Genomic DNA, 144,179 nt, shown 5'->3' on the forward strand with positions numbered 1-144,179 from the left:
AACACCCACAAATCCTGGGCTAGGAGTCTCACATTCGTGAGTACAAGTTCTCCAAGAACCTAGCTTTGGCATGACATGAGTCCATTGTGTAGAGCCCAGGACAGAACTTGCCAGGCCATAGCAGGTCTTGCTTTTCACAGCAGGCCCAGTAATCCCCCCTTGGAGCCACCTGTTCACACAGTTCTTTTTCCTGACTCTGTTCTTTGATGGCATTACTATGTGGTTTGGAAGTCAAGGCATGGTGACACTATTGGTATATCCTTCCAGTTCTGAGGCATCTGGACCTCAGGCTGTGCTTCTAATCCAGCTTATGTTCTAGATTGGAGGACACTATGTGCCCATTTTCAACTCATCTGTTGTGAGACCTGGACCAAGTTACCTGTCTTTCTGAGGGCTATATTCTTCCAATGATTGCAATCTCTGTCCACCTACCTCATAAAGATGTTATGAGGATTATATAAATGAAGTGAAAGTTCTTAGCAAATTTTAGCCTGCTGTTAGAGACAGACATACCCTTAGGCCAGTTGTGCCTTTGAAGAGAGGCCACCATACTCTCTGTGCTTTTCCAAGTAGTGGAGAGAACCACCATGGCAGAGTCCTTTGGAAAGACTTGCTCTGGGACCTGCACCTTGACATAGCAGGCAGAGCTTGCTCACAAAACTTATCTTTCTTAGGTACCATAGGAGAGGAGGTTATGATGTGGAAAATGAAGAGAAAGTGAAGTTGGGCATGACTACTTCCCACTGAGAGAGACTATGCTCAAGGTAATGGTCCATCCTTTGCCCAAACTCACCATCACCACCTTTCCTGGATCTATTTCAAGGCATGCTGAATTCCTCTCTTGACCTAGGGGCTTGGGGGTAGGCTGCTATGGAGTCAGGGTCCCATTGCAGAACTTGTTTTCAAAAAGGCTGTCAGTGCTTCATCTCCACTTAGGGTGAAAGTTGCTAGAGGGATACCCAGGAGAGATGCCTGAGAGGACAGCTTCTCCTGTCCTCATCCCCTGTTCTTCCACTCCCTCCCAGATGGTCTTTCCATTTCTTAAGACTGTATGCGGCTTAAATGCCTTCTTCTTGTACTTTAGGAATCAGCTGAGGACTGCTACCTCTGACAAGACACAAGCTGATCGCAGACTCTGCAGAGGGGAAGGACTTCACAACTGCCACAAAGACTCCTTCATCCCCAGTTGCCATCTAGATCAGGCTTCCCATAATTGCTTTGCCAAAATACCAGAGCCTTGAAGTGCCAAACAGAACATGTCCAATGGGATCTGGGTCAGAAGGAAGCAAGAATGAAGGACCTTCACACCCTTCTGATTCCCCTCCACCAAACCCCACTTACCCCTGTAAGTTTGTTTAAACATGTATCTTCTGGATTAAGATGCCAGTTAAATTCCATATGCTCCAGGATCTTTGACTGAAAAAAAAAGAAGGAGAAGAAGAAGGAAAGATTTGTGGACTGAAAGAATGTAACAAAGATTGAGAAGCCATGTACTCAAGTAGCCACCAAGGGATCTGCCATTTGGACCCTCCAGCGCTGGAATTGATGAGCTAACTGTGAAATACCACAAGCCTGAGAACTCTGAATTTTGGGACTTCTACCCAGATGGAAGAATAACAACTATTTTTTTGTTGTTTGTTTGTAAAATGCCTCTTAAATTATATATTTATTTTATTCTATATATGTTAATTTATTTAGTTTTTAACAATCTAACAATAATATTTCAAGTGCCTAGACTGTTACTTTGGCAATTTCCTGGCCCTCCACCCCGCATCCCCCACTATCTGGCTCAGCATCACTCTTTTCTGCCACAGATCTGAGATGTCTCTGTGACCCATCTGTAGTAATCTATTGTCTGTCCACATTTCTGAAGATCTTCCACCATCAGAGCGCCACAGGGGGAGGTATGTACGGTCAGGATGTAGGAGTTAACTTTGTCAGATCCACTCTATGAGTTGGACCATGGTCTTGCCTAGGCAATTTTGTCTACCATTTGTGTTTTGAAAGCCCAAGGTGCTGATGTCAAAGTGTAAGAGATATCAGTGTTTCCCTGTGTCCTCTCCCTGCCAAATCTCAGAAGAGGTTGGGCTTCCATGCCTGCATCTGTCCTGGCTCCTCACCCGCCATGGCCCCAGGCCCACAGAGTGGGAACTCACCCTCCCTTATGTCAAGACATTTCTCTTACTCCTGCCATTCTTCTGGTGCTACTTCATGCAGGGGTCAGCGCAGCAGAGGATAATCTGGAGAAGGTGTTAGCAAAGAAAAAGGAAACATTGGAGCTGACTGTTCTTGGTAATTGATGACCTACCAATTGCTACCAAGAAGGTTGGAGATGAGGAGGGCTTTTGTATAAACCCATCCACCTCACCAAAACTACAAAAGTATGCTGTCCCTTCTGGAAGTTTCTGGTGCCATTTCTGAACTGTTACAACCCGTATTTCCAAACTTGGTTCATATTTATACTTTGCAATTCAAATAAAGATAACTCTTACTCCATAGCCTTCTGTCTGCTTGTTTTAACTGAGAACTGGTTTAACATCAGTGTTTTCTAAGCCTTGACTCGGTATTAGGCTCTCTGCCAGGCCTATTTATGTACACTATCTCAGTATCCCCAACAACCCTGTGATGGAGGTACTACTGTTGTCCCATTTTTCCAAAAGGGGAAACTGAGGCTTGAAGAGATTGTGTAACTTGCCTGAGGATACACAGTTGGTAAGTGACAGAGCTGGGGCTGGTAGTCTGACTCCAATTATTTGTCTTAATACTTATACTACCTCTGAGACAAGAGGTAAACCTTTCACATAGGAAGTTTGGCTGGCTGTAACCAGGAAAGACATTCACCCATGCAATCAATAGACCCTGGACTCAGGGCCTGATCCTGTGGTGTATATGCAAGCAGGCATTGCTCCTGGTGGAAACAATCCACCTTTGACTCCCCTCTCATGCTCCACAGCCGATCTTGACAACCCTACCTTTAGAATATATGCCAAATGCAGCCACTTCTCATCACTGACACTACCATCACCCTAGTCCAATTCGCCATCATCTCTTGCCTGGACTCTTGCAATGGCCTCCTGTCTCCTTTCTTCCACTTGCTCCCATATAGCCCATTTCCGACATAATGGCCAGAGTGACTGAAACAATCCAGATCTTATGTACCTTGTGGGCCTTCCCTGACCAACCTACATTCCTCCCAAACCCCACTCTTCTTATTCTCCTTACATTGCTTTATTTTTCTCCATAGCCCTTATCACCGCTAACATATTCTTTCTTCTTTTTAAGATTGGCACCTAAGCTAACATCTGTTGCCAACCTTTTTTTGAGGAAGATTAGCCCTGAGCTGACTACTGCCAATCCTCCTCTTTTTGCTGAGCAAGATTAGCCCTGAGCTAACTACTGCCAATCCTCTTCTTTTTGCTGAGGAAGACTGGCCCTGAGCTAACATCCATGCCCATCTTCCTCTATTTTATACATGGGACGCCTACCACAGCATGGCTTTTGCCAAGAGGTACTATGTCTGCACCCAGGATCCGAACTGGTGAACCCTGGGCCGCTGAGAAGTGGAACCTGCGAACTTAATGGCTACACCACTGGGCCAGCCCCTACCAACCGTTTTTTTTTAAATTCTTCTCCCCAAATCCCCCAGTACATAATTGTATATTCTAGTTGTGATTGCCTCTGTTTGTGCCATATGGAATGCCACCTCAGCATGGCCTGATGAGCAGTGCCATGTCCATGCCCAGGATCTGAACTAGTGAAACCCTGGGCCACAGAAGTGGAGTGTGTGAACTTAACCACTTGGCCACAGGGTCGGCCGCTAACGTATTCTTATTTATTTATTGTCTGTCTCTTCCTACTAGAATGCTAGTTCCTTGAGAGTAGGGGTGTGTACATTGCTCTAATCCCAGATTCTAAAACAACACAATTGAGTTGTGGGCACTCAATATTTGTTACATGGATGAGTGAATGTAAGAAGTGACTAAAATCTAGTCTAAGGCCAGCAAGTGGACAGGTATGTGATCCAGTGCTGCCCTGGAAGTGTGGTTGGGTTTAAAGAAGGGCCTCTGTTGGGGAGGGTGAAGGGGGATGACAAAATGAAAGTGGAATTTGGAGCAGCTCATGTAGCCATGGTGCCCTGGGTGGATTAGAAGCAGAGAGATCCATTGCGAGGCCATTGGACAAGTGCCACTGGACTGCCCCCTCTTCATCCTCCTCTTTTAGAGAGTTGTGACACTCTAAAATTTCCCCAGGAGCCCACACAGAGATATAGCATGTACTTTGAATATCCTTTTAAAACTTTGGGCAGCAATAACTACCAAAGCTAAACATATGTACACCCTATAACCCAGCAACTCCACTCATAAGGATAAACACAAGAGAAATGAGTACATGTGTTCACTGAAAGATGTGTACGAGAGTGATCTTAGCATCATTTCCAATAACTAGAAACTGGAAGCTACCCATCAGTATTTGGTGATGAAATGAATAAATAAATTGTGGTTTATCTATACAATGAAATACTAAATTACAGGATGGATGAATCTCATGACATAATGCTGAGTAAAAGAAGCCAAATACAAAAGGGTACATTCTGTGTGATTCTGTTAAATTTTAAAACAGGCAAAACTAATCTATGGGGAAAGAAATCAGGAAAGGGATTCCTATTGGGATCGGGGGCAGACGGGGAACTTCTGGGGTTCTGATAATATTATATTCCACCATCTGGGTGCTGGCTGCCTGGTGTATTCACTTTGTCAAAACTCGTTGAGTGCAACTTGTGCATTTTTCTGTGTGTATTAAACGTCAATAAAAAGATTTTTTAAAACTTGGATAGGGGACTCTTTTGCTTTGCATTATGTAAAACTCTGTAAAGTACCAATGTATTACTCTGGTAACTGAAGAAAACAGCACAGATGTCAGAAATAACTGTAGAACAGTGAGTTACTTTGAATTCGTCGTGGGGCTCCTTTTCCTGCTTCCAAGCATCAAACCTCCAGCCCTCACTCCGGGCTGCGCTTTTCTACTTTGTTTCTCCAGCTAATGTTTCCTGTGGGCTCTGGGCTTCCTGCCTTTCAGCTACTCCCTCCTCCTGCCCCTGCTGCTGATGGGGAGTTCTCCTTCGTGTTCCTGAGCTCCCCTGGGCTTCTCCTTGGCTGGTACAGTGGCCCAGAGAACCTCTGAACCTGCAGCCACTTCTCAAGATTGGCCACCAGAAGAAATACGGCCCTCCTGAGCACTGAGAAGCATTTATCTCCTCTCCCCTTCAGCTGCCTTTGAAATACTTTCTTTTATAATGTTCATAATAGTCACAATCAGGTTGATAAATGTTTAACATTCATGAAGCGCTCACTAAGCACAGCCCACTGGGCCGCACACTTTACAGGCATCATCTCAGTTATGTCTCACCACACTCTAGGAGGTAGGTGCTCTGATTGTACCCATATTGCAGACGTCTGAGGTGAGTGGTAAAGGCAGGATGTGAACTTGGGTAGCCTAACGCCTAAGTTTTCCCTTGAACCACTAAGCTGCACTCCCAAATGAGTTCTCAGTGTCAGACTTGTTTTCTCCTCTTCCCATATCCAGAAATAATATAGCGAAGAAATCATATGAAAGGGATCTCAGGGAGCAACTCCTTAGAGCCCAAGAGTTTCTTCTCCTGCCCCCAGTTTACAGATTCACAGAAGGATTCCTGAGGTGCCTTATCAGGGGGCAGGAGAAGCAAGAGGAGCTCAGGCTGATACAAACTTGGGTCTGAGTCCAGGCTCCACTGTTTATTAGAGTGTCCTCATGCCTTATACCTTAACTCTCTGAACATATGTCCCTATCTATAAATAGAGACTCTAAAAATATCCACCTGGAAGAGTTGCAAAAATGATATGTGTGAGTAAAGTGCCTAGCTCTGGGCCAGGCACATGCTAGATGCTTGGTAAACGTTGGTTATCTTCAGCAACCTGTCCAACGAGCCAATTAGTGTCACATCCAGGATTGAAACACAGGTCTCTGGTTTCTCAGTCCACACTTTCTTCCTTAGAAACGAACAATGCTTTTCAATCACTATTTCACGTTTTAATGTCAACTTTGGTTTCAAACGAGCCCTAAAGGGTCTTTATAAATATTTGTGGATTTAAGAAGCTATGGGACAGAAACTCTGTCCAAATATATCATTTCAACTCGGCTGGCCTGAAATTCTTCCCTTTGTCAACAATGCCTGAAATTCAAGCTTCCTGTTTGAGAATGCTAATACTCCTGGGAATAGCTGTGTGTTGAGAGGCTGGCATTCTTTGTTGGTGTAAGTCATTTTAGCTTCATTCATTCAGCAAATATTTGTGGAGGCCTCCCTATCACCTTCCAAATGAGATATATGCTCTGAAAGAGAGGGCATTTTAATGGAGTGACAATGGGGGAAGAAAAAAAGGAGAAGTGCAAGGGCATTCATTTATTCATTCAAAAAAATTGACTGTGCACTTATAATTTGCCAAGTACTATTCTTGTCACTAGAGAAGAGTGGACAAGACTGACACGTGGATCAACAATACATGTGTAAATAAAGAAATAGGATAATTTCAGAAATAAGTAACACACACACAAAAGAGTGATTGCTAAAGAGTCAGTAGGGACAGGGTTAATTTATATAGGCAGCTCAGAGAAGGTCACTCTGAGGAGGGAACATCTGAACTGGGACAAGATGGGATCAGGCATGCAAAGACCCTGAGATAAAAATAAGCTTAGTATGTATAAGGGCCAGAAAGGGACCCCGGAGCCACTGCATAGTCATTGGAGGTTGAAGAGGGAGGCAAGGACCAGACCGCAGGGGACCGTGTAGGCCATGGTGAGCAGTTTGGAGGCCAATGGAGTGTTTTGAGCAGGGGAGGGATATGATTTGATTTATGTTTTAAAAATGTTATTCTGCTATGCAGAGAAGAGATTCTAGAGGGCAAAAGCGGAAGAAACAAGATCAGTTAGGAGATCTTTGCAGTCATCCGCAGAAGGTATGTTGGTGGCCAGGATTATGGTAGCAGAGGAGGTGGCGAGAAAAGGTTAGATTCAGAACATGTTTTGGAGGAATTACCTGTAGGACATACTGATGGATTGAATGTGGGTGTTATAGGAAAGAGGAATCAAGGATGATTTCTTGGGTTTTAGCCTGAGAAACTGGGTAAATGATGGTTCTGTTCATCAAGATGGAGAGGAATGAGGGGAGGAGTTCACAGAAGCCACGGAAATCACAAATTCTCTTGAGGACATATTAAGTCCATATGGAATGAAGGAAGGCACTACAGAGAGGGCGATGAGAGAAAGAGGGAGGCAAGGAGGAGGAAAAAACAGGCAAAAAGGTAAATAATAAGGACCTGAAGACAGAAAAAAAATAAGGACGCCTTATATTTATCTGGTGTTTTACAGCTCTAAGGAGAATTTCTCTTATAGAATCTTATTTAATCCTCACAATGCCCCAAGGAGGTAGGTAGCATTATTATTCCTATTTTAACAGACGAGGCCTTGAGTTCAGAGGAGTGAAGTACCTTGCACAAGGCTACTCCTAGCTAACGAAATTTTGCTTGATTCTGCCCTTGCCCAGGAGGGCCCAGGCTGCTCACTGACTATGAGCTCCTATCTTGGCCCCCATCCTCTGAAAAGAGGAGAGAGGAGAATGCTCTCTGTTTTCCTCCTTGCTATGGTGGGGTACCCAGGCCAGGCCAGGCCTCCAGGGAGCAGGGCACTGGGCACTGTTGCTCCATGGAGACCAACCCCGGAAAAAGAATAAACGGCTAACCTCACCCAACAGCAAGAGAAGGAAGTTGGAATTGCTCCTTCCGTGATTGGTTTCCGGAGTGTCAGGCCACCACCAAGTTGTTGTGGTTTGGATTTTCTTTTTGAACTTTTAAAATTGCACATTTTTTCTTGATTGCCCCCTTGATTGATGGAGAAGAGAACAGGGACCTCTTAGCTCACTGCCACCCACACAGCTGTGGAGGAAGCCAGCTGCCCTCCTGCTCTTCAGAGAACATCCCTCCCTCCCGTTTCCCTCCCAGCATCTTGGGCATTACTAACCAACAGGGCATCTAAGGAAAAGGGCTTCTTTCAGGGCTGGAGTGCTGTAGTTAGTGGATCATAGCTTGTGTGGGAGGCTTCCCCAAAGACATATGATGTGGGTGTAGGAACCAGACAGACAGGAGGAATTAAGTCACCCTTTTCCCCAACCCTTATTCCTTGCCTAACCTAGAGGTCACTGGGTTGGTGACTTAATGAGGGACTAGTTTTATTTCTGCTGTCCCCTGGCTTTTGACAGCAGGTAAGCTTCAATGGGAGTGTAAAAGAAGGAAGAAGCTACCAGCTCATTCTTCCTTCATGCCACTAGTGTCTGGGTTAAAGCTGGCTGTGTAAACCACATCCCCACCCAGGGCTTTCTAGGAAGGCTTGACTTTCTATTTCTTTGGTGCTACTGAGTGGGTTGGTACTTGATAAGGAAGGCCTAATCATGTCCATTTGGGGGTAAGTATTCTCTCCTGCTCAGTGGATGCAACTCCAGACACTGAGACTCCAAGCCTAAGAAGTCTGACCTAAGTTCAACCCTGTAGGTACAATCATCTTTTTCCAGGTTTGTGTTTAGCACACCTTCTGGAGAAAGTCTGCCACCCATCTCCAGTCCCATTTGGGTTAGTCACTCCTCCTCTGTGCTTCCAAAGCACTGGGCCTAGGACAATGCAAGGAAAATCGGTCCTCTTCCCATAGCAGCTTTGGTGTTCCTCTCACATGGCCACCATCACAGTGTGTATTGTCATTGTTTGCTCCTCTGTTTCTCCACTGTGAACTCTCGGAGGTCATGGAGCCTGTCTTTTGCAGCTCTGTATGCCTGCACCCAGTATAGTCCCTAGAACATCAGAGGCTCTCACTGAATGTCTGATGCGTGCATGAATGAATGGACAATTGAATAAATGAATGAATGCATGAATAAATGAATAAGTGAAAACAGAGTGGAGGTTGAGTTCAGGCTCTGGATCAAACAATCCTTGGTTCAAATCCTGACCATGCTGTTTTCTGGTTGTATAATAACCTTGGACAAATTATTAACCTCTCAAAGCCTCAGTTTTCTTATTAGGGTTTTTGTGAGGACTATAGTCATGTAAAGCACTTATCACAATTCCTGGCATGGAATACTCAGTATGTGATAGTTATTAACAAGCTCTGACTGCTAACGCTCTGCTAGTTTTTACCTTCACGAGTCACGTTGGCACCTCCTTTTACAGATTCTTGCCATAGCCAGGTCCTTGCAAGACTCATGGCTTGGCCTGCAGGGCTGTCCCAGTGGGTACAAGTTGGAGTCAGGCTGTGTAAGTGGGTATAGCACCAGGCTGTACTGAGAAGAGGAAACTGTGACAGGGGCCTGCCTAAGGCCAGGCAAACATGTCAGCTGCCACCCCCATTGTCTCAGGCCTTCTCTGCTGGCCGGTGTCCTCAGGAAAACAGGAACAGTGCTGCATTTAAGGTGCCTGAATGACAGCCACATCAAATATGTGACCTTTTCCTAGGAAGCCTGGTTTCCATGGTGAGCGGGGCCTCGTGTTCTTTCTCAAGCCACGCTCTGTGGCTCTTGGCCTGCTCTGGAATGTGATGGCAGTGGCCCCAGCAGCTGGGTGGGGACATCTGCCCAAGGGCTGCCCCTCTAATATCTCCAGGGTGAATGGGGGACTGAGATAGCCCCCCAGGCTGTCTGGTGCCCACTCCAGCTCTCAACCCTGGAAGGATTTGCACTGAGGCCCTGATTCTATTCCCCCACCCCCATCCCATACACACACACTTAATGGCTCATGGCCAACTGGCTTCCAAGCTGGGTAGAAAGAAGGGGACTCTTTCTGTGATCCCCTATCTTAGGCAGAGGCCCTGACCTCTTCCACCTCATCTTGGCAGCCTGGGCCGGGAGAAAAAGCCTGCCTCCCCAGCCTTGGCAAAGCATGTGTTTGGGCCCAGCCTCTGCAGCTGCCAGAACAGGAGCTGAATGCCCAGTGCTTCTGCCAAAGCTTGCTAACTTCTTTCTTCTTTCTCAGAGCTATGCAAATGGAGGCCGCTGAGGAATGCGGCAGCTAACCTCTCCACCACCCGCCACCCTCCTTCCATGGCCTATGCTCCCTCAACCTCCCAGGCTGGAGTCACATCAGAAAAATGCAGTGGAAGAAAGAAATCCCCCAGTGTGTCATGACATTACATTTCCGCTTGGTGCTCAGAAACAAGAAAAGTAGGAGGGGGAGGTAGTGCGGTCATAGCTGGAGCCCTGTGACTGCCTCACCTCGCTGCCTCCCTGAGGCAGATCACCTGCTCACTCTGTTTCCTCATTAATAAGTGGGGGCAAATCATCCTGAGTCAGATTGCAGAGAAACTCTGAGAATTAACCATTTGTTATCATAAAAGAGCACTGAAAGTCCTAAGAGGCTGCCAAGAGATGCCATATTGCAACTTTAAGTTGGCAATTATGGAACTAGTTCACTGCCCACATGTATTCGTTTAACAGACATACAGTGATTCCTAGTTTGTTCTAGAAGCTAAGAACACAAAGGTGAACAGGACCCAGGTCCTGCCCTCTAGAAGCTTGCACTCTAACAGTAGGGCAGTAGGAGGTGCCAGGTGACTGAGCCTGCTCCAGGGGTCAGGGGAGCCACTTCCTTGAAGAAGTGAAATTCAAGCTAAGGCCTAAAGAATAAGCCGCTATGATCCAAGGGAAAAGGTGAGTTAAGAGTATTCCGGGCAGAGGGAACAGTCAGAGCAGAGAGGGAGGATGATGTGAATGAGGAACTGAAATGAGTTTGGTGTGACAGGAGTGTAGACATCTGGGTTGGGGTCAGCAGAAGAGGCTGCAGAGGGAGGCTAGGCCAGACCATGTAGGGCCTTCAAGACTGTGCCAAGGAGTTTGGACTGGATCTTCAGGGTGATGGGGAGCCAGCCTAGAGTTTTAAAGTGAGTGTGAGTAGGGAGTGGCATGGTGACTCAGGCTATAGCGTGGGGAAGGGACTAGAGGGGTAACCACAGTAAAGTAGGCAGACGGGTTAGTTCGTGGTGTTACAGTATCCAGGTAGTAGAATCTGAGGGTAGTAGCAGCGGAGAAGACGAGATACATGGAGATATATGGAGGATGAGAGAAAGGGAAAAGGAGTCAAGGATGACTCTGAGTTTTAGGCTTGATGCCTGGGTGGAAAGTGGTGCTGTCCACTGAGATGGGTTACATTGGAGAAGGAGAAGCTGGTTGGAGGTGAAGAAAGCAAGCCCAGGTTTTGTCACATTAAATCTGAAGTAGTGGCCACCATGTCAGTAGGTATATCTGGTGCACAGCTACAGAGCCAAGTCTGCAACCCAGGAGAGGGCTCTGGGCTAGAGAGGTGTCATTGGCCTGGAGAGAGTAAGGAATTGTTTAGTTAAAATAATACTGGCTGCTCTAACAGGTAAACTCTCAGCCTCAGTAGCCTATCACAGTAGTTTATTTCTCACTCAGATAAAGTCTAAAATGGGTGCTCCTAATAAATAAGAGGCTCTTCTCCAAGTAGTAGTTCAGGGACCCGGGTCCTTCCATCTTGTGTCTCTGACATGTTTAATACACGGCTTCCAAGGTCACTGATGTGGAAAAAGCAAGAATGATTGTGTGTGGGAGATCTTATCACTTCCATCCACATTCCACTGACAAAAGCTCATCACGAGGCCACACCTAACTATAAGAGAAGTGGCAAAATGAACTCTAAATGGGTGTCCACGAGAAAGAGGAAAGGACTTTAGCAACCAGCTAGCCAGACTCTGGCATAAGAGTGGCTAAGATCACTTGGCAAGTCTGAGGCTCGCACCCATTCATTTATCCCCATTTTTACATGCCTACACTGGTGCAGGGCAGACAGAAATGAAGATAAGCCACTTCTTCCCCTCTCCAGGCTCATGTTCTTGGAGACCAATAGGAGAGGGTAGGGTCCAACCCATTTTGGTCCCTCCTGTGGGACCAAAGTTGGACAGATCTTCAGGATGAAATGATCCAGGAGTAGCTGGTCATGTTGTCTCTGACACTGGCCATCCCTGCCTCTTCCCTGAGGCTGGCTGCCACTCACTCTCATTTCACTTTCTTTTACCTCAACAAGCATTTGTGGAGTATCTGCTACGCGTTGGGTACAACGTCCAGTGCAGCAACAGGCAGTAATGAATTAGACAGAGGTCCTTATATTAATTTATTTGTTTATTGTCTGTCTCTCTCAATAGAATGTAAGTGTCATGAGCAGGATCTCTGACTTATCTTGCCTACCCCTGTATCCCTACACTCCAGAACAACACCTAGCACATAGTAGAAACTCTGGAAATAATTGTTAAATAAACAGATGGTTGAATGAAGGCCATTCAGGAACTAACATCTGTAATGAGTGCTATGAAAGGGGAAGAAGAAGATTCTGCGGAGTGGCCTGTGGCACAGTGACCTACTCTGGTTCAGGAGGTCAAGAAAGATCTTGGCAAAGAGATTTTTAAGCTTAGGATAGGTGAGTGACTGGCAGATGGAAGACCGTATGCAAAGAGATGGCATCAAAAGGGTGGGTAGAGGAACAAAGGAGGTTCAGTGTGGCTGAAGCCTAGGGGGAGGAAGGGAGTGTTGCAAGATGAGACAGAAGGGGTAGGCAGGGACCAGACTGCATATGGCCTTGAGGGACCTCCTAAGTTTCTGTATTCTGCCCTTAGGATGCATCTCTCAGCAGCTTCTTTGACATGCAATCATTACATTTCAAGTCATTGTTCAAAAAGGGCAATTTTTTTACTTTATTAGTGATTCTCATCTCATTGTCTCAATAATGTCTGAATGGAGGTCAGTTGGAATTAAAGTTCCTGTCTGCCTCACCCTACTTCCCAGGCAGAGACATCCTCTCTTTTTTAGCAAAACAGGCAACCAGACTCTTCTTGCTGAAAGGGGTTGGGGAAATGAACTGCCTGGATGTGCTCGGTGCTTTTACATAAGACCTCACTTAATTCTCTCAACAACTCTGGAAGGTTGGCACGATTATCCCCTACTTTATAGATGAGGAAACTGAGTCAAAAAAGAAATGAGAATCCGCAGTAAGCCTCAAGTGAAACGCATCTCTCTAAACTAGAGATCTCGAAGAAAATGCTAGTCTTTATTGAAAAAATGGCACCTCTGAACTTCTCCGACAGGCTGCAAACTGCAGAGTTTGAGAACAGAATTGCAAGGGAGCCAACAGTCTGATGAGTCACATTAGACAAGCAGCCAGTCAGAAAGTGTTCATTGACTTCTGGGATGCTTAGCACAGCATTCCAGAAGAGTAAACCATGGTCCCTGCCCTCAAGGAGCTCCCAGTATACTGGGAGAGACAGACAAGAGAACTGTAATTCAGCATCGTGTGAGAAGTTGCTCTCAGAGAGGTACAAACTGAGAGTTAGGGCAGCACAGGAGCATCAACAAAGTTTACTATGTGCTCAGCGCTGAATGGGGGCATGGAAGATGTACGAGTGCTGGCAGTTCACGTCACACATACATATCCCTAGTGTACCAACATGTATTCCTATCAGACAAACTTAGCTTTGGCCCACACCTAACAGCTTCCTTTGAGATGTTTTTCAGCTGAGCTGGGCTTCCACCTCAGAGAAATCACAACTGCAAACCACTCTAAACCAGCTCTAACTCGACCACAGGAGCAGCCCCTGTGCAGAGGGCCTTGGAGGTCACCTGAAGTTGCCTGTGCTTCATTACCATATAAAAATCTCCCCCACTGCCAGGCACATTTGGTGCGATGGGCAAAGGAGTTTGGAGGACTGCGAATGCACCAACTGTTCCCGGAAATCTTGGCCCCTTTTCTGGAACCCTGATGATGCCATAACCCCTTGCCCTTTGAAAGTTCCCCACATCCCTGTCTTCAGGGAGAACGTGTTTTAGAGAAGGAGCTCTCACTTCTCCATTCCTTCATCAACCATTAAAGTTTCTGCTCTGCTATTGTGAACCCAGGCTCATTCTATTGGTGTGAGCGACTCTGGGCAAAAGGACCCACTTCCAGGTCATTGGTCCCTTAGGGTTCAATAATGTTTAGATATTGGCCTAATCCCTCTCTCTCTCTTTTTTTTTTTTTTTTTGAGGAAGATTAGCCTGGAGCTAACATCCGCCACCAATCTTCCTCTTTTTGCTGAGGAAGCCTGGCCCTGAGTTAATGTCTGTGCCCATCTTCCTCTATTTTGTATGTGGGAGGCCTGCCACAGCATGGCTTGCTCAGCAGCGCATAGGTCCATGCCTGCGATCTGGGCTGGCAAACCCCGGGCCACCAAAGCGGAGTGAGCGAACTTAACTGCTGCGCCACCAGGCCAGCCCCTCTTTGTTCTTTTAACATCCTTTCATTCATCCCACCAACACCTAGAAAGTGCTGATTATGCTCCAATAAGGCAAGGAACAAATAGACAGAGTACCTACCCTCAGTCTAGCAGAGGAGATAGCCACTTAATAAATAATTACATGGACCCACAAAACTTCGCAGAATATTTATAGAATATAAGTGATAAAAGCATTTGCCTGTGGGCAGAACTGAGAATCAGTGGGTCAGGAGCAGGAAACTAATTTTCTTTTCCTGGTATACGATTTATACTGTTTTCATTTGTGGTATTGTATGCATTACTTTTTTAAAGTGAGGTTTAAAAATAATCACACAAATAAACATACTATTAAAAACTATGATAAATGCCGCGAAGAAAAAGCGTAAAGTGCTCTGCGAGTATAACAGAGGAACTACTTTAAATTGAGGAGCCAGTCAAAAGCCTCTTCATGAAAAGGCCACTGAAGTGACACCCACAGGCTTAGTTGTAGGCGACTGGGCAGAGTGCAGATAAGAGTTTTCTAGAGGCAAACCAGCACATATAAAGCCTGGAGGAAAGAAAACGCTTGATGTGTTCCAGGAATAGAAGAGAAGCTAGTGTGATAGAGCCACTAAAGTAAGGGGAAAGGTCACTTTATAACCCCAATTCTCAGTCAGTCTATGAAATGAATCCAGCACCTGCGCTGGACTGGAAGAATCCTGACAGCACTGGGAAGGTGTCTAGTTTACTCACTGCTGGAGCAGTACCCAGCGTCCTGTAGGCACTTCAATATTCGTTTCATGCATAAATGAAGAAAATCAACGTATCTGTAGTTTTTTGTTTACAAACTATAAAAATGCCAAGAAATGGTGGATTTGCACTGATGCTCTCCTGCCCGGAGGATTGAGGATTCACAGACCCTGACAGTCCCTGGAGGGTAGAGTCAGGGAAGCAAAGGATGGGCTAAGAGCCGATTTGCCCAGGTGTAAGCCGTAGTCACAATGCAATAGAACAGAACCTTGGCCGCCTTCTGAATTCTACTGTTTTCCCTCTGGCTTCTTGGATTTCAGATCCCTCTCTTTTCCAGGAATTCTAATTTTCTCTTTGTGATAAACACCTGAAGCATTTACATTAGAATGGCTTTAAAGTGACAAGTCCTGAAGTAATTTTTCCTTCTCTCTTCCAGGGAAGCATTTCTGTTAATATTTTCTTCTAGAGCTGCAGCTGCTAAGCCTGGTGAAGTTCTAGAAGATGCAGACTCTTTGGGCCCAGCACAGATCCACTGAATTCACTTCTCCAGGAGGAGGGACCCAGGTACTGACACTTTTAAAGCTTCCCTGTTAATGCTGATGACAAGCCACATTTGGAAGATCACTTTAGAGTTGTGGTTCTTAACCTTTTGAGGGTTATCAGCCCCTTTGAGATGCTGAGGAGATTATGCTCATCCCGATCCAGAAAAAACATCTTGCAGCCACAACAATTAGCATACACTGCTAAGGATATCTTAGACATCCTAGTGTGTTTATGGAGTACCGAGAACTCCCAATAAATAGTCCAAGTCTGAAAGAACACCAGGTTCATTCTAGGGGGCAGAGCCAGGAGCTTTTTCTGTCTCATCTTCTCTTTGTGCTCTGCGATTGAGGCCCTTTTCAAGACCTGTATGTTTAGGTACAGCCAAGGGTAAGTGGCTACAAAAAGGAGTTCCGTATTCCCAGGACAAATGGAGATTTCTGATTCCAAATTCTTCTGTTTGAGACTGAGTAGTCTTGCTAGAATCTGCCCAAGAGAGGCTTCAGGGTGGCATGGAAGGAACTCTGGAAGGGAATCCAAGACTCCTGGGCTCTAGTCTCAGCTTAGACACCAATTTGCTATGTCCTTGGCAAATCCCTTCTCTTTTGTGAGCCTCATTTTCCTCAACTATAAAGTGAGGAGGTAGATTAGAAGAGCGCAAAGATCCCTTCCAGCTCTTTGAATTTAGGATTCTTTGCTGGAAATTTTATACAGGATCCTATACTTCAGATGGCAGAACACAATGGAGATATGTGACAACTGGATAGACTGAGAGGGTCCCTTGGAGAGTTTGCCTCTTGATTCTATATGGCCTTCTACCCTCAGATTCTGATGTTCTAGGATAAGTATTTTTGCCAGTGACCTCTTGTGTATTCTACTAATGACTGTGGTAAGAAAGACAAAGATCTATGAGGTCATTGTGGCTACTTACCCACAGCCAGCCACACTATACCACCGTCCCAAAACCAGGCGGAGGCATTTGACCTTAGCAGAGGGGACAAAAGGAAGTGGTAACTTCCACATCTCTATCAACAGCGCTTGCTATAATTTGCCTTTAGTGAAACAGAGAGACAGTCCTTAGTGTCTCTGAGCTAGAAAAGCCAAACAACATTGTGTTAAATTCAGCCCCGTTAGATGAGATTTTCTACATCCAATGATCCAAGGACTCCATTACAAAGCAAGGCTGCTTCCTTGAGGTCCCTGACCACCACTATCTGGGGAAGAAAAGGGGTTTACCCTCATGAAGTTCATGTACCCATTGACATGGAATTGGCCTGTTCATTAGGAGAGAGGATTGAAAAAGTTGAAATTTTGGCAGCTAAGGTATAGTGGACATTTATTTTTTTCCCCTCTGTGACATCCATTGCCTCTTCTTTTGATAGTCATAATTTACTCGTTTGTAAAGAAAACACTTTTCCCTCACCTTCAGTCCACACGCTTTGTGGGACTGATACTCTAACCTTCCAGGAACGGCGGTATGCCTTGTACCTGGCCAATCAGAGCATTTCATGCCTCTGGCTATTGTAATTGTTTCAAAGATGGGCACATAACCCAAGCGAGACTAGGAATATCCAATCCTGAGACTCTCTCTGGAACCATAAAGGAAGAGGCATTGTCTCTTTCCACTGTGGTGGCTAAACTGGGCAAACAGAACCTGGAGTTGCTTTGGCTACATGTGAGAGTTAGTAACAAAGTGGGCGACGTGGGCTTCCTATTTCAACTACATTTCCTGCCTACTAGGTGCTACACTCACTCATGTTCTTCTAGTTTATAAAAGGAAAAATATTAAAATTTCTAGCTTCTCAAAATTAAAAAAATCTTTTCTTAAAAACTTTTGAGCTGCTAAATATGGGTGCTCCAGGGAAAAGCTTTAGTCACCTTGTCGTAGGTACAGTTCTGAGGGTGGGAAAATGTTCCTCTGCGCTAGTGCTTTTTGGTGCCTGTTTACAAGATGCATGTGGAGTTTTGTCCAGATTTCAACCCAACCCCATTGTATTCCTCTTCTTGTTCTACAAGACCATGAGCTTTTCGCACTTGGGGCGAGCTGGGGTGAGAGAGATGTGGATACACTTACTAGGCTTTGGTCTCCCTGATTTTATTCCTTTCCTGTTCTTGGGCAGAGTCTCCTGTTAGCTCTGACCTCTGGCAGGCCCCATACTTTCACTTTCTCTGGTGAGCCATGGGGTAAATAGCCTAGCCTTTGTTACGCCCTGTTACCCAGCTTCATCTCTAACACAGGTTTAAATCATCACATTGATTGAAAATATTCACTTTCTTTGCACTTTTCATAAACAGATTGAATCAGATGTGGCAAGGTGCCCTGGAAAAGCCACCACTAGTTCCTGCTTACAACAACTCACTTCCTCTCCTTGCAGAGTTTCCAATGACTATTTCATTTGGTAGGCACAGCTAAGGCCCCTCTTTCACTCCTAGGAAGGTCCCAGCCCGAAACCTTACTTTGTCAGCTAGAAGAGCTGACAGAGTTTCTTGGCAAATGTGTCACTGGGGAAGAATCAGTCTCCCACCGTGTCCCTGAGGCCCTCACAGAACTACCACATAAGACTTACAAACGCCCCACCCTATCCCATGCAACTCCTAGGCAGACCATTGTGTAGAATTTATTTTCAAAGGAAATAGGTGCAGACTTCCCCATTCTTGAGGATGTCAGGAGGTAGTCACCTTGGGAGAGAGTCTTAAAAAAGCCTTTAATTCTGTTCAATTTAATACTCTCAGAGACTACCCAGCGGCCAGAGAGTCTCCAGAGTCACAGAGTTACTTTTTCTCACCATCCTTGGGTCAGGTGACTGAGAGCTTGAAGTGAAGGGTCTAGAGACATCCAAGAAAGGATGACAGAGCAAGGGGATGTGTGGGACAGAAGTGAAATAAACCAGAAGGCAGTAGGTTTATAACAGCTATAATTTCAAAATGTTCCAGGCACAATATATACTAAATACTCAGTAGATATTAATTCATTTAATACCCACAATGACCCTGTGAGGTAGTTACTACACTGCATCATCCCCATTTTTCATATGGGGAAAGAAACTGAGCTATAGAGAGATAAAGTAACATGCTCAAGGCCGTATACCTGATCCATGATGGGGCTAGGATTTGAATCCAGGCAATCTGGCTCCAGAATGTGCTTTTAACGATTACACCACACTGCCTCTCTATAAGGTTCTAAAGGTTAGGTGAGCAACTGTCCCGGTCTGCCCCGGACTGACGAGTTTCCTGGAACATAGGACTTTCAGTGCAAAAACTGGTACAGTTTTGGGCAAACCATGATGATTGATCATCCTTATAGAGAATCGTTATCAAAGAACATGTTTCTCTAGTAATTTAAATGATGCTAACGCAGCTGAGATAAGGCTGAGTTAAGAGAGAGCTACCTCAAGACGGGACAGGAATTTTCTTTCTCTTTTTTTTTTTTTTTTTTAAGATTGGCACCTGAGCTAGCAGCTGTTGCTAATCTTTTTTTTCCCTGCTTTTTCTCCCCAAATTCCCCCAGTATATAGTTGTATATATTATTTTAGTTGTGGGTCCTTCTAGTTGTGGCATGTGGGATGCTGCCTCAATGTGGCCTGACGAACAGTGCCGTGTTTGTACTCAGGATCTGAACCGGCAAAACCCTGGGCTGCCGAAGTGGAGCACAGGAACTTAATCACTTGGCCATGGGGCCGGCCCCCTGTCTTCTTTTTTTGTAAGGAAAATTCACCCTGAACTAACATCTGTTGCCAATCATCCTCTTTTTTTTTTCTGCTTGGGGAAGATAGTTGTTGAGTTAACATCTGTACCAATCTTCCTCTATTTATGTTGGATACCACCACAACGTGGCTTGATGCGCAGTGCTAGGCCTGTGCCCAGGATGCTAACCTGTGAATGCATGAACTTAACTACTATCTCCCCAGCTCCACCCCACCCATCCCCCTACCCGCTGCCCCGGGGTTCCCTCTTCTTTCACTGCCTTAGTTCTGGCTGCTTGGTGTCTGGATGGTTGCTCCAGTTCTGATCTGGTTTCTTATCTTCTGCCTTCTGGGAATCACTCCGTATGAAGCAACCATGTAATCTTCTGGAGTGTAAATGTGACCAGTCACTCCCCTGCTCATAGCACTCCATTGCACTCAATGACCACAAGATAGAACCCAACCTCTTGAGCTTGACTTGGGAGGCCCTCCACTGTTGGCTCTCAACTATCTCTCTGTCCCTTTCTCTCAGTGGTTAACATGCTTCTGGGCTTTAGTCATACCAAACAATTTGTATTTCCCTGAAGACACCAGGCTCTTGCCTTGGTGTCATTGTCTCTTCTAAGAATATTCTTTCTCCCTTTTTTACCACAAACTCCCCGGGTTGGGAGCCCCTCCTCTATGTTCTTCAGCTCCTAGGATCACTTCCTCTACAGCAGAATTCTCTAACTCCCTGTTTATCTGTGACCCCCATTGTACTCTGAACTGCTTGTTTATTTACCTGTAGGTTCACAACACTCAACAAAATAATAACTTATTTTGATTAGATGTAACTATATACCAGGAACTTTGCATGCATTGTCTCATTTAATCCTCATAACCTATGAAATGCTTACTATTTTTTTTCCTCCTTCTTCTCCCCAAAGTCCCCCAGTACATAGTTGTATATTCTAGTTGCAGGTCCTTCTAGTTGTGCTATGTGGGACGCTGCCTCAGCGTGGCTTGATGAGTATGCCATGTCTGTGCCCAGGATCCAAACTGGCAAAACCTTGGGCTTCCAAAGTGGAGCATGCAAACTTAACCACTCAACCACAGGGCCAGCCCCTCCTGGTGTTTAACTAGACACCTAGTTGCCCATAATAATGACTACATTTCCCAGCCTCTCTTGCAGCCAGGAATGGCCACGTGATTCTGTTTGGGCCAATGCGATATGAACAGAACCACACCTACAACTTCTAGGACATGTCTTTAAAGGAAAGGAGTGAGTCTCCCCCTTCCTTTTCACCTTCCTTCTATTTAGGCTATGGACATGGTGCTGATGAGTCATCTTGGACGATAAGACAGAAGGGGCCTGGGAACTCTGGTACCATGGAACTCACATACCTACCCTACACTGCTTATGCCTGGATAATTGTGATGGAGAAAAATAAGCTTCTATCTTGTTTCAGCCATTGCTATTTTGGACCTCTGTTATAGCAGCTGAACCTATGCTCTAACTAATATAGTCTATTCACCGGGGGAAGGATTATATTTATTATTCCTATAGAGTGGTTTTGAGACTGCATGCAGGCTATATCGTAAGAATTAACTTTCTCTTCTCAGTAAAAGTCATTACCATTCAACTAGTTTGCTCAGGTCAAAAACCCAGGAGTCTTTATTTCCTTTTAAAACAGCTTTATTGAGGTATAATTGACATACAATAAACTGAATATGTTAAAGTGTACAATTTGGTAAGTTCCCACCCAGGAAACCATCTCCACGATCAAGGTAATAAACATATCCAACACCACAAAATTATATAATGCTCCTTTGTAATCCCTTCCTTCTGCCTCGTCCCCAGTCCCCCCATCCCCAATCCTATGTGGTAACCACTGATCTTCTTTCTGTCACTGTAGATTTTTTTGCATTTTCTAGAATTTTATATACATGGGATCATACAATATGTTACTCTTTTTTATTTGGCTTCTTTCACTCAGCATACTTATTTGGAGATTAGGAATCATATTTGATTCCTCTCTTTCTTTCATTGCCACCCCTTTGCCCCAAATCCATTCCTTCCTCAAGTTCAGTAACCTCTATCTGCATCCGTCTACTTTTCCCTATTTCCATCGCTATCATCTTTGCCCAGACCACTGTCATCTCTCTTGTACTACTGCAATACTCTCCTTTCTCGTCTCTGCTTCCACTCTTGCTCCCTTCAATCCATTCTATGCCTAGAACCCAGAGGATCCCTTTAAAATAGTTTCATATGAATCTCTTCAGATCATATCAATCTCCTGCTTGAAATAATTCAGTGGCTTTAAATCACACTCAGAATAACATTCTAACTCCTGACCATAGATTACAAGGCCTTTCATGGTCTGCCCCCCGTCCAGCTCTCTGATGTCACCTTCTACCATTTTCTCCATCCAGCCACACTGGCTTCTTCCTTTTCTTTTTCAAATATGCCCAGCCTGGTCCCATCCTAAACCCTTTGCTCCTGCTACTCCTTCTATCTGGAATGCTCTTTCCCTCGTTCTTTGCATAACTAGCTCATTCTCATTTTTCAGGTCTCATCTTAAATACTACGTCCTTCTGGAGAGTTTCCCATACCTAAGAGGCCTCCACGCAGTCAATCTCTAACCACATTGCTGTTTTCTTCCTTAATAACACTTAGTAATATCTAAAATTTTTTGTTTGCTTGCTTACTGTCTGTCTTTCCCACTGGAATGTGTGTTCCATGAGGTCAGGGAGTTTGTGTCTTCTTATTGCTATATCCAAAGAGCCTAGATAAGTGCCTAACAGATGTTCAATAAGTATTTGTTGAATGAATAAATAAGTGTATTGAGTATGGTGTTTAGCTAGACATCATGGGTAAGCAGAGCTGAGGGATCATAGGCAACTGCCTTTTTAAGTTCCACAACTGTGGACTGATTGAACATCATAAGGAAGACATCCCTGTACTAGTGAAGCCTTCAGTGTGAAGTCTGTTTTTTCTATGAAAATAATAAAAGCAAGCATATCATGGTTGTTCTTTAGGCAGGTGTCCAAGGACTGAAGACTCTTCTTTCATAGACAGTCTCTTCCTGCCATTTTAGAAGCTCCAGAGAAAGGAAATAACTTCTTTATTGTGAAGACCCAAATGAAAAGGAGCAAAGAAATATATTACAGTGACTTCTAGTCCGTAAATGTCTATCATATTCTGCCAACTTTATACTCAGGGCAAGTTTTTTTTTTAAAGATTTTTCCTTTTTCTCCCCAAAGCCCCCCGGTACATAGTTGTATATTCTTCGTTGTGGGTTCTTCTAGTTGTGGCATGTGGGACGCTGCCTCAGCGTGGTCTGATGAGCAGTGCCATGTCCGCGCCCAGGATTCGAACCAACGAAACACTGGGCCACCTGCAGCGGAGCGCGCGAACTTAACCACTCGGCCACGGGGCCAGCCCCTACTCAGGGCAAATTTTATTTTTCCCCAGATTCGCTTCACTCATGTAGTGCGAGAATTAACACAAAAGCTGGTCTGGAACACGTGAACCTCATAGGGCTTTGGTAGAAGTGAATGTGAAGCCACCTTTAGGGATGTTTCCATACCCCAGACATGCTAGACACTGAAGATAGGCTCTTAGTCAAAAACTTATAAGTTACAAGAGAAAATCAACTGTCATAAGAAAGATCAGTGGATACCCACAATGTAAGAATTCACACCCAAAAAATTTTAGGTGATAAGATATTGTGAAGAAATTTTAAAATAATTATGTTCATTATGTTCACTATTAGGCAAGAACGTATCATTATGAAAAAGAAAAGAGCAGGCTGATTTGAAAAAAGAACAAATAAAAAGCTTCCCTTTTTTTTATGTGGTAAAATACAGATAACATAAAATTTACCATCTTAACCATTCTTAAGTGCACAGTTCAGTGGTATTAACTATATTCATAATGTTGTGCTACCATCACCACTATCAGTCTCCAGAAGTACTTTCATCTTGTAAAACTGAAACTCTTTATCTATTAAACAATAAGTCTCCATTCCTCCCCTTTTCTCCAGCTCCTAGCAACCACCATTCTACTTTCTGTCTTTATGATTTTGACTACTGATTTTGATCATGATCATACAAGAGGAATCATGTATTTTTTGTCTTTTTGTGACTGGCTTATTTCACTTAGCATAGTGTCCTCAAGGTTCATCCATATTGTAGCATGTGTTAGAATTTCACTCACTCCTTTCAAAGGCAGAATACTATTCTATTGTATGTATATACCACATTTTGCTTACCCATTCATCCGTTGATGGATACTTGGATTGCTTCCACACTTTGGCTATTGTGAATATGATGCTATCAACATGGGTGTACAAATATCTGTTGAAGTGCCTGCTTTCAATTCTTTTGGGTATACACCCAGAAGTGAGAATGCTGAATCATATGGTAATTCTATTTTTAATTTTTGAGGAACCATCATACTATTTTCCCTAGCAGTTTCACCATTTTACATTCACACCAACAATGCATGGGGTTCCAATTTCGCCACATCTACCCTGTATTTATTTTCTGTTTCGTTTTTGGTTTTTGATAATGGCCATCCTAATGGGTATGAAGTGGCATCTAATTGTTTTGATTTGCATTTCTCTAATGATTAGTGATGTTGAGGATCTTTTCATGTGCTTATTGGCTATTTGTATATCTTCCTTGGAGAACTGTCTATTCAAATCCTTTGTCCATTTTTAATTGAGTTGCTTGTTCCTTCATTGTTTAATTGTAGGAGTTCTTTATGTAGTCTGGATACGAATCCCTTATCATATATATAATTTGCACATATTTTCTCCCATTACATGGGTTGCCTTTTCACTCCATTGATACTCTCCTTTTATGCTTAAAAGTTTTAATTTTGATGAAGTCCAATTTATCTGTTTTTTTTTTTGTTGTCTGTGCTTTTGGTGTCATATGAATGAAGTCATTACCAAATCTAATGTCATTAAGATTTTCTCCAATATTTCCTTCTAGGGATTTTATAGTTTAGTTCTTACATTTAGGTCTTTGATCCATTTTGAGTTCCTTTTTGTATATAGTGTTAGATAAGTGTTCAACTTTCCTCTTTTGGATGTGGAAATCCAGTTTTCCCAGTTTTCCAGTTTGTTGAAAGGACTCATTTCCCCCATTGAATTGTCTTGGCATACCTGTCAAAAAAAATCGTTTGAGGGCTGGCCACATGGCTGAGTGGCTAAGTTCGGGTGCTCTGCTTCAGCGGCCTGGGGTTTTGCTGATTGGGATCTTGGGCGCGGACATGACACTGCTCATTAGGCCACGCTGAGGCATCTCACAGAGCAGAGCCAGAAGGACCTACAACTAGAATATACAACTATGTACTGGGGGTGCTTTGGGGAGAAGAAGAAAAAAAAATGAAGAAGATTGGCAACAGATGTTAGCTCATAGCTCAGGTGCCAATCTTTAAAAAAAAATCATTTGACTATATATTGAGGGTTTATTTCTGGGCTCTCTATTCTATTTCATTGGTCTACGTGTCTGTCTTTATGACAGTATCACATTGTTCTTTTTTTTTAAATTGCAGTATTATTGACATACAACGTTATGTTAGTTTCAAGTGTAGAACATAGTGATTCAAAATTTATAAACATTACAAAATGACCATCATCATAAGTCTAGTCACCATCTGTTCCCCTATAAAGTTGTTACAATATTATTGATTATATTCTCTATGCTGTATATTACATCCCCATGGCTTATTTCTTTTATAACTGGAAGTTTGTACCTCTTAATCCGCTTCACCTATTTCATCCAACCCTCCACACCCCACCCTTCTGGCAAGCATCAGTTTATTCTCTGTATCTATGTGTCCGGTTTTGTTTTGTTTTTTAGATTCCACATGTAAGTGAAATCATTTGGTATTTGTCTTTCTCTGTCTGACATTTCACTTAGCATTCTACCCTCTAGGCCCATCCATGTTGCTACAAATGGCAAGATTTCATTCTAGTATCAAACTATTTTGATTATTGTAGCTTTGTAGTAAGTTTTGAAATCAGGAAGTTTTAGTCTTCCATTTTTGCTCTTCTTTTTCAAGATTATTTTGGCTTTCAGGGTCCCTTGAGAATCCATATGAATTTTAGGATGGGTTTTTCCATGTCTGCAAAAAAAGTCATTGCAATTTTTATAGGGATTGCATTGAATCTGTAGATCACTTTGGGTAGTATTGACAACAATATTGAGTCTTCCAATTCATGTACACAGGATGTCTTTCCATTTATTTCTGTCTTCTTTAATTTCCTTCTGCAACATTTTATATTTTTTATTGTACAAGTCTTTTACCTCCTTGGTTGTGTTATTCTTAAGTATTGTATTCTTTTGATGCTATTGTAAATGGAATTGTTTTCTTAATTTCCCTTTTGGCTTGTTCATTGTTAGTATATAGAAATGCAACTGATTTTTGTGTGTTGACTTTGTATCCTGATACTTAGCTGAATATATTTATTAGTTCTAACAATTTTTTTTGTGAAATCTTTAATGTTTTCTACATATAAGATCATATCATCTACAAACAGAAATAATTTTACTTCTTCATTTCCAATTTGGATGACTTTTATTTCTTTTCTTGCCTAATTGTTCTGGCTAGAACTTCTAGTACTATGTTGAGTAGAAGTGACAAAAGCAGGCATCCTTGCCTTTTTCCTGATCTTAGTGGAAAAACTTTCAGTCTTTCACCATTGAGTATGATGTTCATTATGGGTTTTTCGTATATGGATTTATTATGTTAAAGTAGTTTGCTTCTATTCCTAATTTGTTGAGTTTTTATCATGAAAGGGTCAAATACAATTTTAGGAATTTAAGACAATAGGTATTGAAATAAATACCCAAGAGATGGTTTAAAGAGTAAACTAGACATAGTTGAAGAGAGAATTAGTAAATTGGTGGAGAGAATTGAATAAATCACCTAGGATTCAGGAAATAAATAGTAAGTGTAAAATAGAGGCTAAGAGATATGGATGCTTCATATTTCTAATGGGAATTTTAGTAGGAATAATGAGAGAAAGTGGTGGAGAGTCAACATTTTTGAGATGCTGGTTGAACATTTTTCAGAATTAACATTAATTCTCAGATTAAAGAAGCACACTATATCTCAAGGAGGAAAAATAAAGAAAACACACACACACACACACACACACACACACACACACACACACACACATCAAGGTGGAAAGACAGAACCCAAAACAAAGGGAATGTCTTAAAAGGCATTGGAGAAAAGACAGATTTCTAACAAAATTATGTCAAGCAGGCTGACAGGACTTTTTAGCAGTATATAAATGACAGAAGACTATGAAAAAATGTCGTTAATAATTATCAACGTAGGGGCTGACCCTGTGGCTGTGTGGTTAAGTTCCCACGCTCTGCTGCAGGGGCCCAGGGTTTCACCGGTTCAAATCCTGGGTGCAGACATGGCACCACTCAACAGGCCATGCTGAGGCGGTGTCCCACATGCCACAACTAGAAGCACCCGCAACTAAAAATACACAACTATGTACTGGGGGGATTTGGGGAGAAAAAGGAAAAATAAAATCTTAAAAAAAAATGTGGTCTGCAGACGACTTGCATGAGGTCATAAGGGGAGTTTGAAAAAGTGCAAATTTCTAGGCCCCAATCTAAGATTCTAAATAAGTTTGGGATGAGGACCAGACAATCTGTATTTTTTTTTTTTTGAGGAAGTTTAGCCTTCAGCTAACTGTTGCCAATCCTCCTCTTTTTGCTGAGGAAGACTGGCCCTGAGCTAACATCCATGCCCACCTTCCTCTACTTTATATGTGGGATTCCTGCCACAGCATGGCTTGCCAAGCTGTGCCATGTCCTCACCGGGGATCTGAACCAGTGAACCCTGCGCCACCAAAGTGGAACGTGCACACTTAACTGCCATGCCACCAGCCGGCCCTGTATTTTTTTTCAGCAAACTTATTTGGCCTCTCTTGAGAACCATTGTGTCTATAAAGTCTTCCAGAAGCGTTCAGTAGAAATAAGTTGTTTGGGAGAACACTTCAGCTAAGCCTTCTGGTCTTCAAGTTGGCATGCCTGAGGCTCAGGCTGATTCTTTCTCTTCCTGACAACACAGGGACTAGCTTGAAAAACTGAATGAATGAAGAGGTTTTGGCCTGATCTACATACATCTCCTTTTAGCAGCACAAACTATTTGTCAAAATGCTTAAAACCATACCCAAAATCTGCGCGTCGTGCTCTGTCTGGAAGGATATAGAGAAGCAGGCCAGGCCTGATAGCTCACATGGGGAATAGAGACTCTGAATCAAGGGTTGCTAGGCCCAGAGCAGGGAAGAATAGCTACTAGCCCGACTCGTGCGCAGGCGCAGAAGGAGGCGGGACAATCAAACTGCCAAGGCGCGCCCTTCCCCCTCCCCTCTTTCCGGCCGTCTCCACCGCGCAGGCGCAGAGTGTGAACCAAGATGGCGGCGCCCGTGGATCTGGAGTTGAAGAAGGTAAAAGAGCGTCTTGAGCAGGCAGTGGCTTCTTTTTGGAAGCTAAGGGGACTTTAGACAAGAATGTAGAGTGAGGCTCGAGTCCTGCGGAAGGAAAGAGGCCCCAGGGAATTGGGGAATGATTTCCAGGAGTCCTAAGGCGGGACCGGGCCTCCTTAGGCTGGAGTAGGGGGCGGGCGGCTTTAGCTGGATAAGAGCCGGTTGGGCTGGGTCTGGGTAAGTCTGGCAGGCCGATGGCTGGCCTGTACCCTCGTTCCGCGCTTTATAGCCGTTTCCTTGCACTCGGAGCCATCAGTTCCATAGTAAGGCCTGAAGTGAGCGTTTCAATTTGGAGCCCTTTCGGACGACTTGCCCTAGCCGAGCCATTTGTAATTCTGCATCCTTATCTGCTCTGCAAAACTCCCAAGTCCAACCTTGTGTGTTTTAGGCCACTTATTTGATCCCATCTTGAAAGGTCTCAGTATATACATACATTTGAGAATCAGATATTCTCATAGCAATGTTCATCTCAGGGCTTCGGCTCCCGACCCCTTCCCACCTTTTTTGAAGAACTTGTGAAATAAACAAGTCCAGTAATGTTTTCCAAATAAAATCGATATTTGAAGGAATTGGGTTTCTCTCTTCAAACAATTGCTTATTAACGTGTTGTTACTTAGAAACATTTTTTGCCACCTGAGAGTTGTCAGGATTTTAACACCACTAACGGCCCCAAGCCATACCTTTGTTTGGGGGGTTCGGGGGCACGGGGATTGAAAGGATACTAGACTTCATCTACTTGAAACCTATACTTTTCTGGAAAAAGAAACTGAATATCAGAAAAAACTCTGAGGTTAGGACTAGAATCCAGCATTCTCTGCCTTACTCCACACGTTTTGACCATTCAGTTTTTTCAGAAAAGCAGATTTTACTAAAGACTGTTTTCTGGTCAACCTTTGCATAAGAAATAGGACAGCTGAAATAGCTGTTGCTCCTAAAAATGAAGATGTTTGTTATTGCTCTGAGGAGTTACGTGTATGTGCCTTGCTTTTTGTCATTCTTGTTTCGAAACTTGTAACTTTAGCCCTTATGTGATGATCTCTAATGCTGTAATATCTCAGCTTTAACAATATACTAGCTTCCTTAGCAAACTGTGTACAGAACAGTCAGGCAATACCTGTAATTTTACATGCAAAACAAAATTCATTTTAAGAATGCTTGAAGCATTCTAGAAGTTTACCTTTTATTTCTGTTAAAATTTAAAAATTTAAGTCAGGGGTTAGTGAAAGAGCTGACAATAGAGTACAGCTGTGAATATGCTTACCTCCCAGTATTGTTTGAATTTGTTGCTAAGAAATCTGTGGACAAACAATGCAAACTAAAAAAATGATTACAAACTTAAGTTGGATATATTGACAACCAATTAAATTAACTATAAAAGAAACTTGTCGTTTAAAGGTTTTATCTTCTAATATCTTTATAAGGTTTTTTTTTTTTCCTGGGAGGGAGTGGAGACTAATAGGAAGTTTCAGGTACCTCCTCTCTCCTCAAATAAATGTTTTGAAACTGCACTATTAGGTGAGAACAAAGTCAATAAAAGTTAAGTAGTAGCTTTTGCCATATATTGCAGTCACAAATGTTATTAGAAAGGCATAAATTTGACAGCAGGTGAAAGTCATTCCAGGCACTTGAACAAGAATATCGAAGAACTGTGTTTGTCTTTGAGTTAAGTGTACACAAGGGTCAAATTTGGCTTGGTATGTGCATATGAAGTTCATAATAAATTTTACCAATGCCTTGAAATTTTTTTCTCGTTTTTGTCTTTCTCTTACAAATACTCATATTCTGAATATTACTGTAGACAGAATAGAAAGATTTCTCGACTAGGGGTGAGAAGAAATGGATTTAAGTACTGTACCTGCCTTTCTACCTAATAGTTCTTAACCCTGTGCAAGCCACTCATATCTGTTTAACACAGTCAGTTACTTAATTTGTAAACTACGATGATGAAACTACCATCCCTAACTCGTAAGATTGTTGAGAGGAGTAAATGAGATTTTTTATTATATCCATTAATGTTCTGTTAATATTGCCATTTTAATATTTCGAACAAATGTGGGAAAGTGCTTTGAAACCTAGTCGTGTAATACAAATGTAGCAAGTTACTACATTTATGGTTCTTGTTTTGGGTCTCTGGGTTTCATCCTCTGGCTGTTGCCTTTATTACTTTGATTATTCCTTGGGTAGCTGCTACTTGATATAGTTATTATTTAATGAGCATTTGTTTTGCTGCTTCAAATAGATTGCTTCTTCAGAGGACAGGCTAAATTCTGTATTTAGCATAGTGGCTTGATCACTTGATATAATTGTATTGTCTTGGTGTTTGCTCTGGTAAATTTCACATCTTTGTCTCTGGTTAGCATGCTTTATTTTAATATATTTGCATTTGACTTAAATGTTTCCTGTAAAATGTTTCGCATACTAAATCAAGGACTTGTTTTTATTAGGCTTTTACAGAGCTTCAAGCCAAAGTTATTGACACTCAGCAGAAGGTGAAGCTTGCAGACATACAGATTGAACAGCTAAACAGAACGAAAAAGCATGCACATCTTACAGATACAGAGATTATGACTTTGGTAGATGAGACTAACATGTATGAAGGTGTGGGAAGAATGTAAGTAAAATATATCCTTAAGGGGATTATCTTGGGAGAGGTTTCGTCTGAATTAAATCATAGAATTTGTTCATTTTAAACTTGGGGTGAAGTATCATAGTAGCTTTAAAGATCATCTAGTCAAATACTTTCTTTTTTTAAAAATGAGAAACTGAACCTCAGGTAGATGTGTTTAATTTTAGACTTTGAAGTACATTTCTTAAATATTTCCCTGTTCTCTCTACGATTAAGTAGTTAAGTATGTAACTTCAATGATAATATGATTTGTCATGAAAAGATGTTTATAGTAATTTTGTGTGTGAAGATTTAAGTAGTTGTAGTTCTAACCTCCCTCCCCTATCTAATTTATTAGGAGTCATACAATTCATAAATCTTTTAGATGTCTGACTAATGTTGTAAAATAAAAATAGGGACCAGCTCGTGGCGTAGTGGTTAAGTCCACACACTCTGCTTCCTTGGCCTGGAGTTCGCAGGTTCAGATCCCAGGTATGGACCTACACACCGCTCATCAAGCCATGCTGTGCTGGCATCCCACATAGAAAATAGAGGAAGATGGGCACAGATGTTAGCTCAGGGACAGTCTTCCTCACTGAGAAAAAAACAAGTAAAATAAAAATAAAAATTCAGTTATGTAAATATGCTTGTTCCAACTGTAACACATGAGAAACCGAGTAAACCAATTTACCTTTTGTTTGTTCTAATTGTTATCTGATTAACCACCTACACTTCACTTTTTTTCTTTTAAAAATAGATTATCTTTATGCAAGAGAATAGATCTGCTTCATGTTCTTTAAGCAGTAAATAAGGAATGGCAAAGCTCTTAACTGCAGGTCACATTCCATTACACTGAGCTAAAAGAAGACTGATTTTTTTTTTTTTTTAAGTGGGGGGTGGTACAGGAGGAGGGTTTTTCTGGAATTTGGTCTTTGAATATTACTTAGTAAGTGGACCATTACTTCAAGTCTGGAGATCTTTTAGTTAGAATGGAATTTGACCTCAGTCTTAGGATGACTTGTTTTGTGATTGATTTGAAGGAAGCATAACATGTGTAACATTTAGTAATGGCTTTGGGATGACATCATGAGAAGTAGACCCTGCTCATGACTAGCTAATCCATATCTTTCTGGAAAAGAGATAGATTATGATCTGATTTCCTTTCTCAGAAACAATATACCACAAATACATTTTGTCTCTGGAGTTCGTATTTTTCATTTTAGCTTGTTTTAAGAGAAACAGAATCCCAATTTGAGAGTTTGTTACCGAGACACAAAAGAATTGGGATAAGAACGAAGTAGAATCCTTGAGTATGTGTCTATATAGTACCAAGTGCATTGTTGGCATTCACTACTGGGTAATTTTATCCTTAATGTGAGTATCCTTAGGTCTTAAAATGGTAATACTAGCTTTTCTAGCATGCTTGTAAACATGTTGCATTTGGATTTAACATCACTACATTAGCCTTTGCTTGCGATAGCTAAAGACTCTCTTTTTCCAAAATAGAAAGACTCTTTGAATATCTTTGACCTTTTGAGCTACAATGAAGTTTTTATTTTATTATTTATTTATTTATTTATTGAGGAAGATTAGCCCTGAGCTAACTGCTGCCAATCCTCCCCTTCTTGCTGAGGAAGACTAGCCCTGAGCTCATATCCCTGCCCATCTTCCTCTCCTTTATATGTGGGACGCCTACCACAGCATGGTGTGCCAAGCAGTGCCACGTCGGCACCAGGGATCCGAACTGGTGAGCCCCGGGCCACCGAAGCAGAAGGTGTGCACTTAACTGCTGCGCCCCCAGGCTGGCCCTGAAGTTTTTATTTTTAATTAGAATAATTTCATTTATTAAACATTCTGCAGGAGTGATAGGAGAGTTGCTTTTTTTGCATACTGCCCGAAGTGCTACAGATAGGATCTGTTCCACACAAGGAATTTTAGAGGGGCCCGCCCAGTTGTGTAGTGGTTAAGTTCTGCTTTGGCGGCCCTGGGTTCACAGGTTTGGATCCTGGATGTGGACCTACACACCGCTCATCCACCCATGCTGAGGTGGCATCTTACATACAAACAATAGAGGAAAATTGGCACAGATGTTAGTTCAGGGCCAATCTTCCTCACCAAAATAAATAAATAAATAAGTAAATAAATAAAAGAATTTTAGAGTTTAATGCCTGGGATATGAATTAGTTAATGGTAAAATAGTATTTTCAGGAGATTTAGTTCATATAAATTATGTTTCTTAAAAGAAACGTAATTTTTACATGTTTGGATAAAGTAGAACTCTTGTATGGTTTCAAACTTTGGTGTTAAATTTGACTTTTGTGCTTTCTGCATCTCACTGGGAGTGTGAATTTGACCCTACATTGTAGGGGCATGTAAGGTGAATAGAGTTTGTTGTTTGGCTAGAGTATTAGTGCCCTCAGGAAGAAAGGACTTGCTGAGTATTAGTCTGGTCATGAGGACGTTTTCTTTCTTGATGCTAAACCTGAAATATCTATTTCTGAATTTATAGTCTTGAGTAATCTTGAGTATCATTGTGATTCATTTCTTTAATTCTAGTCTTTACCTTAGTTTATCTTTTCTTTTCCTTTTTGAGTATTATTTGGGAAAACTAATTAGAATATTAATTTTTCTCAAACTGTTGTTTTAAAATCGTGAATTATAAAATCCCATTAAACACTCTGATTTTGTTTTAGAGCCTGCAGTAGATTTTTGCCATAACTGAAATCCGGGCCTCGTTGTGTCCTGCTTAGACTATTGCGGTAGCATCTTAACTGTTCTTTCTGCCCTTATTCTGTCTGTCCAAATGCGTTCTTCAAACATCTGACAGAATTGATCATGTCAATATTTTTCATAAAATCCTTTATTCATCCTCTGTTGCCCATAGGATAAAATCTAAACTTGTTAACCCAACATTCATGGTCATTCATAATCTGTCCTTAATTTACCCTTCTAGCCTCAAGTCCCACCGCTTTGTATTCTCAGGCTCAGGATAGCATGTAAATTTCACCTCATGGACTTACCTCTTTCCATTGGTTTTGGGTTATCTGTTGAGAAGGAGTTTGTCTCATGTGGGCTTTAAACATTCGTTAATTGATTAGTGATGTCTATCGTGGGGTGAGGGTAGAAGAGTAGTAGCACATGTTCCAGAAATTGTTATCCCTCCCCTTGCCACATGGGCTTCCTCACACATGCCATGTTTTTGTGCTTTCTTGCTTTTGCTTATTCTGTCCTTCTTGGTCTGCAGTATGCTGCTTTCCCTTGTGAAATTCTCATCCTTCAAGACATAGCTCATCTTCTCTGAAGATTTTTCCATCCTCTCTGGCAGACTTATTCACACTTCAGTGTGTGATACCAGGGCTTTTGTTTCTCTAGCTGCTAGAGCAGAGAGAGATTAATTTTTAAGTGGGTCAGTCTCCCCAGCTAGATTGTTGGCTCTGTAAGACCGTATACATATTTATCTTTGTTTCCTTAGTTCTCAGCATAATGTGTGGCACATAATAGGTGTTAAATGTGTATTGACTTGAATTGAATATGATTCTTTCTCTTGCCTAAAATAACTGCATTTTCTTTTGGTTTTTTAGAAAATATGTTTACAACATGTCAGAGACTTAAGAATTAGACTTTATTATTCTGTTTTAATATACAGTTCAATAAAGATGAAATTATAAAAGTAAAATATATTTCGATAAAGATAAAAGGGATTGTTTCTGACCATAATTATGTCCTTTGATCTGACAGGGTTAATTCTTTATTAAAGCTATTGAGAAAGTTGACTAATTCTGAATGCCAACCAGTTGCAGAGATATTCAGTGAGAAATGAATATAGAAAAACCTAAGTCTTTAGAATTATGCTGAGGGCAGTAAAATCCTTAGAGAATAAAGGCTATTCTATGCAGAATAATATCAATATAATTTTATGTATTTTACCTTCCTCATCTTCACATAGGATGGAAGTCAGATTTTTCTTTTTAGAGTGTGTATTTAGTTTACCAAATCGTTGCAAGCCCAGATGCTTTTCAAGTCATTAAGTATGGAAGAACATAGTAGTGTTAAATACCTCTTCTATATGGCTGTTTTTGGTTTAAAACAAGGAAAATCAAGCTACAGGGTAAAAGATGATGAATTGCTATATATCGTAAGCTCTGTGTATTCATTGCTCAAAACTATATTCCATCCAGTCTCTTGGCGCGTTGCCAGCACATTTTAGTTCTCTTACTTCATATTCTTTGGAGAGGCTGTTATGTAGCCTGATACTACTACCACCAATTTCTAGTTTTGCTACTTAAGCTGTTTGTGAGCTGACCTCACCATGCTGCTTTGAGAACTATGATGAAAGTTACAACTGTGGAATGATCTGTCTGAATAGTTGGAAGTGTTTGTCTTTGCGTCTTTCTAGCATGCAAGGAGGGAATAGACACAACTCTCAAATAAATATTATGTGGATGTTTCTTATATCTTTTTTTCATGAATAAGAACCAGTTTATAGGAATTTTCTTCCTTTTTACTTTGCATAGTAAAAGATAAGAGTATTTTTTTAAAATAAGAATTATATTTGAAAGTGCATATAAGTGACATTTAGCCATGCTAGTATTTGAAGGGACTATCATTAGAATAAATGTCAAACTTATTTTTATTAACAATAGGTTTGATCCTGACCCTGATTTGATGTCAGGTCTATTATTCTATTACTCTAATATCCTTTTGCTTAAGCATTACATAAATAGCATTTCTTATTTCCAAAAGAGACAAATTAAGCTTTTTTTTTTTAATGTGGAAGGAACTTAAGTAGATTAGCCTTTGAAAAGAATGATTAGTCCCTTTTTAAAACTTGAACCTAACTAAAAATAACTTTGTACCATATTTAAACTAATTTAGAGGTATGCCACCTTCTGTGGGTATTTTTTACTTTTAAGGAACTAAGAATGAACAATGGTATAAATCTACCGACTAGATAAGTGTCTGGCAATGCAGGAATTGCTGTTTGGGAGCGGTGTTTCTATTTCTACTTGTTGAAGTAATTTGATGGTTGATCTCTAACGGTTGACAGGTCCAGAAGTTTAAAACTTAAGATAAATGTGGCACAGGTAGAAAGTCAAAACAGTAGGTATATTCCTGATAGATCAGATATTAAAAAAAATTCTAAATAGTTGAGCAATTTTTTGACTAATTAGGATGTGGAAATCTGAACTCTTCATGACAGCTTGGTTTAACTGCCTTTTGTTTAAAATGTTATGTTGGTTTTGTTGTGATTTTAATTGTTAGTTTGGATGTTGACTTGTAATTTGAATTGTGACATTTAGTAAAGCCAGGATGAAATATTTGCAGTTTCTCTAAGGTTAGTTATGTTAAATATTAATAGAAAGGGATATAGTCATGCTGCCTCAAGTTTTGCAACCATTTTACAATTTCATGGTATTGCAGTCAATTTGAGGTAATTTTAAAGCTGAAGAAATAGTTGTATTATATTTTATTCCTAAGAGATTAGGAAATAAACCACAAATCTTGGTGTAGTAAATATTGTTGATATTATAGTAAAAATAGTTTATATTGTTGTTCTCACTGGAATCAAGTTTCCATGTTTTATTTAGAGCCTACTATAGGAGAAAAAAAATGTGCAGATTTCTTCTGTTGTGAGAGCCACATTGCAAATTCAAATTTATAAACTCCTTTTATACTCTCTTTAAAGATGTTAATCGGTATTTTAGAGTAGAGAAAATGAAGTAAAGAGAAAATAATTTTCAAAGGTAAAAAGGAACTTTTTAGTTATTTTTTAGATTTTATTTTAAAGGAAGAGGAATTCTTGATATTGAGCTGCTTTTACTAATAGAATATGACACACCCTTCTTGTGTTTTTATACAGAGCCATTTAAAGTGGCTTTCATTGCTCAGAGTTCTAAGGGAAAAAAAACAGCTTTTCCTGTTGTGCAGGGAAAAATGACTTCAGTTTTGTTGATGTTGGGTATGTATATAACCCCAGATGGGCACACTGTCCTCTTCCACAGATGTGGCACTTTAGGGAGAGGAGATTTTTGAGTAATATTCTTAATTTCCTTAAGTTGTCAGTGATTTAAAAACTTGGTGTTCATTATAACTCTGCTGTACTGCTGTGTAGAATGACATCACTATTTTTATGCCGGGGAAGTTAACAAACATTTGCGTAGGAATTACGTAGCTATGTTTCTTCTGCAGAAGAGTACTTTTAATAATTCTTTCCCTTCTTCCCCTCCCATGTCCTCCAGAACCCAAACAATCTCACAGAAACACAGGAAATTAATTTCGAAAATGTTGTGCTAATTAGAAGTCTATTGTAAAAAAGGAAAAAGAAGTCTGTTATACTTATCTTTGGATGTACTGACATGCTAAAATAAAATTTTCGTGTGTCCTTGTGGGAGGGTTACTTATTTTAGGCTCGAACTTGTTTAAAAAATGTAAATGTAATTGATTCATTTCATTACTTGGAGGACGTTGCTTCTGCATTTCCTGACGTCAAAAGGCCTGACTTTTTTTTTTTTTTAACTGACAAAGGGTTAAACAAAATCTGCCTTTGTTGCATGAAAGTAGCAACTATTCAACAACACAAGAGGATACTACAGTGTATTCCAATTTGTGATAAGCAGGAATCAATGTAGTTAACTGAGGGAAGGGTGAAAAGTACCATTACCTGTTGTTCCTATATAAATAAAAGTGAAGGGAGCAGTAATTTTGAAGTTAATTACTTTGTCATTGGGGGATTGTGTGCTGCAACTGCCTTAACTCTAGCTGAATTTCTCTGAAATGAAAAACAATCAATTTTAAGCTGGATCAAGAATTTTCTGATTTTATCTGCCACTTATAGTGGCAAATTTAGGAACAACTTGCCATCTAATCTGTTTGAGAGAGGACTGAAATATTCATGTCAGGGAACATAATCTACTTAATGAAAAATCCAAAAAGGAACTCAGAAAAAATATTGACGTAGAAGGTGAGAGTCAGTCTGTATCTATGAACAGACACTTGATAATGACTTACTAGTATTCTTTTCTTTCTTATTACTTATATCAGGAATTGCTGTGAACTGCAAGTATCCTTTGCCCAGATGGAATAATTAGGATTGTGGTGTGTTGTATGCACCATTAGTGCCTGTGGTTTTGTGAAGAATGTATGCTCCATTTATTTTTAGAATTTAAGTTTGAATGGACATGTCTGGGAGAATGTTATCTCATTGTCCTGGCCAGGAGCTCTCATCACCAAATTATATTCTGAGGAAGATCAATTACCTTGAAATGGACCAGATTACTTGGAAGACACTGTTCCTTTGGGTTTGAAGAGGACTTGAAATGTTCTTGTATCAAAATTTGTACAGCAGCAGGAGCCCAGTGTTAAAAATGTATCTTTAAATAGATAAGAGCATGACTGTCCTAAGCTGAGCCTTTTACATTGTTTGGCTCAAGTTAAAAAGATTTGGACCACAATATGCATCCTGTATGTGTGTGTCTGACTGAGTCTTTTGCATTTGTGCCAAAATATATTTATGTTTCTCTGTAACTTTCTGCTTCTGTACCAGGAGTCTTCTGTTCTGTTTGTGTCGTTCAGTACTCATTGGATTGTAATTTTTTACTATCCATGGTTATATTTTATCCGATGTTATATTTTAACCTACTAGTAAAATAAAGGTCACATCTTAGAAAAAGTTGTAGCATAGCTTGATTCTTAGATGTGGAAATGTTTGGAGTTTGATGAGGCCAGAGTAAAAGTGGTAAACTTCAGAGGTGATTATTTACTAGAATACTTAGAATACCAGATAGTGACCAAAAATAAGCATCATGTTTAAAATAGATTAACATACTACTGCTTCCATTTCAGGAGTAATAGTTTGATTTAAAAATACACAGTGATTTTTAATTTGTACAAATTGAACCTAGCAGTGTGTGAATGACTTATCTAGAACAAGGAATGTTCACATGGAATTGGGTTCCTGAAGAGACCGCGATTCTCTAAGAATTCCTTTGAATTCACAGTCCTCATCTTATTTAACCTATCAGTAGCGTTTGGTCCAGTTGATTGATCTTTCTTCCTTGAAGCACTTTCTTCCTTTGGCTTCTAGGATACTGCCTCTTGGTTTTCCTCCTATTTCACTGGCCATTCTTTCTCAGTCTCCTTTACTGTTTCCTTTTTTTTCCCATTTCCAAATATTAGATTGACCTTGGGCTCAGCCTTTGGCTTTTTTTCTCTTCTCTATTCTCAGTCTGTTAGTGATCTCATTAAAGCTTATCTCTTTACATGCCTTTTTATATACTGACAACTTCCAGATTTTTATCTTTAGCTTAGACCCCTTCCTGAACTTCAAACTTGTATATCCATCTGCCTACTTTACATTTCCATTGGATGGTCTAACAGGCATCTCAAGATTAACTTGACCAAAATAAAATTCTCACTGTTTACAAATAAGCCAGTTCTTCCTTCAGTCTTCCTCACTTCAGTAAATGAGTTTTCTCTCCTTCCAATTCTTCCAAATTTTGGAGTCATCCTTGACTTCTTCCTCTCTTTCAATCTTACATTCAATCCATTAGCAAAGGCTCTATCTTTAAATTTTGTCTGGAATCTGAACATTTCTACTTACTACCACCCTGGTTTAAAATACTATTGGATTATTGCAGTTGCTTCCTAACCAGACTCCCTGCTTCCATCCTTACCATTTTATAGCTGTTCTCAACTGAACAGCCAGAGTGATGCTTTTAAAACATAAGTCAGATCACTCTAGTCAAAATCTTCAGATGGCTTTCCATTTTATCAGTGAAAAAGACAAGGGCTTTTGCAGTTCCTGGTCTCTGTGCCTGAAGCCTTCTTCCAGATGCCTACATGACTTACACCTTCTCTTCCTTCAGTTCTTTACTGAAAAGGCATTGAGGCCTTTCATGACCACCATAGTTAAAATTATACACATACTTGTACCCCCACCTACTTGCCTCTTATATTCTCACTCTCCATTTTTGGCTTTATTTTGCTCCATGGCACTTACAACCATCTGGCATACTATAGTGCTAATTATCGCTCTTTCTTAAATCAACTTTATTGAGATATTTATATACAGTAAAATGCACTCATTTTAAGAGTTCACTTGGGTGAATTTTCGCAAATGTAACCACCACTCCAGTCACAATATGGAACATTTTCATCACCCTAAAAAAGTTCTTTGTTGCTTCTTCCAAGTCAGTCCTCCCCCCAGATCCTGCTTTAGACAACTGATAATCTGATTTCTATCACTGTAGATTAATTTTGCCTATTTTTAGAACTTCATGTGGAACATGTAAATAGAATCATTACAATATGTGCTCCTTTTGTGGTTTTTTTCCTGAAACATAATGCTTCTGAGATTTATCCATTTACGTATATTGGGCTTCCTCAGGGACTGGATGTTTAGTTTCAGTTCCACTTATTTCAGTACTCTTGCCTCTGCCCTCCTTCCTGTGCTTGCCAGCTTCATCTTCAGGTTGGCTGCAGGAGTTTCAAGAATTTCATTTAGATGTGACAACATTCAGAGTAAGAAAGTACCATGTTTTCTGTGTCACCTTTGTAGGAGCAAAGAAATCTTTCCCAGAAGTCTTCAAAAGGGCCACTTCTCACATTTCATGACATGCTTGGACTTAAATCTTGGCGGATGGGATTGCCGTGATTGTGTACAACCAATCAAGATTCACCCTAGGATTCATTTCCCTGAGTCACTTTGGAAAGTGGAGAGTACCCAGACAAAATTGGGGCTCCATCAGCAAAGGGGAACAGATATTGGGTCACCAACCAATAGTATCCACTGAAATCTTCAACAACAATCATTACAGTGACCAATAATTGAGGGCTAGCTACATGAAAACTGTAATATATTTAGGATGAATTAGGGAAGAGTTTAATCAGGAGTACAAGGAGGAGGCTCTTGAAGTAATTCAGGAGTGTAGTAATAAAGGCATAAATTAAAGTGGCAGAAGTGGAAAGGAGAGGAAGAGGTCAATATGAAAGAAAGTGATGAGTCTTAGTGATACGTTGGGACTTTAGGGGACAAAGAGGATACCTGCAGGTTTGGGAGTTAGGTGAGTGGGCAAGTGGTAATTGATAGAAGCTGAAGTTGGGATGGGGAAACTGTGTGTAGGGAATTTTGGTATTGGTAGATGAAATGAGTTTAATTTGGGACGTGTTGAATTTGAGGAGATGTGAAATATACAAGTAGACATGACCATTAGTTGATGCGGATGTAGTGCAGGTGTTAGGGGTTGATATTATTTTGAGGTTTATTACCAAGTTGAAACCTTGAAAATAAATGAGTTCTTGGAGGGACTTTTGGGTAGAGATAGCTTAGCCGAGAGCCTTGAATGATGCTTGCAATATGGGCACTGGAAGAGAAAAGGAAGGAGGGGTTCATGAATATAGTAGTTGATGAGGGGAAAATGGATAGTATAGGACTAAGATGCAGCAGATCTCTCAGAGTTAGATTTGAGCATACTGTGTTCTGTAGATTTCTTTTACCTGATGTATGGCAGATCTAGGTGCTGTATTTCTGGGTTATAATCTAATACTACATTATTTTGTTTCTTGAATAGTTCCACTTTGGCCCCTGGCTCTTTCCGATTGTCCCCTATGTCTTTTTTTTTTTTTTTTTTGGTGAGGAACATTGGCCCTGAGCTACCATCTGTTGCCAATCTTCCTCTTCTTGCTTGAGTAAGATTGTTCTTGAGCTGACATCTCTCCCAGTCTTCCTCTACTTTGTGTGTGGGATGCCGCTACAGCATAGCTTGACAAGCAGTGTGTAGGTCTGCATCCAGGATCTGAATCTGCGAACCTGGACCTTTGAAGCAGAGCACACAAACTTACCCACTACACCACCAGGCCGGCCTCAACCCTCTGTCCTTTTAACATGTCCCCAACCTTTTTTGTTTGTTTTTTTAAGTTAATAAACTTTGTTTTTTAGAGCAGTTTTAGGTTTACAGAAAAATTGAGCAGAAAGTACAGAGAACTTTCACGTAGCCCCTCTCCTTCCTTCCCCGCACAGCTTTCTCTATTAAAATCTTGCATTTGTCTGGTATGTTTGTTACAATTGATGAAGGAATTTTGATACATTATGATTAAGGTCCATAGTTTACATTGGGATTCACTCTTTGTTTTGTACAGTTCTGTGGGTTTTGACAAATGTATTATGTCTTGTATTTGCCATTATGGTATCTGTAATGTGTATATTACAGGTATGTATATGTCTTGTATCTGCTCCTGTGCTCTATCTGTCCGTCCTTCCCTCTTTCTCCAAACCCAATCTTTTTACTGTCTCTCTAGTTCTACCTTTTCCAGAATGTCAAATAGTTGGAATCATACAATATATAGCCTTTTCATACTTTCACTTAGCAATATGCATTTGTTTCCTCCATGTCTTTTCATGGCTTGATAGCTCTTTTTTCCTTTTCTGTTTTTTTCTTTTCTGTTTTTTTCTCAACACTGCTTCATTTTGGTAGTTCTATTGCAATATCTTTGAGTTTACTGGTATTTTCTTCTACAGTGTCTAATTTGCCATAAGCCTATCCAGTGAATTCTTTTACTTTGAATACTGTATTTTTGATCACCAGAAGTACCACTTGCATCTTTTTATATCTGTAATTTCTCTGTTTAAGTTCATGTCTTCCTTTAATTGTTAATCATGGTTATTATAACGTTTTTAAAGCTTTTATATGCTAATTGCTTTATTTCTCTCCTTTCTGAGTCTGTTTCTATTGACTGAACTTTCTTCTGGCTGTGGGTCACATTTTCTTGTTTGTTTATGTGTCTGGTAATACATATATGTATATATATATTTAGTAAATGCCCAGGCTGGTACTTATTTATTTTTTAATTGAGATATAATTGACATATAACATTATGTTAGTTTCAGGTGCAGCATAATGATTTAATATTTCTATATGTTGTAAAATAATCACCACAGTAAGTCTAGTTAAGATCCATCACCACCATAGTTAAAATAGTTTTTCTTGTGATGAGAACTTTTGAGATATACTGTCTTAGCAATTTTCAAATACACAATGCAGTATTATTAACTGTAGTCACCATGATGTACATTACATCCCCATGACTTATTCTTTTTATAACTGGAAGTTTGTACCTTTTGATCACATTCAGCCACCCTCGCCTGTAGCAACCACCAATCTGTTCTCTGTATCTATGAGTTCATTTTTTTTTTTTTTTTAAGATTCCACATGTAAGTGCAATCATACAGTATTTGTCTTTCTCTGTCTGATTTATTTCATTTAGCGTAAAGCCTTCAGGGTCCAACCATGTTGTCACAAAAGGCAAGGTTTCCTTCTTTTTTATGACAATAATATTCCATTGTGTTTATGTGTGTGTACACACACACACACACACACACACACACACATTTTCTTTACTTATTCATCCATTGATGGACAATTAGGTTGCTTCCATGTCTTGGCTATTGTAAATAATGCTGCAGTGAACCTGGGGGTGCATATATCTTTTCAAGTTAATGTTTTCATTTTCTTTGAATAAATAACCGGCAGTGGAATTGCTAGATCAGATGGTAGTTCTCTTCTTAATTTTTTGAGGAACTTCCATACTGTTTCCCCAGTAGCTGCACTAATTTACATTCCTACCAACAGTATACAAGGGTTCCCTTTTCTTCACATCCTTGCCAACACCTATTTCTTGTCTTTTTGATAATAGCCATTCTAATGGGTGTGAGGTTTTATCTCATTATGGTTTTGATTTACATTTCCCTGATGATTAGTGATGTTGAGCATGTTTTCATGTACCTGTTGGCCATCTGTATATCTTCTTTGGAAAAATGTTCAAATCCTCTGCCCATTTTAAATGAGATTGTTTGTTTTTTTGCTATTAAGTTGTATGAGTTCTTCATATATTTTAAATATTAACCCCATATGATTTCCAAATATTTTCTCCCATTCAGTAGGTTGTCTTTTCATTTTGTTGATGGTTTCTTTCCTTGTGCAGAAGCTTTTTAATTTGATGTAGTCTCTCTTTTTTTTTTTGCTTTTGGTGTCAAATCCAAGGAATCATCACTAAGACCTATGTCAAGAAGCGTTTTCCCTACGTTTTTTCTAATTTAATGGTTCAGGTCTTACATTCAAGTCTTTAACCCATTTTGAGTTGATCTTTGTGTATGGTGTAAGATAGTGGTCCAATCTCATTCTTTTGCATGTGGCTGTCCAGTTTTCTTAGCACCATTTATTGAAGATCCTGTTCTTCCTCCATTGTATATTCTTGGTTCCTTTGTTGTAAATTAATTGATCATATATGCTGGGCTCTCTATTTCTGGGCTCTCTATTCTGTTCCTTTGATCCATCTGTCTGTTTTTAGGTCAATACCATACTATTTTGATTATTATGGCTTTGTAATATGTTTAGAAATCAGGAAGCATGATACCCCTGGTTTTTGTTCTTTCTCAGGATCACTTTGGCTATTTGGGGTCATTTATAACTCCATACAAATTTTAGGATTGTTGGTTCTATTTCTGTGAAAAATGCCATTGGAATTTTGATAGGGATTGCATTGAATCTGTAGATTGCTTTGAGTAGTATGGATATTTCAACAATATTCTTCCAATCCATGAGCACGGCATATTTTACCAATTTATTTATGTCTTCTCCAATTTCTTTCATCATTGTCTTATAGTTTTCAGTGTACAGGTCTTTCACCTCTTTGGTTAAGTTTATTCCTAGCTATTTTACTCTTTTTTGATGCAATTGTGAATGAGACTGTTTTCTTAATTTCTCTTCCTGATAGTTGGTTATTAGTGTATAGAAATGCAGCAGATTTTTGTATATTGATTTTGTATCCTGCAACTTTACTGAATTTGTTTATCAGTTCTAAGTTTTTTGGTGGAGTCTTTAGGGTTTTCTGTACATAATATATCTTCTGCAAATAGTGACAGTTTTTTCTTCCTTTCCTATTTGAATGCCTTTTATTTCTTTTTCTTGCCTAATTATTCTGACTAGGACTCCCAATGCTATGTTAAATAAAAGTGGTAAGAGTGGGCATCCTTGTCTTGTTCCTGATCTTATAGGAAAAGTTTCAGCTTTTATGGTTTCATCGTACCATTGAGTATGATGTTAGCTGTGGGCTGTTCATACATTGCCGTTATTATGTTGAGGTATCTTCCCTCTGTACCCACTTTGTTCAGAGTTTTTATCATAAAAAACTTGATCATGGTGTATGATCCTTTTGCTATATTGTTGAGTTCAGTTTGCTAATATTTTGTTGAGGATTTTTGCATCTATGTTCATCAGGGATATTGGCCTGTAATTTTCTTTTCTTGTGTCATCCTAGTCTGGTTTTGGTATTAGGGTAATGCTGGCCTTATAAAATGAATTTGGAAATGTCCCCTACTTTTTTTTCTTTTCTTTTGGAAGAGTTGATAAGGATTAGTATTAATTCTTCTTTAAATATTTGGTGGAATTCACCAGTGAAGCCATCTGGTCCTGGACTTTTGTTCGTTGGGAGGTTTTTGATTACTGATTCAATCTCCTTACTAGTATAGTCTGTTCAGATTTTCTATTTCTTCATATTCAGTCTTGGTAGGTTGTATGTTTCTAGGAATTTATCTTTTTCTTCTAGGTTGTCCAATTTGTTGGCATATAATGGTTCATAGTAGTCTTGATATGATTTCAATCCTCTTAAAATATTGATACTTGTTTTGTGGCCTAACATATGATCTATTTTGGAAAATGCTCCATGTGCACTTAAGAACAATGTGTATTCTGTTGCTTTTGGATGGAATAGTCTGTAAATATCTGTTAAGTTCATCTGGTCTAATGTGTCATTTAAGGCTAGTGTTTCCATATTGATTTTCTGTCTAGATGGTCTATTCACTGATGTAAGTTGGGTGTTAAAGTCCCCTACTACTATTATATTGCTGTCTGTGTCTCCATTTAGGTCTATTAATATTTGCTGTATGTATTTAGGCACTCCTATGTTGGGTGCATAAATATTTGCAAATGTTTCATCATCGTTTTGGATTGATCTCTTCATCATTATGTAATGCCCTGTTTTGCCTCTTATTACAATCTTTGTCTGAAAGTCTATTTTCTGGTGTTTAAGTATAGCTATGTCAGCTTTCTTTTTGTTTCCATTTGCGTAGAATATCTTTTTCCATCCTTTCACTTTGTCAGTGTGTGTCTTTACATCTAAAGGAAGTCTCTTGTAGGTAGCATATACATGGGTTGTGTTTTTTTTTATCCAGCCACTCTATGTCTTTTGATGGGAGAATTTAGCCATTTTACATTTAAAGTAATTATTGATAAGTATGTGCTTATTACCATTTTGTTAATTGTTTTCTGGCCGTTTTTGTAGTTCCTCGTTTCTTCTCTTGTTCTCTTCCTTTGTGGTTTGATGACTTTCTTTAGTAGTATGTTTATATTCCTTTCTCTTTATATTTTGTGTATTTACTGTAGGTTTTTTCTTTTTGGTTACCATGAGGTTTAAATATAACAACTTATATCTATAATATTCTATTTTAAGTTGATAAGTTTGATACCATTGTAAACCTCAACATTATTGCTCTCCCCCACCCATGTCTTATGTTTTTGATGTCACATTTACGTCTTTTTATCTTGTGGATCCTTTAACTAATTATTGTAATTATAGTTAATTTTATTACTTTTAATTTCCAGAATTTGATTCTTTTATCATCAATCATTCTTGGTTCATATTTGGCCAATTTTTTTTTTAAAGATTTTATTTTTCCTTTTTCTCCCCAAAGCTTCCTGGTGCATAGTTGTGTATTTTTAGTTGTGGGTCCTTCTAGTTGTGGCATGTGGGATGCTGCCTCAGCACGTCTAGACAAGTGGTGCCATGTCTGCACCCAGGATCCTTACTGGTGAAACCCTGGGCTGCCGAAGCGGAGTGCGTGAACTTAACGACTCGGCCTCGGGGCCGGCCCCTATATTTGCCCAATTTTATTTCATAACTTTAAAAAATGAATTTATTCTTTTCCTTAGTCACAGTGAGACTTAAATATACTTACGTTTATGTCATTTTAGAATTAATCTATTATTTCCATTTTGTTGGAAGTGAAGTCGTTTCCTGATTGTTTGTTTTTCAGGTATAATTTACATAGAGTAAAATTTACCCTTTTTAGTTGTACAGTTGTATACTTTTTGACAAACACATACTGTTATGTAATTACCACCACAATCAAGTTATAGAATATTTACATTTGCTCAAAACATTCTTTCATGTCCATTTGTTATCAGTCCTCTCTCTACTGTCACCCCCAGCAACTGTTGATCTGTTTTTGGTCTTTGTAGTTTTGCCTTTTTTAGAGGGTTAGGTTACTAGAATTGTACTGTATGTAACCTTTTCTGTCTGTCTTCTTTGACGTAGCATAATGCTTTGAGATTTCTTCATCTTGTTAGATGTATAAGTAGTTTGTTTTTGTTGCTGAATAACATTTCATTGTACTGCTGCACCACCATCAGTGAATGGACATTGAGTTGTTTCAAGTTTTTGGCAATTATGAATAAAACAGCCATAAATATTTGTATACAGTTCTTTGCATAGACATATGTTTTCATTTCTCTTTGGTAGAAATCTGGGAGTGGGATTGCTGGGTTGCTGAAGTTCTTAAGTTTATAAAAAATTGCCAAATGCTTTTCCAAAGTGGATATGCCATTTTGCATGCTAACCAGCTATGCCTGAGAGTTCCAGTTGCTTTGCATCTTCACCAACACTTGGTATTGCCTTTTTTGTTGTTGTTAATTCTAGCCATTTTAATAGGTGTGTAATGGTGTCTTCTTGTGGGTTTAATTAGCATTTTCCTAATAAGTGATGATGTTGAGCATTAGTTATTTGGCATCCTTATCTCTTCTTTGATGAAGTCTGTTTAAATCTGTTGGCTATTTTTTTTAAGATAAAATCTACATAACATAAAATTCACTCTTTTAACCATTTTAAAGTGAACAGTTCAGTGGTTTTTAGGATATTCACGAAATTGTGCACTCATCAGCACTATCTAATTCCAGAGCATATTTATGACTGCAAAAAGATCCCTAAACCCGTTAGCAGTTATCCCATATTCCCCCCTTTTCCCAGCCCCAGGCAACCACTAATCATTCTGTCTGTATAGATTTGCCTGTTCTGGATATTTCTTGTAGATGGAATCATACAGTCATATGGTACATGATTGTGTCTGCCTTCTCAGCATTAAGTTTTAAAGATTAATCCATGTTGTAGCATGTATCAGTACTTCATTCCTTTTTATTGCCAAATAATATTTTATTGTATGGATATACCACATTTTATTTATCCATTCATCAGTTGAGGGACATTTGATGGACATTTGAATTGTTTCCACTTTTTGGCTATCAGGAATACTCTGCTTTGAACATTTATGTACAAGTTTTTGTGCAGATATATATATGTGTTTGTTTGTCTTGGCTATATTCGTAGGAGCAGAATTCTTGGGTCATATGGTAACTCTTGTTTAACCTTTTGAGGAACTGCCAGAATGTTTTCTATGGCAGCTGAAACATTTTACGTATCCACCAGCAATGTATGAGGGTTCCAATTTCTCCATATTCTCTCCAACACTTGTTATTATCTGTCTTTTTTTATTACTGTCATCCTAATGGGTGTGATCATGCTTTTACTTTGAAACTATCTATGTCTTTTTACTTAAAATGGATTTCTTGGTGATTGCATATAGCTGGGTCATGCTTTTTAATCCAATCTGACAATCTTTGCCTTTTAGTTGGGGTGCTTAGATCATTTACAGTTCGAATAATTATTGCCATGACTGGATTTAAATCTACCACCTTGCTACTTGTTTTCTATTTGTCTCATTTGTTTTTTATTCCTTTTTCCATCTTTTCTGTTTTCTTTTAGATTAATTGGGTGTTTTTTATGATTCTATTTTTCCTTCACTTTTGGCTTATTAGGCTTAGTAAAAAAATTTTAGTGACTGCCCTATTTTTTATAATATATGTCTTTAATTTATTGCAATCTACTTATGAATAATATTATACCACTTTATCTTATAATATTCTATGTCAAATCCCTCTTGCCATTCCTTTTTTTTTTAATACATTTTACGTGTTTTGAAGCCCACAATATATTGTTAGTATTTTGCTTAAGATCAAGAGTTGGCAAGCTTGTCTTGTAAGGGACCAGATAGTAATATGATGACTGTATGATGTCTGTCACAACTGTCTATCTTAACTCTGCTGTTGTTGCGAGAAAGCAGCCATAGACATTATGTAAACAAATTAGTGTGCCTGGATTGTCCTGTAAGCCATAGTTTGCCAACCCCTGCTTTAGACAGTCAACTGTCTTTTAAAATGGTTAAATGTAAGAAAAGTATGTCTGTTATGTTCATCTTAACCACTATGCCACTGGGCTGGCTGTTCATCTTTTTTTTCAAAGTTGACTTAATTAAAAAAAATTTTTTTTTTTTTTTGAGGAAGACTAGCCCTGAGCTAACATCTGCCAATTCTCCTCTTTTTGCTGAGGAAGCCTGGCCCTGAGCTAACATCCATGCCCATCTTCCTCTCCTTTATATGTGAGACGCCTACCACAGCATAGCTTGCCAAGTGGTGCCATGTCCACACCTGGGATTCGAACCGGTGAACCCCGGGCCACCGAAGCAGGATGTACGCACTTAACCGCTGCACCACCGAACCAGCCCCTGTTCATCTTAATTTATTCTATTTCTAGTGCTTTTCATTTCTTTGTAAGTTGACATGTTATCATACTCCTTCTGCTGGAAGAACTACCTTTAACCTTTCTTATGGTGTACGTTTGTCAGAATAAACTCTCTTAGCTTTTGTTTGTTTGAGTTTCCCCTTCATTTTTGAAAGATATTTTTACTGCGTATGTAATGCTGGGTTAATAGCCTTTTTCTTTCAGTGCTTTGAAAATGTCCTTCCATTGTTTTCTGCCTTTGCATAGTTTGTGACAAGAAATTTGCTGTACCTCTTATCTTTATTTCTCTGAAGGTAATGTGTCATGTGTCTGTCTGCCTTCAAGATTTTCTCTTTATCTTTGTTTTTCAGCAGTTTGATTATGCTATGTCTAGTTTTGTTTTGTTTGTATTTATTTTGCTTGTGTTTCTCTGAATGTCTTAGAACTCTGATTTGGTGATCTTTTCATTTGTTTTAGAAAATTCTTGTCCATTTTCATCAGATGTTTTCTTCTCCATTCTCTTTCTCCTCCTTCTTGATCTCTAATTACACGTATGTTAGACTGCTCAGTATTGTCCCTTAGGTCTTGTGTGCTGCATCTTATTTTTTTGTTTTGTTTATTTTATTGTTTTGTACAATTTTTTTTCTTTTTGTGTTTTAGTTTAATTAATGTTTATTAACCCATCTTCAGTTTACTTGAATTTTGTCACCCACCTAATTAGGAACTGTAAATTAAATTCTGTGCTTGAGATTTTCTGGACCATGCAATAGGTTGAATTTGGCCACAACCCATGAGAAGGCCAGCTTATGGTTACACATCCTTAGAGGACATTTTTGGTTTTTCATTTTACTCAATACCAAGGTATAGATAGACAAAGTTTCTTCTGTTTTACCCTGCTGAGAGGCAAACTTATTTCTTTTTCACTCTTAGACTGAAGGTGGAGCCCTTTGGGAATCTGAGTTTAATTGAAGATTCTCCTAATAGCGTCCTCACCTTGGATGGCCCCTAGGTTTTATCTCCTGTTTCTGTGCCAGTGTAGATGTTTGAGGTGTGTAGGATTCAGCAGAAACAAGGTGAAAGCCAGTTTATTGCTTTCTTACCGTCCAGAATTCCTGATTTCACTTCATGTTGGGCCTCGGTGGAATCTTTTGTTTGTGTTTGCTCAGGAGAATGTTTAAAAAAATTTTTTTTTTTAAAGATTGGCACCTGAGCTAACAACTGTTGCCAATCTTCTTCTTCTTCTTCTTTTTTTTATTCTTCTCCCCAAAGCCCCCCCAGTACATAGTTGTATATTCTAGTTGTAGGTACTTCTGGTTGTGCTATGTGGAACACCACCTCAGCATGGCCTGATGAGCGGTGCCATGTCCACGCCTAGGATCCAAACCGGCAAAACCCTGGGCTGCTGAAGCAGAGCACATGAACTTAACCACTTGGCCATAGGGCCGGCCCCTGAAAACAATTTTTATTTTGCTTTGTTCTTAATCAAGAAGAGTGTTCAGGATATCTACTCAGCATTATACCAATAACAGAATTGTCTACTCACTCAGCATTCTACAATATAGATATACATAATTTTTGAATTGCTTCTTTACTGAGGGATTTAGGTTATTTCTTTTTTTGGTAAAAAAATTAGAAAGTAAAAACTTTTTTGTGGGGCCGGCCCCATGGCCGAGTGGCTAAGTTTGCGTGCTCCACTTAGGCAGCCCGGGGTTTCCCTGGTTTGGATCCTGGGCGCGGACATGGCACCGCTCATCAGGCCATGGTGAGGCAGCGACCCACATAGCACAAACAGAAGGACCCACAACGAAAAATATACAACTATGTACCGGGCAGCTTTGGGGAGAAAAAGGAAAAATAAAGTCTTCAAAAAAATTTTTTTTTAAAAAGAAAAACTTTTTTGCACATGGATCTTTGTGCACACATGCAAGTAGTTTTCATCACCAGTGGAATGAAGCAAAGAAGAAAGATAGGCTCATTTTTATTCAGCCTTTTCTGTGCCACTTATTTTGTGGGTGCCCTAAATGCCATTAGAATATGTTTTCAGACATCCTCTAAAGATTTCCCACCCAAACAAAATGCATTATCGTAAGTATGTTGTTTCTGAATAGTATATGCCCAGGTGACCACGCTTTGCAAGTGTACCCAAAAGACAACATTGCCACTGATCCTGGATTGTGTTTTGGGCAGGTGAACAATACTTTTGATTCATGCTAAGTCGTAAGAAAGTGAAAGTCATGTACCAACCTGCAGGACAATTTAGAACATAGCTTCTGATGTTTCTCAAATAAAAGCAAAAGCCATCATAACATTATGTTTTTCAGATGGCATAATTACAAATAAATGAGGAAATGGAACAGCAGGCTGTAAGTCCTTGAGATTTGACAGTGCAGGGCCACATGGCATTGATTTCCAATGTAGAGGCCTCTTACAAAACAGTGACTCCAGTCTAGATTATATAATCCTGAGTATTGTAAGCACATTCTCTGCATATCATTTGTCATATGAAAATAATTTCCCTCTTCATGGTTTATTTTTCCTTTGTAGCACATTCTGAACTCCAGAATCCTTTATCTACCATTTGGCTTTCATAAACTCTCAGGCAGGATCTCTGTGAGATTCTCTGCTTTGAGAAACTGTGTGCTTAGTGTATATTTATGACATACGACTCATGATTACATTCTTACGATAGGTCCTTTATCTTCAAAATAGCATCTAATAATTAGTGATTTTTAAACAATAGATAAGTTGTTTTCTAAAGACTTTTCCCAGGGAGCCAAATACTTCTTGGGGCTCTTTCCAATCTTCATGCAATGTATCTTTGGCATTTTTAGTATTGAGGACTAAACCAAATTTTCCATAAGTATTTTTGAGTTTCTACTATATAACTGCTCTTTGAGGTAGACCTTTGAGTTTACTCAGTATTCATCCTTGTTTAAAACTTTTGTGGCTGAGATGTCCTTTGGCTTATAGTAAGTTGGCCAGCTTTGGTGACATTTCTCTGGCCTTTGAAGTTGGCACAGTCTAATATAGCTACCTCAGGAGTGTGTGGCCATGGAAAAACATGTTTTTGTTGTTGAGTGTTCTTGCTTTCTAGTAATTTTATTTTCTGCTCAAGGGATTTAGTATCTGTTCAGATACTTTATTTTTAAAGGCCACATAAGTAATGACTTGACCTCTAATCTTAGCTTTGAAAATTTCCTAGACACTAATAAAGATAATGTCTGATGACCTATTATTTGAGAATACTACTCACTGGCCACAATCAGTGCTATTTAAAAATGTGTATTTTACTCTGAAAATTATTTCCCGGGCTAAAAGACTTTCTTAGTAAAATTGTGCGTGTAATGATGCAATTTGGTGACTCTTGGGCCTAGATTTATAACACTTTTTACATGGTGTCACTGAGACAGTACAGTTCAGAACAGCCCTTCTCCTCAAATACTCTGCTAAATAATTAGTTCTGAGAAAAATGTTATATAAACCATAGTCTTATCAAAAATAGCACCTGTCTCTTGGACTAATAATAAGAATATTTTGGATGCAGGTTATACAGTAATCCTTGTTTTGCATGAATATGGGCTACCTTTGCAGTAAATATATGAGTAAGACTTTTACAAAGGATCACGTTATCACTGAAGACTAGGATCATCAGTTAAATTATCTGGACTGTCCATCTCAGGAGATAAGCTTAATAATTAGTGGAGTGAAAGAGAAGTTCACCAAACTATATTAATATGTGTGCCAAGGTATATTCACGAAGAAGAGGCAGGAAAAAGCAGTTTCCTCCCTGGAGTCTGGGCAAAGCTAGAGTTGCTGTTTTTGGTCTGTTTTTACTTGTCTTAGATCTATAAAAACAGACCCTCTTAGTAAGAACTCACCTAGATGCAGTGTTTTTATGAGGTTGGTGGAGGAAACTGCATATTGCTATCTTGATATGTTTTCTTGTTTGGCTTTTCGTTAAGAGATGTTTAGTTCTTTTAAACTCCAAGTTGTGTACAAAGAGAAGAAACAGTCTGCTTAGTTAACTGTAATCTTTAACTGAAATCTGTTATACCCTAGTTGGACAATCCTGAAAGAGATTGGAGTAATTAAAGTTTTCCTTTACTTCCAGTGGAAGGGAAATATTTCAGTTCATTTACTTGAGTTTATAAAATGGTTTCTTCTTCCTTTCCCCACAGCAAGAATTATGAACATAAAGTCACAGAAGAGATTCAGTGTTAATTTTTAAAGCTTTCCCATATTTCCATCCTCATCAGCTGTAAATGATGTGCCTGACTGTAAAATGGAAAAAGTTGAAATTTTCCACTTGTGCATTTTGAGCTTTTCAGAGGTATTATACACTCTGGAAATAATAATAAAGGATACTAGGTCTTATACAGTGCTTTTTGTGTGAGGAACTCGTATAAACACTAATGCATTGATCCTAACACAGTACTTGATTGTGACTTTAAAAGGTCATGAGTTACTGCTGTTACAAAAAATAAAAATAAAAAAAAAAGATTGGAGGGGGAGCTTTAATTTACAAATATTGTTTTAAAAAATCTAGATAAAAGTTAATATAGATAACTGAAAAAATAAAAATTATGGAGGATTTTATTGTTTGTTAACTTTTCTCTTAGCCTGTAATAGATTTCTGTCCCTTTATGCTTTTTTTTTTCTTTTATCGTAAATCTACTTGAAGCCTGATTCGCTTCTTAGACAAGAAGGCAGAATTTACTTTAAGCTTTTATTTCTTCTCAGCCATGAAAGCTTAAACCTGTGGTGGTTTCCTGAGTTTGTCACATTAATATAATAATGCATTTTATTTGTCCTGAATTGGGAGAACATCCTTTTAGTTTTCTTAGTTTAATATTTGTGGGATATAGCTGTTGATTTTGATGAATATAGTGGTCATCTGGCTTAATCTTCAACTTTTTTGTGTTTTGTAGGTTTATTCTTCAATCCAAGGAGGTAATTCACAATCAGCTATTAGAGAAACAGAAAATAGCAGAAGAAAAAATTAAAGAATTGGAAGTAAGTTTTGAGTTAATATTGATGCTAGTAGTCAACTTTTAGGAAAAAAGTAATTATCTCACTGTATCATATAAAATGAAATTGTATGCCTGCCAAGGTCATGTCACATTGTTTTCATTTTTTCTAATTGTGTCAGAGCTTTGAAGCAGTCATATTCATGGCAATGTATAAGACACACACACACACACACTCCAAGTCTCTTGGAACTTTAGGGAAGTTTGAAGAAGATAGGATGCTGTTAACCTGAATGTGTTTTCTCCATTGCATTTGAATGAATATGTCTGTTCTTAAAAAAACAAAAATGAAAACACAACATATATTTAAACACCACATATTGTGGTGGATGGGCCTGAGAGTGGGATAGTGGTTAAGGAATCTTGATATGTCTTTTACACATTGTAATTCCTTTAACATAGATTAGGTTATAGACAAGGACTGAATATAAGTAGTAAGCTTTAACTAACTATCTGAAGGATGGTGCTCCAGTGAGGAAAACAGATTTTTTTTGCCTAGGGAAAAAGATGATGGGTAAGAATAACTTAGTATATCTTTCGAAAATTGGTGTTTATTCTTACAGTTTCTTTATACAATAAAAACTTTGATGAGATATTCTTCTTGGGCTTTGGTGAAATGTCTATCCTGTATGTAGTAAATGTTAGACTGGACAAAAAACTGGTTATTATTTCTTTGGGACCAAGATTTCCTGAGATGGGGGTGGATACAATGACTTCATAGGTCACTTTATCTAATTTCTGTGAGTACTATTTGAGGCAGTGGTTCAGAATCTGACTCAGCCCTCTTCTGAATTGGTGAGACACCCCCTGTAGCCTCCTGGGGATTTCTCAGGGGCGCCAGCTCGGCGTGGCCTGGGTGAGCATGTAGTGTCTTAGGTTACGTAGGCTTATTTTTGTTTGAGTACTGATGATAATTTAAACAAACTTGATAGTAGATTTGTAGCTTAGAAAGATGTATTTGTAAAAACAAAACAAATAATCAAAGAAAAGAAAAACTTGTTACCCTGTAGTAACCAGATTGTTATTATGTCCTGTATTATCATTTTTGTCAGCCCAGTTGTTCTAGACTGAATTTTGTATCCTCTAGTGTTCATGTAGATAACAGAAAATGTGTTTTGCAACGTAGGTGAATATATCTAAAAATTGTCTTGATGAATAGGTAGGAAGGTGCCAAGTAATGTGTATATAATTCTCTTTTTATGAAAACAAACAAAAAACAAGATCTGTATATGAACATTGAAAATGATATGAAAGCATATGTATTAAATTAACACTGGTTACCCTAAAGAAGTGAGATGGGACATGGGGATGAAATTATTTTTTTCTTGTAATCTCTGTGTTAGGTAAATTATAACTAGTATTTAACTTTTACAATTAAAAAAAAAATCAAGGTAAAATTGCCACAGATGATGATTTTAGTATACTATTCAGTTCTGATGAGTATTAGGAAATTTATTTTTCAAAAGTTTCCTTTCATGAAGTCTCTCAAATACTGGCAGAGTATCTGGATATCTGTCAGATAATAGATGTAGATTAGCTGGCTTGTTGGTACCCACTTGGAATGCTAATTATAGCTACAAAAAACTAGCAAACTGAGCCTCTACCCTAGGAAGTTATTTTGTCTTTTTTTAATCTTTCATTTTACATGTTATTTGTATTATAAAAGCAGTATAAGTGCCCTATAAAAAAAGAAAAACAGTTGAGCAAAAAATAAAACAAATGATTAAAATATGACTTTCCCATCTTCTCTGCACACCCTCGCATGTCACTTCTACAGTTTGGTGTGTATCATTCCAAACTTTATTTTATAAACACATTCATATACACACTTGTGTTTTTTTTAAAGATTGGCACCTGAGCTAACAGCTGTTGCCACTCTTTTTCTTTTTTTTTCTTTTTCTTTCTCTCCCCAAAATCCCCCAGTACATAGTTGTATATTTCAGTTGTAGGTCCTTCTGGTTGTGCTGTGTGGGATGCCACCCCAGCATGGCTTGATAAGCAGTGCCATGTCTGCACCCAGGATCTGAACTGGTGAAACCCCAGGCTGCTGAAGCAGAGCACGCGAACTTAACCACTTGGCCATGGGGCTGGCCCCCACTTTTTTTTTTAATAAAGAGGAATTATGCTGTATATAGTGTTTTTTCATCATTTGACAATTTATCTGTCTACTTTAGAAATATAAATCTACTTCATATTCAATTTCATGTTTTCCATTTCTCCTACCAGTGTAGACTCCTGATTGCCTCAACATTCAATTATTGCATGATCCCTACCTCTGCATTATTTAGTATACTCTCCAATACTGCTTTAATCTGTATTTTTAATATTATCACCTACTACACACTCTCCCCTCTTCCCTGAAGCAATCCTATACTTTTCCACTGGCATACCTTTATAGTTTTGTCACTTCAGCCTGAAATGTGTGCATATGCACATACCCACATGTGCATTCACACACACATGCATTGTTAATTTTACTGTTCAGATTGTCGTTGTTTCTTACTGATTGCCTTTTCTGCTTAGTTATTGAGAGAGATGTGTCAAATCTCTATGAGGATATTTATCGATTTCTTCTTCTCTTTTAGTTTAGTGGGCAGTGGTATTTAGAGACTACTATTTGAGTACCATAGGTGCTCATTATTACTGTAGACATAGTTTAGAGGCTATGTTTCATTTTGCTTTTATATAGGAATTTCTCAGCTCTTTCAAAGATAGTGTTCCACTGACTTCTGGCTTCCACTGTTACTGTTGAGAAGTCATCTGTCAGTCTAATTGTTCCTTTGTCTTTTCTCTCTCGCTACTTTTAATATTCTCATGCTTTGTAGTTTCTCTGGGATATATTTAGGTGTGGATTTAGTCTTTTTGTTTTTTTTTCTTAATCCTACTTGGATTAAGTTGGATTTCCTGGATCTGAGGATTAGTGTCTTTCATCAATTCTGGAAAATTCTTATCTCTGAATGTTACTTCTGCCCTATTTTCTCTATTAAATGGTATTTCTTTCTGGAGTTTTTTCTCCACCTTTAAACAGCTTTAAGCTCACTTTTAAACCATGGCCCCTACCATCTACAGTGGCATCTTAACTGTTTTTTCCATCTCCAGCTTTCCCCCGTCCAATACTTTTAACATATTTTAGCTGTAATGACTTTTCTAAGATATTAAACCTGGTCACATAACTCCTACGTGTAAAACCCATCATTGTTCTTAGGTAAAGTTTAAACTCGTTAACATACCTTCAAGGCTCTTTATGAAATGACTCCTGTTTATTTCTCTCATCTTCCTCATTTCCTCTGCCTTCTCTTACACTGTGTGCTCCAGCCGTGCAGAAGTATTTTATTTTTAGAACTTGCTGTGCTGTCTTTATTTCTACTAGGTCTTTGCAAAAGTAGTTCCCTCTCCCTGGGAACTTCCTCCTCCTGCCCTTACCAGCTCCATCTATTAATCCTTAAGATCTTAGTTTAGGGCTACTTCTCCTAAGAAGCATTTTCTGATTCCTTAATCTCAAATTTGGTGCTTTGTCCTTGTTCTCCCTAATTATTCTATTAGTTTCATAGCACAATGTGGGAATTTGGGCATATAAACTGTCACCAGTTGAAGTAATTACAAATATGGCTTCCTATTTCTTGGGAAGCTTAATACAGATTCAGAGCTCTAAATAGTTTATCCCAAGGCCTCCCAGTTGTTGCTCTTCCTTTCAAATCTACAATCTCTTCTTCTAGGCCCTAGTACTTCTTGCCAGTCCAACCCGTTTCATCTTAATCCTGTTTAATTATCATCATCATCATTAATTTCTACCCTCAGATACCTTACAATTAAGTCAGAGAAGCACAATTTATACATAACTCTGCAGACAAAGGCCAGGCTGTTTCCAGTTAGCATGTTTTCATCACTGAAAGAGTGAGGTTGGGGCTGGCCCCGTGGCTGAGTGGTTAAGTTCACACTCTCTGCTTTGGCGGCCTAGGGTTTTGCTGGCTTGGATCCTGGGTGCAGACATGGCACCACTTATCAAGCCATGCTGGGGCAGCATCCCACATGCCACAACTAGAAGGACCCACAACTAAAAATATACAACTATGTACCAGAGGGCTTTGGGGAGAAAAAGGAAAAATAAAATCTTAAAAAAAAAAAAAGGAGTGAGGTTGTTTTTGGTCTGGGTCTATAGGTCCAGTTTCTGTTCAAAGCTGTTAACTTGGCCCATTGTGTATGCCTCCCCATCTGCTGCCAACAGTCTATATAATTGACACTATGGATGAACCTTTTTCATGACATAGATGCTGATCTGAATCAGGTTCTGGGATCTGAGAGCCAATCTATATTAGTATTTTCTAGACTCCCTTTTATTCATCTCTGTCCTTTCTGTTTCTTCATGTTTGCTCTCTCCAGATTTTTTCCCCAGTAGGTGTTTACAAGTGCAAAGCTTACCTAGAATTTGTGTAGCTTTTGGTAACTTTGTTATGCTGTGCCTACATTATCAACCAACCTGGTAGCCTCACCTGCTGGCCCTTTCTTCTTATGGAGCAGAGGTCGGGGAACTATAACCTTGCCCTCATGTCCCCTTGATAGGGAGTTATTTACTTACTAGAAAGGTAAAGACAAGTACTATCTTAACCTTGGGAAGATAGTCTTACTGTCATTTTCTTCTTAAAACTCCATATTTACATTTTAATACCCCTATGTTGGGTTATTCTTCAGACTATAATCACTTTACTGGGATTGATTAGGAAATATTTTCATAACGCACAATATGATAGTTTTATGTAAATTTTTATTTTTCCTTTATAAAGGTGGTAGATCAGGTTCTGGGAGGGAATATCACCATTTCATCCTAATGATAATTAGTAAACCAGTGATGCTGATCCTATTCAAGAGAAAATATAAAATGATGGCTTTAGTATGATAGACTAACCATGTTATTTATGTCCTGGAGAGAATTCTCTATTTTTTAAAAATATTGATACCAAATAACTTTTTAAATTAAACAGAAAATTTTTTTGAGGAAGATTAGCCCTGAGCTAACAACTGTTGCGAATCCTCCTCTTTTCGCTGAGGAAGACTGGCCCTGAGCTAACAGCAGTGCCCATCTTCCTCTACTTTCTATGTAGGACGCCTGCCACAGCATGGCTTGCCAAGAGGTGCCATGTCCATACCTGGGGTTCGAACCGGCAAACCCTGGGCCACCAGAGCAGAATGTGCGTGCTTAACCGCTGTGCCACCAGGCCGGCCCCACAAATAACTTTTTAAAGAAGATGACTGCATGTATAATATACAATAAAGTATATGTTATTAGAAAAGTACAAAAGTATAATTGTTTTAAATGACATGAATATAATTGGGATTTGGAATTATAACTTTATGAGTCTCATCTGTCTTTGTAAAAATAATTTTCTTTTTGAAATGTACAGCATTGCTACAAAGAAAAAGTAGAAAATTTTTTTGGAGAAAATCCAGTTTTAGTTAAAGTTGAGTTAAACCTTATTGATAGGTTGAAGAGATATATATTTTCTAAAGAGTGAAAAATACAGTCTATATTTTTGCTCACTTTTTTGGAGATAAGAAGGAAATAATTACTTGCGCACTTCTTTTGCAGTTGGGAAAACTTAGATCCAGTATTCAGATGAGCTAGAGCTCAATTTCTCACCCCTTGCCTTATGAATCTCAACTATTTGAAATCCTTGAGATAACTGTAAGCTTTCAGTGATGTATTTGAACACATTTTGACCACCATTCTCTTATATTCTCTCCTTTATTCCAGGTGAGGGCCAAACAATTACTGCTTCAAGCTCTTCTGCCCTCATTCCAAAGTCCCCGTTATATTTTAGGCACATGCATATACTGGCTGACCACTTTCCTTCCCCTCTGTCTCTGACATGGTTACCACCCCTTCCACCACCCTGGTTAGCTCAGCAATGACAGAATAAAAATAAGAAAGAGGAAACCCAGGACATTCTGGCCTGCATAATGCCACTTCTGACGCAGAATGTTACAATCCCAGGGTTGTGAAATAGGAGCCCATGCTGTAAGTGAAATCTAAGAAACTGTGTAAAAGTCCTGACTCTTCCACAGAAATGACAGTTTTGGTCAGATAGTGGTTCCTGAAACAAGTAGGAAGAATAATGGCAAGAGAACTGGAAAGGAGGTGCTTGGGACACTGCAGTTGGCTGAGTTCTGAGACTCTAATGAGAAAATGTTTTGGAGAAGTTCCCGTGATTGAGGAGATTTTACTCTGCCTATTGAGGATCATTTTTTCCATAGCATGGGTGGTGATTGGTAGGCACTTGGATGGATGTCCAGCTTTTGCTTTAAGTACTTCATTTTTATGCATATGATGGAAGCCCCTCTTTGGAGGTGTTGTTAAGTGGACTCTGCTATGTGATAGGCACTGATTCTTAGCTATATATATTTTTTTAAAGATTGGCACCTGAGCTAACAACTGTTGCCAATCTTCTTTTTTTTTTTCTGCTTTTTCTCCCCAAATCCCCTCAGAACATAGTTATATATTTTAGTTGTCGGTCCTTCTAGTTGCGGCATGTGGGACGCCGCCTCAGCGTGGCCTGATAAGCGGTGCTATGTCCGCACCCAGGATCCAAACTGGGGAAACCCTGGGCTGCTGAAGCAGAGCGCATGAGCTTAACCACTCAGCAACGGGGTCAGCCCCTCTTATCTGTATTTTTAATGAAGAGAGAAGGGCAGGTGAGAGCAGAGCCAGTGATAGAATGTTTTTTATACGTTAAACAAGAATTACACCCAATGGTTCGTCTGCTTGCATAGCTCAAAGTTTAGACTCTGTTAAAAAAATTAGTCATTTATTTATTTTGTAGTGAAATATAGGATTTACATAAATATATATTAAAATACATATAACTTAATCAGTAATTATAAAGCAAACACCTGTAACAATCATCCAGGCCAAGAAATCAAAAGTTGGCAGGACACCAAAGGCCCCTCCCCTGCCCTGTTTATCCCTTCCTGATCACAGTGCCATCCCTGACCACTCTCCTCCCCAAGATAACTGCTATTCTAAGTTTTGTAATAATAAATTTTTTTTTAAGATACAGTTTTTACTACCTATGTATGTATCCTCAAAAGTATAATTTAATCTTGCCTGTTTTTGGACTTTATATGAACAGCACTATTTTTTTTGCCTTGCTTCTTTTGCTGAAGCTTGTGTTTGTGAAGTACATCCCTGTTGTTACTGGAGATTGTGATTTGTTTATTTTCATTGCTATATGGTATTTCATTGTATAGATCTTCTACAATTTATCTTTCCAGAGTGTCCAGTTTTACTCTTAACAAGTCAAGATGTTCTCATAGAGTGTTTGCACAGTTTCTCTCTTAGCCTCTTGCTGAGGGGAGCTATTTTTCAGAGATATCCTCCCACTCCAACCCAGGAGAGTTTTGAGTTCTGGAGAGAAGTGTAAAATGTCTTTACTCTAAAAATTAGTTTGATAATTTCTCACCTTCAGGAGTAGCTAAGCATCACTGAGTTTTTTTTTTTTTTAATTAAAAAAAATAATTGCAGGGGCTGGCCCCGTGGCAGAGTGGTTAAGTTCGCGCGCTCCGCTGCAGGCGGCCCAGTGTTTCGTTGGTTCGAATCCTGGGCACGGACATGGCACTGCTCATCAAACCACGCTGAGGCAGCGTCCCATATGCTACAACTAGAAGGACCCACGATGAAGAATATACAACTATGTACTGGGGGGCTTTGGGGAGAAAAATGAAAAAAATAAAATCTTTAAAAAAAAAATAATAATTGCAAGGTAGTAAATTAACTCTTTTCCATGTTGTTTTGACTTGGGGAGTCTTGGATGAGGTTTCTCTTATTGTCCCATACATTGAGATTTCAGACATGAATACTTATCTCTTTATAGAGTTCATTTGCATTCTCACCATTTATAAAAATAGATGTTTGTTTTAAAGTAGTTTTTAGTTATTTAAGGTTTAAGTCTAAAAAAGCCTGACAGTTTGAAACCCTAGAGTTTATAGTGAACTGTATATATTCTCTATGTCCTGGTGCCTTAGGGCTTAATGTATGTGATTCTCCTCTGTTGCTTTCAGAGGAGAATAGGCATGAGTCTGAAAAAGCCCATATCTGCTTTATTTCTGGTTGAATATTCTTTATTGGTTATTATTAGTATTATCAATATGTTGGTCAGTATTATGATCCAAGTGCTAATATTTGCCCAAATAGTTCCTCAGTAGAAATATTTCAGATCTGGTGAGAACTTAAAAAGTTCAAATAGATGTGCTCTTTTAACTAGACGGCCTTTCTTATACTATCTGTAAAATATATATTACAGATATTTTACACACATGCCCCTTTTGTTTGCTCTGTTCAGTGGTGTGCTTCTTCATTTTATGATTAAGGTAAAAGAAGCATTTGCATTCCATTTAGCCAGAGTTCAGCTTTTGGCATCTTAATTTAGTTATTCTTTTCTTCTAGGTTACATTCCCAGGGTGCCTTGATTCCCCTCCTTGGAATACTTGTCTATACCCACACCAGATTATCCCTTCAAATGCTTCAGAGGGTTGTTGACCTCAGCCTTCGCTGCTGTATGCTTTATATGGTCTGTACTTTTTCTCTGTGTCTAACCATAAAAATTTGTCCTTAGCCTCCTCCCTCCCATGCCTGAGAGTCCCTCCAGTCATTTTTGGGCTGCCTAAAGAATGATTTCTTTTGATGAGTTAGACTTTGAATTTTCTTTCATGTTATTGCATGCTTCTTTGCTCTTGTAACTAGATGGTGAGGCAAAGTTAATCAGTACGCTTTTCTTTACCCCAGATTTTTGCTCTGATCAGTCCTTACATCACAGGGCTCCTGTAACCTGAAGTAATAGATACTGGCCAGAAGAAGTGAGTTGTTCAGTGCTCAATGTGGGCAAAGCCACACCACAGTCTATGACCATGCTGTGCATGTCAGCTCAGAAGAACAAGATCCAAACTGTTATTTGAACCATAAATAGAGATCTCCAAGTCTATCAGATTGACGGCGGAGCATTTACTACCCTAAATTCCTAATTTAAATACTTTCTGTTGAGTTAGGAGTTCTGGACTCTAACCATGCTATACTCTAAGCCTCAGTGTCCTCATCTGTAAAATGAAAGGGTTGGATTAGTAGATATCTAGGGTCACTTCTTTTAAGTTTATTGTTAAAACCTTGGTCTTTTTCTGACTTGCCACTTTAGGCGCAAAAACGCCCCTCTAAAAATGAAAAGATAGAGGAAAGACAAAACAAAACACCATTTTCCTGTCATGGCCAGATCATTACCTTAATTTAAAAAGTTAATTGGAATCCTATTTTGAAGCTAAAACTAGTTGTCTGCGTACCACTTTGCCAGCTAAAAAGTAATACAAGGTAACAGCATCTCCTTTGATATCTTTGTAGTAGTTGGTTAAATTACTGAAATCGCAGGGATGTGTGATGGCTTAAAGGTAGTTTATAGTAGGCATTACCTGTTTTAGAGATACAGTCATGCACCGCCTAACGACATTTCTGTCAACGACAGATCGCATATACAACGGTAGTCCCATAAGATTAGTACCGTATAGCTTAGTGTAGTAGGCTATACCATCTAGCTTTGTGTAAGTGCAGTCTATGATGATGGCCTAATGATGCATGTCTCACAATGTATCCCTGTCGTTAAGCAACGTGTGACTTGTACTTTTGGATAGAGCTGTGTAATAGCTTATTAACTCCACATACATGAATTAAATGACATATTCAGGAAGACCTCATTTTATTTATTTGTAGTCCTTTATCCTATACTGTCTTATAAAATACATGATACTTAGTGGCAAAACATGTTCAGAAAATGTTGATAAATTATTAAAGTCCTTGAGTGTACATGGACATTTTTATAAGTGGCATCTTATTAAATTTTTTTTTTTAAAGATTGGCACCTGAGCTAACAACTGTTGCCAATCTCTTTTCTTTCTTCTGCTTTTTCTCCCCAAGCCCCGCCCCCCAGTGCAAAGTTGTATTATTATTATATTTGCCAATCCTTCTCTTTTTGCTGAGGAAGACTGGGCCCTGAGCTAACATCCATGCCCGTCTTCCTCTCCTTTATACGTGGGACGCCTACCACAGCATGGCTTTTGCCAAGTGATGCCATGTCCGCACCTGGGATGCAAACCGGCGAACCCTGGGCTGCCGAAGTGGAATGTGCGCACTTAACCACTGTGCCACCTGGCCGACCCAGTTGTATATTTTTAATTGTGGGTCCTTCTAGTTGTGGCATGTGGGACGCCGCCTCAGCGTGGCCTGACAAGTGGCACCATGTCGATGCCCAGCATCTGAACCAGCAAAACCCTGGGCCGCTAAAGCAGAGCCCGAGAACTTAACCACTCGGCCACGGGGCTGGCCCCTTACTAAATTTTATAAAATGTAGTTTTGTGAATTTTAATTTATCTGCTGATGTAGGTATTATAGTGCTTGGGACTTTACCATTTTTATTTTACCATTTTTCAAAGAATTTTCACTACATTACTTCGTTTATGAATGGAATGTATAGGGGTGATTCTGTCTTGCTAATTATGATTAATTAGAGGAATTTCTCCCGCCTCACTTTGTCTTGCTTTCAGACAAATCTCTCACCTACCACCAGCGTAATAAAAATATTTGAATTCCAGCACTATTCATGATGCTTTTCTTTTGGGCACATAATTATCTTGTGAGGGAATTTTTCCAAAATGGGCGCAGATGCATTGTACTCCTAACTTTTGTGTAAAACAGTTTAGTTCATTTTATTCTGCTTTTGTTTTTAAGAAAACACATGTGAGGGTGGAACAATACTCCAGGTCAGGAAGCATTATCGGTTTCCACTGACGTTTTATACGCACTCTGTTTTTATATGAGACACTAAAAGCTCAAACTGTGTGATGCTATAAAGACATGGAAAATGGTTCTTTCTTGGATTGGAGGAAGTGATGACTACTGTTTTTTTGCTGGTAGTATCTGATAATCCCCCCTCCCTTTAGCTATTCTAGGCATGTTTAGTTGTCAGGCGTTGTCGGACTAAATTGCTAAAAATAACAAATAAGGGGGAGGCTGTGCTAAGGCCAGCTCTTGCCACTGTCTGTAATCTGTTTAATTTAGTTCCTAGGGAGAAAGGGCAAAAGGAACATGCTGCCATTCTCAGTGAATGGAGTTTTTGTTTAAAGTGCTGACAAGAACATTGTTTGAGCTCTCCCTATTCGCAAACCCCATAGGGCTCATGTACCCACATCTACTTACAGTATGGAGCCAGAGCCGGGGGGCTCAAAGAGCATGCTCTGATCAGTGCTTGTGCTAGAGATTAACCAGGCCATTAATCTTTGCTCATCTTTTCATGTGGCTTTTGACAGTGGAAATGTGCAGTTAGACTGTGAGAGAGAGTGAGAGGGAGAGGATGGTGGTTAGAAATGGGGGAGTTAGTGTGAGAATAAAGAATTTCTATTTAATATTCTCCCTTAACTCAGTGTTCAGAGTCAGGTTGTTTGGTAAAATTAACCACACTTGTGACTCCTACACCTGCATGTAGTTTTAACCCACGTTGCCATCTTAAAGCTCTACTTGGATCTGGCTCTTGACCTCTCTGTGCCCTAACTTCTTCCAATAATAGAAACAACTTTCTATAAAGCAGAGATAGCAATCTGGTACTTGTTTGTAAAGCTGTTGAAGATCACTGAAGGAATGACTTCAGTGCCTTTCCTATCCCCTGTCGTGTATTTACCAGCAGTGGAGTGTGTGAAAATTAGGAGCAAATTTTCAGTTATATTTCTAGTGTTCTACATTCTGTGTTGACTTACCTGAGGGCTTATTGATTTTTATATCTGAAGTCCTATCCAAAATCCTTTCCTTTGTGCAGTTTGTTTTTGGTTTTTTTCAGTTGGAACCTGACCACTTTTAGCACCAAAGACAAAAGTGGATTGCTTTTATTAGAGATTCTTATGGGGGAATGTCTTGGGAAAGCCTTTATTAGTGAAGATCATGGTATTTACCTAAAGCTTTGGGATCTGAGCACTTGGACACTGCAGGCTTTGGGAATGCTTACTTTTAGACATTTCTTAAGTCACCAATCTGCCTTACTTCCTAATTTAGTGAAATAATATTTTAACTGAACTAAGGGGTCACAAATGTCTAATTTAGAATACAGTCTTCAAGACTATCTGTGCTGTATAGGTAAAGTCTTGTGATTTATGTGGAATGACATATATGGCAGCACTTTAAATCTATACAAGTAGCACAAGACAGATGTCATTTGTGGTCAAGTTTAATCAGATCTAGACATTTGTAAAGAAAAGCATCATTTTCTGCTCAGAGCCTGGACTTTCTTTGGAGTTCAAATTCAAAGCCTTCATTAATGCAGACTCCGTGTCTATCTTCCTCTCTCTCTTTTTTTTTCCCTGCTTTTTCTCCCCAAATCCCCCCAGTACATAGTTGTATATTTTAATTGTGGGTCCTTCTAGTTGTGGCATGTGGGACGCCGCCTCAGCATGGCCTGGTGAGTGGTGCCATGTCCGAGCCCAAGATCCAAACCAATGAAACCCTCGGCCGCCGAAGCAGAGCATGCGAACTTAACCACTTGGCCACGGGGCTGGCCCCCTTCTCTCTCTTTTTTTTAAAAAAATTTTTTTTTAAATTATTAATTAATTTATTTTTGAGGAAGATTAGCCCTGAGCTAACATCCACCACCAATCCTCCTCTTTTTTGCTGAGGAAGATTGGCCCTGAGCTAACATCTGTGCCCATCTTCCTCTACTTTATATGTGGGACGTCTGCCACAGCATGGCTTGACAAGCGGTGCATAGGTCCACACCCAGGACCCGAACTAGCGAACCCTGGGCCACTGAAGCGGAGTGTGTGAACTTAACCGCTGTGCCACTGGGCCAGCCCCTTCTCTCTTGAGAAAAGGCATGAAAGGGAAACAAAAGTTAGATGGTGATAGAAAACACGAGAGGAAGAAGGAGATTCTGGTGCCTTAAGTGGATCAAGTTTTGAACATAATTGTAAAATATCGATTGCCTAAATTTTTAGGCTTTGATGATTTCAATTTCAGAGGCTGAACATTTTCACATACAACTGATTTTTCCTTCCTTTGGGAGGATTACACAATTCCAAGGTTCGTGACATAAGGCTTTGGCCAATGATAATTGTTAGATAGGCCAGAAGAAGTGGATACATATGAAAAAAGCATTATTAAATGTTTGCTGGGTGTCTTGATTATACATCGTACTTTGGAGTTATGTCTACTCTGGAAGATTTTTGTTCTTGCTTTCAATCTTACACTTTAAGGAACCTGCAGTCTATTGTACTTAAGTACTATGTGCCATGCACTGTTAGGCAATGAAGACAAAATTAGCAAAGGGCCTGATTGCGTGGAGAGTGGAAGGGGGAAACAGATAATAAGCAAATATAATTGATGTATACTAAAAAGAAAAACAGTGTAAGGAGACAGAGAATGATGGGAGTGTATAAGCTGTTTTATATAGTGTTGACAGGGAAGGTTTCTTTGATAAGGTGATATTTGAGTAGAGGCCTGAAGGGAGTGAGGGAGCAAGCTGTGTATAAATCTGGGAGAAGAGGGTTCCAAGCAGAGAGGACAGCAAGTATAAAAACCCAGAGGTGAGAGCATAATTGACAAATTGGGAAAACAGCAAAGAAGCCAGTTCAGCTGGAGCTGGGTGAGCAACATAGAGAATAGTAGAAGATGAAACCAGAAAGTTGTCAGGGAATAGATTGTATAGGGCCTTATAGGCCATATTAAGTATTTTGGATAATGCTCTGAAATTGGGAGTTTGGGGAGGATTTTGAACAGAGGAATGACATGCTTTGATTTACATTTTAAAAGGACCAGTCTGGCTGCTGTGTTGAGAATAGATGATAGGGGGCAAGGGTGGAAGCAAGGAGGCCTGTTAGGAGGCTGTTGCATTATCCAGGTAAAAGATTGTTGGTGGCTTAGACGAGGGTAGTATCAGTGGAGGTGGTCAGACTCTGGATCTATTTTAAGGTAGAACCATGACGATTGGATTTAGGGATGAAAGAGCGGACAAAAAGTGTTGGACTTGTGACTAAGGAATCACACCTACTTCTTCCCACGTGTATCACTCATTCTTCTGTTGGAGAGATCTGGAATGGGTTCATGGGAGAGGGGACATTTCACCTGGGCCTGAAGGTCTGTTAGAATTTTGCTAGATGGGGCTGGAGCAGAGGAGAGAACATTTCAAATCAAAGGAATAGTGAATCTGGGAGTGGACTGGTGAAATGGAGGGTTGGAGTGAGAAATGAGGCTGGAAAGATCTAGGGGAAAGGCTAAAATGAATGAAATCAGCATTCTTTCTACTCACTTTCTGTAAGTACTGCTTGTTCTGGGCAAATAGTTATTCCCAGTGCCAATGCTATTTATTCAGTATGGTTTCCACCCAGCATTCCATGTATACTGGGCTCCGCAAAGATTCCACATGTTTATGGGAACAGATATGCTATTGATAATTCATTGATCAGTGTTTCCTAGTCAATTTTCAAGTTTCAAAAGTAATTTTAAAAGCAAATTTAAAGTTTGGTTTGGGCCATGTTAACCTTTGAGATACTATTAGATCCAAGTAGAGATGTTGAACAGAGAGTTGGATATATAAATCCGGAACTCCAGGCTAGTGAAATAAAATTGAGAATTGTCTATAAATGTCAATTTATAGTTGGCATTTCAAGTCGTAGAATTGGATTAGGTCTACTAAGGAGAAGCTAGAGAAGGGACGAATGAGGTTCATGGTATGCACCCAAGGGCCCTGCAGCAGGATGTAAAGCTCTTTACAGAGGTGTGGAGACTGCTGTGTGAGTCCAGAGAACTGAGTGAATACCCACATGGACAAGCCTCTGCTGAGAGGGGGCCAAGCTGAAGGGATGGGACAACTCCCTTCAACATTAGGGGGCTGTCCAGGCCCTTGGTTTTATGGTGGCAGCAGAGGCTGTCGGCTCACTTAGAGCTGAGTTGCAAGTACTCTGTGGCCTTCCCTGAGTAGCTGTGACCCTGGAGCTGCCAGGCCTGGTTCTCCTGAGGGAAGCAGGTTTGTCCCTCAGGGAGGGATTGTAGAAGGACTTGTAGTAGTGCTTTAAAAATAATTTTGCCCTTTAACATGTTTCTTATTAGAGAGGAATGAAATTATTTCTTTTATTATTATTTTTTTAATATTTTATTTTATTGATTTATTTTTGTGTATGTGCGAAAGATAGGCCCTAAGCTAACATCTGTTGCCAATCTTCCTCTTTTTTTTTTTCCTGTCTCCTGAAAGCTCCCCCAGTACATAGTTACATATCCTAGTTATGGTTCTTCTATTCCTCTATGTGGGACCCTGCCTCAGCATGGCCTGAGGGTTCTGCACCCAGGATCCGAACCAGTGAACCCCGGGCCACCGATGCGGAGAGCACGAACTTAACCACTCGGTCACGGGGCCGGCCCCAGGAATGAAATTCTTTAAAGGCTGACATCAAGTTAGGCTCAAAGCTGATCCCTCTGTCTGTGGGACCATACTGCAGGGATTGGTTGAACACAGTTCATTTAGAGCACAGGAGATAAACCCTGCCCTGTATCTGTGATATCTTGAGTAAAATTTGAGGGAGGTAGGTACTTTCATGGGCAAAGGCAAATATGCCTACTAGTTTTGAAGGTTGAAAGTTCCCTAAAGGGATTTTATAACAACCGGTACCTTCACTATTCCATATACACACTCACACATATGCACACTTTCCTACCCACTTTGAGTATATACTACGAAAAGCTTCAACCTTTAGAATATTTTTTGAATTCATCGTGAAGATTCTTAGCAAGTAATATGTACTTCTTTTCTTTGCTCTGATATGCATAGCGTAATGCCTTGGCATAATAATTGAGTATGAACTCTGAAATGAGATGAATATGAATTTGAATTCTGACTCTGACACTCAACTACCACCTTGGATAAATTACTTAGCTTCTCTAAGCCTAAATATACTCTTCTGTAAAACGACAACAATGGTAAATAACCCCTTTATCTCCTGCGTAAGTATGGAACCAACTGAAAGTCAGACAAATTGATATAAAAATTTTTGTGTGTTTTACCTTTATTACTGATAAATATTAGGTTGAAGGATGTGGCATAGGTGTGCAGCAATAATAATGGTTTCTAATACTGATTCAGAATTAGGCATACAAATTAGATGAACTTACCCAGCAAATCTCTGGATGTGTGGGACAACCACAGGTCTCTCTGCAGAGGCAGCTAGAGCCTGTATGTCAAACTTAGGAGGAATGTGTGCCTTCTGCAAGCAGGCAGATCCTGGCAGAGTGGAAGCACAGTTCCTTTTCCCAAACACGCCAATCAGAGAAGCCACTGGCCTTCTTGAGAGTAGATTGAGGAGGAAGCCAGGACTAAAGCTCATGAAAACTGGAGGTGAGGAGGATAAGCATTTCTCCCTTACAAATAATTACAAAATAATCTCCCTTGTAAAATAATTTGTGTAAGTCACTTGATGCCTAGCACGCACAGTGCAGGATTTTGTTATTTGCATGTGGTGGATGCTCAGTAGCTATTTACCAATTGAGCGTATTGCTACTAAATGCTTGTAAGATAAGGTTTTTTTTTAACTTGGAAAAAAATTAAAGGTAAACAAATGTACAAAGATAATTTAACAAACACATGTGTACTCACTACCCAGAATTAACAAATGTTACCATTTGTAATGTTTACTTTGTTTTTTACAAAAATAAAATATTAATGAAACTGAAGTCTCCTTTGTAACTTCCCTCCCAACCCCACCTCAGTCTTCAGTCTTATTCCCATTCACCAGAAGCAACCGCTATCAGGTATTTGGTATGTATCTTTCCATTCTGTGTTTCATAGCATTTTTTTTTTTGAAGATTGGCACCTGAGCTAACATCTGTTGCCAGTCTTCTTTTTTTTCTTCTTCTTCTCCCCAAAGCTCTCCAGTATATAGTTGTATATTCTAGTTGTAGGTCCTTCTGGCTCTGCTGTGCGTGATGCCACCTCAGCATGGCTTGACGAGCAGTGCCGGGTCTGTGCCCGGGATCCGAACCAGCGAAACCCTGGGCCATCAAAGTGGAGCATGTGAATTTAACCACTCAGCCACAGGGCTGGCCCCTGCATGTTTCATAGCATTTTATAGTCAACAAATGACATCATATTGTTAATATTTTTCAATAACTTGTGGATTTTTTGAGCTCTACCCGCACTAATTAATATATGTAGTTCACTCATTTTAACTGCTGTAGTGTATTCCATAACAACATATCACGTTCTGTATTTTATTTAAAATACCCATTGTTGATAACTTCACTATACACCGTGTAAGTATGACTAAAGGGCCTGATGACTCCTTCCAGGTGTACATAAATATAGCCATTGGTAGGGCTAGTTGATGGGCTCAAGGATGCAAGTGCCAGCAAGTTAGTAATATCTTCTGCTCTTATTTCCCAAAAGCCAAGGATTCTGTGGTGAAGCCATCTCATAAACTTGGTGGCCTCTGCCTGTATTTTAGAAATGGAGATCACGTGTTCTTCACAGAGCCAGAACCAGAATCAATCAGGGAAAGAGAGGGAGATCAGAGTGGGAACTTAAGATTCCAGATTCTAGATTCCAACCACTGTATCATTCACTTTTACTCTGAAGGAAATGGGATTCCTATGCCATGGTTGGATACTCCCAGTAGCTGGAGTATCACTCTTGTAAAATGATAAATCCTGTAAACAGCAACTCTTTGAGTAGAGATTATAAGTGGCTTCTAAGTGGCCTAGCATCTGGAAATTGAAGAAAGGGCAAAATGTAAACCACCCCTTGAATCATGTTTGCAAAGAGAAGTATGCCAAGTGCTCTTTATTACTCCAGTGTCATTATAAATTTAATTGGTGTTATGTCAGCTACTTAGATCAGAGCTAATAGCATATTAAACTCCATTCTGTTTGTACCAGTTCCATGGTAACTTGGATGGGTGTGGAGTTGGGACAAGTGGCAGCTGTGACGTCTGGTCTATAGAGTGATTTCATCATGGTATGAGCCCCTGCATCACCCTGGATGGAGAATTGTCACTGGTGATGTGACCTGACCTCTCAGTGCCCCTCAGAACACTCAGAGTGATAGAGCAATGTGAGCAAAGACCCTGGGTTGCTTATCTGACCTACTGGTTTAGCTTAGAGCTAGAGAACAGCGATTTCTTGTTGATACTGACAGGTATAACTGTTTTTCTTTTCTCTTTCTTAATGAAAAGAAAGCTGAGGTTTTTTGAAAGGTTATAAATAGCCCTTTGATATTGGAGTGTATTTGTAGTTCTCCAGTTCTGCCCTCTACTGACCTGTACAAATCAGCAGAGGAGGTGCCAATGAGTCATGCATCTGTGCTCTCAGTGGCTTTGAGCTCTTGCTTGTTTTCACTGTCTCCAGGTCCTTTTATGGGTTTCCGGTTGCCATATCTCTATTTTTTTAGTTGTATAAATATGTTGCTCAATTGGAAAGTAATAATGTGATCACATAGAAGTTTCCTTACCCTTGTTTGTCCGTTGGCTCTCCCAGGGTACCTTATTAACTCAATCTAAATGTTGAGTGCATCTGCTGATAACATTAAAGTTAATTTTCAGAAATTAATACGTCAGTTTATTTTACCCTGGCCAGTTTGTGTGTGTTACTCTAAGGCTTTGGGTGGGGCAGAGACTGATTTGCTGTGAGGATAATTCATTAGGAACTTGCCTTGCCATGCCTGTTTTTAAACACAGGGCTTTCGTTTCCTATCTTTTCTCCTTATGGTGCAGCATTTTGAGAAGACTAGGAATTCTTTTTTATTTTTAATTGAGGTAAACTTCACATAACGTAAAATTCACAGTGTTGTGCAACCATCACCATTGTCTGATTCTAGAACATTTTTATCACCCCTAAAAGAAATCCCTTACCCATTAAGCAATCACTGCCCGTTTCCCCTTCTCCCCAGGACCTGGCAACCTTTAATCTGTTTTCTGTCTCTATAGAGTTGCCTATTCTGGTTCATATAAATGGATCATACAGTATGTGGCTTTTTGTGTTTGGCTTCTTTCACTTAGCTTAATATTTTCAAGGTTCATCCATGTTGTAGCATGTATTGGTACTTCATTCCTTTTTATGGCCGAATAATATTCCATTGTATGAATTTACCACATTTTGTTTATCCACTCATCAGTTGATGGACATTTGGGTTGTTTCTACTTTTTGGCTATTATGAATAATGATGCTATGAACATTCACAAGTTTTTGAACACCTGTTTTCATTTCTCTTGGGTATATACCTAGGAGTGGAATCGCTGGGTCATATGGTAATTTTATCTTTTAACTTCTTGAGTAACTGCCAAACTGTTTTCCATAGCAGCTGCATCATTTTACATTCCTATCGGCAATTTATGAGGGTTCTAATTTCTCCACATCTTTGCCAACATTTATAAATGTCATCATCACCATTTTTGATTATCACCATCCTAATGGGTGTAAAGTAGTATCTCATTGTTTTTTATTTGCATTTCCCCAATGACTAATGAGGTTGAACATCTTTTCATGTGCTTATTGGCCATTAATATATTTTCTCTGGAAAAATGTCTATTCAAGTCCTTTGCTCATATTTTTAAATTGGGTTGTTTATCTTTTTGTTGTTGAGTTCTAAGAAAATAGACATTCTTGACTTGCTTGGAGCAGAGTAGGACTGACTTCAGGCTTTTGCCACACATACCTGCATGTTAGTCTGGCCCCCACAGTTGAGTCAATTACACCTCCACTTCCAAGAATGCAAGGTGTTGCCCTTACTTCCTCTCTCAGAAGGCACACCCTTATTCACCTACTCCTTTACCATGCCTACAGGCCAAACTCCACAGTAAACACTGTTGATTTGATCCTCTTTCTCTTCTTCTAAGACTAGGGCAAACTAAAGACAAACTGAAATGGTTACACTTGTTGTTTTATTTTATTTAGAAGACTTGTAGAGTTTCAGTAGTCTTTATTGATGAGTACTTGGCTTTCTGATCCTGGAGAGGCAGAAGGAAAATAATGTATATTGGGAAACTTCTTGCTTTTGTAAAATTTGTTTTCATGAGATTTCTTTGTTATATGCTTTGTACATTTATTTTTCACATATGATGGAACGTAGAAAAATGTTCTATGTGGGCTGTAATTTTCAGTTTTTTGATTTGTTTTAGAAGAGAATGAAAGACCCCAGGTTGTGATATTGGTAGTGGTCTCTGTGCATCCTTTTCCTGATCTCTTTTAGTCAGTTCCTGAAACAGACAAATACTTACCGTGTTTAGTATACTCTTAGTACATTTACACTGCACATAATTCTCAGCTGTGGCACTGTGTGGTCACTGAAGGAAATTCTCTTTGCTCCTTTATTTCCTGAAGACAGCATTTCAGCCCTTCTAATCATTTCCTTGGGAATAATTATACTGATGCTTCTACAACTCTTGTGTTGGACCTGCACAAAGCCCAGTGTCTCTGTTGAAGATAGGAAAATTATTTGTCCCCACACGGTAGTATGTGTGCTGTCGGGGCTCATCTGTGACAGTTAAAATATCAGGTAATTTTCCTTCACAGAGTTTTGGGATCAGGTCTCAAAGAGCAATAGACTTTTTAAAATTAGAATAGTCTAGAGGCCACTTGATGTAGCACTCCCCTCTGCTGATCTTCTCTTGGTTTCTATGACACAGTTTCCCTCCTTTTTAGTCTTATTTGTTGGTTCCTCCTCTTCCTTCTAATCTTATTAAATGTTGACTTTCTATAAGGCTAAGTCCTCTTATTCTGTGTTCTTTCTCTAGGAATTTCAACCATTCTCATACTTCAAGTACTACCTGTGTGCAAGGTTAAATCTGTAGCCCAGGCTTCTATGAATTTCAGACCCAATTTAGTTTTCTTCTCACATCTCACTTGGAATGTCTCATTGGTACCTTAAACTGAGCATGTCTAAAACTAAACTCAGAATCTTCCCTTCCAAACCCCGTCCTTTCAGGAGTTATTCTTGACCTGACTCTTCCCAACTTCTGATAGCTAATGAAGTTTATGTTGAAGGACTTTGTGATGTCCTCTTGTTGATTTTTCTTCTGAATATTTCTTAAATGTCTGTTTTTCTCCATTTCCATTGCCATCGCTAAGATACTGTCAGCTCTTTCCAAGACTATTACAATGGCCTCCTAATAGGTTTCCCAGCATTCACACTTGTATTCTTTAATCCAGTTGCTTCCCAACCTTTTTTACACCACAGCACCCAGAAATTAGTATTGGCATGATTCACTGAGGTAAATGGACAATGGGTGCTCAAGGTTGGAGGCAACTGCTCAGGGGGGCTTTGGCTGCCCTGAACCCACCCAGCCACTCTGGGACTAAAGGGACACACTGGGCATTCTGTGGGAGGCTCTGCTCTAATTCATTCTCTGTGTTGCAGCCAAAGTGATATTTTGTTTTCAATGGAAATTTGATTTTTGTTACTCCTGTTTAAAACCCAGTGGCTTTCTGTTGTCTTCAAGATAAATATCGAATCTTTAATATGGCTTATCTGCAATATAAGCTTATCAGACCTGCATGATCTGACTCAACCTCACCAGCCTCATTCTCTCTCTCTCTCTCTCTGTACTTCAGCCTCACTGGCTGTCATTCGGTTCCCAAACATCCTATATTCCATTCGACCTTTGCACATTTGCCTGAAATTGCTCTCTCGCTTGCTCTAACCTCTCTACTTAGTTAATTCCTACTCATCCTTCAGAGCTAGTTCTGTGATTTCCTTGATTATACTAGGTATTTCCTCCATTAGACTGTGCTTTTCTCGCAGAGCCCTTATTATGATGGTAGTTAAATGTCCATGTGCCCTACAACAGTGTAGTCTCTATGAATAAGTTTGTGACTTGTTCACTGCTCTAATCCCAGTGCTTTTTGGGCCTAACATATATTGGGTGCTCAGTAAATGTTGGTTGAATGAATTATGTGTCAGTTCTTGATGCTGAGGATGAAGCATTAATCAGGTCAGACAAGAGCCCTATTCTTAATAAGCTTACTTTCAGGTACAGAGAATAAAGAAATAAGCAACAAAATATCATGTAGGAAAGGTGATATTTTAGAGAGCTTCTGGGGACCTCCATTAGGTGAGTAATCAGAGGCGGCCTCTCTGAAAAGGTGAAATTTCAGCTAAGATTGGAATGAAAAGAAGCAGCCAGCCACTTAAAAGTATCTAGAGGAAGAACACACCAGGTGGAGGGCACAGATGGTACAAATGTTTTAAGGTTGGAATAAGTTCGGTGGTGTTATTTACGCAAGTGAGAGGGGTAACGAGTGGTGATAAGGTTGAGGTAGTTGGCAGGCACGAGATCATGCAGGGCCTTATTGCCCAGGTTGAGGAGTTTGGATTTATTCCAAGTGTCACAGGAAGACAGTAGAGGATTTTGAGCAGAAAGTAACCTGATTTACATATTAAAATGTCTATGACAAATGTCCAGGCGAGGATGATGAAGGCTTGGACTAGGATGGTAGCGGTGGAGCTGGATAGAAAGAAGTCTATGGTTTAGGGATATATTTGGAAGTAAGTTAAGACTTCCTGATGGATTGGACGGGGTATATGGGGTTTGAGGAGAAGAAAAGAAAAGAATCAGGGATGGCTTCTGTATGTTTTTGTTTCTGTGGTTTTTTTTTTTTAAAGATTTTATTTTTTCCTTTTTCTCCCCAAAGCCCCCCGGTTCATAGTTGTGTATTTTTAGTTGTGGATCCTTCTAGTTGTGGCATGTGGGATGCCGCCTCAGCATGGCTTGATGAGCAGTGCCATGTCTGCACCCAGGATCTGAACCAGTGAAACCCTGGGCTGCCGAAGCAGAGCGCGCGAACTTAACCACTCGGCCACGGGGCCAGCCCTCAGTTTCTGTGGTTTTTAGATTGAGCAATTGGATGACTGCTATTCACTGAGATGGAGAAGACCAGGAGACGGTGGGATGACTATAAATCAGTTGTGTTTGTTTTAGACATGTTAAGTTTGGGTTTGATATCCGAGAGGATATGTTTTGTAAGCAGTTGGATGTGTAAATCTGGAATTAAGGGGAGGTCAAGCTTAGAGGTATAAATTTGGGAGTCATAATAATGTTTAAAGCTATGAGACTAGATGAGAGTTTCTAAGGGAGAATATAGTTGGGGAGAAGAGAAAATTCCAAGACAGCTTCCCAGAAAATGCCATCATTTTGAAGTTGAGCAGAGGGGGAGTAGTCAGCAAAAGAGAACTTAGAAGGAGTAGCCTGTGATGTAGGAGGAAAATAGTGTGGTATCGTGAAAGCTAAGAGAACAAAATACTTCAAGAATTGTGTTACATGTTGATGAGTAAGACTGGGTTGAGTAAGAAGAGAATAGAGAAGTAACCACTGCTTTGGGGCAACACAGAGATCATTGGTGACCTCCACCACATTGGTTCAGTAGAGTAGATGGAAGAGATCTGAGAAGCAAACGGGAGGAAAGGAAGTGGAGGCAGGTACTAAAAATAATTGGTTCAAGAAGTGTTGCTCAGAAGGGAAGGAAAGAAAGGGGGCAGTGTCCACAGGGGAATGTGAGGTCAAGAAGTTTTTCTTTCTTTCTTTTTTAACGATTTGCCTCACAAAGAAGGATCTTGCAGAGAAAGAAAAATTGAAGATTAAGAAGATAGAAAAAGGGAGGCTGGTCTGGTGGAATACTGGTTAAGTTTGCCCGCTCTGCTTCAGCGGCCTGGGATTGACAGGTTTGAATTCTGGGTGTGGACCTACATGCTGCACATCAAGCCGTGCTGTGATGGCGTCCCACATAAAAAGTAGAGGAAGCTTGGCACAGGTGTTAGCTCAGGGCCAATCTTCTTCACCAAAAGGAAGAAGAAGAAGAAAGAAAAAGAATAACTGAGGGAGTGAAATTTTTGAGAAGGCGAATGGGGATGGAATCAATACCCAAGTGGAAGGGTTGAGTTTTGATAGAAGCAAGAACCCTCTAACCATTTTAGCAATAGGAAGAGAAGAGAGTACATGTATAGGTATAGGTCAGGTAGTAGATTTGGTAATGGGAAGAAGAGGAATTATCAGATTGCTTGTATTTTCTCAGTGAGCTGGGAATAAGAGGAGAGGAGATAGCACAGGAAATTTGAGGAGATGAGATAAAGTATGAAATAGTTATTTTGAAGAGCAGACAAGTGAACATGTTAAGGAAGTTTAATAGAATTTCTGGACAGTGTTGAGTGCCCATCTGAGATTCATGGTCCAGAATTTACAGTGAAACCATTAGCACAGTTAAGTGTTTTTCTCCAGCAACATTCAGTGTTCAGGTACAAGTATGGAATAGGTAGATGGTTTGGTTCAACTGAGATTGGCAGTTTGCCAGGCAGGTGCAACAGAGGGAGAGAGGATTAAAGGAGAAAAGGGCATTTATAAGGGGAATAAATATAAATGATGGCCTGTGGAAGCTAAGCTGGGTAGGAAAGGAAAAAGGCCATGGAAGCATATGGATAATGAAAAACTTGTCATTGAGTGATGAGGTCGAAGAAGTGATGGAGCAAGAGTTATCAAATAAAAGTGACCTGGAAAACTGAAGTAGTGGCGGTGAAATTGAAATTTCAGAGGTGGTGCAGTTAACTGGTGTTGACAAGATCTCTCGGGTATGACCATGGGCCAAGTGGCTGAGACGGTAAAGTAAAGATTGTGAAGGGAAAGGAGGTCATGGTATTAGATGAGTCGTCCACATTTTTGTTGAAGTCATCTTGAGTGGTGCAGCAGTGGTGGAGAGGAAGACAGTAAGCCGTGGATGAATGAGGGACGGTACCCGGGGTATTGATAGATTGTAGCAGCCACGATGGGGGAAGAAGATGGTAAAGCATGATGCCATAAATTTCAAGAACCTGGGTTTTTGGAGGAAAAAAAGGAGAAATGGTTTGGCAGTAGGCTGAATAAATGAATGGAAGGATGGATGGAAATTTATGTTTTTATTTACGCAGCTTTCATTGAAAGTTAAAAATCTCTGCCTGCTGGACTCTGTTCTACCTTTTAAGATTCCCTCTTTTTTTTTTTTTTTTTTGAGGAAGATTAGCTCTGAGCTAACATCTACTTCCAATCCTCCTCTTTTTGCTGAGGAAGACTGGCCCTGAGCTAACATCTGTGCCCATCTTCCTCTATTTTAGATGTGGGATGCTTGCCACAGCATGGCTTGCCAAGCAGTGCCATGTCCGCACCTGGGATCCGAACTGGCAAACCCTGGGCGGCTGAAGCAGAACGTGTGCACTTAACTGCTGTGCCACCAGACCGGCCCCAAGGCTCCCTCTTTTTTAAGAACAGAGGTTGGCAAACTACAGCTTGCTGGCTAGATCCGGCTTGCTGCCTGTTTTTGTGTTTTTAGAACGCAGCTATCCCCAGTCTTTACACCATGTCTATTTGTTTACACATTGTCTGTGGCTGCTTTTCTGCTACAGTGGCAGAGTTGAGTAGTTGTGACAGAGACAATCTCACAAAGCCTAAGATATTTACTATCTGGCCCTTTAGAGAAAGTTTGTTGACTCCCACTTTGGAATGTGGTTGTCAAACTTCAGTGTGTCTTAGAGTCACCTACAGGGCTTATGGAGACACAGATTGCCAGGCTCTACCCCTGGAGCTTCTGATTCATTGGGTCTGGGTTGGGGCCTGAGAATGTGCATTTCTAACAAGTTCCCGGGTGTTGCTGATGCTGCTGGTCCAGGGACCACACTTTAAGAGCCATTGCTCTAGATATTTAAGGTAGTGATCAGGTTCCTTCTCTCCTTAATCTTCTCTGAGCCAATGTCCCTACCTACTTCAGCTGCTTATCACTTGACATTACTTACTGGCTTGTCATCCCTTTTAAGCCTGGTGCCCACAAATGTAATGATTCTTTGGAGGAAGCTTAATCAGCGCCTTATACATCAAAACAGTTGCCCCTCCTGGCTCTGCGCTTACCTATGAGCTTTCTTTCTGCTTTCCTGGGTTGTCGGATGGACCGGGCTTTCTCTGGGCCTTAATGAAGCTGATGTGTTAGGGAGGGCAACCGTAGGTAGAGCTATTACTTAAACCCTAGGGGGACTAAGGAACTAAACACTTGTTTGGAGGAAGCAAGAATTTTCTCTCCAGTGTATCTCTGCTATAAGGTGTTTGAATAGAGTAGAGGTTTGTCTTGTGCAGATTGAGCGTGTGATCACAGGTGGGATTTGGGAGTGTGACCCACACAGTAGCAGTGTCAGAGTCTCAGCATTTGAAAGAACACCTGGGAGAAAAACAGTCAGTGCTCAGCTGAACCAAGTCTTTTGTCCCTGTCTTTCAGCAGAGGAACCTCTGAAAGATGTTTCTAAAACAGTTTCTAAAAGATGCAGAGACAATAACCCCTTCTTGGATTTCTCTTTATTCTCCTGCTCCTTGCCTAAAATTGCTTTCTCATGCTTCGAGGTGGTCTTCTAGCTGTATGTAGTTCAGGAGTTACCTTATAGCCTAGTTGTGTCCTTCATGGTGAAGTGGATGTACCTGGATGAGTTCATAAGTGGACATGTGTTCTTAGATCAGCTGTCTTAAATTCCTGGTCAGTTTGGGCCTGCCTTTCCTGCCTCTGGTGAGTGCCCCTCCCCCGTCCAGGCCATCACTTGCATGTTCAGAGCTCTGCCCTGCTCCTGCTCCTACAGCTCTGCCCATCTGTCTCATTTCCCTTTGTGACTTCTCTTATTATGCCTGTTGGTTGCCTTTTTTTTCTCTTCGTCCTCTTGTTTCCCTGCCTTCTTCACATTTTACCCGTCTGCCAAGACATGCCTCCTCAGCCATCAGTGGATTCTTGACCTCTTGCTAAACTTCCCCTATGTGGGCAGCTGGCTCCTTCTGACCATTTTACAGTTCTGCAAACTGAGAGAAGGTGAGAATCTGTGAGGCTTTTGGATTTTTAATTTGGAAGTTATGGGAGAGACAGTGAGCAGGTGGCCTTTGCCTCAAGTTTCTGATTAATAGTAGAGCTTGAAGTTGGCAATAGTTTGCAAAAGCTGGAAGCTGTGGAATTCAGCACAAGGAAGAAGAGTATGGCCGGGGTAGGTCAGACTCAGGGTCAGAAATATGGGACTCAGAGCAGAGGGTCTCTGAGGACACAGATCTGACAGAACCTCAGGGGCAGAAGTGAATCAAGACTGCTGTGTTTACTGCCCCTGTAGCCTGGATTGGAGGCAGGACAAGCCAGAAGGTCTGCTTTTGCCTACCATTTCTCCTCCCTCTCCCAAGCTCCATTTCACCTGTTTTGTTTTAAGACAAGAGTTCATTTGAAGAAAAAGTTCTGTGACTAAAGAAAAATGGGAGAGTAAGGGGCACTGGTATTGTCTAAATCTTCATTTACAAATTGGGAACTAGAGGATGAGAGGGGAAAACTCTACCCCAAGAAATGACAAACAGGAAAAATATTAATTTAGAGAAGGAGAGGCAGACAAAGTTCCTAAGAAAAGAAAAAAGTCAATAGAGCGTCACAAGATGAGTTACCTCAGGAGTCTATTTGAGAGATTGTGTCATGTCAGAAAAGTTCTAGGGACTTGAGCCTCTTTCCTTCATGAGAATATGACAGTGAAACACCAGCCCCTCAGTCTGACTCCCAGAAAGAAGAACCTCAGGCTGATGAGCATTGTCATCCAACAATGTCATTTCCCTGGCCATGCTGAGCCCCACAGGAAATCTCAGAATTTCACGTTAGGAGAAGGCCCCACAAGAATGACACTGCACCCAGAGCTCTGTGGTTTGATGCCACTAGAGAATTTCCTAGAGAAAGGGTTCTCAGGGAGATTGCTGCAGTGAGGCCAGCAAATGCCTTCCTGGGACTCCTGGTGGAAGGTGTGGGTTTAAAATGCCTCCTGGAGTTTACACAGCAACCATCGTCCCCTTGTAGCTCACAGCAGCTGTGAGGCTGACTTTGGATGGAGCAGTTTCTCAAGGATTTCCTACTCCAGGATGTGGGAAATTGGGATGATTTGTTTTATAGTTTTACAGGTTGACCTGATAAAGTGTAAGGGCTTGACCCTTAGGGCCTGTTTTGTTTGTGGGAGCAAGGCTTTGATGTCCCCATCCAGATCAGTGAGGTTTGAGTTTTAAACCTGTCTATCCAGGGGCAAGAAGTTAGAGGGCAATACCCCAAATTGAAAACCACCTTGAAAGAAAATGTCAGTTTCTGCCTTTGCTTCCTTTGGTAGGTGTTCCTCATTCATTCAGGGTGGGAGGGAGAACCAGAAAGGAGCAATGCATGTACAAGTAAATCAGTAACACATCATTTTCCGTGATAAATGCACTTTTATTCAATAGGTGTTGAGTTACAATTATATACCAGCCATTCTTCTAGACACTAGGACTATATCAGCAAACAGAACCAAGTCCTGCCCTCATGGACCTTTTCCTGTTGTAAGAGAAGACAGAAAATATTGGTTCCAGTTGTGATAGGTGCTATGGAGGAAAATCAGGGTGAAGAGAATAGGGAGTGTGGAGCTGCATGTAATCAAGAAGGCCTTTCCCACAAGGTGACATTTGAGAAAAGCCCAGAGGAAGTGAGGGAGAAAGTAACGTGGATATCTGGGGAAGAGAGTTCTTAGGAGAGAGCGCCAAAGAGCAAAGGCTAGGCAGGAGCATAGCTGGTGGATTGGAGGAACAGCTCAGAGGCCACTGTGGCTGGAGGTGAATGAGTGAGAGGGAGTTGTGGGAGGGGAGGTCAGAGCGTCAGCTAAAGCAAGACTATACATGGATTTTTGAAAAGGCTTTCCCTTTTACTTTATGTGAGATGGGAAGACATTGGAGGGTTTTAAGTTTTAAAAGATGACTCTGGCCACTGTGTGGAGAAGATACTGAAGGAGGTCAAGGGCAGAAGAAAGGAGACCACTTGGGAGGCTATTCATTAAGGTCAGATTCTGGATACATTTTGAGACAGTGCTAACAGGATTTGTTGGTTGATTGGATGTTAGATGTGAAAGAAAGAAAGAAGATTCAAGGATGAATCTTCTTTCACCAAAGATTTTGTCTTGAGCAATCTCAAGAATGGAGTTGTCATTTATAGAAATGGGGAAGACTGGGATCCACAGAATTTCTGGTTTGACTAGGAGCTTTAGGAAGAAGCTGTGGAGATCCAAGGAAGAAAACGTGACTTAATCATTGGTTCCTTAATTTTCTCCATCCTCTGTTACAGTCTCCTTTGGGTCAGTTCTACAACAGGTTTTGGGGGGAGAAGTATGATCTTAGTGTACTAACTTAAGGGATCCTTACCCAGGCCTCTACTATTCCGTGTGGTCAGAAGCCATGGGTCCAGAAGGACTTTGGGATATCAGGTCCTATCTTGGTTTCCTAGGACTGTGTAACAAATTACCACTAACCGGGTGGTTTAAAACAACAGAAATTTACTCTCTCACAGTTCTGGAGGCCAGAAGTCCAAAATCAAGGTGTTGCAGGGCCCTGCTCCCTGTAAAGGGTCCAGGGAAGAATCTTCCCTTTCTCTTCCTAACTTTTGGGGGTTGCTAACCATCCTTGGCATTCCGTGGCTTATGGAGGCACCCTTCCACTCTCCGCCTTCATCTGCGCATGGCGTTCTCCCTGTGTGTCTGTGTGTCCCTTTGTCTCCTTGTGGACTTCTTATAAGGACACTAATCATTGGATTTAAGGCCTACCCTAATCCAGTATGACCTCATCTTAACTTGGTTACATCCGCAATGGCCCTATTTCCAAATAAAGGTCACATTCACAGGTACTGGGGGGTAGGACTTCAACATATGTTTTTGTGAGACACAATTCAACCCCCAACAGATACTTTGCTCCAGGTTTGATTATGAAGGTGTTCTGGGCTCAGATGTGTTTGAGGATGAAACAGGAACTATTGAAATACAGTTTGAAAACAGGTCCCTCTATGCTAGGGATGCCCTATCTATTGAGATGAAAAAAATTTTTTTTGTTAAGTTTATTTAAATTAATTTAAAGATAGACAAGTTCATTTTACATTATTTTTTGAAACTTGAAGACTTTCAGTGGATATTCAGTGGTAAAAATCATGAAACTGGAAGTGGAAGATAGAAGGAAGAGACGTTATAGAATGAAGAATTTCAAAGATAAGAATTGCAGCCTGAATTTGATTGTCCAGAAGCCTGGGTAGTAGGTAGAAAAGCTCTTGCTGTGTTCTAAACTTATGGTTTTGCCAGCTGGGGCAGCAAGCTGGTAGAGAGGGAATGCAGCAGACCTGGCTCCCTGAGCACTGGTGGAGCAGAGCCCCACTTGCCCCTCTAGCCTTTCCCTTAGATTCCCATGGGGCTGGGAAGGTGCCCAGATGGTACATGGCACTCGCTGTCTAGCTGCTACTCCCCTTCTGTGCAACACCCAGTATATCTGCATTCTTCAGTGGTGTGTCAGGAGTTATTAGTATTTCCCTCTTTTTACCTCACCACAAGTCAAGTCTAAGGGTTGTTTATCAAAGGAAGTCTAAGTTCCCACTCTGATATCACAATGATAGGACTATATCAGGTTTAGCGATGTAATTAAACAAAACTCCTTAGCAACAGTATACGTTTGTGGCCATTGAATTATCATGCTCACTATGAGTGTTTATGGAGCTCCTGTTTTATAAGGAATTGTATTCAAGTTGGACAGATGGGAGATGAGTAAAGAGATGGGTCTTTCTAGCATTCAGGAAATCTGAAGTTAGGAGAAGACAAATAGGAATCGGCTTCACACAAGAACTGATCAAGACTTGTGGATGCCACAGCATTTGGCACCTGTGGGAAAAAGTCTCTGAATGTATCATTTAATAAAAAAATATCTTGACAGAGAGTAGGAGAAGTTAGAGGCAGGGATATGTAGGGGTACCAGAAAAGTTTAATGGTGAAGGCCTCAAGCAATAGAGGCATTCATTTCAATTTTCCTGTCTCATTCGTTGGGGATCAGTTCCCATGCAAGGCCTGTCAGGCCAGGCTGCTCACCAGTCCTCTGCCGCAGTCTTTCCCTGGCTTCCCCACGTCATCTGGGCATCTTAGTGGTCAAAATGAATGCACAGCAGCTTTGGTTAAAGAGGGTAGGGGTGAGAGAAGGGCACTGGCTGCATCTGGGCTGCCTGGGCCTGGGCTCTGCGTTACTGGCTCCAGTGTGTGGCTCAGTCATGTGCATGCTTAGAGGGAATTATTTTGAGTATTCCTCAAAAAGGGAGCCTTCATTTTATGTCTGGTAAGTGGGAATGCAGCCACAACTATGTCCTCAGGGCAGGGACCAGTGGTGAAGCCGCCATACTTCTGGGATGACCACAGGGCAAATAATGTACAGACATCATTTCCTTTGACTAATCTTTTGTAATCTTGGTCCAGATGTGGCTCCTGAGAGTAGTTAAAGTTCTTTGTCTAAGTTGAGATTTTTAATTTAGGCCCCAGATGGAGCAGGAGGTAAATTTCCAAAAGGTCTGTTTTATTCAGTGTGTCACTGTCCTGGATTCCTGGCAGGCAGCAGTTTCATTAGAAAAGCAGATTTCATCCTGACTCATCTGCCTCGATGAGACTTGTGATACAGCTTCTCAGGACTCACGCAGCCTGTCGTCTCGCTGGACAGAGCAGAGGGTACACTGTCCATCCTGCAGCAGTGGCGGCTACAGGCGCCTGGCTGGGGCCATGGAAAACCTTGAGAGACAGTTTGTTATGAGGCCGGAGCTTTGTCCTGGAATTTCCTGGCCTTTGTCTGTCTGCCGTAACTTCATGTACTGAGACGCCTGTTTTTAGAGTCTACTTCCTTCTGGGGGAAGAGTGCTACTGCCTTCCACAGCGCACTTCTGCTTCCTGTACCAAGCAACCTCCTTCCCCGTGCCTGTAGGTCGGGGATGGGGGAGCACTCTGGGCAGGTATGTGTAACTGGCTCCCAATGGACCGTACGTTCCCAGAAGTCACTGGTCACAAAGGACCCATAACCATTGGACATAAAAGCTGCATCTGCCAGCCCGGCCCGTTCACCCTAACCCTTGTTTCTTTCTCACACTGTAGCAGAAAAAATCCTACCTGGAGCGGAGCGTGAAGGAAGCTGAGGACAACATCCGGGAGATGCTGATGGCACGAAGGGCCCAGTAGGAAGCCTTAGGGGAAGCTCTTCCTCTTGACCCCTCCCATTCCTGGTGAGGGCGGAGGGGCCTGTGTGGGGAGATGGCCTCTGCTCTGCCCTGATGGATATTTTATTTGGACGGTCTGGTAATCCTATGTTTTGTACATCACTCTGAGCTCCTTTCAGATCCCAACCCTGTATTTTTTTATCCTGGCTCTGCCTGCCACCCAGGACACTCCTCTCCCCTGAGGGTGAGTCATGAACTCCCAGGAGAGGGAAGATGGGAGCCAGGACAGATAGGGGGGCTCTACCCGAGCCTACTACTGGTCACATACTGGTCAGACCAATAAAAGGCACCTGTCCCACTCTGTGAAGTCTGCTTTTCTTGAGCTGATGGATGAGAACAGAAGAGGCAGAGGCTGTATCCGTGTGCCACAGAGCTCCTCCCTGTGCCTCCCCAGGGCTGCGACCCTGCTCCTTCTGCACTGAAGCCTTCCCCTCTTTTTCCCTTTTCTGTTCCTCTGAGTAAATCCCTCAACTTTTGAGCCTCTATGTAGTATGCAGATAAGAAGAAAGAATACCAGGGCATAGCTGAATTTAAGTGAGCAGAACAGTGGTTCCTCGGTGGCAGTCTGCCTAAACATTTCTTTCCCACTTCCTCCCAAACATTCCAAAAGAAAATTCAGTAATAAACCAGCAGCACCTCTAAGCCTGTGTCCCTTTGGCCAATGTCATAAGGTGGACACTACAGTCCTGAGGCCTCGCAGAGGCTATGAGGCAGTGGTGTGCTGGAGCTGCCTTGTACTGGCTCAGGAGAGCAAATTATTCAGTTTTCAGAAATTTTGTTGCAAGTCAGTTGTTACACAGCAATTATTAAAAATTAAATTGTGTAAATTTATAATTAAATTATATTAAAAGTGAGGATAAAAAATATTCAAAACTTATACCTTCCTAAATACTTTACTAAATCTGGCCATTATCTACCTGTTTTTTTGAAGTTAACAGTCTATCGTATCTGGATGGTAGAAACACTATATAGTGGTGCGCTCTTGCACTTCCCTTCCCAGCTCTGCATTCAGGACATCACATTGGTAGTGTGAAATCAGCTATGGTGGGACCATTTACTCCACAGAAATCAGGTGATGCTAAAAAATCATGGCTTTTTTGTTTATTTTTAGAGAAAGCTGGTAGTTAAATATTTATCAGTATCTCCTGCTTTGGAGGTAAGGTGGGCAGGCAGAGGGAAGCAGGGAGGTGTCAACTGCAGCCTCTCGGGGCTGGCAGAGCAGGCCAGCTCAAGGAAAATCTGACTTGCTGCTGTGGCAGCTCAGCGCCACCCTGTGGCCAAAACTGAGATGGGTGGCCTGGCTGACTAGTTTGTATTATGACAGCTCTTCTGTCTTGTGTGTGGGTGTCGAGTGGGTGTGTGTTGGGATGGGACAGCAGGAAAAGAAGGCCTGGGGTCTCTGTGGACTCCTGCTCTCCTTCTAGAGCAGGCCCTAGGGCAGCCCACAGCTACCAAGAGACCCTTTCCTAGGTTCTGGGTAAAAGTGGGTACAGCTCTTTGATGAGCCCATATCTGAGTGGCACGAGGGAGAGAATGCTAGCTCAGTGAGGGCCCCATGCCCTGGCTGAAAGACATCCTGCCTTGGAACCTGCCTTCGTAATAGCACTCACACTGTATAGCAGCCAGAATTAAAAGGTAATAGGTCTCTCATTATATACTGGACAGTGGCCACTAGCTGAGATACCCAGGGCTTAGCATCTATCTGGAATAATTCAGACAGTTGAGGTTTAGACAAATTTATTGAAACATAAGAGTGTTAGTGGAGAAATCATTCAGTGGTATGTTACATCATGCCACTACCTTGAATGTATAATTTTTAAATTATAAATATATATTTCAAACTAAGCCTTTGGCCAGAAAAATAAAAGGAAAGTCATTTAGCACATTTGTGAAAGGCCAATAAGAAATGGATCTTGAACATTAAAAAGATCAAGTCACTGAATTAAACAGCAGCAACCCCTGCTAATCTAGAATCCCACTGGTTGAAGGTAGAAGAAGTGTCTGTGCAGAGCTAATCATTTAGTTCAGCAATCAGAAGAGATGGGGGCAGGCACACCTGTCGGAGGTGGCAGCAGAGCTGGCAGGACAGGAGGGCCAGGCTGGTCAGGTGAGCATGTCCCAGAGACAGCAGCAACAGAGAGCAGTCCAGCAGGCTGTGAGGCAGGTGGATGTGCCCAGGTCATCCCTTCTTTGGTCTTCTACCACATAAACTGGAGGGGGAAGGGAAGAGAGGGTGAGAAGAATGAACTGGCGTAAACCCCGGGCCCTACAGAGCCAGCACCTCCCACACCAAGGGAGGCCCACAGCAGCTGAAAGCCACGAGCAGACTGGGTGCAGCCTTTCTACTTCTGCCGTGGCGGATGATGAATGGAAGGGTGGCTCAGCTCCTTAGGACACTCACCTCTGCAGGGACAAGCGCTAGGGAATCCATACAACAGCCTCACACCAAAGCAGCCAGAGTTCAGAGAAGTAAGAAATGTCCGTTGCTGTCTGGCCAGAGTTGGTTAACCCTACTTGGTTTATAAACCAAGCAACACCATGCCCCTGTCCCATACCCTACAAGGGAACTGGGGGGTGTTTCTTCAGATACAGCTAAGCCATCTCCCAAGAGCAAGAGAGTAACTCAAATCTCCTCAAAAGGAGAATAACCAAGAATCTTGGTTTTTCATACCTGGGCAAACACAGTATCAGAATGTGCCCCAACCTCTAAACTTTCACACAAAGCAGTAGAAGGCAGGGATGAAAACCTGGTCAAGTGGGAAGGATGGCTGGAGCTTGGCACTCTTGGTTTTTCTCAGAATGGAGTTGGAAATCTGAGGCCTGTCAGGGCTAAGTGCTCTATTAAGAGATGTGAGTGCTAAACAAACCCACACATCAGGAAGACCCCCAACCACCCTTTACTCAGCAGCTGACCTGTGGCTGACATCAGCCCCTCTTCCTGTAAGGACATACTTAAAATGGCTGATGGTCAACGTTGGATCTGTGGCTATTTTTAAGAAAATCTCCAAACAACCATCCTCAACCTCAGTTGTAAGCAGTAAGGTTTAAACTTTTTCAAAATTCATGAATACATGAATTTTATACATGAAACCAGTCCTTTGGCAGGCTTCTTTCAGTTCTATTTTTGTGTATCTATTTTGATACCTCCTCTCTTGGCAATTCCTCTCTCCCGGTATAGTAGCTAGAATACGCCGGGTTAGTAGTGAGCTTTCCAAGTTCCCCCATTGTATCAGCCACCCTCCACGGAGACATCCCTTGCCCTCTCATGGCACAGGTTTAATGCTCGCCTTCATTTGGCCCCACTCAGCAACACAGGCAAAGCTGTTCTGGGTCCGGGAGATAAGACCCACCCCAAGGGATGCCTAGTCAAAAAGAAGACAGCCCGTTTATTCTGAGGCCTGATGAGGTATATTACCTGTGTTAGTCCTAACAATAACTTTGAGATAGATGTTACCATCATCCCCATTTCACAGGTAAGGAACTCGAGGCCTAGAGAGATGTAAGTCCCTTGTTCAAGCACACATGACCAGCCAGAGGCAGAGCAAGGATCTGAACCTAGGCCTGTGGCAAGCTGGTCTTGCCCAGGCCCTACTTGGGTAGAAAAGGGACCAGGAGGAGCACAGAGTGAATGGACTCCAGAACAGTCCTCTCTCACACCAGCCAGAGCCCACCCCACTCACTGAAGGCCTGGGCACTCCAGACCCTGGGGTCACTGCTGCAGGAGAGCCCCAGGCAGGGTGTCACCTGCCATCTGTCCGGATGACTTGCCCAGGGTCCCAGCCTCCCCGGGAGGCTGCACGGGCAGCTTTGGACAGGGAAACCAAGAACAATTGCCTGCGGACCCCCTTGAACAATCCCTTCTTGAATTCTTCCCGTCACAGGACTGGCTCTGCTGCCCCTGGGACAGAAGGGCCCTCTCCCCTGCCAACTCTAGAAACAGTCTGCTTGATCAAGGCCTGAGACCCAGGCTGAGGCTGGGCTGCAGCGTGAGAGGTCCTGCAGTCTCTCTTAAGCTACCGTTTATCGAGCTGTTCACACGTGCTGGGTGGGACCTGTGCTGCGGGCCTTCCATCACAGTACCAGGCAGGCCTCACAACCCTGTGGTACACCTGTTGGTACCCGTCTCCTCCCTGCTTCCCCTTCTCCCAGCCCTTCCCTCCTGACAGAACCTCCAAACCTTCGGCAGCTTAGTCAGGGAAACACAAATGTCCCAGGGTTGCTTCCCCATCACCTTTCTCCTTTCGTTTGGTCAAGTTCATTTAGCCAGGGCTCATTTCACATGACCTATTCCGAAACCTGGGACAATAGGGACTTCGAGCTCATTACTCCCAGACAATGCTTACAGAGGTTAGAAATAACCAGTCTGCCTACAGGACAGAGGACTTCAACCAGAGGGCTGCGTCAACCTTGATGGGGTGGGTAGTGCTGTACATACCTTAGAAACCCGAGTCAGTTATTTCCTCGAGCGCCAACTCTTCCAAAGGCCTTATGACTTTTTCCTTCCTGTTAGCTGAGGACAGAACCCCTGCCCTCAAACTGTTGAGAAGATAGGGGGTGGAAGAGTGCATGTCGGGGAGGCTAGGTCTAGAGGTAGGAGTGACTTGTGGTTTTCCTTGCTTTTCAGTCACCCAAATCAGGGGTGACTGGCCCCAGAGAAAGCTCTGAGGAAGGCCTTACAGTTCCTCATAGCACCTGCTCTGGGGCCCAGAAATGGCATATTTTACAGCTGTATCTTCCTAGATGCCATCCCTACCTATAGGGTCTGAGCTACTGCCCGCCCCCCCCAGAGGGTGCCTGCTGCACTGAGCTGCATGGCCTTGTCTGCCCCAGGGTACCCCTTCTCCCTCGGGGCCTCACGACACCTCACTGCTACTCTGCCATGCGTCCCCATCCCTGCCATCCAAAGGGTGAATCTGCCTAAGAGCTCCTACACTGCCCTGGCTGGCCAGCTAGTATGTAACCTGAGTCCTGGGCATGACACCCTCCCTGGGTACTTAAAGCATCGCTAGCAGTACTGGTTACCCAGCAGGAGCTGGGGCAGAGATGATTCCAACACAGGTGTTCCACACCCAGGGCCTTCCAGCAACTGGCCTCTACTGGCAAGCAGGGCATAAAGGGGGCAGAACCATGGTTATGTGAGATGTTAAACATTAGGGGAAGCTGGGTGAACAGTATACAGAAACAGCACTATCTCTGCAACTCTTCTGTAAGTCTAAAATTATTTCAAAATACAAAGTTTTAAAAAAGGGGAGGGATCAAAAGAACACTGGGTAGGGTGGGAGCAGGCAGTGCCTTTCCAGGCAGGCAGTGCCCAGGTCAGGGGAGAGGTGCTGGTGAGTTCCTTCTTGGAGATCAAGTGCCCCAGTGTGGCCAGCCTGGGGACAGGGGCTGGGCTCTAGCTCCTCCTGAGGGATGCAGGCAGGGCCTTACAGATTGGCTTCCATATACATCAGCCAAAAGGCTAACCCTGCTATTCACTGCCTAGTGTCTCAGTAGCCAAGACCACCCTGTTCAGCACCAGGAGCCTGTGCTCTGGCCCCAGGCAAGAAGGGACTGTAGTCTCAGAAAACTACCGTTGAGCTGGAGATCAGATCCACGCGTCCCTTCACTAGCTTGTCTCTCTTGCCCCCAGACAGCCCTTTTGCCACCAACCCTCAAGGTTCTCAGCCCCAGCCCGGGGTGGGGCCTGCAGAGGAGCAGAGCTTTGCCACATGAATGCAAGTGCAAGAGAGAGACGGAGTATGTGTGTGCTGGTGAAGGGGGTTGGGGGAATATGCAGGGAGAGGTGTATGAGCATACAGGTGTGACCCAGAGGCCCAGACTAAGGCCCGGGTAAGCTTGGGTCTTGGGAGGAGACCTCCAACCCCCTTGGTAGAGGCCCCCACACATCTTCCTGCCTCTGTGCTGGAAGCAGAGAAGATAGATGAAAGATGCTTGGAGGCATGCAGCCTCCTGTGCCCACATGCCTGCCCACCAAGCCCTGAGGTCTGCTCCTGGGTCACCAGCCTGCCCTCCAGGACCACCAGACACTACCCAGAAGTCTCAAGTTCTAGGACTACCATATTTCACAACCCCAAGGGTGCCATTCACATGGGCTACTCAGAAACCTGGTAGGCAGGCAACAGGCAAGTGGGGCTCCAGGCCACACAGGGGCCAAGGGCAGAGATGGCCTGCAAGAAATGTGAGCAGAGGCCTTCTCAGCTGAAGGCTCCAGTTTCTCGGTCAGCCCCATCCTGGAATATGAAACCTTTGCTTGCTCAGCTCAGACATTTTAAATGATTAATCAAGTGTTCTGAAGTGGTAATAGAGCCTTAGCAGGCCTTTCCTAGTTGTGTATGCATCTGTACACAGTCCCTACCCAGCAGAGCTAATAAGGAAAAGCAAACACACAAAGACTGAGGCCTCCCTGAGTTCTGGCATCTTGAACCTTCTTGCTCCAGGAACTAGGAAGCTGCACCTTGGCCTCTTGCGGCCTAGACCAGTGATGGGCCCCCAGGGCTGCTCCTCAATTGTGAAGACCACCACAGCCACAGCACCTCCCAAGAAGTGTCCCCAATGGAGATGACGGCTTTGCCAGAAGCAGGAGGCCTGTGGTCTGTGCTCAGCTGCCCTCACCCCACCTTCAACACCTAGACCAACAGAAGAAGGCCAACCTTCCAGGAGGTATCAGAGGATGCTGGAGCAGCCCTCCTACTGCTCAGACCAAGAGGCAGGAAGGGAGGGAAAAACCTTTAAGCGTTTTAGGACTAAGTAAAATCTCAAGATAGCCGTAGGTTGGATCCTGTCCCTCCCATGCAGGGGCAGAGAGGAGAGCACACAACTTGCTGAGGATCCACTTCAGCTTTCCTTGGAGGTGCATGGGCAGTGGGATCATTTATTATTCAGCACAAGGGGGCTGCACTGGTGAGAAAAGATGTCCTAATGGCAGTGCCACTGTGCCACCTGCTCTCAAGCCCATGAGCACCAGGTAAGTGCTGAGGGGAGAGAGTGATGGGGTGAAGGGTGGTTAGGAATAGTAGAGGTGATCAAGGGTGTGTGGTTTTCACTGGAGTCTGAAGGTTAAGAGCAGGCGAATTTAGGACTATCTTCCACTTTCCTCCTCCTCCACAGGGAGGCAGGCTACGGGGCTGGCAGCACTGGCACAGCCTTAGCCCAGGCTCTGCAACAGCAGCTGCCTTTGCCCGCTCAGCGTGGACCTTCCCCAGGCCTCCTGGGTCTCTTTGCCTGCCCGCCCTGCTCCTCATGCCTCCTTCTGCAGCTTCAGCTCTGGCCTCACTGTCTCTTATGTGGAAGCTGTGAGTCAGGTGAGGCCCTGTCTCCCAAGTCTCTGTCCCTCTCTCTGCTTCAGTGTCCCAAGATACCCACCAGGGCAGAACAGTCTGGGAGGTGGCCAGCAATTCACCTGCCCACCCATGCATCTGACTGGCCCACCCAACGGATCGTTCAGCCTGCCATCACTCTCCAAACCTTGAGTGCCAGGTGTTTGTGTGGATTGGTCTGGAAAGGGTGAGAGCTTGCTGACCTGTGTGTGGGTCCTGTTCTGAGATCTCCAGAAGTGCAGCTGCCACCATCCTGTCAGGGAGGCAGCTGCTAGACAAACCCAAGGAACTATCTCAGCCAAGACCAAGCCTTCTGAGAGGCTCATGAGGGTCTAGGGAACGCCAGGGCCATCTCACCCAGAGTGTCCAGAGTGGGGATGAGCTCCCACCCCCGGGCTCAGTCACAAGGCCAACTTGCACTTCCACCCTGTCCACCCCAATCAGTCCGATAAGGAGCAGACCTGACAGCAAAATTTTTTCATAAACGTACATTTGGACACGTGCCAGTCTGACAGGTAGGGCTGCACTGGCCACTGCCTCCTGTGGCCCTATCCTTGACAGGGTTGGCTGCAGACATGGGGACAATTGAGAAGATCTTAGATGCTAGAACTGCAGATGAAACTGCCTTGGGGATCACATTGGCCAGTCATTTTTGGTAAGGAGAGGATGCTGAGCTCACAGAAGGGAAGTAATTTGATTGAGGTCACATTGTGAATTACAGGCAGGTCCTGGCCTGTCACCCAGCCTTCCTGCCACCTGGCCCAGTGCTCTCTGCACATCAAGATGAGGCTCACTTCAAATTAGATAGCAGCCTGGCTGCAAGTGCCTTGAAATGTGGCTGTGTATGGAGAGGTGAAAGGTCTCTCTTCTCTCTGCCCTGTTCTCTCTGGATATCCAAAGTCTGGTGGGAGGGCAAGATCTAGTCCTCACCCTGCTCCAGAGTGTGTCCCAAGAGAGTCAGGGCCCATTACCTCAGACTGGCCTGGTCCAGTAGTCAACTGGGTGACAGTGAATTACAGGATCCCTCCCGGCAGCCACTCACCAGTCTCCAGGCAGGTGAGTGGGTGTGTTGGCCCAGAACAAGGCACCTCCTAGGGGTGGAGGGAGGAGGGGTGGCTGGACCCTCCCTCTCAAGGAATCTACTTCAGACTTTCCTTGGCTACCCCACCCCTTGGGTTGCTTTGTTCTCGAAGGACAGTATTTGTACATGGGCTCTGGAGGGGCACTGCCCAAGTTCCAATCCTTACGCTGCCACTGACGGGCTGTGTGACCCTGAAGAAGTCACAGCTTCCCTGTGCCCCAGTCTTCTCACTTGCAAAATGGGGGAAATAGTAGTGCCTAAGAGCCTATGTTTTGTGACCAAAAAACCCCACGATAATGTAAAGTGCTTGGCCCAGGGCCTGGCACAAAGTGAAGGTGGGAGGACTTAATAACTAGGAACCGCGACGTGTGGCGTTCTACGGAAGAATCACCACACATCTGTTTCGTTATTCTGGGTCCGTGTGTGGGGAGGGGCTCCTCCAACCAATCCATGTTGGGATTGGTATTTGTACGTGTGGCCCCAGATCATCCCAGGACGACAAAAGCAGAGGAACTGGCAGTCCGTGTGAGGCACAGCTGCTCCCAGAGAGAGGGAAAGAAGCAACCCAGGGGAGAGGCAGGGGGCTGTGTGTGTGTTGGGGACGAGTGAGGCAGAATACTGACAACTTTAGCTGTTGAGACCCCTCACACTGGAGAGGGTGAAATATTTAGAAACAAGCCATTTCCTTAGATAAAGGGAATAAGGAAACCCTCATACATTTGTGTGCGTGTGTGTGTGCGTCTGTGTATGCGCCTAGACGTGCTGAGTCTATGGCTGTCACTAAGGCTGCAGAAGAACATGATATGAAGCATAACACGAAAGAGGTCAAGTTAGAAGGGACGTACATGTTTAAAAGCCTGAGAACTGAAGAGTAAAGAGTTTCTCCTTAAAGAAAAAAGCCAATCAAATGTGATCAGTCCACAACTGAATCTCAGAAATTCCAGCAGAACTAGAGGCCCTGTTCATTGAATCTCAGAAAAGGGACTGAATTCTCTGAGGACAAGAGAATGTCTTTAGAGAGGCAGCTCCCTCCAGTCTGTTTTTCAGTCTAGGAGAGGTGCAGATATGGGATAAGGGAGCTGACAGCATTTTCTGTCCACAGTTACAGATTATTAAAAGTGAAAGGACCGTCGTTCTCCTCCCACCCTCCCACTTCCCAAATGGAGATGCTGCAGAAGGCAAGGAGGTTGCTGAGGAGCCCGACCAGGGCGTGTGTGAGATAAGGGACAAGTGCACGTCACTTTCCTCGTGTGGAACTCAATACAGTGCTGGAAGCTGACAGTGGAAGCTTCATGTGCAAGAGGCTGGAGATCGAGAAGTGCTTGGTAGTTTCCAGTGAAGACCATGATGTTCTACAAGCGGGAGAGTGGAACTCACCCCACTTAATTAAAAGAAAATAAGGGCTTCCCCTGCCCCCCACTATAACCAACAAAATAAGAGGTCAAACCAGGGCCCACATCCCTGCTACCAACTTAGGAGTCAAGCAGACCCAGCTGAGGCCCTGGCTCTGTTCTTCTGTAGACGGGTGAATTGAGGTAAGTCACTTGACCTCCTGGAGCCTCTGTTTCCGCCTCTGTAGGAAGGAAAGACAGTGGTGGAAGCTACTGCCTTAGATGACATGGAAAATGTGGTGAGGACAAAGGTGAGTACCATTAAGACAAGTCGAAAAAAGGAAAGGACTCGGTTTACAAATAGGAAAGTTTCATCATGGGTTTCTTAAATAGATCATATAGTACATTTCAAACATTATCTTTCATAATTTGATAGCCAATCTATCATTTATGTTCACAGAGCTAAAGAACCGAGGTGCCAGCCGTTCCAGTGCAGCGTCCACATTTGTGTTTGCTGGCCCAGCAGCACGCACAAAGCTTGGTCTTGCAAAACACAGCTGCAGCAAGCACCCCAAGCCCAGAAGAGTGTGGAGACCTGCATATCCAGAGAAATGCCACAAGCTGACAGGAGGGCTGAACAGCTTGGGGGTAGGGGACTCTATCCAGATGAACTTAGAAAATGGAAGACAGATAATTTTAGTTTTTTGTAAATCTGAGGAGATAACCAAGAGCTTCTCATGCTGGCGAGAAAAGAAAGCCACCAAAAGGAATCTCAAATGGTTTACTAGGGTGACAGGCCCATTTCTGTTGCACAAGACTTTAGTGAGTAATCTCACATACCCTGAGGGGAAGAGACACCTTAGGATAGCCTGTGCTTCTCGCTTAGTTTGGAGAGTAGAAAGCAGTTTTTCTTTTATCCTAAAGTCGGCCAAGAGATGAGGGAAGGGACTGAAGGGCAATAATGAGGAACACACAAGATGAGAACACAGGCAACAGGCGATTGTGTCCTCAGCACCCCACCGTTCTGCTAGAAGTCTGTCTGTACCACTGCCTCAGACAGGCCAGAGGAACCACAGGTGAGCTAGGGAGGATGCCACTGTAAAGATCAAAGGGGAGAGAGGGGCCAACAAGCATGAGATGCGCGGATGTCATGGGTGACATTACTACAGCAGAAGGAAGGAAGCAATTCATTATATCAAGAATATATTTCAAATTCAGTTTTTGGAGAAATAAATATGAGGGGGGCTGCTGTGCCAAGCAGAAGAAATTAAGGAAAATCTAGAGAAACATCTGATCATGCCCAGTACACAACAGCTCTGTGAGCCTGTGGCAGGGTGTAAAGACCTTGAGGGCAGGGAGAATCCTTTAATGGCTGGCTGCTGCACACAGTCTTGCTCACGACCCACTCAGAAGTGAGCCACACAGGGACCAAGACTGTGAATGATGATGGCTGACCTACCCCAGAGCATGACCTGGCCCACAAGCCCCTCAACATAGTTGTCATCTCTTCATGGCTGTTCCTACCCAATTTGATGTAAACCACACCTCATTTACTGCCAAACTTCAAAAGAAACCAATGTGACCAATCAAAAGCTGGGGCTCAACTCTGGAATCCTCACAGCACAGCAGGCGAAGGAGCAGGCTGCCTTGTGTCACTAAAGGCACATGAGAGTGAGCGGGCAATCCTACTTAAATACCCGTCAGGCTCCCTAACGATCTGCAGGTTCAATACAATTCTAATCAAAACCCCAGCTGTATTTTTCGGAGATAAACCGTTTCTAAAATTTATGGAAAAGTAAGAGAACTAAAATAATTTTGAAAAAATAAAATTGGAGGAATCACACGACCTTATTTTAAGATTTAATATAAAGCCAAAGTAGCCAAGACAGTTATGGTATTGGCAAAGGGCCTGACACAGATCCAAGGCACAGAACAGAGAGGACAGCAGGACCCACATAAACAGGGCCGACTGATGTCTGACAAATAGGCAAAAGCAATTCAATGGAGAAAGGATAGTCTTTACAAACGTTGAAGAAATTGGCATGCAAAAAAACTAAAAACCTCAACCATTTTAAACCTCATATTTTATACAGAAACCCAAAATGGATCATAAATCTAAATGTAAAACAAAACTGTAAAACTTTTAGAAAAGATCGGAGAAAAACTTCAGGACCTGGGGTTAGGCAAAGAGTTCTCAGACCTGATACCAAAAGCATGTCCAAAAAAGAAAAAAATGATAAATTGGTCCTAATAAAAATTAAAAACTTCTGCTCTGTGGAAGACACTTAATATAAGGGGATGAAAAGACAAGCTATGGACAGAGAGAAAATATTTGCAAATAACATCCTGCAGAGGACTTGTCTCTAAAATATATACTCTCAAAACTCCACACTAAGAAAACCACTCAATTTAAAAGTGGGCAAGGGGCCGGCCGGTAGCACAGGGGTTAAGTGCGCACGTCCTGCTTCAGCGGCCTGGGATCCGCCGGTTCCAATCCCGGGTGCGGGCATGGCACCGCTTGTCAAGCCATGCTGTGGCAGGCGTCCCACATATAAAGTAGAGGAATATGGGCACAGATATTAGCCCAGGGCCAGTCTTCCTGGAGGATTGGCAGCAGTTAGCTCAGGGCTAATCTTCCTCAAAAAAAAAAAAAGTGGGCAAAAGACTTGAACAGACACTTCACCAAAGAGGATATAGGGAAGGCAAGTAAGTACGTGACAACATCATTAGCCACTTAAAAAATGCAAATTAAAACCACAATGAGATGCCACTACACACCTATCAGAATGGCTAAACCAAAAAATACTGACAATATCTAAGTACAAGGACACAGAGCAACAGGAACTCTCATTCATTGCTGATAGGAATGCAAAATGGTACAGCCACTCTGAAAAACAGTAGCGGTTTCTTAAACATACACTTAATCATATGATCCAGAAATTGCACTCCCGGGTATTCACCTTAGAGAAATGAAAATTTATGTGTACACAAAAAACTCTACAAAATTTGTAATCGCTAAAAAGTGGAAACAACCCAAATGTCCTTCAACAGGTGAATGAATAAAGTGGCACCTCCACATAATGGAATACTACTCAGCAATAAAGAAGCCACCAGATTTTCACAGAATACCCCAGCAGTTACACACTGATGATTTTGCTTGAAAGGCAGTATGCTAGAAGGACATTCCAGGGCAGAACGCATCTACCCTGAAACTCCCTTGGCCAAATGTCCTAGAAAATCCTGAAAGACCAAAGACTTTCAAATGTATTCCCCAGGTCCCCAGGGTTCCATAAACAGGTAGGGGGTGGTCCCTCCTTGCCTCAACAGCAATTCCATAGTATCTATTTTCCATTCTACAGTTGCATGTAAAGTTTTTTTGGAAAGATTTATATTAGAAAGATCTGAAAACTATCAAAGTATCAAACGGTGGTCATGAAGGATCTGTACTGTTGCTGGGGTTCAGAAGGGCCTCCCTGGAGCATGGATGGTCATATGCTTGGCTGTCTGTGTGCTGGACCCTCCAACAGCCACCCCAGGGGACACAGTCTGCTTTGAGAAGCAAGGTCTCCTTTATCAAAGCTGAGTGACAAAGGCCTGACTCCCTTACTTGGTGTCTGGCCTTTCTGGAACTTGATGTGGTGTTGCCTACTTATCTCCAGTTGAGCAGGGTTTCGAGCCTTCATGCTTCAGCTGGTTCTTTGTACCTCTGAGCCTGTCTCTTTCATGCCTACATAAATGTCTGCCTTCCTCCAGGCCTGAGGAGCCCTGTCTTCTGGTCCTAGCAGTCTTGTCTTTCCCTCTGTTGGGTCCTTCACAGAACAGGAACTGGAGAGCAGTCCACTCTATAGGGACAATAGTGAGGCTAAGTCCAGTGGATATTTCTGAGTTCCTACCTTACCTGACTTGCAGCAATATTTGATGGTACTGATCATTCCCTTGTTTTATTTTTAAAGACTGGCACCTGAGCTAACAACGATTGCCAATCTGTTATTTCTTCTTCTACCCAAAGCCCCCCAGTACACAGTTGTATATTCTAGCTGTAGGACCTTCTAGTTGTGGTATGTGGGACACCGCCTCAGAGTGGCCTGATGAGCAATGCCATGTCCATGTCCAGGATCCAAACCAGCGCCTAGGCCACTGAAGCGGGGTGCACAAACTTAACCACTCGGCCACGGAGCTGGCCCCTCCCTTCTTAATACAAATTCTTCTCTCCACTTTTAGGACACACACCCCATTCTCCTGGTTCTCCATCTCTGACTCTTTTGCAGATTCATCATCTACAGGTCCAAGTCAGTTTTCCTTAAAGCTCAGCCCTACACTGCCACCTTTTCTTTTCTCTCCATATTTCTACCCAACCTGATCTCATTCACTGTCACAGTTCCAGTTACCACCAATATGCCAATGCTTTCCATATTTATATCTCCAGCCCCACCTCTCCTCCAAGCTCCAGGTATGTATACAACTGCTTACCTGACATCTCCACTTGAATGTCTCAGACACCTTGACATCTCAGTCTAACCCAACACGTTCAGAGCCCAACATGATTTTTTTCCTCCCAACCAAACATGGTTCCTCCTTTCCATTGTTCCCAACATCCAAACACCACCACTGGACATCTAGTTCCAGTCATACGCCCAGGAGTCATCCCCGACTCTCCTTCGCTTCTTCAATCCCCATATGCAATCCATCACCAAGTGCTGTTGATTTTACTTCTAAATATCTCAAATGCATTCATGTCTCTCCATCATCACCATGTGAACTTGTGCTCCCCTCCAAATCCTTCTCTACATGGAAGCCAAAGGGATTCATTGATCATATCATCCCTTTGTTTAAAATCCTTCAATGGCTTCCCACTGCTCACAAGACAAAAACCCAAATCCCTAACTGGGGCTATGCGCTTCCCCGCCCCGCCCCCCATCTCTTTTCTGCCTGTTTCTCATCTGTTCCCAACATCCCGTTGCTCTCTGCCACACTAGTTTCCTCTTCTAATTTCTCAAGTGAGCCATGTTCTCTCCTGCCACTGGGCCTTTGCACCTGCTCTTCCTACAACTGTTTTGCCTGTCAAAACCTGTTAATCTTTCAGATCCCTCTGAGCCTGTGCAAGATTGCCCCTCTTTTATATGTGTTCATAGCAATACACAGCTTCTCTTCATAGAAAAGTAGAATGTCAGTTATTACCTGTGTGATTATTTAATGTCTGGTTCCCTCTCTAGAGTGCAAGCCCCATGAGGGCAGAGATCAGGTCTGTTCTGTGTGGGTCATCACCTAACACTGGAGCTGTTCAGCATTTACTGAGTGAATGAATGCTGGTCTACAACTGAGGGTGGTTCTCTGGGAGTGTGCATGGGGCAGATCAAAGACCAGCTCCTCCCACAGTTTAAAGTGTCCAAAGGCAATGGTGTGATAAAACTGGGTTAAAATCTTCTACTGTGACCCCACTGGAGTGAAGAAATTATTTTCACCAAAAATGTAATATTTTTAAAAGAATCCATTCACAATAGCATTACTAGGATAATGTACCTCAGAAGAAATGCAATTTTAAAAACCAACAAAGGGGTGCCAGCCCCATGGCTGAGTGGTTATGTTTGCACGCTCTGCTTCGGCGACCCAGGGTTTCACCGGTTTGGATCCTGGGTGCAGACATGGCACAGCTCATCAGGCCATGCTGAGGCAGCGTCCCCCATGCCACAACTAGAAGGACCCACAACTGAAATATACAACTATGTACTGGGGGGACTTGGGGGAAAAAAAAAAAGATTGCCAACAGTTGTTAGCTCAAGTGCCAATCTAAAAAAGAACAACAAATAAACCAACAAAGGATATGTGAAAGGATATGAAGAAAATTATACAACTTATCTAAGGATATAAAAGAAGACAAAAATAAATAGATACCATATTCATGACAGGAAGACAATACTGTAAATATGTCAACTCTTCCCCCAATTCTCTAAATTACATGCCATCTCACTTAAAGCCAAACATGGTGGTTTGCCACAGAAACTGACTCATCCTAAAATCCAGATTAATGAGTAAGAGGCGAATAATAGCCAAAATAATCCTGAAGACAAAGGGTATGTGTGAATGCATGTGCTGGGGGCAGGGAAGATGGTTACCATACCAGACTCCGGATTCTAGCTCATTCATATGTGGGAGCTTGGTATATGACAAATCTCATTTCAAATCAATGGGGAAAGGGTGACTTAATCAATAAATGGTGTTGGAACTCTCAACATGGACGAAGAAAACCAGAGCCCTAGCCTATACCATGACCAAAAATAAATTTAGGTGGACTAAAGACTACCTGAAAAAATTTCAGAAGAAACTATAGGTTTATGATCTTGGAATAGAAAATGATATTTCAAAGACTAAAAGACGAAATATAAGGGAAAGATTGATAAATATGACATTTAAGAACTTTCATACTAGAAAATACACTATAAAAAAGGTTGAGACAGAAGATACTTGCAAGCCTATAAAGTGATAAATATTAGTGTCCAGAATATTTAAAGATTCCCTCCAAATCAATAAGTAAAGACAAACCAATAGAAAAAATGGGCTAAGAATATGTACAAGCAATTCACAGGATTTGTAAAAGCAAATTGCCAAAAAGTTCTAGTTTTATGTGCAAGGTCACTAGTAATCAGGGAAGGTAAATTAAAATAGTGAGATACCATTTCACATCTATCATAGGTGCTAAAATTTAAAAGTCTGTAGATCAGGTATTTTGCAAAGAAAGCAAAAATGGAAATTGTGAAGCACTGGTCGTTTATTCCAGTAACAGGAGGTAGCGGGCCTGGAGGGAGCACTTGGGTCTTGGCTGCTCAGTCCAAGTTGTCCAGGAGGCAGCAGCAGCAGAGAGCAGCCCAGCAAGCGGCCAGGGCTGCCTGACACCCGGTGTTGTCCATCTTCCTTTCACGTTCCAACACGTACACTGGGGGGCAGGGGGGAGGGGGGCAGGGGAGAGAGAGACCCAGTCAGAGGGGACTATGAGCAGCAGCATCCTCTGATGGTAGCACTTAGCACAATCTGAGGACGCTTGTTCGCTGTCTCCCTCCCTCTCCACACAGGCAGCTCTGGGAGGGCGGGAGCCACGCCTACTGGTTCACCACTCCACCCCCACTCCAGCATCTGGCACTGGTCAGGTACTCACTAAATGTTTCCGGAATGTGTGAATGAAGGTGACATCTGCTCAGCAGCTGTCAGACCACTATCTCCTGCCACCACCCCTTCCCCAAGCTGACTGTGAAGCCCAACCCAACACCTTACTTGATGCTCCTCCAAAGTGATCCAGTTTGCACTGAGCCCCGCCCTGCAGCCTGGTGTCACAGGCAGTGGCTGAAAGCTTTACACATCATCTCATTTAATCCTCACAACAGCTCTGTTACTATTATCATTTATAACTGTCAAACACCGTTAGCAAGAGTGTGGTAGAACCCCTTTGAAAGAGAATAGGCGGGGCGTGCACATAACTTTGACCCAGAAAATCCATATCTAGAATTTTTCTACAGAAATAATTGTCCCAGTGTCAAAGATACGTGTACAATGTGATTGCTGCCGTATCAAAATAACCCCAAACTAACAACCTCACTGTCTGTCATTTGGAGACCGATTAGCTAAATGAACGCATACCACAGAATAGAATGCTAAACAGCCATTGAAAAGAAGTAACTGGGTCCTCCATGATGCCCATAAATTCAGCAAGGGATAAAAGCAAGGTATACAGCAGTGCTTCATTTTATTTATACGATGAAAAGGATACACACACCCACACACCCCTTTTTTTTTTTTAAGATTTTTTTTTTCAATTTTTCCTTTTTCTCCCCAAAGCCCCCCGGTACATAGTTGTATATTTCGTTGTGGGTCCTTCTAGTTGTGGCATGTGGGATGCTGCCTCAGCGTGGTTTGATGAGCAGTGCCATGTCCGCGCCCAGGATTCAAACCAACGAAACACTGGGCCGCCTGCAGCGGAGCGCACGAACTTAACCACTTGGCCACGGGGCCAGCCCTCCCCACACACTTTTTAAAGAATACAAGAAACTTAATGGTCAGGATGTGGGGTGGGGTGGAAGTTTTCACTTTACATTTTTCTCAAATCCAGGCTGGTCTGATTCCAAAGCCATGCTCCAAGCTGCTCCTCTACTGTCACTGCCGGTGTCCTTTGTGCAGGAGGCAGGGCCTGTCCAGTTTTAACACATCTTGGACCTCTTCTAGCCTCTGCCACAAGTGCTAGCTCCAGGGGCTTTACGAGCAGCTGGCACTGACTGACGTGGGCTCCCTGGTGGCACTGGCCCCAGTCCTGGACTGCCTTCCCCATGTCACTATTACCTAGCCCCCCCTTGGCCCCAACTCCACGTAACCTCTCCTCCCAGTTATCCTTGGTCCTCTCAGAGCCTGACCTGGCCCCTGTGACCCAGAGTCCCACCCCTCAGACATGCTTTCAGTGCAATTCTGACTCCCCTCAGACCTTGCTGACCTTTCAGCCCTGGGCAAACGCCGGGGTTCCTACTGGGCAAATCTGGCCAGCACACATGTGTCAAATCACCACTCCTCCCTCCAAGGAGACCAGGGAGCGCCCTGCACTGGTGCATTTCCTGAGGCTGAGCCCCACGAGTCAGAAACACCTACCCCCCCATGTCAGGTCCCAAACAGCCCCCTGCCAAGCTTCCTTCTGCACTTCCTCCCTCACCAGCAACACCAGCTGGTGGCACTTCGGAATTTACCAAACCAACCCTCAGCTCCTCTGGTCCTCCCCTTTGGGTTTGGGTTTAGGTTTGGGCAGGTGGTCAGAAGCCTACCTGAGCCAGTCCTGGAGAAAGAGGGCACCGAGGGAGCAAGTATAGCCAGTCTCTGCCTCTACACACCCCCGAGGATTCCAAGGTCTTCCAGGGGCCACCTTGAGGTCCCTCACCAGCCCCCTGGCTCCCCTCTCTCTGCTCACCTCCGTGAGGGTGAACATCATGCTCTTCTTTCTCCTCTTGCTTCTTCAGCAGAGCCCCTCCATTCACGATGCCCCATGCTGCTGCTGTCCACCCCGCCAGCTCTTACCTCAGCAGTCCCCTGGTCAGGAACGTCAGTGCCTACTCATCTGACCCTGAAAGTAGTACGCACCCCACCCCTTGCCCCCTCTTGACACCAGCAACACTTGGCTCTTCCTTTCCTTCGTCCTGGAAATATCCCCTCCGCATTTCTGCTCTGCCTCTGGGGCCCTCCACCATCACTCTGGATTGCTGTGATATGGGACTAATGCCTCCTCAGCCAAGGCACCTGCCTGCTGCTCCCAGACTCAGCCTTCACCATTCTTTTCTTCATCATCGGACTGAAATCTGTAGAGCCCTGCACATGCACAGGCAAAGAATCCACTGTGGTCCCATTCTACAGAGGAGGCACCTGCGTGAGAGAAGGCTACATGGTCTGTCCAGAATCAACTAAAAGGTAGCATTCACATGTCAGTTTCCTGACTCCTCATGTGGCACACTCCTACTGTTTTACCCTTAACTGCCCATCATGTCACCCCTTTGCTCATAAACATCCAGACTTCTCCTTCCTACAGCACTTTCTCCTTGGCCACCTAGCCTGCTCACAGACTGCATGGATCCCATGAATCTGTATCCGGCCATGGTCAGCAACCCCAGCAACCTAGCCCTGCCATAAAGGCCTCAGGGACCTCAGCCAAATTTCCTTGTTTCTACAAGACCCAGATCAGACCTGCCTGCCTCCACAAGGAAGGGTGATTCTCAGCACAGCACAGCACAGCACAGCACAGCCCTGACTCAGTCGGCCTCCCACTGCACAGCTCCTTTCAGGGGACTGGCACGTGCTCTATGAGAGGTGAGGCCAATGCCGCCTCTTCATGAGTCAGGGAACCCAATTCTAGGCATGTGCACAGTGCGAAGGCTAATATTTGGCTGACAATCCAAAGAAAAGTGTTAATTCTATGTGGTGCAATTCCTCCAGGCTTCGAGCACCAAGGCCTGTATTTGGTGGTTGCACAGCTCCAGTCTCTGTGGAAAGCTGGGTGTTTCTGTGAGGAGGCAGGGGCCCACTAAGAGCTGTACTCACAGAGCAGAAAGACAAAGCTGCTCTGAACCCCCAGCAATGCTGACAGCTACAGCGGGCTCGGTGTGCACCAGCACATCCCTCTGGTGGACAGAGACTGCCTAGCATAGAGCAGCCCATGCTCCTGTAGGAGGTCAAAGTCGTCTGAGACAATGAACTCCACGCTCCACCCTGCCATACACAAAGACAACTCGCGGGGGGCACTAGCTGTGCCTCAGAAAAGCTCTGTCCCCATGTCCCCAGCCCTCCTCCTTACCAAAGCGGGCCCCAGCTCTTCCAACATCTCTTCCAGGAACCTGAGGTTCACAGGGGGCTGGGGTGGGGGGTGTAGAAGGGCAGGTAGTGGGTTCTCATCAGACTCTGGAGATGGGAGTTGAGAGACGCAGGGAAGGAACTCTCCCTACCTGACACTGTCACCCCAATCCAGGTCATAATGCCCAAGATACTCTGTTCCAATTTTGAGGGAGGCACCACAATTAGGATTTCAGAACAGATTTTAATAAGACATAACAAATTGGATTTAAATATAGGCTCATCTACTCATTGGCCAAGTAACCTCGGGCAGGTGAGAACGTCTCAGCCTCAGTTTCCTCTGCTGTAAAGTAGGGGTAACATTAGTAATCTATACCCCACAGAGTTGCTGGGAAAATTAAGAGATCAGGCATCTAAAATGCTCAGCACAGTGCCTAGCACACTGGAAAGCATTCAATAAATGTTCATTGATGTTATTGCTGTTATTCCAATGGCTGACACCTCAGGCAGACCTCTCCCCTGACTGAGGAAAGAGTGGGCCTCTTCTAGACAGACCCAGACAGGGCAGGGGGAGGGGTGGGCTTACTGGGAATCTGGGGAGAAGCCTCAGAAATAAATGAGAGGCCAGGAAGCAGAGTCAGAGGCTGTTCTAAGAGCAAAGGGCCTGAGGGATCAGCTAGCCCGTCACTGTATGGAGGAGGTGACAGAGCCAGGCCCCCATGTCCAGTAGACCCGCAGTGGGAGAACATCAGAATGCTGGAGGGGGAACCGCCAGGAACTCAAGGCCCTGCCCTCACCTCAAGTCATGTACACAAATCCATAGTCCCCATCACTTTTCCTTTGGCCTCAACCAACCACATGGCATCAAAGCCCCGGTTCAGGGTCATGGAGACATGGTCACATCTTTGGGAGGTATGACTCTGGGAAGCTCAGGGAGAGCAGCTTCCAGGGGCAGGGGACGAGGAGCTGGTATACTAAGTCTGGGACGGAAGAGGGACCTGGCTAGCATGGCAACAAACAGGACAGCAGCACAGGGGCTGTAACCCAAGGGCCATAGACAGGCCTGTATCCTGACTGCCAGGCCCATGCCTAGTGACAACCTACCACGCCCAATGAAGGCCTGGGCACCCCAGGCTCTGTGGTCACCCACCCCAACAGGAAACCTCACAGGGGGCTTCACAGGCATCTGCTTAGTCCGTTTGCCAGTCCTCACCCTCCCCGTACAGACAGTGACACCTGTGAGCAGGGACACCAGCCTGCCTCGAGGATCTGGCTGTGCACCCCCCTTGAACAACTTCTTCCTTCTCTCTGTGCCAGAGGAATGGCTCCACCTGCCCCAGGGCAGGAAAGTGCGCCCTCTCCTCCACTCAGCTCCAGGAATAGCTGCCTGATTCATTAGTGAGCCCCTCCCAGGGTTTAGGCCAGAGACCTGGCTTGAGGTTGGGTTACTGTATGAAAGGCTCTTCTTCCACACCCCACACAGATCTTTCTGATCCTCTGAGAAGCATCTGATCTGCTGTCTGGCAAACTCCCCCCTTCACCCTCCAGCATCTACAACAAACCCAAACAGCAACCATCAGGGGACAAAGACGGCAGCCATAGCACTAAATGTGTACTGGTGCCTTCTCTCAACTCATTCCCAGCTCAGATTCGTCTGCACTCCTTCCTTCCTTCCTTCGAGGTTTAGGCTCTTGTTCAGTTTGCTCCTGACTTGGGCTCCCCACCTCACCTCTCTGAAGCTCAGTGTCATCACCTGTAAAAGGCAGGGTTGACAGTGGTGTCTGTAGTGAGGCCCCAAAGAGACGCAAATGCGGTGGCAACAAGATATCCCTGGATCCTCCCCTCCCAGCCCCTGCAGCCACGTGCCAGAGCCGAGAAGAAGGCAACAATCAGCCCTGAGAAGAGCAGAAGAGAGAAGCAGCAGAGGATGGGCTCCTCCTCTGCACGGCCATGCTGGATCCCACCTACCACCCGGCCGCTCTGGGCGCCTCCTCTGAGACGCCTTCCTGACCTAGCCCAGCCCATCAAGGATCTTTCTGACTCTGAATTGCTGCCACCACACTATCATTAGAATCATTCAAAAACAGCCTTAGAAACATCAAGCAGTCCCTAAGAAGACTGCACCATGAAGACAGAGACGGGCCGGAGGGAAGTCTTGAGATGAAAAGGGAAGGCTACAGAACAGTACACGCTGTAGAGTACCCAGAACAGAGCTTAGGGGGTAAGAATGGGGGCCTTTCCCTTTGTATGCCAGCAGTGTTTTCACTTTTATCCTGTCATTGGGACAGAACAAGAAAATAGGACTGTCTCAGAAATGGCTGGTTTATCGTCAGGGTTTCTAAATGCCCTAATTAGACTATGAGTTCCTCAAGCGCAGGGTGCAAGTCTTCTTGTGTGCTGCCCCCACAGGGCCCGAGACATAGGGAAGGTGGCACAGGTGGATGGGAACTAGGAGCATGCAGTGTTAGTCAACACGCAGCACGGACAGCCTTCCAGCCAGGGACAGGTGGCTACAATGTGCAGTGAGAGGGTCCCTGCCCCACTCACAAGGGCCACACAGCCCACAGTCCAGGTCCTCACCATGTCATGGGCTCTAAGTCTATTAGGACACTGGTGATTGTTCTCAGTGTCCTTGGCTATGCAGAAGAGTTTTGAGTTGGCTCATTTGTGGGTTTGGAGAATTGCTAATAAGAAATTAACACAGAGAATAACCATATGCCCATCAAGACAAGAATTTCACAACCAGCCTTCTCCACTTTCTAACTGGTCTGGCAAATACAGAGGAGCATTAGCCTAAGGAAGTCTCATCTAGAGGTAGAGGACCCCTGACAGGACAGCTGAATCCATCGAAAGCGCATTATCCCCCAGATGTATACACTTCACCAATTACCAAAGACCCCAGGACTGGTTCTAAGCTTGTGCAGGGAAAACCAGACCTTGTGGCCACTCTAAATGCCAAGATATGTCAGAAAAATATTTTACTTTCCTAGAAAAAAATTTACATGTAATTCTAATAATGCTAAATGTTGTGTAAGAACAGGATGAGATGAAAACAGATCATAAGCCAGCAGACCTGGGGAATAAGACCATGCCTGCACAAAGGTGCCGTGAGTGGAAGACAAGTGGCCTCAGCAGCCTCAGTTGCAGTGGGTGCAAGGTTTTAGGTCCCAAGACAGAGCCAGATCTGGACACAAGGCCAAAAGACCAGTCACCTTGGGTTGGGAGGGGCAAAGTCAGCAAGAGCCTGCACCCCTAGAACAAGCCAGTACTGCCTAGTGCCAATGCGCACAACCGAGCGACCAAGGTGCCCCCACAATCACAAGGAAGTGGCCAGCTAAGTGTAGTCAATGAGAGGTAATATGTAAAACTGGAACTGGAACATGCTGGGAAAGCCTATCAAGTATCAAAATGAAGTCTGAAGTTGTGAGTGACCACAGGTGGTTCTGTTGTATCTAAAATTAGATGGTGAGTGAAGCTGACTTTTGGTCTGAAGTCCAGCCCTCAGAGAAGAGTGACTCATCAGAAATTGGCCTTCAAAGACATCCTGCTCCTTGTGCTTTAAAACTCTTACCCAAAGAATTGAAAGCAAGGACTCAAACAGCTATTTGTACCCCTATGTTCACAGCAGCATATTCACAATAGCTGAAAGGTGGAAGCAACCCAAGCGTCCATCAACAGACGAATGGATAAACAAAACGTGGTCTATACATACAATGCAACCTTTCAACCTTAAAAAGGAAAGAAGTTCTGACACACGCTACAACATGGTGAACGTTAAAGACAAGTGAAAGAAGCCAGTCACAGAAGGACAAAAACAGTATGATTCCACTTATATGAGGTCCCTAGAGCAGTCACATTCAGAGAGAGAAAGTAGAATGGTGCTTGCCAAGGGTTGGGGGGAGGGGTGTGGTATTGTTTAATGGGCACAGAGTTTTAGTTTGGCAAGATGAAAAAAGTTTTGGAGATGGATGGTAGTGATGGTTGCCCAACAATGTGAATGTACTTAATGCCAGTGAACTATACACTTAAAAATGGTTAAAATGACAAATTTTATGTTATGAATATTTTACTACACACATAAAAACCCACCATTCTTTAATTCTCTGCTTATTCAAGAGGCTTCCAGGCACCTCAACACCAAGGGGAGGAGAGACACCAGAGCTGAGCTTCGCAGCAGGCAAAGCTCTGTATGCCCGCGGCTCCACGACATACTGTCCCAGTGGTGGTTTCCGCTCTCTCCAGGTTGGTGCCATGAATCAATCCTGCAGTCCCCTAGGGCCAGCCTGGCTCCAGCCAGCTAGAGGTGCGTTGTGGTCATCCAAAAAAGTCGATCTGCTCTGCCTGCCTGTGTGCCCACCTGCCCTCCTGCCTGAAGACTCTTGCAGACTGCTCCAACCATCTCTCCCCCAAAAGAGGATGTGCTGAAGGAGGAAGCACCTGCTGCTGCTGACACAGCTCAGTCTCCCTCCCAGCTTCTGCGTGCACTTCTCATTTTCCTGACACAGCCAACCCTGCAGGGGAGTCCAGGAATAGAAGACACCATCCCTGACTCAGGCAGCTCACAGACCACTTGGAAAGAAGGGCCAAAGACTTTTTGGAAGGGCACGGAGACATGCCACACTGGGTAGGACCAATAAACAGGACAGATCCTTTCAATGAGCTGAGGAGAGAGGAATCCTTGTTTCTCTTCCCTTATGCTAACAGAAGAAAATTCAAAGAACTGATGGCTAGTGAGTGGCTCACCCAGAAGTGGACATCATTTTAGATTGGCCCTGGCATGACAGCCAGCCCCTACAGCCTTGGCTTCTCCTGACTGACAGAATCATCAGGGCCTTGCTCCCCTTGCCCCAAGGAGGGGGTGGTGGTGACAGCGATTAATGCAGGATCTGTTATTTCACAACTTGCCGAGCAGCAGGCAAGATGCTTGGAACCACAGAATCAGGGAAACAAAGCAAGAAGAGAAAAGGGAGGGGTAGAAGAGAAACAGACTCAGAAATCACAAACCCCAATATCAGTGGCCCCTGAATATGAGACGACTGCCGTGATTTTGGAAGCTAAATAGAAATCAGGAAAATTATTATTTTCCTGGTTTTCAGGCACTGGGTTACAGAAAAAAATGGAGAGGATACTTTGAGGGGAGCTGGCTTTTTGGAACTTGCCCGAACGGGTAGAGATCACCAAGGAGGCAGTTCTCGGGTTCTAGCAATTAGCGTCCAGGCACAGACAGGCACAGGCTGCGCTGTTATCAGCAATGTTAGCCTGACTCACACTGAGTGCCGGCCTCAGGAGCCTCGTTCAAATAGTACTTTCTGCATTTTCTAACAAAACAAACACTGCCATATCGTTTTTACTGAAGACAATGCGTGTTTTATCTTAGGTATACAGGCCACAACTGGCTTCTACACGTACCAGATTCCTGCGTTACTGATTAACAGCCCTAGCAGATATATTTATGCAAAACACAGGGTTGTTTCCTTCCTCCACTGTCAGGCTTAATTTTGTGACAGTAAAAATAGTTGTTTTCCCCTGAATGCACCTTGGTTTAGAGCCCCGGTACATGGTGAGTTCTGAGGTCAGGGATGGGACGGGATGACCACTCTCAATGAACAATGGTGGGAAGGTGAGTCAAGGCAGACCTCACTTGTAAGCACTGTCCCCTACCCCCACCCTCTACTCCCTGCGGCATACGGCCCACCACTTCAGAGCAACAAAGGTCACCCTTGCAGATATGGAAAGAACTGTGTGGGGTGCCTGGGCTCTGCCAAGTTATCCACAAGAATTCCTGCTATTTTCTAACACTGCTACGAGCCAACAACCACCTAAAAGTCAACGACAAAGGCTCCCAAAACCCGCCACCTCACCCAATGAGACGTGCCATTTGGCAAATGTGAGGCCAGACACTTCCCCAGAGGAGAAAGGGAGACGGTGGGGGGTGGCCTCACCCATAGGACTGTGACCAGAACTCTCCTAGCCTGGGAGACAGGCTGGAGTGTAGGAAAACAACTTCCTTCCATGGTCAACTCTACCAGTTCCAGCCGGCTTGTCACTGAAGCCCAATCAGAAAAAGTCTCCAACATTATGACCAACCACCATTTCACCGAAACAGGAAGAGACAGGCTAAGCCCTGCTATGAAAACCCTAAAGTGGGAAACTAAGTGGGGTTGGCCTGGGAGGTGGAGTGAGGATGCAGGGAGCCTCCAAAATGGCAGGAATGACAGAAGGCAACTGATCTCTCCCCATCCACTGAGCAGGGTTCAACTGCCCAAAGTGGTGGGTTTATTTACAGCACCACCAGTTTGGAGAACAGAAACCCACTCAGCAAAGTCTGAAAGCCCAGCACACTCAGCATGGGGCACACTCTTGCGGCCCTTCTGTCACCAGCAGCAGGAGCACCCCCCCCAGACCACAGCACAAGCAGACCCCAGTCTCTTGGGCCTAGCAGCTCGCCAAGGAACACTGTAGAGATGAGGAGAGGTGGCTCGAGAGTTGGATACCCTGGGGTCCACTCTCAGTGCCACCTTGAGGGTATGACAACCTCTCCCAGCCTCAGTTTCTTCCTCTGTATAAAATGGGGATAATGATAGAATCTATTCCCTCATTGGGTTCTTCAGAGACTTAATGAGTTAATCCACATAGGCCCGTGCCCAGTATACAGCAGGCACTCAGTATATACTAGTTGCTATTATTACTCACAAGACAGAGATCTGAAGGACAGAAGGCAGGGCTCCCTAATTGCTGACACACCTGGAAGCAACATGGGCATTATATAAAGCTGTAAGAGATTCTATAGACAGTTCTTCATTTTACATAATGAATTAAGGTCTTTTTGAAGAACGAAGAAGAAACAAGGAAATGGGGTCAAAGAGGTATCTATCTCCTTAGGAGCTGAGCCCAACTCCTTGTGGATGCTGGGCTGCTGGGCGATAACCCAGGCCAGGGGCAATGCCTCCTAACAGAGTTTACAATCACACAGCTGTCCTAATTAACTACACCCACCCTATCAGCAGGCTGGACGGGTGACCACCAAGAATCCTTCTACCAACCCCTCACCCTCACTCCCCTTCTCCCATGCCTGACAGGGGAATGGTCCTGTTCAGGAATTCGTTTTGACCTGCAAGATGAACCCTGGTGACCCTTAACTCTTGATTCTACCCGGATAAAAAATGCTGAAGACTCCAATATCACTTACCACTCCATGCCCCCTGGCCTAGCACAGGGCACTCAGTAGGCCTGACATATAGGAGACATTGAATGAGTGAGAGTGAGTGAGTGAGTGAATGAATGACCCATTTGTCTTGCACCTTTTATCTCAGTTGAAAAAGGCATTTCCAGCCTGCCTTGTAAGCAAGCCACAGACATGGGCTTAGCTGGCTATTCTCTGAAGCAATGGCAAAAGCATTACTAAGAAAAAATATGAAGACCTTGTTAGTCTTAAGTCCTTAAGGAAAGATTTCCCACTTCTGTCAGTTCAAACCCTTCAAGAGACCTTGGCTCATCTTGACTTTCCTGAAATGACTGAGGAGCAGACCCAGGTTTTGAGGCCATGACTTCATCTCAGAAGGGATCAACCTGACTAGGAGGAGATCTTGGGAGAGAGTCAAGCAAGCGAAGGGAGCTCAGGGTCCCGAGCCCGGCTATACCAGGAAGCTTGGGCTCTACAGTCACAGAAGATCCCTTCACCAGAGGGGCCTCTTGGAAGACTTTCCTTCAGATCTGCAGGCGTCAGGCATCCTGCCCATAGACTTGAGATGTTCATGGCTACCCATGGCTGTCCAGGGGTACTTAGGACATTTTTTGGCCATGGCGGGGGGGGGGGGGGGGGGCGGGGGGGATATCGATCCTTCATAAACTACCCATGAGACACATACCCCCAAAAGCAAAAGTCCATTTTTACCCATTAAGAACTACTCAAATACAGCCTCACACTCTAAAATCCTTCAGGCTGACAGGGTATCCCAGGCTATGAAATGGACTCATTTCAAGGGTAGATGGAAAAGTTCAGAGGGAATCGAGAAACTTATTTTTAAAAAAAAGTCTAATGGGGGGGGTGCTCTACTCTCTTCTCCAGCTTCACAAGGCCTCCAAAGTCTAAAGGGCTGAGGATGGGTAAGGGGATCCCTAGGCAGTGTGCCACCTTTTCCAATCAGGATCCCAGCCTGGATGTGCAAGACACCTTTGATTAAACGAGGAAAAAGCCCCTGAGCCCAGCAGTGGGAAAAGGAGGGGAGCAGTACTGCCCTCTCAAAACCGAAAGGGTTGCAGCCCTGACAGCACACAGCAGCAGGCTTCCTGGTTGAAAGCTGATAAGGCTTTCCATAAGAGTCAACAGGAAGGTCACTATTTCTCAGAGGTGGGGGCCGAGGCAAATCTGGAACAGCAGAGGACTAGGGCAGGCTACCGGCGCGGCCATGACACACTCGCTGCTCTGTCTCCGGGGATCTCTCGGCCCCCACCAGACTGTTGGGACAGCTCACAGGGCAGGAGTCGGGTCCTCCTCATCTCTCTATCCCCCAAGGTCCAGCTCCTGCCCACACAGGTTCACTGGATTCAGGGGCTATCCATTTAAGTAAAACCCAATTCCCTTAACCTCTCTGTGGCAGAATGGAGAAAATAGCAGCACCACCCTCTTGAGGTTGTTAGAAAGATTATACGATTAACTCCTCGAACAGCAGTGAGCACAGGTGCTAGGCACAAAGTCGACAGACAATAAATTACCAGCTACTATTGTTGCTGTAACTCTATAGGCTAAATAAACAAAGGGCTCAAAGGAAAGGCAATCTGTGCTGTAGAGCTTTATACTGTAATGAGATTTTTAATAAAAAGAATAATTTAGAGCAGGGAGAAAACCCCAGCATGAAGCCAGCAGTGAGAGAGTGACATGTGAAATGGAGACCTCAATGAAAGTGACCACCACTCCTTAAGACTTGCATATTCTATGGGGCCAAGATGCAGCTGAGGATACACAGACTTCATGATGAATTTAAAATGAAGAAAAATAAAACAAAACAACACCTAACAACTATTTTATGTAGCATTAGCTGCAAATATATCCCCTGGACAGAGATTAACATACTGATGAATTTCAAAAAGGGCTGCATCATAGAACACTATACAGAGACCAAAAGATTTATACCCACATGTCATCTACTATCTCTGGAAAGCAAAATCATGGGTATTATTTACTTTCTGTAAGGAAAAGAGAGTTCTGTAATTTAAAAAGTTATTTTAAAAACGAGGCCATGTTTTTCTGTGTGAGAACCTGGGTGTGACCCAGGAGCAGCAGCCTGGGGTGGAGCAGAGCTGCACTAAGTGGGGTTTGCAGAAGGCCACTCTTGCGGCCCCCGATCACGCCAAACTTGGTTACAACACTCGTGTCAGTGTCTGCTGGGCTAAGCCCTCACCCGGTGATATGGACACCAATCCCTGCCATCTTCGTTGTCAGCATTTTAGTTACAACCATCCTGTGTCGTGTCCCACTTTTTAGAGCATCTCAGCTCTGGGGAGCCACAATATAAGCAGAATATAGACTTTTCCCCTGTGGCTAACCACACTGACCACTGGGAAGCAGGTGCCAGGTGCCTGTGGGCCCCAAGCCACACCGGCAGGGGGTGCGGGTAGAGCCACATGGCCTGGGCACAGGCCCTGGAGCCAGCCCCCCGCACACAGCTCATGCCTCATTACTACTTGGAAGGGAGTGTCCTAGGGAAAGATCCCTGCCACCCTAGGTGACCCCACACCACGGTCTTGGCTCCAATCCTAGAGGCTGAGCTGCTCCATCCCACCCCCCTTCCAATTTCCCTCGATGCCTTTCACCCACGCCGTCTTCTTTTCCTTGCCCATCAAACCAATTTTCTCACTATTTATATCAACCTAACTTAAACAAGCGTATGCAAGAGGTGAAGGGAATGTTTATGTTACATTTCAAGACTGGGTAGAAAGTAGTATTAGGGAAGAAAACCCAGGCTGCACTGGGTGGAAGGGGACTAAGAACAATAAGGAAGCAAACTGGTCTGGGCGCAGGGTAAGCCTTCAAAACCCCCCCTCCCCCCGCCCCCGCCTCCTGAGGCCAGCCAGCTGGGGCTAAGCTGCCTGGGAGTCGCAGGCACTGGGCACATCCCGCCAGCCAGCTGAGTAAACTGGATCTGCAAAGGGTGTTGCCTTTTCATACTCCATTACCCTGAGTGCTGGACAGGCCAAGGCTTTTGAAAGGCAAAAGAGTATGTTTTGCATAAACTATTTGACTAAAACAGATTGTGTCTCTACATCCCAGACGATGGAAAAACCCAAGGCTATCTTTAGGAGCCTACAGTCCCCCAGTGTCCTCATGACCAGACTGTCTTCACATGATGCCCAAGTGACCTAGTGCAGTCACCGGGGGAACTTCATGGAAGCACTGGGCCTCGCTGAGCAGATCTGTCGAGTTAAAGCCTGAAGTCACCAGTATGTGGAATGAGAGTCAAGCTTGGTGCTAAGAGCCCAGCACTCACCAGAGGCCAATCTCACCTGCTCTGATGAGAAGGAAGGAAGAGAGCTGCAACTGAGTGGCCCCAGAGAGAACACATCTTACTCATAGAGCCCGCCTTCTTTGCCGCTGCTAACAATGCGTGTTATTGCTAATTTTGAAGTATTTTAAGGATACTCCTTAACGGAATGCAAAAGAGCATAAAAATTAAGAATACAATGTGAAATGAGACACCCGGGGTGCAAGGGGTGCAATTCATGGCTCGCTCAGTGAGTTCCTATTTGACTTTAGGCAAGTTAATTCATCTCTCTGATTCTCTGTCTCCTCATCTCTAAAATGGGAAGCCACCAGGACCACTGTATGGATTAAATAAGATAATGTATACAAACCACCTGAATAAGATCTAAATAGAAACAGCAACATTTATTTAGTGCCTGGTGCTAAATTACAGAAGGCATTTAACTGGCATTTAACAACTGTTGAACAAGTGAGTAGGGACTCCAAGGGAAAAAGGAAGACTAAGTTATAAAAAATGTTTACTCATTCATGGGAGGCCACATGACACATGGAAGCTTGTCAGGCTCTGGGGCAGACACCTGGGTGACCAAGGGGAAGGAATTATAGCTTCTCTAAGTCTCTGGTTCACACCTGTAAAATCTGGGATAACACACTCACCCCGCAAGACTACTGCAAGAATTGAAGCCGTATCCATAAAGCCCTCAGCCCCGCGTCAGGCACCTCGTCAGTAATTGCTCAGCAAGTGGCAGTCGCTGAGGAGCATGGGCTTTGGGGCTGGACTGTGGGTCTGAATCTCAGCCCCACCACTTCCTAGCTGTGTGACCTTGAACAAGCCAGCCTCTCTATGCTTCAGTTTCTTCATCTATACGATGGGGATAACAAAAGACCTACCTCAGAGGGTTGCTCAGGACTAAATGAGTAAATTTATAAAAGTGTCGGACCCACAGTAAACCACTTGATAACTATTAGCCCAATTATTTAGTTAGTATTTATTATTTAATGATTAGCAGTTAATATTAAAGGTTAAAAAACTTGGGCCACTGGTCTCAAACTCTTCTTGTTCTGCTGGTTTTAATCTGGGAATTGGTTTCAAACCCCCAGATTCTCCAGTCCCAGACTGCAGAGAGGCTCAGAAACAAAGTCTTTCCAGTCAGAGGTCAGGAGGGAGTTTTTTACAGTTCCAAGTTGCCGGAACTTTCTTCCTGGGCAGGCCACCAGAAAAAGTCATGTATTTTTCAGCTGCTGATGAAGCTGATTTGGAAGGCCTTTTCCTTCACTGGGCTCAAAAGCAAAGGCCAACTTAAATTTTTCATTATGAAGACTACAGCAGTGGTTCTCAAGGTGATTTGGGCCCCTAGGGGACATCTGGTAATGTCTAGAGACATTTTTGATTGTTAACTGAGTAGATACTACTGGCATTTAGGGTAGAGGCTAAGGATGCTGCTATACATCCTTCAATGCAGAGGACAACACCCACACCCACAACAAAAAAAACTATCCAGCCCAAATGTCAATAGTGCTAAGGCTGAGATACCTGTCCTACAGGACAGCTGCTTCCGACAAAGTAAGTGGGGGAAAAAGAACAGAATACACAATGGTGTCTACACTATAATGGCAGCCAGGTACAAATGACATGTGCATGTAAGCAAGAACTGCCTAGGAAATAAGAACACAAAAATCATTTGAGATGATGGGGTATCTGGATTATGAGCGGAATTTTAAAAAAATTCCTATGAGCTGTTACCATGTTTAAGGACCAGAAAAAGAGTGAGGGCCAGCACCCAGTGGAGGCAAGAATGACCCAAAGCTACATCTCTCAGTTCTGATAATTCACATATCTTGACTCCCAGTATTAGAACCGTGCTCCAACCCCATTACACAGTGAATATTCTGCTCAGATCCCAGACAAAAAAAGGTGAACAACCCGAGGGAGGAAAAAGTAGTGCAAATAGTCTTTTCTGCAAATTCAAGACCAATAACTTGAAAAAGCTTATTTCAGAAGCTCACATGGTCCTCTCTCCTGCATATCTCTAAACTCTTCTCCATCTTTAATCACTGAACAAGTGTTACCAGGGAATCAAGTGGTCAAATTAGACAAGGTCTCTGCTATCATGGAGCTTTCAGATGTTAGGGAAGACCTTAATTCTCTAACTAGAGCCAAGACTGTAAAATTACAAACTTATGAAGTACAGAAACCTTACCCAGACTAGGGGGTACCACTCAGTGTCACTAAAGTGACATACGAATGAGGTGGGAAGGATTAACAAGGGTTGCTTGTACTGAGCCAAGAGAGGCGTGAAGAATTTCCAAGATATATGGAGGAAATACCATTTACAAACACCATGTGGGAGGAGAGGCCTGGTGAGGCTGACGAAGTGAAACAGAATCTGGAGCCAGACCATGAAGGGCCTTTGGAATGTTGGTCGTTATTCCGAGAAAAAGAGAAAACCATTACAGAGGGCAGAAGAAATGTTTAAACTCTTAACTGGTATAGTTCCTACTCTGGCATGCCCAAGGGTTAGGTGAGGAAACTGCTCCCACTGAAACTTCTTCATCCTCAGGTAAATCAAAACCTCTGGCCTATCACACAGAACCCAGGCCAGTTGCAAAGCCTCCAAACTAAACAGAAGCTAACAGAACACCGTTAAAAGGAAAAAAGAGCAGTTTCCCCTCCAAAGCAAGGAGCAGCAAGTTCTAACCCCAATGGACCATGAAAGTCTATGCCCTTCTCGGCGTAGGGAAGGGGGAGCCCTCGAGATGGCTGAGAGAAATAGCTGATGTCAGAGCCCTTGTTAAGAGCCACAAGCCCCAGGACTCCCCCAGAAGCAGCCCGTCTTCTCCTAGATGAGGGGCCAAATTCAGGGTGGATCAAACCACAACCAACTCTCCCATTTGTCCCCAGGTTCTGTGCATTCATCTGCACAGGCCCTGAGGATTCATTCTTTCAGCAGATCTTTCTGGAAGCCCTACTAACTACTAGCTACTATGCTAAGTCTGGGAACCATACTGTTTCCATCTTGTTTATCTTCTTCTTGCTCCTTCTCTAGACACCTCCCTCCTTGTGGCCACCAAATCTCTACCTCCTCATAGCAAAAAATATATGTGACCAGACCCACTTGCTGGGTCAGAAACCACATGTTTCTCAATTCTGACAGGCCTGGCCTAGGTCTTAAAGATGCTGGCCCAGGCCCATGTGAGACATAAGGGCACTTTTCCAAGGAATTCCGTGGAAATGCCATTTGGGCATTAGAAGATTCAAATGAATGTCCCAGGATATATGCTAAGAGATGCGAGAGGAAGGATGAAGGATGGATTGAGCAAAGATAAACTGAGGATAAGATATAAGGGAGCGTTTTGCAAGACAATCAACTCTTGCCAGGAAGAAGGGCAGAGACCAGGATAAACTAGGAGGCCAAGAAGGAAGACTCACCCAAGAAGCAAAAGTACTCCAAGCGTGGACCTCAGCCAGATTTGAAGGCAGCAGTGGAGCAGAACCCACTGGCACTGGCCACCTATCCTGGAGGCGGAACCACTGAGGCAGTATCATCACAGAGGACAGGCTCTCAAGTCAGACACGGCAACAGAATGCTTGCTCCGGTGCTTACTAGCTCTGACATTCAGCAAACTCTCTTCTTTAATAGGATGCCAGTTAATGATGAAGGATATACAGTGTTCAACACCATGCCTGACACACAGCAAAAACTCAGTTAGTAGAAGCTCCTTAGAGCCACCCTCAGGATTCTATACAGAGTGGAGAAAAAGGAACCCAAGGTAACGCCTGAAGGAGAATGCCTCACCAGATACTATGCAGGCAGAGGATACTGGGGGAGGGGGACACTCAATCATTCAATGAACACTTGGAATTGAGTGGTGAACACAACATACAAAAGTCCCTGCCTTCAAGGAGCTTACATTCCCACGAGAGGAGAAAGGCAGCCAGGAAACATGGAAACAATACGTTAGGCAGAGAAAACAGGAGAACAGGGATAGAAAGTGCCAAGTTGGGGTGCTACATTAAATGGGGCGGAGGAAGAGGGGACGTGCTTGGAAGCCTGCTCTGACTAGGTGACAGCTGAGCCAGAACCAAAAGAGAAGACATAAGCCCTATGGATTTCTGAAGAGAAGGGAAGGCAGAGGGCAAGGGAATGGCAAATACAAAGGCCCCGGAGTGGGAGGGGGCCTGGCGAGTGCACAAGGTTTCTAGGAAGGTGGAGCAGCCTGCTCATTGAGGGCCTTGCTGGCCACTGTAAGGACCCTGGCTTCTACTCTGAGTGACTGGGAAGCTATTAGAGGGTCTGGGGAGAAAACAGACAGCAGGGGGCAAAAGCAAGAGGAGGGAGACTGGTTATGCGGCTATCACTGCAGATTAGATGACTCTGGAGCTGTCCCACAGATGCCTCAGGCCAGTGGGGATTCTGAGGGTAGATCAGGAATGATCCTCAGCAACTGGCTTCCCAACATTCCCCCAAGAGCTTCCTGTCTTCACCAACCCCCTCCCATCCACAAGCAAAAGTTCAGAAAATTTGTGTGGGCTGAGGGAGGGTTTTTTCATTGCCCATCAAGGTGCCATAAACCGTACAAAGTATATTACTTTGTTTATTCTTCACCACAGTCTCATAACCCCAATCTTCACAGATAAGGGAACAGAAGCCAGGGAACTGGAGAAACTCCACTTAGATTCCTAAGCCAATGTGGCTTTTGGTGGCACCACGCAGCGTCCTTGCTGGGACATTCTGTCATCTGATACCTGGCAAAGAAAGAAGGTACTGGAGCTGGACTTTATCTATGCTGGGAAGGCCTCCCAGGGCAATGAAAATGCCTCTTTGGAGTTTTTGATGAAAAAAGACATAAAAGGCTCAAGAAGCTGAGCTGTAATTCCATTCTTCAAGCCAATTAGCCAGAGATGCCAGACCGTTAAATTCCTTCCTCTTCTATCCTCACGCTGACTGATGAGAGCAGTGTCAGACACCCAGGAGAGTGTGCAGAGGGAGAAACATGCCATCCCATCACCCCACACACAATCTGACTGTGGACTGAAGGAGAGGCCACTCCTAACTTCTTGCTGGCTGGCCAATGACCCAGCAGGACATTCCTGGAACAGGCACTCCCCTTTTGATTCTTCGAATTACAAAAAACCATAACAGGGTCACTTACAGCTCCCAAGTTACAGGCATAGAAACCTGATTCAGAGGCCAATTGGGCTTTTGAACTCCTTTAGGGGCATCCCAAGGACTCTGAAGTAAAAGTTTGTTTTAAATCAATATGTTGCCAGATAGCACAGTCCTAACCCAGAAGAACATGTATAAAACCCCAATATCTGGGGGCCAGCCTTGTGGCATAGTGGTTAATTTCAGCCACTCTGCTTTGGCACCGGGGTTTGCAGATTCAGATCCTGGGTGCAGACCTACACCACAGCAGGCCATGCTGTGCTGGCGACCCACATATAAAATGGAGGAAGCTTGGGGCTAATCTTCCTCAAGTGAAAAAAAGGAGGATTGGCAACAGATGTTAGCTCAGGGTTAATCTTCAAACCCCAATATCTGGACTCACAAGAGTTAAATAGCAAGGGAGGAGTCCCAAGGGGAAAGGGGCCAGACACTAACATGAATTCACAACCACCTTTTGAAATGTTGATCTTTCTATTCATCCAACACATATTTACTGAGCACATATCATGTGTTAGCACCGCTCTAGGTGCCGTGGAAGCAGAGATGGAGGAAAGAAAAAACTGCCTTCGTGAAGCTTGTAAGGGGAGGCAGGCACACTCAGAGATCAGGGAGGTTAAGTAACCTGCCTGGTCCTGGTGTTAACACGGGGATTTAATCCAGCTTTATCACACTCCACGTCACCTCTGTCTGCTAGGAAACTGGTGCCCTGCTATAACTACTAGGCTTTTGTGTTTGTTTTTTCCGTGGTGGGGAGGGTACATCGGGGAGGCAGGGAGGGAATGGGCTGAAAAGAAGGTATTTTCCTTTGGTGGGTGTTTGTGAATTCTGTGGAATCTGTGCTGGATCACAGCAGCAGGGCATGATGAGGAAACGCATTTACCTTGGAATCAGGACTTACATCCTAGTCAAATCTCAACGACCCTGGGCAAGCCACCAAGCCTCTCTGGGCTTCAGTCTGCGTATCCCTAAAAAGAGGAGGTTAGGGGCCAGCCCTGTGGCCAAGTGGTTAAGTTTGCGCACTCCGCTTTGGTGGCCCAGGGTTTCGCTGGTTTGGATCCTGGGTGCGGACATGGCACCGCTCATCAGGCCATGCTGAGGTAGGCATCCCACATGCCACAACTACGGGGACCAACAACTAAAAATATACAACTGTGTACTTGGGGGATTTGGGGAGAAAAAGCAGAAAAAAAAAGCAGAGGTTAGCCCAGCAAGGAACGGTAAATGGCTTGATCTTACCTAACAATTCAAGCCTATTCATAGTGGCTGCCTAGCACACTATGGTAAGGAGGATTTTGGAACCACATTCAGGCTGAGCAGAAAGAGTCATAATTGATTCGTGATGTCTGCCATGAGCTTGGAAGAGTAATTAACTTGGGTGATCACCTGAGGACTCTTCCATTTCTGACAATTTTAGGTATCTGAGTGGTAGTCACTTAAATTTTGGTGACAGAACTAAAAACCTCTTCTTTCATGACTTTCTAACCAATTCACAGAACTTTCTTTGAAAAGACAGATCACCCATTTTCTGATATAAGACTGGAGATATTTTAATTTTTCACTATAAACAATTCTGCTATTATGGCATATTCACAAGAACCTGGAAACAGTTTTATTATTTAGACTGTTTCACTGAACAGGAGTTCACCTATCACCACTGGGACTTGTGGTAGTGTTTCCAAACATCTCCCAACCCAAATGCCATTTTGCAATGCGGCTTTGGCACTCTCCCATCAAGGAGTGAAGGCTATTTCTCCCCTGGAATCTATGCTGGACTGGTCTGTGGCTGCTTTGACCGACAGAGCGTGACGGAAGTCATGTTCTGAGACTCCTGAGCTTGGGCAGTAAAACAGCCTGGCAGGTCCTTACACTGTGGTTACGTAAGGGTTGGGTTAATCTTGGTGAAAGGTATACAGAATCGTTTGTACTATTTCCACAATGCTTTTCTAAGTCTGAAATTGTTTCAAAATTAGAAGTTAAATAAAAAGTCTCTGTTTCTTTTTTCATTTTGTTTTGTTTTTAAGGAAGGCCTGGCAGCTTTACTTTTGCACTTCTGGCATGGAAGGAGCCCACCCACCTGAGGGTGTCACACTGTGAGGATGCCAGAGAGAGCCACATTGAGAGGCCACATGGAGGGAGGGGAAGGGGGAAAGAGAGATGACACACAGGTGATTTTTTTTTTGAAAGAACAATTTCTTGTTATAGTGAACCAGAAGTACAAGATTTCACCTGAAGCTGAAAGAGTCAACAGAATATGGCTGAACTTAAATTAGACCTTCAAGGGAAATAAGAGGGTCAAAAAGAGCCAATAAGCCACTATGGGAAACAGTATGGAGATTTCTCAAAAAGTTAAAAATAGAAATACCCTATGACCCAGCCATCCCATTACTGGGTATCTATCCTAAGAACCTGAAATCAGAAATCCCAAGAGTCCCTTGCACCCCTATGTTCATCGCAGCATTATTTACAATAGCCAAGACGTGGAACCAGCCTACATGCCCAGAAACTGATGATTGGATAAAGAAGATATGGTATATATACACAATGGAATACTACTCAGCCATAAAAAAAGACAAAATTGGCCCATTCGCAGCAACGTGGATGGACCTCGAGGGTATTATGTTAAGTGAAATAAGCCAGTCAGAGAAAGACGAACTCTATATGACTCCACTCATAGGTGGAAGTTAACATATTGACAAGGAGATCTGATTGGTGGTTACCAGGGAAAAGGGGGGGTGGGGGGAGGGCACAAAGGGGGAAGAGGTGTACCCACAACATGACTAACAATAATGTACAACTGAAATCTCACAAGGTTGTAATTTATCATAACATTAATAAAAAAAAAAAAAGAGCCAATAAAAGTGGACAAGCTCAAGACTGATTTGGAACACACATAAAGATAACAGCATTCTCAGCATGGGTACCGTCTGACCCCTCCCAGCAGTCAGACAGCCATCATGCTCCCATCCCTCTCTCCCTTCTTGAAGCATCTGCCAAGCCAAATGGCTTCTTCTTCTGTTTTGCAAGTGTGAGCCAACCCAATAGTACCCCTTTGGACATATTCTAAGGCCAAGAGGAAAGATCATAAATCTCATTCGAGGTTGGAAAGTACACATATTCAACTGACTACACTGGTTATCATCTACGTTCCAGCCCAGTAGATGCCATGGGGAGCAGAGATGAATCTTTCCTGTCAAGCTCTGCCCAAATTACAGAATCTCTAAGATTTGGGGTGGTTTGTCACATAGCAATAGATAACCAAAACATACGTCAAACTTCCACCTGTGGCTTTTTTAAAAGCCTTAAATTCTGGTTTGGTAAGATCTGGCTATAATGGGTCTTTTGGACCTAATCCTTGGGCTAAGCTCAGTTCCACATTCTTCTTGGCTAAGTGCTTTTGTTTCCTGAGTTCCTTTTTATACAGCATCCCTACTCTTATTGCAATAAGATTTATCTTAATATCTAAGAATATTAGAGGGTTCTTTCCTTTTTTGTAGCAGGGTTTTTGGTCCTTGCATTGTCCCTGTTCCCTTGGAGTCCCTTTTTCCTCTGTCTGTTTTGGTCACCATCTGTCATTTTGGAGGCTTTACTCAGATCTCTGGCAATCCTCTGTGGTTGGTTAATATTTAAGGCTGAGATTCTGTCACGTGCAGCCTTAAGAGTTTTGACTAACACAAGTGAAGAACGCCTAAACTAAGACAGTAAGAGCAAAGTTGACTGAAGTTAGACATTAAGGAGGTAAACTAAACAGAACATGAAACCTAACTGAATTTGGAGAGAAGAGATCCTCTGAAAGAAGTCTGTATAGGGTACAGCTGAAGCACGTGGGAGTGGTAAATTCTATTGGAGGTGTAGGATACCTAAGGAAAAACTTCATGGGGAAGCTGATATTCTGTTTAATCTCCAGAAATGTGTTGGTTGGGGCAGAGTGGGAATGAGGGGTGAGGAGTGAAGGGAGCAGCATGGCAGGTTAGAGGCCTTATCTACATACAGACTACTTAAAGGATGACATCCTGGATTTCAAGCCGATATAGTTATTGGATAAGACATCTAATGGTCTTGGAAGGGTGTGGACATATTTTGCACATGGGGGGACGTGAACTGTTTGAGAGCAAAGAGTGGAATGTGGCGGACTGTCTGCCAAGATGGTCACCAACAATTCCTCTCACCCTGTATTCACATGCCGTTTCTCATAGCTAGATGGAGTTTATTTTACACAAATGTTTATAATAGCCATTATTCATTATTCATAATAGCCAAAAAGTAGAAACCCAAACGTCCATAAATGGATAAATGAAATGTGATACAGTCACGTGCCACATAATGACGTTTTGGTCAACGATGCACCGCTTATACAATGGTGGTCCCATAAAATTAGTATCATATGGCCTAGTGTGTAGTAGGCTATATACCATGTAGGTTTGAGTAAGTACACTCTATGATGTTCATGCAACAGAATTCCCTAATGATGCATTTCCCAGAATGTATCCCTATCATTTAGTGATGCATGATGGATATTCATATACAATGAAATATTATTTGGCAATACAAAGCAATGGAGTACTGATTCATGCTGCAACATGGATGAACCTTGAAAACATTATACTAAGTGAAAGAAGCCACTCACAAAAGACCACATATTATATGATACCATTTATAAATGTCCAGAACAGGCAAATCTAGAGAGACAGAAAGTAGAATAATGGAGGGGGAAGGTTAAGGAAATAGGAAGTGATTGCTAAGGGGTTTGGGGTTTCTTTTTGGGATGACGAAAATGTTCTAAAATTAGACAGTGGCGATGGTAGCACAACTCTGAATATACAAAAAAACCCCACTGGTTTGTACACTTTAAATGGGTGAATTGTATGATATGTGAATTATATCTCAATAAAACTGTTACTGAAAAGGGTGGGGGAAGGTGACATCTATTTGCCCTCCTGTGGGATCTGGCCAGCCTTGTGACTTGCTTTGAACAATAGAATGTGGGCTAAGGCATGCTGCACCTGTTCTGGGCCCAGCCTTTAAAACTCTGGCAGCTTCTACTACTTCCACCCTCTTGGAAGCTAGCTGCCACGTAAAGCAGCTCAGGCTAGTGAGAGACTATGTGTAGAGAGAAGCCCCATGGAGACAAACCAAGACCCTAGTCACATGAGTGAGGCCATCTTGGATATTCCAGCCCCAGGCAATCTGACAGCTGAATTAAGTCACCCAAGTGACCCCAGGAGAAATCACATGAAGCCAACTCACAAAATTGTGAGAAATCGTTGTTTTAAGCACAGAGTTTTGGGTGGTATGTTATACAATAGATAACTGAAACACAAGCTCTCTGAGCCTCAGATTCCCCCTCTGTAACATGGGACTAATGCTGCATGGTTGTTGAGAAGATTACATGAGGCCAATACCAGGCACTATGCTCAATACTCGTTGCTATAGTTATTATTATTATCATTAAAAATAACCCCAGGAGACCCTTGACATCCTGCAGGGGTGCTCTCTGGGAAGCCTCATTCCCACAAGCACCTGCTGCCTCCAATCACATGGTTTCCAAAACGCTGGTTTCCTGAGAAAAATAAAGACTTTTATTACTACAATTTCTGAACACTGACCTCTGACCATAGACTACCAAAGAAGGTTCTGCTTAGATCAGCCACCTACCAACCCGCCCATCCCCTCAACACACCTTCATTAAGTCCTTCCTAACTACTAGACACCCATTTGGAACAGCTAAGACCCTCCCTCCTTTGGAAAAGAAACAGTTTCCACCTAGCTAGCTGTTAACAGAATGGACTACATACTTGAACTTCAGCTGAGAGATGGTATCTGCAGCAGTAAATAAATCTAAAATCATCCAGCTAGAGAAAAAACCCTTAAATTTCTGTAGAGAGCTCAGTGACATATGCACAGAATATAGGCCCCAAGAATGATTCCAACTGGGGATCCCAGAAGCAACACAGAGAACAAGGAATTAAATAGATCCCTAAAGCGTGCATCCCTTAGTGAGGGGATAAAAAGGTCCCAATCAGAGAACCTGGACCCCAGGTGAGAGAAGATCTTGACCATCAGGCATCACCTGCCGTGTCTGGGTACAGAATGGGTCCAGGCAGTTAACAATTCACAGGCTGATGACAGAGGAAGAAACCCCATAGAAAAGGATGTTAAACAGCTTTCAGCTGCATTTATAAATCATGATAAATTGGTAACACTGAACTAAAAGAGCCTTTTAATCCTAAGGAGAATTAAGGTATTTGTCCCTCAAAAAGGCTGGTGCAATACTTAAATTATACCAAAGGTAAGAAAGAGAACCAAATCTGTGGGTATTTTCCACGTGAGGGGACAAAATCCACCGAGTCCAGGAAGCACTTATTCTAGATAAGCTCTCTATAAAGTGCCAAATCCATCGAACGCTAGTTACTTACAGTCAGTATAAATAATACAGGCCTGGAAATGGTCTACGCCATAGACCATGAGGGCTACGGGTGAAAGACTTAACACCAGGCAGGCACTGGGCTGAGTCTATTGGATAACCCAAATGCTGGGCTGATGTTTTCACTAATATATAACATAGTAAAATGAGCAAACAGTAAGTGTACAGCTTGAAGAATGGTTATACCTAGATTAAGAATATTCCTAATACCCTAGAAAGTTCCTTTGTGTCCTTCCCAATCAATAACCAACCCCACCCAGGCCCCCTACTCCACAGGCAGGAGTAACCACTATTCTGCTCTCCATCACCATAGATCACTTTGGCTTGTTCTTGAACTTCACATACATGCAATTATACGTTATGTGTTCTTTTCGGCCTGCCTTCTTTCATTCATCACAAGGTTACCTTGTTTTGAAGCAGAAAACTCAGAAACTGAGATTTATTTTCAGGAAATCCCCCTCTGATGTCACAGACCTGGATGCCAACTACTTTGATGACACTGGTTATACTTCCTGCACTTTTCCGGGCACGTGTTATCAAAACTTACAACAAAACAGAATCTGGGACTGTACAAGGTTTCCTTCAAGATAAACTTATAAATCTCTTAGAGGTATTCAAATCTATTCAATCTTAACATAGCCTCTGATTTGACACTATACAATTATAATCTTCCCTACACTGAGCGCAAAATTCCTCTCAAACATACTTTTCTTCCATGGTATCCACCCAATCTAAAGAATCTTCAAATCCAGGATTAAAATGAACCATCATCTGTTACTACTTTTGATCAGTAAGGGGTTAACTACAGGAAAATCTCTGAGGCAGCCTAAGGCCCTAAATTTGGATGACTGTGGGTCAGCTCAGAAAAGATGGGAGAGAGGCAACATACAGCAATAAGTTGTATGTACAGATTGGTAAGCCAAACTATCTGGATTCGAATCTGGGATCTACCACTTCTAGTTGGGTCACCTTGGGCAAGTCATTACTCCACTCTGTGCCTCAATTACTTTACTATAAAATGGGAATAAGCTCATAGGATTGTTGCGAGGATTAAATGTTAATGTATATAAAGCTCTTAGGAGACTACTTGGCACACAATGAGCACCTGGTAAGAATTGGCTGCTTTAAAAACCTGAAAATGCTGTTAGGAGAGTAACTATTCTGCAAACCAAAAGGTTCTGAAGCAGTCACAACAGTCACCCAGACATCCAGCACAGTGCTTCTCAATAGGTTTCCTTTCTAATTCTTTACACCGATACTTTTTGTAAAATGCAAGGTTACATGCTTGAATGTCATGGGAATGTCAAATTGCTCTAAAAGTTTTTAAATGTTTACTCTCACTTTCTGTACATATCTCATATCTCACCATAGCCCAATAGCTGTTCATGGACTGGCACTCGACTGCAGGGTAAACTTTGAGTAGCACTGTTTTAGCACACAAGCAGGACTCGTGAGCCTGCTGAAAACTCAGAGTGCAGATTAAACAGAATTAGGGAAACATACTAGTAAAGAAAACCAACCCCAATAGCAGGGGCAAGAGGATGACTTGAGGGCCAACAAGCTGAGAGATAAAATGACCCCAACAGGCTAAACCTGAAAAATACAACTAGCTGCCAGAGCAAGAACCCAGCTGGTAACTTTCCCCCGCAGTGCTCTAGGAGCTGTCCTCAGAAAACATGTCGGCCAGAAGTCATCAGCCCCAGAGGGGACAAGAGACATGAAGGAAGTAGGCAGCGCTGACTCCAGCCTCTTGAGAAAGAAGTCCTTCTCAGGAGTTAGAAGACAGCCTAAGCAGTCAACAGGCTTTGGGAACGTCAACCACAGCACACGGGGGCCAGAGTTTCTCCTCTGCTAAAGAAAACATGCCAACATGTCCTTTGGTGACGTAGGACTGAGCACATGCACACCCACATATACACATACAGACAGCCTGTTCACAGTACCTGTGGTTTTAGGAGGCTCCTGAGGTCCGCCCTGCCAGCCGTACTGTGGGTATCCTTGGTAGGGGTACCCGTGAGGAGGTGGGTAAGGTCCCCCAGGAGGTCCTGGAGGGTAGACCTCAGGCCCCATTGGTTGTTGTGGATATGGTGGGTATGGGGCCGTCGGACCGGGGCCCGGGTATGGTGGAGGGTTCCCTTGGTTCATCAGGGACCTGCAGAGTGTACCTAAGAGACAAACAATGAAAATTATTTGCATTTAATCTGTGGAAATCATTAGGAAAAAAATTTCAATCCATGAGATCATTTACAAAATGCCTTAACGTCTCAAGCCTCTTGCAAATCCAGCTCTGCCCATTTGGTTTCCTTCTCACCATCACAATTGGCAAATATCTTATGCATCTGTTTATTTGCCTTTTGTCTGCATTCCCCACTAGATTGCAGGCTGTGACAGCAGGGATCAAGCCAGTTTTGGATCATCAGTATGACCCTAGAGCTCAGCATAGTGCCTGGCACAAAGCAGGCCCTACAATAAATAAGTTGAATAAAAACAAGGATATTTTGTTCTTTAATTCTCTGAAATGTCCATAAATGTGATTGGATAGCTCTAAGAAGAAGGCAAAGACTCTACCAGCACTAATCATGAGTCAGATCAGTGGAGGCTGACCTAGTACTAGAAATCCTCCAATAAACAGGGTTGGGTCATACTGGGGTCTTCTGACAAGCAGCACTGCTGGCAGTGACTGACCAAACAGTATAACCGCTGCCACCATCTTGGGCACTGGGGTGATCTGGTTGCTCTCCCTAGACCCCCAGCTCTGAGCAGTTGAGCAGTGTGCTCAGTCATCGCTGGACAGATGGCAGAACTGTCTCTAGAGGATGCTGAGCATCTCTCTGACAATCCAGGCTCCTAGAACTCTGGAGGCTCACCAAGAAGCCCTACTTGTGTTTACAGGCTCCTGTTCTCAGTGGTTTGCTTCTGTGAGGGAGGCCATTGCTTCCCAGCCCCCAAAGCCTGTTAACCATTCTCTTGGGCTTGAAGTCTGGAGGGCCAGCATCTCCTTTCCATCACCTCTGTAACCCCCACAGTGCCTGACACAATAACTTCCAGATTAAAAGCATGACTGGGAAATACAAAGTACATACAGACTCTGGATGAACAATGTGATATGTGACACCTTGCTGCCTTGTACACTTGCCCATCTCCTATATTGATATTTAACTTTTTACCTGAGTGTCTTCTATCCAGAACTAAATAGTAAGTCAATAGAGGGAGGAGTCTCATACTCAAAATTTAATAATTTCACTATTAATTCTTTTTCATAACATGCAATCAATAAATTCATAAGTGACTCTATATGAAGAAAAGAACAGCCATAAAGTAAGGTTCCCTAGAAAATCTGGATTAACATAATAGCGGACTTTACTGGTTGCCCACACAACAGCCATATACCGCTTTGTAATAGCAGTCAGATTTCCCGTTAGGTATCCATCCATTCTTCCTGTAGTTCATGTTCTTCAGGGGAAGTTCATCCCATTCCAGCTCCAGGGTGAGCCCAGGCTACTCTAAACCAATCCATGCCACCCCCTCCTCTTTATCAAGATTGATTCAAAGAATCCAGAACCAATCACAAATGGCATCCCTTGGCCACTGGGATTGGTTCTGAAGTGCCTTGATCAGTTAAAAGCTTGGGGCTCTCCTACCACATTCCCAACCCTTTCTTTCCCTTAACACAGGCACACATAGAGTCTAGCAAGGACATGGCCTACGAAATTGCTGACAGCCTATCTGCAGCCCTGAGGGAGCCAGCCTTAAGATGAAGTAGGCACTTCAGAAAGTCAGAGCAGAAAGAACAAAAGAAATGGGATTCCAGACAACTTTACAACAGTTCATAAATCAGACAGAAATCCAGCCTAACCTAAACTACCTAAATAGAATTTCCAGTCCTAAGAACCAATAGTAAGATAAGCTAACGACCTCCTCTGAAAGACATTCACCCAAGCATCCATTTACACAGGGCTGACTGTGCCTGACACCGTGCTAAGTAGTAGGGTACAGAGATGAATATGGCTCTAACCCTCCCCTTGGGCCACTGGTTAAAACACAAACATATAGACAGTGATTTTTAGAGAAGGTGGCAGACTGCTGGGTAGGAGTAGGGGCTTAAACCCAACAGGAGGAGGTGGGAGTAGGCAGAGTGTCCCTTGAAGGAGGTGACTATAAATTGAAACTTTATAATATGGAATCAGAATGGCATGAGGGTCTCTATTTTGACCACATCTGCATTCTGTCCCCATTTTAGAGACTCTTACTTTTCCAGGGGGCTGACCTGAAAAGAACTAGCGTCCTTCCCCTTCTCTGCTCTCTAGTCTAGCCAGCATGACTTCATACTTCTGACCTGGGAATGGCCCTTCCCCTTCCCCTAATGCAAAAGGTTTGTGGTGACTAACACTGCAAGCATTACGAAAATTTGGGCAATGGTAATTGCTGACCACTCTTGCATTTCCTCTTTCCTACTGAGGATGTGAAAAACCTATTGAGCCCTGGTTAACACAGAAATCATTAACCCCCTTATGGCCATTCCATTATTTGTTTTTTAAGTCACAGAAGTGGAACACAGCCATCATAACTACTCTTTCCTGAAATTCAGTGTGTGTAAGGGGCGGGGGATGTCCTCTGGACTGACCTAATTCCATCAAAGCTGTAGTTTAACTTGATTAGTCCAATAAGACCTTTTAGTGATGATCGTTCTCACTCTGGCAAAGCTTGGACCTATATTTCTCTGAAGACATTGTTCTTCTAAGGACAACGAGCAGTGAGAAGGAAAAGAAGTGTATAGAACTATTACAACTTCAGACCCTGATGTTTCCTTTTTTTTTTTTTTAATTGCAGTAACATTGGATTATAATACTGACTTTTCTTGATCAACCTTTTTGCATCTATTCCTCATTATCCTGTGCAGCTCTCTCCCTGGGATCCTCAAAACTCTCCCACAGGTAGGTGTCCTCCCCTCTTCTCCCTCAATCACGTTTCCCCCTCATTTTTGGTGCCTACCATCCCCCCTCTGCCTGAGGAATCACTTAATGTCCACGTGGGAAAAATCCCAGGTGCTACTCACAGAGGCACTTATAAAGAGCAGAAACCATACAGGCGCCCCCGCAGGTGCCCCAGCCGCCACGACCCCCGCCCCACACACACATTCTGTCCCTGTGTTCCCAAGATACACAGTCATCTTAGAGGGATAAAAATCTGTATCTATTTTCAGTTTCCTCTAAACAGGAAAAAATCCCAGTAAGAGAACAGCAAAAGTCACAGAAACAGCATTTGTGCTGAGAACAAAGATCCTAGAGCTGGCATTTGAAAAGCAGGACTTCCTTCACCGAGGGGCAATCAACTGTTCCCAAGCTTGTACAGAAGCAAATCGAAGTAAAAATAGATTACCTAACACTGACACAGTCTAGGACAAGCCACTTAACCAAAACACAACGAGCTTTAAATTTAAGGTATGATCCTCAGCTTTGTAACGTGAACCTTTTCCCTTATAAATTTGGTCAGGTGAGATGTAAGCCCTACTATAGTGGAGTGTTTTACACTGAGGATCAAATGTGAACTGTGGAAATTGTACCAATAAAGACAAATCAGAGCTCCAAAAGAGACTGCTGAAATCAAGCAACAGCCAACATTCGTTAATAGACTGTATCAAACACTGCTCTCTGCCAATCCCATTCAAGACATGCTCAAAGTCACAGGATTAGCAGTCATTCAACCATAATGACAAGAGCAGAAACTATGCTTTCTGAAAGAGGTCTGTTGAGATGAGATCACTGTCTTATCTGAGATAACATCAAAGTAGAAATTCAGGAAAGAACAACATTTTTCAAAGTTGTTACTATTTTTTAAATTACAAGATACCTGATAGCCTGGCATTGACCCCGTGGGCAGTACAGTGGAGAATTTTCCTCTGGAAAAACTGAACAGCCCCAATGGAAAAAAACTATTGATATTAATTCTTGAAGAGACTCCAAGGAAATGACTCACCCAGTCACCCCACAACAAAGCCCAGGCACACAGAACTTCTAATCGACTTTTTATTGCCTCATACATAAATGAATGGACAAAGATTATCAGACATCTGAGGAAAGCAAGCAACATAAAAGACAGGGCAAAACAAAAAAGGAAAAAAGAAAAAACAACCTAAAAGTCCAAAAACAGAAGAGTTAAATAAATTATGGTACATCTATATAACAGTTCTTTTACAGTCACCTTTGTTTTTGAAGCATGACGTAATAAAGTGTAAGAAAAATTTAAAAGCTATATATTCAGCATGATCTCAATTTTATTTAAAATAAAATAAATATTGATAAATAGGTTAATGTAACAGAATGAAGAGTCCTACAATGGACCCATGCAGTAGTCACCTGACTGAACAGGAAGACAGCACGGCAATTTACAAAGTCAAAATAAGTCTTTCCAATAAACAGAGCTGGATACTCTTATGAGGGGAGAAAAAAAAGAACCTGATTCCCATCCTTATAAACAAAAAACAATTCACACCATATTATGGACCTATATATAAAAGCTAAAACAATCAAACTTTTAGAAGAAAGCATATAACATATTCACGACTTTGGAAGTATTTACCTCATGACCCAGCAACTCTACTCTAAGATGTATACTGAGGTGAAATGAGTGCATATGTCCACCAAAGACATACGTAAGAACGTTCAAAGCAGTTTTATTTATAACAGCCCCAAACTAGAAACTACACAAATGTTCATCAACAGAACAAATAGATTACGGTATAGTTACACAAAAGAAAACTGCTCAGCAATAAAAAAAAAAGAACAATGGATGAGTCCTACAGACAATGATGAGCAAAAGAAGCCAGACCCAACAGACTCGAGACTGGATGATTCCATTTATATGAGGTTCAAGAACAGCCCAAATGAATCTATGGATACTGACTGGAAGAGGCACAAGGCGAGCCTTCCGGGACGATGGAAATGTTCTACATCTTGAGCTGAGTCATGTTTACACGAACACTATCAACTCATTGAGTTGTACGTTAAGATTTTCACACTTTAGGGCTGGCCCCGTGGCCGAGTGGTTAAGTTCGTGTGCTCCGCTGCAGGCTGCCCAGTGTTTCATTAGTTCAAATCCTGGGCGTGGACATGGCACTGCTCATCAAACCACACTGAGGCAGCGTCCCACATGCCACAACTAGAAGGACCCACAATGAAGAATATACAACTATGCACTGGGGGGCTTTGGGGAGAAAAAGGAAAAAAATAAAATCTTTAAAAAAAAAACGATTTTCACACTTTAAGTTGTACAGGAACAGCAGACAGACAAAATTCGGTTAGAAGGAAAAAAGAATATTTATAGTGGTTTTCCCTAGGTGCTGGAATTATGGGCAAGTGTTATTTATTTATATTCTTCTGTATTTCTGAAAATTTCAATAAGGGAACCTATTCAGTCAGAAAAAAAATTAAGTTTTCTTAGTTCTGTCTGATATTTCCATGCTGCTCACCTTTTTTTAATGGCTAGAATGCCTCTGTAGCCCTATCCACTCCCAGTACTCCAATTTCCCTTCCTCTTACTAATTTCCCCTTGTTGATAACCTGTTGCATATCTGCTCTTCACTGCTCTTTACAGTGATTTTTGTAATTGTGCTTCTTTTTTCACAAGACATTTCAGCTCCCTAAGTTCTTTCTGCTTCAAACTGAGAAGTCACTTGGCTAAGCACCAAACATGGGGTAAAAAAAATTCTCTCGGTTACACGCAGACTTCTCCCACCTTGGACTGTTCTTATCATCAAAGCCAGAAGCCATGCTTATCCTTCCTTCCTTACATATCCTTCGTGGGAATTTGTAAAATTGTCTTTAAACTTTAAACACATGACAACAGGTCTAACTCTAAAGACCTCCTCTGTGTCTCTTTTTAACTCCCTGATTAGCTGGCCTTTTAATAGGATCTTTGCAAATAGATTTTTTTTTTTTTGAGGAAGATTAGCCCTGAGCTAACTGCTGCCAATCCTCCTCCTTTTGCTGAGGAAGGCTGGCCCTGAGCTAACATCCGTGCCCATCTTCCTCCACTTTATACGTGGTATGCCTACCAAGCGGTGCCATGTCCACACCTGGGATCCGAACCGGTGAACCCCAGGCCGCCCAAGAGGATCATGTGCACTTAACCGCTGCACCACTGGGCCAGCCCCAATAGATTATTTCATACTCTAGGTCCCTCAATTTTTCTTTATTCTCATACCCATAATTTTGGGTATGATTTGTTGAGCTAAAAAAAGCTTTAGAATTACTGGTTTTGTGTTGCTCTATCATCTCAGGCTTATAGTTTTCACTAAATTTTAGCATTGACATGTTAGTTTATTCCATTCACACAGTCATCTGATCATCCCATAAATACTTCCAGAAGCATCCACTAGGACCCAGTTCTAGGAGTTCCAGGCACTACTGAGATAACGGTAGGCAAGAGACAGTTTCAGGCTAGTGAGAGAGACAGACACTAAAATCAGCAATTACAAAACCGAGCTAAGAAAAAGGAAGCGCTTAGTATGGTGAGCATGTCCGGAAAGTCAGAGCAAGCTTCTCAGAGGAGGCGATGATCACACTGAAAGTTTACACAAACAGAAATGCAATTACGCCACCTTTACTCTCGGTCAGAGGCAGAACACAGTGCTTCTGAGGAACTGAGTGGGTTTATTACAGCTGAAGCAGACAAGATTGGATGAGGCCAAAAGGTCAGTTCACAAGAGGTCTTGCTAAGAGTAGCCTTTGAGGATCATTGCAGCTTCCTTTTCTATAGTTATTTTTTCTCTTTTAAAAGGATTCATGTAATTTTATTTATGTTTGCTTGTTGGATACCATTGTCAAACCTAATCATTTGTTTACTCAACAATATTAAGTACCTACTACAGGACAGGCCCAGTACTGGGGATATGACAGAAAGAACTCTAGCTGGCTTGCTCTTCCCCTTCAGTACTGCTAATAATAAAAATAAAATTATTTTTTCCACTTGCCTGTTACTGCGTCAGATGGAAAATGCTGGAAGTTCTCCAAATTTCAAGGGTACAGTGAAGATAGTTTGGTTATACAGAGTAGACAAAATTCACTTTGGGCAGCCACCTCAAAGAGTTATGCAAGTTTACTGAAACTGAGGTACAAAAGCCTGAATGACCCCACCAAAGGGATTTGTGCCCCCCACACACGTGAATGTGTGGTGAGCAGAGATAAGAAGCAACAGCCTCAAATCCAAACCCCAAAGCCACAAGAACAGGCATTCCAGAACAGCAGGCCTTCACTAGGAAGAACCTACTCTCTCCTGACGTGGAGAACTTCGTGGGGGAGCCCCAGGCAATAGCAACAACAGGGATTTACTTTTTAAAGATGGTAGTGGTGCTCCCAACAACAGAGTAACACAGGAGACCTCTGATAGTTGATGGTTATTGTAACTTGAACAAGCGCTTTGTTTTTATGACTTGCTCATCATTTCTAACATTTCCCAGGTTGCTTTTCTTTGGGGGACAGGCTGGAAGGAGACAACCTGTAGTGTTACTTCATTATTATCCAAATACTGATTCTGCTGCCAACCTCTCAAATGTGATTAGCTATCCCCTACCTCATTCACCATCTTTTGTTTGCCAGAGAGTTCTACCAGGCCCTGAGCCGTCCTCATATAATCAATGAGTGAATAGATATTAGAACATGTCTTTTCTATCAACATTTTTGCTTGTGGCTTTAGAATAGCTTCTCTGTGGAACACACAATGACACACAGCTCAGCAGTGGACCCATCACTGAACAAGGGCATCAAAACGCACATGGAAGGCAAACAAATAATAGCGGATCATCTATCTCTGGAGGCCCTATCCTAGAGGCTCAGAGACTGTCTTAGTTTAATTTTCTTTCTCACAAAGACTATTTGATGTAAAAACTACACATAACTGAGATATACACGAAACTAAACAATCTACAAACTATTCAGTAACATGGTCTGCTAATGCCACTCACGTAATTGCTTTAAGCCACTATCCCCAACATTCAGATAACCGAAAGATGTAAGCATTCTCAACTTGTCCTGATACGTTAGATCAGGAGTAGTAAAGTCTGAAAAGTCATACCCACATTAATTATCCACAGTAGTCCAACATTATTTGAAAATATGGCTTTGACCAATCAATCTCGCCTTCTTCTAACATTAAACTTGGTATGTACGTTTTCACATTCTTCCAGCCTTGGAGACTTTGAGGGAATTCGGAGTTCTCTTCAACAGAGAATAACACACCATCTACTAAAATCTTTTTGCAGAAAGCTTTCTATAAAGAACCTCTGACTGGATCTACCTGTTGCACTATAAGATATAAGATCTATAATATTTATTAAACAGCCCTTAAAACATCATTACTACCTGAAAATATCTATCATCAACTAAAATAGCCTACCCTTAGCTGCCCAGGCATTAGTATCCCATTCTTCCCAAATGTTTTGAGGAAACATCCTTTGTTTTTACAGAGGGTCCGTCCTTTTTTCTTAAAAAATCTTCAATAAAGACATTTTTAAGTGAAACCTCAAATAAACAAAAACACTCTATTCTTTGAACCAGCAATTCTATCTTTAGGAATTTATCCTACAGATGTATACTAGTGCCAATATGCCAAAAAACAATTTTATACCACACACACGGATACTTACTGTAGTACTTGTTTATAATAGCTATATAACATATATATAATATATATATATACACACACACACATATATGAGATATATAACATCCCAAAGGCCCATCAGTATGGGAATGGTGAAATAAACCACAGAATTTCCAGAACCGCTATTCAACCCTTAAGAAGAATGGGGTAGAATTACATGTGCTGATATGGAAAAGCACCACCACAGTGAAAAAAGCAAATTGCAACACGGTGCATTCTACTATCCCACTGGGGTTTAAAAAATGAGGTCCATTTCTAGACCTCAATAGTTATATTAATGAATATAATTACTCATTTAACTATACTTTATTGTTACATACACTTTTCTACACATATTTAACAATGAAAGTTAAAACTTCTGCTGATCATCTTTGGGTAAAGTCTGCCACGTGGCTTTTAGGATTAAATAATCCATTTCTGAGGCCAGCCTCGTGGCTGAGTGGTTACGTTCGTGCGCTCTGTTTTGGCAGCCCCGGGTTTTGCCAGTTCAGATCCTGGGCACGGACCGAGCACTGCTCATCAGGCCATGCTGAAGTGGAGTCCCACATAGCAGAGCTGGAAGGACCTGCAGCTAGAATATACAACTGCATAGTGGGGGGGCTTTGGGAAGAAGAAAAAAAAAAGGGAAGTTTGGCAACAGATGTTAACCCAGGTGCCGATACTAAAAAAAAAATAAATAATTTTTTTTAAATTTTATTTACTCTGCAAAGATTTTTTTTTTTTTATTTTTTTTTTTTTTTTTATTTTTTCCTTTTTCTCCCCAAAGCCCCCCGGTACATAGTTGTGTATTCTTCATTGTGGGTTCTTCTAGTTGTGGCATATGGGACGCTGCCTCAGCGTGGTTTGATGAGCAGTGCCATGTCCGCGCCCAGGATTCGAACCAACGAAACACTGGGCCGCCTGCAGCGGAGCGCGCGAACTTAACCACTCGGCCACGGGGCCAGCCCTCTGCAAAGATTTTTTAAAAACAAAAAAAGAAGAGAACTCAGTATAGAAGACAAATGGCTTGCTAAGGCTGGAAAAAAAAAATCCATTTTCTAACTCATAGAGCAAGAAAGTCAGGCTTCTAGATGCTTTCAACAGCCATCCAACTACCACTGAGAACGCCTTTTGTTCCAGCTGCCACCTGGAAAAACCCAGCAACCCAGCTCAAGCGCAGGATCCACAGTTGCAAACAGTCTGATGGGTTGCAGGCCAACCTCACCAAGGTCCTCTTCTACAGCCATTATTAGTCATGTTCAGTCTCCCGCAGACACCAGAGGACAGCCTGGATGCAGGCCTCCCGCCCGCCTTCAGCTTCTGGAAGGACTCCCCAAGGGTAGAGACAGCTCCTGACAAGGCTAGCAAATCCTGACCACAGCCCCCTCCCCACACTGCTGGGACACCCAGTTGGCAGGGCACTTCCAGCCTCATCCAACCACTTAGCTCAGGAACCAGAGTGGTCAGTACCCCCCAGTGCTGCTCTCTGAAAGCCAGTGGGGAAGTGAAGGTTGGCTCCTCCTCAGAAAAAAGGCTGGGGACCTCTGAATTATATCTAGTCACTGGACATACAGGACAGCATGGTAACTCTGAACTTCAAAGAGGCAGTTCTTAAAGTAACAATGGAGAGAAAATGAGGCTCAGCAAGAGCGAGGGTAGAAAGAGAAAGCAGCAGTGCACAGGAGAGAAAGGAAAAGGGAAGAAAGCTGTTAACACAGAAAGTGAGTTGGGGAAATGAAAGGATAGGTTAGACATGGAGAGAGAGAAAAGGGACGAACTCTGCCCCCTGCCAAGTTGAGAGGACACACTAGAAAGGGACAGATCCATCCCTCCCAACAAGCCTGACAAGGCCACTTCCCAGGCCAGGTCCCCCACCAGCACAGCCCCTGAAAGACTGGCTCTGCCTGCCCCTCCCAGAGTATTAGATTAGGCTTTGTGGGAAAGTCGAAATCTTGATGGCTTAGAAAGAGGCCCCTAACAGCTTAATGTGCTGGCAATCTAACTAAGCACTCCTGGTTCCTGACAGATACCAAACTGGCCACGGCTTCGCACCACCATTAAAGCGCGCTCTCCTGACCCTCTGAGGGAGCAGCAGCTCAGTCAGCACGGTGGGGCGCCTCTTAATGGACAAGAGTGCATTTCACTTCACACCAGCAAGTACCACTCACGCCTACCACGTCGGCACCCTAAGAGACCACATGACCCCAGGGCAGCTCGCTCTCCCCTCCTTTCTTCTCTTCATCTTCATAGGATTTTTAAAGAAACAGGCATTATGGACAACAAAGATCAGAAAAAACAAATGCTAGACGATAACTTCAGCTTTTCGCCATTAGTAACATCCACAAAGTGCTACTACATACATATGTGGAAGACAACAGGCTCCAAGTGTATGGCGTATCGAGAGTTTTTTAAAAAAACTGTATCCACTCTGGACAAAAACCGGAGTTTTCCAAGAGCACACTTGCACAGAAAGAACAATATAACACAGCATCAATGAAGCCACACCCCTGGCAACGAGCCTAGAATTTAATATAGTATACAGGCTCACCACCACTCCCGCCTCCTTTTGGAAAACTTCATATCAAAACACCAGTGGTTTCATGCTGACTGCACTTATTTTAGTCCCTAGATTCTTCACTCTGCTGTCTTCCTGGTATCACAGAGCCAGACGGAATTTCAGAAGACGGGATCTAAGAGGCCCTCTCCATAGGCCTGCCTACCCCAAACCATCCCTATCACCTGAAAAAACTCACTATTAGTAAGTCATATCTTTGGTTGAAGGCAATATTTTCCTACGTGGCATGATTTGGCGAACACAGACAAACAACTTAATTTTAATAGTTATGCCTTTTTATATTTACCTACTATTTATGGAAGATGATAGTAGTTTTCAATTTAAGGCAATGATATGGTTTCCCTTTTAAAAAAGTTTTAGAATTAAAAAAAGGGTCAATTTAAAGAAAAATATTAAATAATAGTACAGATGGCATAGAGCTAACACAAAAGTCATGCAGGTGGAACACAAACGAAGTGTGAGAAACACAGGTAAAGCATCCACTTCTAGGCCCCTTGCTTTGGAATCCAATTGCCCCTCGCTGGAGTTTCTATGCCACCACAGACATCTAAGGTCATCAAGATTTAGTTCAGCAGTCAGCAGAGCCAGGAGGATGTAGAAACTGGACCAGAGATAGAAGAATCATATTGGCCTTAGAGAGGTTGTTGCCGGGGAGGAGAGGCGGAGGGAGGGGAAAGAGGGGAGAGGGCGGAGTCTGGGGTCTCCGGGAAGCTAGTGGCAGCAGGAAAGCAGTATTAGGCTTAATAATAAGGACTCATGAGGTAGGCACATTCCTACAAAAGTCCTCCTCTTCACACATATTCTCCCCAAATGATCCTGCCCATGGTCCTGATACAGAAAGCTGACTGGTAAAGTACTGAGGGCTGCATTAGAAATTTAATGTGGCAGAAGTCTAGCACCACTTTCCAGGTCTTCCTCTCCCCAAATATCTTTGCAGTTCAATGGTTCCCCATCCCTACCTTTCTCTGAACACTGACCACAAGGTCAGATGGTTTTCAGTGATAATGTAGTTTCTGAGCCAAATCTCTTGGGATTAATGATTCGTTAGCATAAATCACCACACAACTAATGATAGGCACCTGTGAGTAAGGCCTTACTCCCCAGTGAGGAAATTCAGGTAAACCAAATCCTCCTCCCACCGTGACTATCAACACCCCCTTAAAACATTTAATTGAAAGGGTTCAAAAAAATGTAAATCATCCCTTGTTTTTGGCAAAGTCATACCACAGGCTTGCTGCCCATACAGATTGGATTCAAACCATTTGTCTCCCCTGCTTTAGGAGTGAGGGCCCATCCAATTTCCCAGCTCTGGTTTTGAAGCCTACATCAGCACTAACACTGAAGCCGGGTACCTCAGGTATACTGCAAATGTCAAGCCAATTTGCTGTTTCCTGTTTAACTTGAGGGGTGACTCAGGGGTCTTGAGGAGTTGTGAGCTTGTTTTGCAAAAGAAAGAAAATGCCTTGGGGAAGTTGCACTCACCGGATAGCTGGCCCTCAGCAGCTGTTGAAGCCTCGAAGTCAGATTGCCCAGGGCTTAAGGGGAGTGACCCCTTTGTTTCCCAAAAACTCTTCCTGCCAAACCTCTTAGCTCCATAACCCCCCTGCTTTCTGTTCTTGGGGAGGTGGATTTGAGCGAACCCAGGCTCCCACCAACTCGTTTTGGCCAATTTGAATAAATCTTTCTCCATCTCCAAGCGGCGAGGTCTCAGTGTTAGGCTTACTGCGCATCGGGCACAGGAATTTGAGATTAGGAGGCTCAGTATCAATATTCCACATACGTCTCCTAAGAACTACGAAAGAAGTCACTCCAAGCTCACTTGCTTTTAAAGAGCCCTTTGTGTACAGTGTCCAAAGTGTTGTGAACCTTTGGGCTGGAGGGTCAACTCATGTCCAGTCCCCTAGTTTTCTATACTGCTGTTTTTTAATTGCTGACTCCCGTTTTATAGCCAAGCCAATTAGTAGCCTTGGCCAAGCCTCAGGAGCCTGGAGGCCTGGAACACAGCACTCAGCTCAGCCTGAAAAAAACAGGAAGCCTCTCCTGCAGGATTTCCTTCATGTGAAACTAAGCCTAGCCAACAAATGTCAGAAGTCTAAGAGATGGATGTAGTTCTGTAGAGTCCCTCTTGAATCTCTATTTGACTGAGCAGCAGGACTGGCAGACTGACATAGGAGAGGGGAATTTTAAAAGACGACTTTTTCACTCCTCGTTCTACTCAGTGAGCATTATTACCCACTGCTGTCTCTGATAAGCTTAATAACTAACTCCTTTAGGGTTGAAAGGATGTTGGGTCAGAGCCCCACAGCCTGCCAGGTTACTGGTTTACTCCAGGCACTTGCACAGAAAAAGCCAGAAAAAGAGTGAGGAACAATCTGCACTGATTTACATATGAAACACAAACACGCACTTACCCTCGGGCCTCTAGATCTTCATTAAAGCCTTATTGGTAACCAAGCCCAAATACTCCATTAAAAAAAAAAACAACAAAAACCTTAGAGTTTGAATGACGCTTTTACAAAAATTTAGAATGTCTATCTCTCTTTTATCTCACTACATCTCAAAATATACTGTTCATCCAAGAATTAAAATATTCTGCTTTGGAAGAGCTCAAATTTCATATAAGCCTCTCATTAATTATTCTTGTGACAATGAATTCTCTCTCATTAATTCTCTGTGAAGGGGGTACTGACCATTATCCC

General features: G+C 42.7%; 2 protein-coding genes and 1 long non-coding RNA gene across 8 annotated transcripts in view; 2 read left to right on the plus strand and 1 right to left on the minus strand.

Moving 5' to 3' along the window:
- The window catches only part of HBEGF (heparin binding EGF like growth factor), an 11,799-nt gene extending 9,301 nt beyond the window's left edge, over window positions 1-2,498 (plus strand). For 2 of the 3 annotated variants that reach the window (XM_046668299.1, XM_046668300.1), the window contains 2 exons: window positions 675-764; window positions 1,085-2,498. In XM_046668299.1, the coding sequence (XP_046524255.1) occupies window positions 675-747 (73 nt within the window). In that variant the 3' untranslated portion in view covers window positions 748-764; window positions 1,085-2,498. The remainder of the gene's footprint in view (window positions 1-674; window positions 765-1,084) is intronic. The other variant, XR_006889537.1, reaches the window with a different exon arrangement.
- Window positions 2,499-27,668: 25,170 nt separating this feature from the next.
- PFDN1 (prefoldin subunit 1) lies at window positions 27,669-86,460 on the plus strand. 4 transcript variants are annotated; one of them, XM_046665583.1, is made up of 4 exons: window positions 27,669-27,748; window positions 30,232-30,398; window positions 53,984-54,068; window positions 86,038-86,460. In XM_046665583.1, exons 1-4 carry the CDS (start codon window positions 27,716-27,718, stop codon window positions 86,119-86,121), a joined length of 369 nt encoding a protein of 122 aa, XP_046521539.1. In that variant the 5' UTR covers window positions 27,669-27,715; the 3' UTR covers window positions 86,122-86,460. The 4 variants fall into 4 exon arrangements, with proteins under 4 accessions (XP_046521539.1, XP_046521540.1, XP_046521538.1 ...); XM_046665584.1 differs by lacking the exon at window positions 86,038-86,460 and adding an exon at window positions 85,507-86,006; XM_046665582.1 differs by lacking the exon at window positions 86,038-86,460 and adding an exon at window positions 62,520-62,627.
- A 15,267-nt stretch (window positions 86,461-101,727) lies between these two features.
- The window catches only part of LOC124241654 (uncharacterized), a 45,149-nt gene continuing 2,697 nt past the window's right edge, over window positions 101,728-144,179 (minus strand). The window contains exons 2-3 of the long non-coding RNA XR_006889279.1: window positions 130,211-130,432; window positions 101,728-102,821 (exon numbers count right to left, since the gene is read on the minus strand). This is a non-coding gene — a long non-coding RNA (uncharacterized LOC124241654). The remainder of the gene's footprint in view (window positions 102,822-130,210; window positions 130,433-144,179) is intronic.

The sequence above is a fragment of the Equus quagga genome, chromosome 7, assembly GCF_021613505.1.
Source record: "Equus quagga isolate Etosha38 chromosome 7, UCLA_HA_Equagga_1.0, whole genome shotgun sequence".
Classification (NCBI taxonomy): domain Eukaryota; kingdom Metazoa; phylum Chordata; class Mammalia; order Perissodactyla; family Equidae; genus Equus; species Equus quagga.

Bases quoted from the DNA above. Each gene is read 5' to 3' on its own strand.
- PFDN1 (XM_046665582.1), top strand. From the start codon at position 27,716: ATGGCGGCGCCCGTGGATCTGGAGTTGAAGAAG. The intron at 30,399-53,983 runs GTAAGTAAAATA...TGTGTTTTGTAG, and splicing joins TATGAAGGTGTGGGAAGAAT to GTTTATTCTTCAATCCAAGG. The intron at 54,069-62,519 runs GTAAGTTTTGAG...CTTTTCTTCTAG, and splicing joins AAAAAATTAAAGAATTGGAA to GTTACATTCCCAGGGTGCCT.